Source organism: Mesoplodon mirus, assembly GCF_964341445.2.
Source record: "Mesoplodon mirus genome assembly, chromosome: 5".
Lineage (NCBI taxonomy): Eukaryota > Metazoa > Chordata > Mammalia > Artiodactyla > Ziphiidae > Mesoplodon > Mesoplodon mirus.
The window spans coordinates 67,655,556-67,795,243 of NC_138980.1; the positions used below are offsets into that span (position 1 = coordinate 67,655,556).

Consider the following 139,688-nt stretch of genomic DNA (forward strand, 5'->3'; position numbering starts at 1 on the left):
GAAGATCATTGATTAAGAGACGAGAAACTGGAGCCCCTAAGGAAAAGGATCTTGCCAAAAGTCACACAATAGATCAGCAGCAAAACTTGTACTGCCTCATCTACTGAGTAGAGGCTGGACCCATAGGGCAGGGCCACCATGGACCCAGTGAGCCAAAGGAGGGAAAAGCTGTGTCCAGTCGCCCAAGATGCATAGGTTTTAGGTTGAAGGTGAAGAGGAAGTGTCCAAAGTCCTAAATCTTTTCTTCCTGAGAACTGTGATGGGAGAGGTACAAAAATGCCCATTGGTCAGATTTTTAAAATTTTTTCTTCAGCAATAACTTTTTTGTATTAAAAAGTAATATATAGGGCCTCCCTGGTGGCGCAGTGGTTGAGAGTCCGCCTGCCGATGCAGGGGATGCGGGTTCGTGCCCCGGTCTGGGAGGATCCCATATGCCGCGGAGCGGCTGGGCCCGTGAGCCATGGCCGCTGGGCCTGCGCGTCTGGAGCCTGTGCTCCGCAACGGGAGAGGCCACAACAGTGAGAGGCCCGCATACCGCAAAAAAAGAAAAAAAAAAAAAAAAAAAAAAAAGTAATATATATTTGTTGCAAGAAATACAGATTAAGTAAAAGGAAGGAAATAAAAGTCAACCATACTCCCATCGTCCAATGATTAACCATTTTTGGCATTTGGCTTATGTCCTTTCAGTGTTTTTCCATTATATACATATACATATTTTTCTTTGAAAATGTAGGGTCATGCCATACTATTTGGTAATCTACCTTTTTTAAAAAAAATTTATGTACTTAAGGTGTACAGCATGTTGATTTGACAAACATAAACATAGTGATATGATTACTACATCTTTATCTCCTCATTTTTTGTGTGTGTGGTGAAAGCATTACTACATCTTTATCTCCTCATTTTTTGTGTGTGTGGTGAAAGTAAATTAAAAGGTAATTTACTTTTAAAATAAACAATATATGGTGAATTTTCCTGTGTCAAGACATATTTCTACTATATTTTAATGGCTACATATTCAATCATATAAATGTATCATATTTAATTAACTTGTCACATTTTGGGGGATATGTAAGTTATTTCCAATTTTTACCATTAAAAATATTGCTATAGGGCTTCCCTGGTGGTGAAGAATCTGCCTGCCAATGCAGGGGACACGGTTTTGAGCCCTGGGCCGGGAAGATCACACATGCCGCAGAGCAACTAAGCCCGTATGCCACAACTACTGAGCCTCCGCTCCAGATCCCATGAGCCACAACTACTGAGCCCACGTGCCACAACTATGGAAGCCCACGCGCCTAGAGCCTGTGCTCCGCAACAAGAGAAGCCACCGCAAAGAGAAGCCCGCGCACCACAATGAAGAGTAGTCCCCGCTCACCGCAACTAGAGAAAGCCCGGGCGCAGCAACGAAGATCCAATGCAGCCATAAATAAATAAATAAAATTAATAAATTAAAAAAATATATATTGCTATAGTGAAAAAAATATTGCTATAGTGGATATTCTGTAGTTGATCTTTGTACAACTCTAAGAGGGCTTTTTGGTATAAATTCCTAGGAATGAAATTGCTATATCAAAGACTGATCAGATTTTTGCATCTATGTTCATGAGGGATAAGGGTTTATAATTTTCTTTTTTTGTAATATCTTTGTCAACTTTTCATATCAACGTTATTCTGGCCTCATAAAATAAATGGGAAAGTGTTCCTCCTCTATGTTCTGTGTGAGTTTGTGTAGGATTTTTTTTTTCTTCATTAAATAAATATTTGATAGAATTCACCAGTGAAGCCATCTGACCCTGGAGTTTTCTTTGCAGAAAGAGTTTGATAATAAACTTAATTTCTTTCATATGTATGTGTCCATTATGATAAATTGTGTTTTTCAAGGAATTTGTGCATTTCATTTAGGTCATCCAATTTATTAGAATAAGTTACTCATAATATCTTATTTTTCCTCTACTATATGTAGCATCTATAATGGGATCCCCAGGGACTTCCCTGGTGGTCCAGTGGTTAAGAATCTCCCTTCCAATGTAGGGGACGCGGGTTCCATCCCTGGTTGCAGAACTAAGATCCCACATGCCCTGGGGCCACAATGAGAGAGAAGACCGTGTGCCACAACAAAAGATCCCGCATGCCATAATGAAGATCCCGCATGCTGCAACTAAGACCCGATGCAGCCAAATTAATTAATTATATATATATATATATATATATATATATATATATATATATATATATATATATATATAAAATGGTGTACCTTTTTGTATGCCTGATGTTGGTTATTTGTGTTTTCTCTATTTTTTTCTTGCTAAATCTTGCTAGGGATTTATCAATTTTAAAAAATATATATTATATGCCTATTTTAGTCTTACATTTTTATTCTGTTTAAATGCTGTTTGAGACATTTAATCTTTTTTTTTTTTTTTTGGTGGCGCGGCATGCAGGGATCTTAGTTCCCCTGCCAGGGATCGAACCCCTGCCCCCTGCAGTGGAAACATGAAGTCTTAACCATTGGACCATCAGGGAAGTCCCAGGGATTTATCAATTTTATTAATCCTTCCAAAGAACCAACTTTTGACCTTACATTTTCTCTATCATTTGTCCATTTTCTATTTTATTGATTTATATTCATTATTTTTTTCTATTTATTTTGGATATAATTTGTTCTTTTCTAGCTTCTTAAAGTAAGAGCTTAGATCACCAATTTTACACTTTTCCTTTTTTTCCCAATATAAGCACTTTGTAATAAAGCATTTAAAACACGCTGTTTTTGCTGTATCTTACAACTTAGTTATGTTTTGTTTTTCATTTTCCTTCAGTTTAAAATAGTTTCTAATTCCCCCTGTGATACATTCTTTGACCAAGGGTTATTTTCAAATACTTTGGAATTTATAGGTCATCAGGGAGATGCAAGTTAAAATCGTAACAAGATACCATTTCACACCCACTGGAATGGCTAAAATCAAAAACATTGACAACCATAAGTGATGACAAGGAAGTACAGCAATTGTCACTCTCATTGCAGGTGAGAGTGTAAAATGATACAACCAGATTGGAGAACTGTTTGGTAATTTGTTAGAAAATTAAATGTACATCTACCATATGACCCAGCAATTCTACTCTTAAGTATTTACTCAAGAAAAATGAGGTGCTGGTTGGACGGCGGCCACGTGGACTCGAGCGTTGCACTGGGGCCGCATCTCTAGGGCAGGACGAAGAAGGAGAGCGAGGTGCCGGGGGCTATCTCCGCACCTTATCCGAGCCGTGACGCCCCCAGCCCCGGCTCCTTCACTGTGACACTGTGTCCCCGTCCGTGGGACAGGCGACTTCGCGCCTCGTGTTTTCCAGGCCCTGCCGGGACCTCACGTTTTCCCGGGTCTTCTCACGCGCTCCGTTGACAGGGCCCCCGAAGGCGGCGGCCTGGGCCTTTCGAGCGTTTGACATTTAATAGCGAGGTTCGGAGTGCGACACGTAGCCCGAGGTGACTCCGCCCTGGTCTCCCGCCTCTCGGGGCCCCATTCAGCCCACTGGGTCCCTTGGCGGTGGCAGGTGCGGCAGCACTGATGAATCCGGCGCAGGGCTGTGTGACCTTCGAGGATGTGTTCGTGTACTTCTCCCGGGAGGAGTGGGAGCTCCTTGAGGAAGCTCAGAGACTCCTGTACCGTGATGTGATGCTGGAGAACTTTGCACTTGTGTCATCACTGGGACTTGCGGTTTCCAGGTCTCATGGAGCCACCCAGCTGGAGCCGGAGGGGAGCCCAGGGTGCCTGAGAAGGTAAACGCGGCTCCAGTCACAGCAGGGAAGACCTGGAGGAGGCCTGGGCCTGGTTGTTGGCATGGAGTGGAGGATGTGGCTGCACCTTCTGAGCAGGGAGTTTCTGTGAGAGTGTCACACATGAGAACTCCCAAGGCAGATCCTTCCACCCGAAAGGCTCACCCCTGTGACATGTGTGGCCCAGTCTTGAAAGACATTTTTGCACCTGGCTGAGCCACAGGGAACACCATCCGGGCAGCACTCATACTCCCAACATGTGAATCATGGAGGAGAGACTTCTGGTGTAGTTTAAACCTTGACTGGATGCAGAAGCAGCGGAGTGGAGTCTTCAGAAGGGAAAATACAGGCCTCGTTTGTGAAGTGCTGCAGATCCAGTGTATCAGAGAAAGCCTTCACTTGCAGGGAGGGTCAGAAGAACTTCTTGGCCAGCACCTGGCCCCTCACAGTGGGGAGAAGCCACACCGGAGTGTTGGGAGGTTATTTTCTGCTGTCCTCACTAATAGGCCCTTTTGGGTATTGGATTCCCGTTAGGCCAGAAAGCACAACCTCAGGCCGTAAAGCTTCTTAGCTGCCCTCGTGGAGGGAAAGTTGCTTCAGGGTCATTTGACTCTTGGACTCTCTGTTGGGGGCAAACCAGGAAACAGTGAGGGCCATTAGAAATGCAGGAAGAACCCAGGGACAGTTTCCCACAAGGAGAGTTTCCTCCGGAGGATGAGTTCTGAACACAATGGTGTGAGGACAGATGATAATCTGCACTCAGGAGTTTTACTAGAGCAATCCTCCGGGAGATGCTTTTCATGAACAGAACTCAACATGGACCAGGTAAAGCTTCCATGACCTACGCAGGGAAGAATCTCTGCAGGTGGAAGAAATGTGGGAAAGGGTTTAACAGACGTTGACGTGCCTTCTCAAGAGGGCAGACCTCGGTCAACTCATGAGGATTTATGCTCAGCAGAACCACGTGAGTGCTTCCACTGTGGGAAGGCCTTCAACTGCAGGTCAGAGCTCATGCAGCTACAGCAGATTCACACTGAGGAGAAGCCTTATGAATGCAAAGAATGTGGGAAAGTCTCTTGTGTCAGGTCTGTTTTTGTCCCAAATAATATTTCCCACTCCAGAGAAAGTCACTTCGAGTGCAGAGTATGCGGGTAAACCTTTTTTGACAGCTGTTTCTTTCACTCATCACGTGAGGGTTCTCACAGGAGAGGATCCCTGAGTGCAATGAATGTGGAAAGGCCTTCATTCACCCTTTTCTATCTGGCCTAATATGATCCACAATGGACAAAAACCCTTTGAGTGTAAGAATATCAGAGAGCCTTCCCTGACTCAACACATGAAGCATCACACTGAGGAGAAACCCATGAGGATAGTGAATGTGGACAGTCCTTCAGCCTTCGTTCATCCCCCACCAAGCCTCGAAGTATTCATACTGGGGAGAAACCATATGAGCGTAAGAGATGGGGGAAAGCCTTTCACAAGTGGACTTATTGTGATATCAGAGAACTCATACTGGGGAAAGACCTTTCGAATGTAATTCCTAAGGAAAATTATCTGACCAGAGGAAACGTCTTACTCTGAGAAATTATACCAAAGAGAAACCGTGTGTCATTGCTGTGAGAAAATCTTCTGAGGCCAATCATCACTTACTGTCATCTGAAGAGTCATACTAACGGACCCATCCTAGGACGTTGCACCTGAGCATTTATAAAGGAGAGAGAACCAGTGACTATTGTGCAATTTCAAAAATCTTCAGCTATAGCTCTACCCTTTGTATACACTGAAAAGGCAACCACAGGAATATTTAAAAGACAAAAACGAGGAAGACGAAAAGAAGTAGATGTAACAGGAAAAGAAATGTATGTATGACTTCTTTCCGGTTTTCCTGACAAACTTGTGACAATTACTTGGTTGTTTTTTGTTGTTGTTACTGGATGGCAGGGCAGGAGCAGTGTTTGAGAAGTAAACACCTGAATTACTACGTATGCACTCTCTGCCATGCCACGCCAGGAGAGCTGGAGAGCTGGACACTTGAGAACAGCCCTGCAAATATTTATTTGTTACAAAATGTTGTCTTACGTGAAGCCTTGAATTATGAAGCATTGAAAACTTAAAAGAAATTAGGATACTAAGAATGTTGTTGTTTAAAATTAGATCTAAGGAGATAAAGACACACTTATGAATGTGTACATTGTACTGCTTAAAACCATTTAAGGCTTCATTTTTATTTTTATTTTTTTATTTATTCATTAATTATTGCGATATAATTGACATATAACGGTGTGTAAGTGTAAGAATGTACAACATATTTATTCGATACATTTATATTGCAGTATGAGTGCCATTGTAGCCTTAGCCTCTGTTGTGCCACAGAAGTATCATTTCTTCTAGTGGTGGGAACAAATAAGATCTTGTCTCTTGGCAAGTTTAATGTTTATAATGCTGTTTTGTTGTCTGTAATCCCTGTACTTTATATTACATCTCCAGGAATTATTAGTTGTAAGTAGGTACCCTTAAACATCATCATCTCTCCCATCCCCTCACCCACCCCCAGCCTTTGGTAACCATCATTCTACTGTTTTCCAGTTCCGTTTTTGGTTTTGTTTTGTTTTTTTAGATTCCACATATAAGGGATATTGTACGGTATTTGTCTTTCTCTGTCTGACATATCTCACTTATAAGGCATAACATCCTCAAGGTCCATCTGTGTTGTTGAAAATGGCAGAATTTCCTTTTTTCTCAAGGCTGAGTAGTAGTATTCCATTGTAGGTATATATACATTTTTATCCATTCATCCATTGATGGACACTTAGGTTGTCTCCATATCCTGGCTATTGTGAACTACAATAAACATGGAAGTGCAAAAAAAAAAAAAAAAAAAAATGAAAAGATATGTCCACAAAAAGACTTGTACACAGGGGCTTCCCTGGTGGCGCAGTGGTTGGGAGTCCGCCTGCCGATGCAGGGGACACAGGTTCGTGCCCCGGTCCGGGAAGATCCCACATGCCGCGGAGCGGCTGGGCCTGTGGGCCATGGCCGCTGGGCCTGCGTGTCTGGAGCCTGTGCTCTGCAACGGGAGAGGCCACAGCAGTGAGAGGCCCACGTACTGAAAAAAAAAAAAAAAGACTTGTACACAAATGTTCGTAACAGCCTTATTTGTATATAGCCCAAAAGTGGAGACAGCCCAAATGTTCATCATCAGGAGACTGGGATAACAAATTATGACAAGTCATACAATGGAATTCTACAATAACAAAAAAAGGATGAACTACTGACACAGTTAACAACATGGATGAATCTCAAAGCGATTATGTTAAGCAAAAGAAGAAAGGCACAAAAGAATATGAACTGTACAATTCCATTTATATGAAGTCCAGAAACAGACAAACTGATTTTTGGTGTTTGAAGTCAAAAAAGTGCTCTTGTTGAGGAGGTGATTTGCCAAGAAAGGGATCAAGGAAATTTTCTGGGGTAATGGAAATGTTCTATATGTTGTTTTGGGTGGCGGTTACACTCGTACATATATTGAATTGTCAAAACTCATAGAACTGAACATAAAAGAACATTAAAGTTCTGAGCATTTTATTATATGCAAATGTATATATAAAATAAAACAATATTAAAAGATTTAAGAGTATGCAGAATTTTTAGATCTTCTTATATAGTAGATTTCTCCTTGGGGTGATTTTTCCTCCACTTACCCTACATGGATCTTAGAGCCCACAGTTTACCTTCCATTGTCCTACTGAAACTGTGAGCACACTGCACATTCTTGGTTGTCAACCCAATACTACAAGCTTTACAGTATTTAAAGGCTTTCCCTTAGCAAAGGTGTTTCCAGAGCTGACAGCTGTGATTAAATGATAAGGAGGGGCTTCCCTGGTTGCGCAGTGGTTAAGAATACACCTGCCAGGGCCTCCCTGGTGGCGCAGTGGTTGAGAGTCCGCCTGCCGATGCAGGGGATACGGGTTCGTGCCCCGGTCTGGGAGGATCCCATATGCCGCGGAGCGGCTGGGCCCGTGAGCCATGGCCGCTGGGCCTGCGCATCCGGAGCCTGTGCTCCGCAACGGGAGAGGCCACAACAGTGAGAGGCCCGCATACCGCAAAAAAAAAAAAAAAAAAAGAAAAAAAAGAATACACCTGCCAATGCAGGGGACATGGGTTCAAGCCCTGGTCCGGGAAGATCCCACACGCCACGGAGCAACTAAGCCCGTGTGCCACAACTACTGAGCCTGCACTCTAGAGCCCGTGAGCCACAACTGCTGAGCCCACGTGCCACAACTACTGAAACCCGCACGCCTAGAGCCCGTGCTCTGCAACAAGAGAAGTCACCCCAATGAGAAGCCCGCGCACCACAACAAAGAATAGCCCCCGCTCACCACAACTAGAGAAAGCCCACATGCAGCAACGAAGACCCAACACAGCGAAAAATAAGTTTATAAAGAAATAAAATAAAATAAATGATAAGGAGTATACTCATTAATATAAATAGATAGATGATTGTTGTGGGCTGAGTAAAGAGTACAGTGCAAATAATTTGGGAACTCCCTATTTTTGGATCTCAGCAACCCTATAGGAGAGTTCATTGTGTCTTATTAGAATAACTGAATAAGAAGTATTAGGTAAACCAGGAATTGATTTTCTAGCTGCATCAGTATAACCCCTTTTTGTGATTTTTTTTTTTTTTTTTGGCTGGGCCCCGGGCCCCGCTTGTGGGATTTTAGTTTCCCAACCAGGTATTGAACCCAGGCCATGGCAATGAAAGGGCTGAGTCCTAACCACTGGATAGCCAGGGAATTCCCTGTGATATTTTCTAAGGTGTAGATTTAAAACACAGAATGTCCCCAAACATCCCAGACTCTTTAAGATAGTACCACCATTAGAGGCTATCAGAGGTAAACTGTTTCCTAGGAAAATTAGGCTTTGTGAGTTTGAAGTAGCTCATTTTTTCATGGTCAAAAATCAGAACAGTGGCTTACCAAAAGAATTGTATTCAATTTTACATTCTTTTTGAACAGTCTCTCTCTCTCTTGTTATATATGATTTGGAGTGTGTTCTGCCTACCAGCATTAATTATATTGTTGGGATCTGGTGCTATGTCCATGCCCTACTTCGTAAGAATTGCTAACTGAAGAAATGACGCTAACTTTGCCACCTGCCTCCTATAACACTTTCTTATGTTTTTTGGCAGACTGGTTTTAGCCTAAAAGTCATCTTTCAGGAAGCTTTCCTGACCAGTCACCCAGACTAGTTTAGGTGCTCTTAGAGTCCTGCCCAGAGATTGATCACACTTTATTTTAATCGTTGGACAACAGTCTCATTCAATAGATTGTCAGTTTCTGGAGAGCAGAGATGTTGTCTCTTTTGTTACACTTTTAATCCCCAGTGCCTGGCATATCAAAGACAGATGTTGAATGAATTTAGGAGCAGCTCAAAAAAACCTTCTTTATACTCACAAGTTGTTGGGTAAGATAGCAGATCCCTTAAAAAACCAACCAAACAAAAACACTCTGTAGTATTCCAAGACTTTATGCACAGAACACAATCTAAACCCAGTGTAGAGGGTTCAAAATCTAGTAGGAAGGAAAAATACCATCCCTACTCTCTCCTTGGAGAAGATATCATTGTGCACATGTGGACTTCCTCCTGGTGAACTGTCTGAAAGGAGGAGATGGTTGTGGGCCCTTGTGCTGCTTCCCTTACTGAGGTCAGGGGTGTTGAGAGGTAGTGTGATCCAGTGACACCGTGGTTTAGAACCAGGTCTTTGCAGTCAGTGGGTTTGAGCCTTACTCTGCTATTTGCTCCTAGTGTGAAGTTTATGCAAGTTTACTTGACCTCTTGAAACTTGGTTTTTCTCATCAGTAAAATGGGGATAATGGTAGCATCTTCATAGAATTATGAGATTAAATAACAAAAGGTATGTATAGGGACTTCCCTGGTGGCACAGTGGTTAAGAATCCGCCTGCCAATGCAGGGGACACGGGTTCGATCCTTGGTCCAGGAAGATCTCACAGGCCACAGAGCAACTAAGCCCATGTGCCACAACTACTGAGCCTGTGCTCTAGACCCCGGGCTCCACAACTACTGAAGCCCGCACACCCAGAGCCCGTGCTCCGCAACAAGAGAAGCCACCACAATGAGAAGCCTGTGCACAGCAACAAAGAGCAACCTCCGCTCGCCGCAGCTAGAGAAAGCCCATGTGCAGCAACAAAGGCCCAACGCAGCCAAAAACAATTTTTTTAAGTATGTATAAATTTCCTGTCCTGAAGGAAGTGCTTATAAATATTAGCTATGATGATAATGATCCTTTTTCTGAGAAAAGCAGTATTATAAAAGACTGGTCCTAGGCAGTCTTTTTCCCTTGAAAGAAGTCTACAAACTCAGCCCCTGTGAAGCTGAGATTGGTTTCCAGAGCCCTCAACCACTGCTCTTTCTGTGAACCTTGTGGTGGGGATGAGAGTACAGCAGCAAAGGGTGGATGGCTTCCTGCAGGCTCAACCTATACCATTGCCCTGGAAGGGTAGGGAGGGTCTAAGGACTAAGAGACAGAAGAGGTGGCAGAGACCCTAGACAGCTAAGTAAAGCCCCAATTTCTGAGGACTTGGTGGTTCTCGTAGTCTATAACTTAAAAAGACCCAGCTGCTTCACTGCTGGGAATGAGATAAGGACCCCGTATTCAAATGCCAATGGCTTCAGCAGCAAACAAGATATATAGTTCAACCTTATTTGCTTTTCCAGTGTATAGAGACTACACAATATAGATGATGTACGTGCTATATGCAGAGAATAACATCTGTATTTGGTAGTTTCTGAGAGGGGATTATGAAGGACTTTTGCTTTCTAAGACAAATATTTCTAAAATGTTGAATGTTTCATACTGAGCATGTATTATTCTTATATAAAGAAAAAAAAGTTTTTAAAGTTTTAAAATCTGGGCTTCCCTGGTGGTGCAGGGGTTAAGAATCTGCCTGCCAATGCAGGGGACACGGGTTCGAGCCCTGGTCCGGGAAGATCCCACGTGCTGCAGAGCAACTAAGCCTGTGTGCCACAACTACTGAGCCTGTGCTCTAGGGCCCATGCTCCACAACAAGAGAAGCCGCTGCAGTGAGAAGCCCGTTCACTGCAACGCAGAGTAGCCCCAGCTCGCCACAACTACAGAAAGCCCGCACGCAGCAACGAAGACCCAACGCAGCCAAAAATAAATAAATAAAATAAAAATAAATTTTTAAAAAGTTTTAAAATCTAATGACATGTTATAGCAAAAAATTGGACACAGTCTAATTATTCATCAATTGGAAAAGGTTTGAGTACTGTAACTCATACTACAGAAAAATATGCCACCATGGAAAGAATGAGTTAAATCCATATGTCCCACTGTGGAAAAACTATCACAATATTGTTGAGGTAAAAAACAAAAATTGCAGCAAAATGTGGTTGATATAATTCCATTTTTGTGGGTTAAAAAATGTCTAATAAAAACTCATGGAGCTGTTTACACTTGAGATTTGCACAATTTATTCTAAGTAATATCTCAATAAAAGTTTTTTTTCCATCTTCATGAAATTCTGGTTGTGTGTGTATGTGTTGAAATGTGCATGGAAAAAGATCTGAACAGATGAAAATCAAATTTTTAACAGTGATTGCTACTTAATTACCCCTGGGGAATTACGTGAGGAAAGTGAGGGAAGACACTTGCACTTTTTGTTTTACATACTCCTCTGTATTATTTACATTTTAAAATAATAAACATGGGAATTCCCTGGCAGTCCAGTGGTTAGGACTCCTCAGCTTCCACTGCAGAGGGCACTGGGATCCACCCCTGGTCAGGGGAACTAAGATCCTGCAAGCCACGTAGCCTGGCCAAAATAATAATAACAAGAAAACATGATTTTCTTTTGTTGTTAAAACAAAAGCAAATAGAAAAAACTTATTTGTTTTCTACGGTGTCCCTTAAATCACTCCATCGATTTCAAGAACATTAAAAAAAAATACTTATTTGCTTGCACCGGGTCTTAGTTATGGCATATGGGATCTAGTTCCCTCACCGGGGATTGAACCCTGGCCCCCTGAATTGGGAGCACAGAGTCTTAACCACTGCACCACCAGGGTTGTCACCGCAAGGACATTTTTGCTGCCTTCCCTCCCAATCAGTGGGTAACAAAATGAAGTTAAGAACAGTCCAAAGGCTTCAGGCAAATTGTGTCCAGTCCACATCACGGTATTGCTGATTTCCCTGTAATTTACATTAGAGAAATTGAACTTCTGGTTGAAGTCGCTCGTGTTTCAAGGAGAAAGCAGACGAACTTTAATGCTACGTACGGTCTCACGACCTTTTAATGTTAACACTGCTCTCAGGAAAGAATTGGGATTTGGCGGCGAAGCTCTGCGTGAACATTATCACTTTTTAAATATCTATTTTTACCGATGCCCTAGAAGCATTCTTTTGGAAACCTTCTTGTTCCAGTAAAAGTTAGCCAATGGGAAACAGGCATGCGGGACCTGAGAGGAGGGACTGGTTTTGAGCATCCTCAGCCGCGAGTAGAAAGCGGCACCTACAGCCAGGCGCCTCCCTACAGCCTGCGGCTCCGTCCTGTCCCCAGTGCCGCCTTGGGGGCAACTGCAGCCCTCCTGCCAGGTACGGCCGGGACCAACCGGAACGGTGACCTTCCTCTGCATCCAGCCCCACGTACAATCCAGGATCCACACAGATTTAGAGGGATGATTGAGACCAAAGGAGGCAGAATGATCAAAGAGATGAACACAAAATAGGGCGAGGAAAGGGGGACGTCCTGACAGAGGCTGGGGGCCCACCTGCCAAGCTTTGTCTTTCAGAATAATATTGTGACTATTGTAGAGTAACCCAGATCCATCATTAGGACATGGGAGAGGGGGTACCACAGTAGATTTACCTGTTTGTTTACCTTTTAATATTTTTGTCTGATTAAAAAAGTCATGTGTATTGTCAAACAATACAGAAACCTATAGAGCTGAAAATTAGTGCCCCCTTCCCTAATTCTACCTTCCCAGAAATAACTACCATAACTAATGCTGCGTGTCTGTCCAAACTTTTTTTTTTTTTGCGGTACACGGGCCTCTCACTCTTGTGGCCTCTCCCGCTGCGGAGCACAGGCTCCGAACGCGCAGGCTCAGCAGCCATGGCTCATGGGCCCAGCCACTCCGCGGCATGTGGGATCTTCCTGGACCGGGGCACGAACCCGTGTCCCCTGCATCGGCAGGCGGACTCTCAACCACTAGCGCCACCAGGGAGGCCCTGTCCAAACTTTTTAATGTAAATATTGTATACATAAATATACATATGGTATGATGTAGTGGTCAAGAATACAGGCTGACTTTAACAATCGAGCCTTATCCTGGACATCAGTTTTCTCAAATATATAATGTTTTCTCAAATATTATTTCTCAAATAATAGCTGCTTTAAAATTTTTTTACAGAAGTGGACCCATACTACATATGAGGCTCTATAAATGTAGTTTCAAATTTATTTTTGAAATACTTATAGATTCACAGGAAGTAGCAAAGATAGTACAGAAAGTTCCAGTGTGCCCTTCATTCAGTTGCCCCCAATAGTTACAAATTACCTATTTATAGTACAATATCAAAACCAGGAAACTCATGTTGGTACAATGTGTGTATATAGTTTAATGTCATTTTATCACATGTGCAGATTTCTGTAACTACCACTGGAATCGAGATGCAGAACTATTACAACACTGCAGAAATCTCCTTCATAGTACCTGTTTACAGCCACATCCACCAACCACCGACTGCAGCATCTCTAACTCCTGGCAATTACTAACTTACTTTTAATTTCTGTAATTTTTTCATTTTGAGAATAATATATAAAGGGACTAATACAGTACACATGAGTCATTTCAGACTGGCTTTTTTCACTCAGCAAAATACCCTTGAGATCCATTTACATGTATCAACATTTGTTCTTTTTTATTGCTGTGTAGTATTCCATTCTGCAATGTACCTTAAAACTTCTTTTTTTAAAAAATATTTATTTATTTATTTATGGCTGTGTTGGGTCTTGGTTGCTACACATGGGCTTTTCTCTAGTTGCAGTGAGCGGGGGCTTCTCCTGTTGAGGAGCACGGGCTCTAGGCACAAGGGCTTCAGTAGTTGTAGCTCACAGGCTGTAGAGCACAGGTTCAGTAGTTGTGATGCACGGGCTTAGTTGTTCTGCGGCCTGTGGGATCTTCCTGGACCAGGGCTCGAACCCGTGTCCCCTGCATTGGCAGGTGGATTCTTAACCACTGTGTTACCAGGGAAGTCCTACATCTAGAGATTTATCCTACAAATGTGTTCAAAAAATTAAACTTGGGCTTCCCTGGTGGCGCAGTGATTGAGAATCTGCCTGCCAATGCAGCGGACACGGGTTCGAGCCCTGGTCTGGGAAGATCCCACATGCCACGGAGCAAGTAGGCCTGTGAGTCACAACTACTGAGCCTGCACATCTGGAGCCTCTGCTCCGCAACAGGAGAGGCCGCAACAGTGAGAGGCCCACGCACTGCGATGAAGAGTAGCCCCCGCTCGCCGCAACTAGAGAAAGCCCTCACACAGAAACGAAGACCCAACACACCCAAAAATAAATAAATAAATAAATTTATTTTAAAAAAACAAACAAACAATCCCTAGATGTATTATTGCTGGATGAAAGGATATGCAAATTTAAATTTTCAGTAGATATTGCCAGATTATTTGCTAAGGAGGTCATAAGATTTACACCCCCTATCAGTAGTATACGAGACCACCTGTTTCCCCACACCCAAAGACATCCCTCATCACAAATGAGGTTAGGCACACCTTTTCATATGCTTTTTGGCCACTTGCGTTTCTTGCTCAGAGACCTGCATGCCTATATCTTTCAAGCTTTGTGTCTTCATTTATAAAAATGGGGATGTGAACTGCTGGGAATCCCAAGCATGAGAATTACAAAGTCAAGAATGAGGGACTTCCCTGGCGGTGCAGTGGTTAAGACTCTGTGCTTCCACTGCAGGGGGCACGGGTTCAATTTCTGGTCAGGGAACTAAGATCCCGCATGCTGCAAGGTGTGGCGGAAAAAAAAAAAAAAAAAAAAGAATGAATGGTCCCTTCTGCACTGTTGGTGGGAATGTAAATTGGTACAACCACTATGGAAACCAGTGTAGAGGTTCCTTAAAAAGCTAAAAATAGAGTTACCATATGACCCAACAATCCCACTCCTGGGCATATATCCGGAAAAGACAAAAACTCTAATTTGAAAAGATACACGCACCCCAATGTTCATAGCAGCACTATTTACAATAGCCAAGACACAGAAGCAACCTAAATGCCCATCGACAGATGAATGGATAAAGGAGATGTGCTATATATGCAATGGAGTATTACTCAGCCATAAAAAAGAATGAAATAATGCCATTTGCAGCGACATGGATAGACCAGAGATTATCATACTAAGTGAAGTAAGTCAGACTGAGAAAAACAAATATCATAGAATATCACATGTGGAATCAAAAAATGATACAAGTGAACTTATTTACAAAACAGATTACAAAACAGAAATGGACTCACAGACATAGAAAACAAACTTATGGTTACCAAAGGGGAAAGGGGGGGAGGGATAAACTAGGAATTTGGGATTAACAGATACTCACTACTATGTGTAAAATAGATAAACAACAAGTACCTACTGTACAGCACAGGGAACTATATCTTGTAATAACCTATAATGGAAAAGAAACTGAAAAAGAGTATATATATAAATATATATATATATATATATATATATAATACACGTAACTGAATCACTATGCTGTATACCTGAAACATTGCCAATTAAAGAAAAAAGAATGAAGGGCGATGCTTGTGCGGTTCCTACCTCCTTACCCCCTCCCCGAAGATGAGCACCCCACACAAGATGGCACCCTTTTTGAATAAAGCCCCTGACCCTGAAGGGAGCACACTAGGGACTTCTGCTGAGTGGCTTTTGAGCCCTATTTGTAACTCACTGGAAGCTCCCAGATGATGATAGCCAGTGACAAACAGCATCCACATCCATCTGTAACCCTAGGTGACACAAATTTATGGGAGTTACCAGACACTACAAATTAAACACAAGAATCCTTGAGAGGCACTGGGGTAGGTTCTAACGTGGGTCCACTCAGCCCCTCCTTGAAGGTGGGTGTCCAAGAGGCAGAGTTGTCCACTAGATGGAGGTTCTGCCCACTGCCATTTACTTTGCTGAATAGTATTGGACCAGTGGCTTCCCCAACTCTGAAAACAGTTTCTTCATCTGGGGATGATAATAGCACTGAAATGGGATTGTTATAGGATGTGATGAGCTAATGTGCCAGGCACCAGGCACCTAACCAGGTAGTTATTATTATTCTTACAGATCTCCGACAGAAGGTTTCTAATCTTTCTATAAGTAGCCCACTTAACATTGCTGTCAGTAGGTAAATAAAATTCCTCTTATAGTCTAATCTCATCCCTCCTACTGCTGGTTCAGCTCATTCACTTGAGTTCTGTAGCAAGAAAAGGTTATTTTTAGAGACCCTCTGTAACTTACTCTTTTTCCCATTGTTCTAGGCACAGTCTCTCAAATTCGGTGGGGGAGAGAAGGAGGCATGGGGTGGGGGAGTGCACATGGTGGCACCTTCCACTCTTTCTTTGCCCGCGCCTGTATCTAGAGACCTACATGCTATGTGCTGGTGTGGGGAGAGGGGAGAACATTCTCACCTGGCCCAGCTTCTGTGTGTGGCTTTTGCCTAGTTCCACCTGGATCTTTTCTTTGTTTCTTTTTGTCTGCGTCGGGTACTCTGCGTCGGGTCTTAGCTGCGGCATGAGGGATCTTCGTTATGGCATGTGGATCTTTTGTTGCAGAGCACGGGCTCTTCGTTGTGGTGCGTGGGCTTCTCTCTAGTTGTGGTGCGGGCTCTCTAGTTGTGGCTCTCTTGCAAGCTCCATAGTTGCAGCGCAGGCTTAGTTGCCCCACTGGCATGTGGGATCGAACCAGAGTCCCCTGCATTGGAAGGTGGATTCTTAACCACTGGTCCACCAGGGAAGTCCCCCACTTGGATCTTTAAACTTCTCCTGCCAAGGCCCCAGAGGGACTGTTGACCCCTTCCAGAGAAGTAAGGGGTGGGTGATTGGGCCAAGTTTGGGATTGGGCGCCTGCCTATTGTTTAATAATCATCATAAAGGCCTTCCTGGCTAGGGAGCCTTGGAGCCTCCTGAGGGGCTTTCACATTTAGGATCCTCAGGCCTCCTTTGATCCCTCACCCTCCAGTGGTGGCCCAGTAATACGTAACAATGGCCTCTTGTTACTGAGCACAGTAGCACACAAAGGACCATATCTTTAGCACTTGGTAATAATAATAGCTAGCATTTACTGAGTGCTTAATAGATACCAAACTCCTCACAACTCTTCTGGGAAGAAGATAATGTTACAGTCAAGGAAAAGAAGGAGGAAGGTCCTGAACTGCTCAAAGTTATGGCAACAAAAGGGCCAGGTTGGCACCTAAAGTCCTGCTGGGACTCTGAAACCAGTACGCTCTACCTCCAGGCAGGCTGCACTTCCAAACCTGTCCGTCCTCTTCCTCCTGCTGGTGCTTCAGCTTCCCCTGACTTCCCCTTACCAGGAGTTTTTTCCAGGTCCCTTTCTCACTTCCAGGCCATTCACTGGTATTTTCAATACCCTCCATCATCAATCATTGTCTCTCCAATTATTTAAGAATCTCCTGGGGTCACAAAAGGATTAGCTCCCCAATCCCTCCCAGTCCAGCCACCCCTCCATCCTTTCTGGGGTGCGTGCATGCACACACACACACCCTCCCCCATCTCCAACAAAACAGTCTACAACCATTACAAATTGTGCAGCAGCAGGTTTTAGTGACAGAAGCAAATATTTAGAATGTATTTTATTTACCTTTTCATATTTTTGAGGAAAATAATAAAACATTATATCAAATATTTCTTCTTGTTTCTTATCTGTGGTTTCTAATTTATTTGCAAGTGATCATGTATTAATTCTGTAATAAAGGGAGAAAAGTCCCTATTTGGAAAAACTTGGGTACAGATGGGAATTGATGACCTTTGGCTTTATATTTAGCCTCTGGATAGATTCCTGTCTCCCCGTGGCCCAATAAACTCCAGAGTAAGAAGCTCCAGCAAATCTAACCACTTGGGTCAAAAGAAAAGCAGTAGAAAGAAAGAAGACCCAAGAACTTTTGTGGTCTCTTTTCTGATACCTCTTGGTAATAACAGTTGTGTCTTTGATGATCTGGAGAGTCAGGGACATGATCCTGGCAGTGCCAAGGGGGGCTGGGAGTCCCCTTTCTTTCTTTGATATGGATAATTGATGCCTTTTAAAAAAAATAGATGCTTTTTAATTGTTATGCAGATAGACCTCCAAGACAAGTTTCCCAGAAGCCCCTTTCCACAAAATGCATACCTTGGCGTTCCCTGGTACCCCAAGGGCCTGAGGTACATCCTCCCGAGGTTCCAGCCCCTCCCCCAGTCTTTCTCCCATTATCCTCCTGCCATTTCCCCTGCCCTCCCCCTTCACTGTCCTTTGTTCAGGAGATGGACTCAGTTGATCTGTGAGCTGAGGAGGGTGCTCTGTGAACAACAGCTACAGAGATTTAACAGGGGTAGCTCGCATTTGTTAGGAAGACCGCAGAAGGCTTAGAGGATGAGCTGGATGCTAGACCTTTGCATCTTCAATAGCCTCTTGGGTGAATAGCATCAAGTAAATATTTTTTGATCACTTCATACATGACATGTATGGCACTAAGCACTTTTACAGCATCATCTGATGCCAGTCTAGGTCTCTAAACACTGCACAACATTGCCTGCCCCTAGTTCACTTAATCCTCTCACAGCTCTTGTCACATCTTGTCCTCATGATTTACTCATCTCCCCCCACTAGCCCGTGAGTCCCAAGAGAACAAGAATGACATTGTTCTATCTGTCCAGCATTGCCCAGCACAAGGTCTGGCACACAAATTGGTAAGTTCTGGGGAAGGACTGATATGGTGGGATGGGGTTTTACATTCTGTGCTCACCTCTGTGGGTTGCCCAGTTGAGTGGAGGCTTTGGATTGGATGACCTGGTTGGGGGACTGAAGCACATTGGGCATAGGCATGGGCATACCAGGTTATTTATCTGCTGGGGTCTAGATTCCCCATGAAGCCTACCAGCTCAGACTCTCCATCAGCTTGCATTGCCCCAGATCTGGCTGGCCTCTTCACATGTGCTTGCCTCTAGTTTACAGGGTACCAGATGCCAGTGGGCAGGTGATTCAGTGGCACCCATTCCCACAGCTGGAAAAGCTGCTCAAAGGAGTGTGCAGTACCTGCCTCCAAGAATCTATAAATCAGTTCTGTTCAAAGACCTGAACTGGCTCCTGGGGGTTGAGGTAGCCTTCTCAGGGCCTGGGCACCTGGTGGGGTAAGGGATGAGGGACGCTCTTTATCTTTTCTCCTCCTCATCTTCTTCTCTTCTAATTTCCCAGCTCAGTCACCTCCCCAGCCATTTTTGTCCCTAAAACTAAGCACAGAGTGTTCAAACATATTTATTATCATGACATATTGTTCCTTAGTTTTTCCGTATTGTTTCTAATAACATCAGTTCTAGGCATGTTAAAACTTTGGGATCATTGTAGGGTATGTGACAGGAAGGCTTTTGAGATGGGTCCTAAATGGTGAGGAGAGTCTTAGAAGGTATAGGGAAAATGGGAAAGGGCGTATAGGCCGAGGCACAGAGGACCCTATGATAAAGCCAAAGTTTAAGGAAGGAAGAGATGGGAAGTGACAGGAAGTGACACTGAAAGGGCATTGCAGGCCAAGCTAAAGGTTTGCACTGTATCCTGAGTGCAGTCAGAAGCCATTGAAGGGTCTGGGCCAGTAAGTATATTCCAGAAACACAAAGAGAAGTGTTAAATAGCTGATATTTATTGACCACTGGCTTTGTAATGAAAAAGATTATTTCATTTAGTCCTACCAACCATCTTATGAGCTAGTATTATTTCCATCTAATTTTAAGGGAAACTAAAGCATGGGAAGACTGTTTCCTCAAGTCACAGCTAGGAGCTGATCCTGTAATTTATTCCTTTAGTTGTCATGCTAGCAGGTCTGAGAAAGGGCTGGGGTCAGGGAAGGGTCCTGGAGATGGTTAGGAGACAGAATGGGCCACTAGACTCCATGACCACCTGGATGTGGGTGTGAGGCTGAAAGCCTTCTCAAGAATGATGTCCAGTTCTCTGACTTGTGCACCTGGGAGAAGTGTGCAGAAACACAGACTCTCTGGGCCAAAGCGTGGACACGGGAGCCAGCGCCAGCCAGCTAGTGGCTCCAGCTACGATGGGTTGATCGCACCCGCGCGGCAGGCCTGAATCTGCCAGACAAGCGGCGTTATAGCAGGAACAGGAGGCCCGGAGTGCCTTCCCGGTCCTTTCCTGGCACCAGCCAAGTGGCAGGAGGGGCCAAGGGGGATGCCCGGAGCAGTGCCATGTAGCGGAGGCTGGACCCTTGGCCACCGAGCCCCATGAGGTGACAGCCCAGAAGCAAGCCGGGAATGGCAGCTGCTGGGGCATGTCACCAGAGAGACAGAGGAAGGGTACGTACCCAGCTGCGGGCTAGGCCTCTGTGGTGGTCTCCGTCCTACTGTGGACACAGGATACACCAGTTTGTGGGGTCTCCCAACTCTGGGGTCCCTGAGGTGCAGTGCCTTCCCTATTCCCAGCCTGTGTCCTCAGGCAACAGGCATGGACACTATGGTCCGACCTCTCAGACCCCTCAGATTCCACATTGAATCCCTTTGTTACTCAGTTCAGGTCTGTTTGCTTGAAATGCAGCCAAGCCAATCTACCGATACTAAATTGTGGTGATGGAAATTACAGTGTTTACTGCGGGGCACCAAGCAAGGAGAACTGGGCAGCTAGTAATCAAAAGGCTCGAACTCCCAGATGGCTTTCAGGCAAGGGTTTTAAAAGGCGACATGAGGGGTGAGGGTCTCAGGGAGTATGATCAGCTCCTGGACATTTTTTGGACTGGTTGGTGGTGAGATAACAGGGTGATGCTTCAGGAATCTCAGTCATCAACCTTCTGGTTCCAGCCAGTCTGGGGTCTACATGCCTGTGGTCAGCATGTAGTCACCATCCTCCACCTGGTGGAGGGTCTGAGTTTCTGCAGAACAACTCACACTGTTATCTATATCCCTTCAGGAGGAACCGTAACTCTATTATTCTAATCATTAACTGCTTGAGTCTGCTCTTTGGAACTCAGGGAAGGCCAAACAAGAAGGAGGGGCACAGAGGGGCTTGTACCTGGGAAGGCCTCTCAGGGTCCTGCTCAGTTTCAGTCCCCCCTTTTCTTTGATCGTCCTCAATCCTGAGGGGAACAGTGATGGGACAAGAAAGGGAAGAAGGTTTTGGACAGAGAGGTTAATCAGAAACTCAGCATGGGAACTGGGTTTTAGGGGTTCCTCACACTCCTCCGACTTCCCTTACCAGGTTTGGGCTCCTCACCACCCATTCCCTTGCCTTCTGGCTGCCTACTTTCCCTTATCTCACAGCCAGCACATTACCAGGTCCTGTGAATGCTTCTGTCCCCCCTCCTCTCCCAAATTCAGCCACTTCTTTGGCCCCACTGCCTCTTTCTTAATTCAGGCCAATATTCACTCCAGGCTGGAAGGCCACATCGGCCAGCAGTCCTGTCCTCTTCAACCCACTTCCTACATTGCAGCTAGAGGGGGGATCTTTGCGAAGATTCTGGCTGTTCCCTGGATGTAAGCTCTTCAGGGGCTTTCGGATTCCTTTGGTGTAAAGACCAAACTCCTCAGTCTGACCCACGAGCCTTTCACAGCCTGGCCTCTGCGACCTCCAGCCCATCTTTCACAATGCCTCTCTCACATGTGGAGCCACAGTCCCACCTGCAACAAAATCATTGGTGGAGCTTGTTAAATGTGCAGATTCTGGGTCTCCACCCCAGGTCCACCAAATCAGAATCCCTGGGACCGGCACCCATGCTTAACAAGCCTCCCATGATTGAAACCTACTTCTTGCAGCTCCTCAGAAAGGGCTCTCTTTCCTTCTGGGCTGTACACAGGTTCCTCTTGCCTAGTGGCTATACCTCCTCCACTTCCTTCAGATTGAGTTTAAAGGTTACCTCCTTCCTACCCTGGGCTTACTCCTAAAACAGCACTTATTAAGTGGAGATTTGCCTGTCTGCTTCTTTGTCTGTCCCCCCAGCCAGAATGTAAGCTCCTATGGCAAGGTGCCTGGCACAGAGAGGGGACTCAATAAATACTTGTTGAGTCCAGAATGAATGAATATCTGGGCATACTCCAAGCTCAAGGACCTGGCATGGTGGCAGGGGAGAGAGAACAACCAAGAATAAGCCAGCCCTGAGGATGGAGGAGAGGACATGACTGGGGGGTGGGGGGTGGTGAGTTTTTCCAGCTCTCCTCAAGCTACCACCCACAGGGGTCTGGTTTAGGGGCACACCCACCTCCCAGGGATGCTAAGGAGAACCTGTACCAATAGATCAGCTTTTTTCTTCTCTGTCACCTCAAGGACCCATTCCTGCTCCTCTGCTGGAAGTTTGGAATGCCCCCCACCAACACCATGTCATCCAGAGCAGCTGGGGATGGCATCTTGGTACTCCAGCAGCACTTTGTCTCTCTTTGTTTATTGACCCATCAGAAAAATCTCAAGCCCAGTCCAGACAAGTGACTCAGTACAGCCTTAAGGAATGAAAGCTGGAAAACCAGACTCAGACAGCAGGGCCAGTCCCTGCCTGGCCCAAAGAGAAGGCCCTAAGGGAAACCAGTCAGCAGATGCCCTCTAGAGCCAACACAGACCACCACTGTGTCCTGGGTCTTCTCTGCATACACAGTCAAGGTATTCTGCCCTCTGCCCTCAAGGATGTCTCCATCTAGTTGGAAGTTGTGGGAAGGACTTGAATTGGGTCTTAATTACAACAGAAACTGTAATAGCAGCTGTGATTCTTTTTTTTTTTTTTAAATGTTAAGATTTTATTTACAAAGCTTCTTTGTTGTACAGAAAGTAAAAATGCTGTTACAATCTCAGTGTAACTGGCAGCCACGGACCGTTGACTCACCAATCACAGCTATCCACGCTACAGCAAGAGTCTTACACGAAAACCTAACAATGCTTACAATTTTGTTGGGGTGAAGTCCCCAAGCTTGGTGGTGGATTTCCAAGAGGGACTAAATGGAGGAAGGTGGAATGTCACAGGAACTATTCTTTGGCTCTTTGGGTGGGTGGGTGTCCTGGGGTTTGTATCACAGCTACTTTTTTTTTTTTTTTTAAACAGCTACCAAATCCGTGTGAGCAGTCCAACCAATACTGAACAGTTCTTTTTTTGCAGGTTATTTGGGGTCTTAATCATCTTCTCCTTCATCATCTGTTTCTCTCTTCCTCTTTTCACCTTTCCCGCTTTCTTCCTCTTCTTCATCCTCATCCTCATCTTCATCCTCATCGTCTTCATCTTCATCAACTTCTCCATCGTGTCCAAATTCTTCTTCCTCCCCACTGACTTCATCTTCATCCTCCTCCCCTTCTACATCTTCATCTTCATCTTCATCCTCTTCATCATCAAACTCTTCTTTCTCACCATCCTCATCCTCCTCCTTGTCCTCATCTTCTCCTTCTTCATCATCCTCTTCTTCATCCACACCATCCACCTCGGCATCTGAGTCAGGGGCTTCACGATCCTCTCGGACCTTTATTGATTCTTATTGAATGCTTACCGTGTGTCAAACATTGTTCTAAGCACTTGACAAGCAGCCTCTCTCACACCTCAAATAATCCCTTCACAGATTAGGAAACTGAGGCTCAGGGAGGTTAAACCCATCCATACAGTTGAAGGGATAGGTATAAAGCAGAGTGGTTGAGAGGAGGGCTCTGAGTGAGTTGGAAGGTGATGCACACTCAGTTTGGGCCACATTTCTTCAGTTGGAAGGAAAGGCATGTGCTAGGGAGTGTCACAAGGTGATGGGAAAGCCCTGGTTGCCAGGCTAAGGTGCTTGTCATTGCTCCTCTAGGCTCCACGTCAACTGCTCTTTTCCTCTGTGTTTTTATCTTAGGTGGTCAAATGCTATGATTTTGACCTAAGGAACTGGAGCTGGGAGTCCTGGTCCTGCTACAGTCTGGCTGTGGGACCTTAAGTAGGTTCCTGCCCTCTCTGGGCCTCGGTGTCCTCACCCTGAAAGGAGCCTTATTCAGGAACTTCCAACCCAGCCCATGGGTCTCTATTCATAGCTTCATAGCTCCAGAGCCCAATTAAGCTTAGATGCAGGAGCAGCTTTTAATTAACTTTAGTCTTTTCCTACAATAGACACTCCCCCCACCTCACAGGTACCCCTAGGACACAGGACAGGCACAGAGGAGGAAGGCAAAAGAGAGAGCAGAGATATTTCTCTCTGTACATCCCTGAGCAGGTGAATTGTCTGGCTCCCTCCTGGAGTCCAGGTTGGTCCACTTAGTTAGACCTCCAGGCCCAGAGAGACAGCATCTCTTCTTCCTCTTCCTCTTTACTGTCTGTATTCATTCATTCACCCATTCATCCATTTCTTCCTCAAAGGGCAGGGCCTCCTCTGTGCCAAGCATTGTATTAGGCCCTGGAATACAGCTATGAACCAGATGCACAGGACAGGCAGATGGTGGGGTTGCCTGTGTCCTAGTCCAACTGGCCACCAGGTGTCACCAGTGCCAGCCACACAGCCTCTCTCAGGTCTGATGAAGGAAAGTGGAGCTGGGATGGGGAAGTGTGAACGGGTGAACCCAACCAGCTCTGCTCAGCCAGCCTGAATCAGAAGCAAGTTCCTCTAGTGGAAAAAATAATCCATCTCCTTGCCCCTCCCCCACCAGAAAGACACCCTCATGACTTCCTCAACAGTCCAGCTCACTTGGGATCTTGGTTACTCATACCCCTCTTCAGTCTGGAATTCTCTCTACAGCCCATCCCTCACAGAGAGCCCACCAATTTCTTGTAAACCCCTTTGGTGACTGCAGCTCACTACCTCACAGGTGAGAGAAGCAGAGACCTGGGACCTTTACTGCAGTGCTTGCCCCTGGACAAATGTTTCCTCAAGCAACAGAATACAAAGAAACTATAAGGGACTAAAAATAACTGCATGCATGCCCAGCTGTGGCAAATTATGAACAAGATACAAAAAGACCAAAACCCAACTGCCATTTCTGAGGTAGGGGGAGCAAAAGCAGGGTACTGCACATGATCCCTGCACACGGCACCACCCAGGGGGTAGGCAGACCACCTAAGCCGCCCCTCTGGCCCGATCCACCAATTCACATGTACCCTCACCCCAATTAAGGGACCAGCTGCCTCCCCACCTCCCACCCTCCCCTCTCGCCCCCCACCCCACCCCCACCTTGGGGAGCGAGCAAGGGAACCTGTTGCTCGTTTTCTTCCCTCTTGCTGCAGCACCAGTCCCAATAAAGCCTTGCTTGAATTTCTTGTCTGACTTCTTATCAATTTCTATTGATTAAAGAGTCCAAGAACCTGCGTCAATAACACAGGCAACCTGTATTATTAGAAGACCCTTCCTGACTTAGAACCAAAATTTGACAATCACTTTGATTTGTCCTCGTTTTACCTTCTATAGGCAAAAAGAGGAGGGCTCTTCTTTCCCATACAGCACTCCAGGCATTTGAAGAGATTGTTCAGGTCTCCTGAGTTTGTTTGTTCATTATTCATGTCTGTATACAGAGCATTTACTATGTGACAGGCCTCGGGGCCACAGCAGAGAACAAGCAAAGTTGAGGCCTGTCCTCCCATGGCTTGTAGTCTGTCCAAGAAACCAAAAACTATACCAGCAGTAATGATAAAATTTGTACAAGGCCAAATAGGAGAGATCTGGTCTGACATGGAGCAGGGGGCAAGGGCCTCAGACAGCCTGGTGCCTAGGAAGACTTCCTGAGATCTCCCTGTGGTCAGACAAAGGGTGAGCAACTTCAATGCCATTCAATATCAAACTTTTTAAGAAAAACTGGGAGAATTTTGCTGGTACCCTGAGCTTAGAAAATGCAGCATCATGGTGGTGGGGGGTTGATGGGGTGTTTGGGGAACAGAAGCAGGGACAGAAGAGCCATCTAGGCAGTGAGAGAGAGCACGGAGTAGCTGGGGGGCTGATAAGGTCCAGTCTTGCTGGAGTACACAACTGAGGAAGGAGCTGTGTGGCAAGAGTCCCCAAAAGAAGGGAGAGACACCTTTAGGCACTTCAGTGGTTTCTGGATACCAGTATCCAATGCCCAGATCTGGTGTGATGTGGGGTCTGGGGAAACCATGAGGTCACCTTCTCTGATGCAGAAACACTACATTCCCATGAACATAGCCCAGGAAAGCAGCAGACTTTTGATGGGGACTCGCAGTGTAATTGTGGTCCTCTAAAGCCCTCAAGAGTTCTTCACTCAAGCTGCTAAGAGGCCAGAGAGGTCCCATCTAGGGATCTCACAGCTGAGTTAACGAACCTCAGTCTGAACTGTATTTCCTCTGTTCTCTTGCTTATTTCCTTTTTTCTTAGTTTCATGAACAACAGGCATTCATTTTAATAAAATTTATAAATACGATAAACAAGGTAAGAATCTAAAATTACCTTGTATTATTGTATTTATTTCTGTGTAACAAATTACCCACAAATTTCGTAGCTTCGGACCACAAACATTTATTATCTCCCAGTTTCTCAGATTCAGGTGCTTTGGAGTAGCTTAAGGATTTGGCTCAGGATTTCTCACAAGACTGCAATCAGGAAGTCAGCCAGAGCTGCAGTCATCTGAAGGTTTGATCAGGGTTGGGAGTTTTATTACTAAGGTTGCTGATTTGTACACCCAGCAAGATGTTGCTGGTTGCTGGTAGGAGGCCTTGTAGCTCACCACGTGGACCTCTCCATGGTTGCTTGAGTATCTTTTGACCCAGCTGCTGACTGTCCCCAGAGTGAATGATCGAAGAAAGAGAATAAGGAAGAAACCACAATGCCTTTAATGATCTAGTTAATCCTATACTTGGGAGGGGAATTAGGCTCTACCTCTTGAAGGAAGGAGTATGAAAGAATTTGTGGATATCTTTTTCAACCTCCAGATACCCCAAATCCCCTTCCCAAATAACTACTATGAACATTTTACCAGAACTTTTCTCACTCAACTATATACATCAACCTTAAAAAATAAAAATGGTATCATAATGTACATACTGTGGTTAATTACTATTTTATGTAATGTTTGAACAGGTGATAACTCACAGTATAAAAATTTAAAGGTACAATAGCACAAAAGCATATGCAGTTAAAAGTGAGTCTCCCTTTCTTACTTGCTTTCAGCCACTTGGCTCCCCTCCCTGAAATATGCCTTCACCTGTTTCTAGCATACCACAAACATATACATATCTACCCTTTTGTTTCCAAACTCACTGTTCTGCAACTTACTCTTTGACCTTACTATATAGCTCTCAGATATTTCCATATCGGTACATAGAGAATTGCCTCATTTTTAAAAGAGCTGCAGAGTATTTTACTGAATGGAGACAGCCAAGTTTATTTAATATGGACTATTTTGTAACTAGTTCTGTGATTTTAAAATGTGCTATAAATGTCTTTCAGTGTCAGTAAATCTAGTGTTACATTATAGTGTGTTGTGGCTGCTCACCACGTACTGTGATTATTTTAACTGATCCCCTGGTGCTGAAAATTTGAGTTTTTTCCTATTTTCTCATGGTGGCTTCCAAAGCAAACAGCATACATCTAGTGAGCCTTTTGGTACTATCAGAAGCCTGAAAAATAGGCATAATCTTTGATCCAGCAATCCCACTTCTAAGAATCTCTCCTAATAATCAGAAAAGTGCACAAAGATGCACCTTCTTATGTTTGTTGCAAAGTTGCTTATAGCAGAGAAAAATTTTTTAAAAACTGTAAGCTGTGACAAAGCAAAAGAGAGGCATGGACATATATACACTACCAAACGTAAGGCAGATAGCTAGTGGGAAGCAGCCGCAGAGCACAGAGAGATCAGCTCGGTGCTTTGTGACCGCCTGGAGGGGTGGGATAGGGAGGGTGGGAGGGAGACACAAGAGGGAGGGGATATGGGAACATATGTATATGTATAACTGATTCATTTTGTTATAAAGCAGAAACTAACACACTATTGTTAAGCAATTATACTCCAATAAAGATGTAAAAAAACCAAAAAAAACCCTATATGTCCCAAAATATGTGACTGATTAAATCATGATTCATAATTCTATCCATGGAATGCTAGGTATACACCAAAAACTATGATGTAATCTTATCTTTACTGATCCACAAATATGTCTTTGAAACATTCCCTAGTCTTAAAAAAAAAAAAACACACAGGTTACAAGACTGTATATCTAATAAAATTGTGAGAACAATTCCATTTACCATAACATTAAAAAGAATAGGGCTTCCCTGGTGGCACAGTGGTTGAGAGTCTGCCTGCCGATGCAGGGGACACGGGTTTGTGCCCCGGTCTGGGAAGATCCCACATGCCGCAGAGCCGCTGGGCCCGTGAGCCATGGCCGCTGAGCCTGCACGTCCGGAGCCTGTGCTCTGCAACGGGAAAGGCCACAACAGTGAGAGGCCCACGTACCACACACAAAAAAAGAATAAAATAGAAAACAATTTGGGGGCCCCTCAAAAAGTTAAACATAGAATTACTAAATGACCCAACAATTCTACTCTAGGTACATGCCCTAAAGAATTGAAAACAGGGACTCATACAGATGCTTTCAAGTGAATGTTCATAGCAGCATTATTTACCATAGTCAAAAGGTGGAGGGCTTCCCTGGTGGCGCAGTGGTTGAGAGTCCGCCCGCCGATGCAGGGGACACGGGTTCGTGCCCCGGTACGGGAGGATCCCATGTGCTGCGGAGCAGCTGGGCCCGTGGGCCATGGCCGCTGAGCCTGTGCATCCTGAGCCTGTGCTCCGCAACGGAAGAGGCCACAACAGTGAGAGGCCCACATACCACACACACACACAAAAAAAGGTGGAAACAACCCATGTGTTTATCAACAAATAAATGGATAAATAAATGTGGTACCCACATACAATGGAATATTATTTGGTCATGAAAAGGAATGAAGTTCTGATACATGCTACTATGTGGATAAACCTTACAAACGTTATGCTAAGTGGAATAAGCCAGACACAAAGGACAAATATTATATGATTTAGCTTATATAAAATATAGACAGGGCTTCCCTGGTGGCGCAGCGGTTGAGAGTCCGCCTGCCGATGCAGGGGACACGGGTTCGTGCCCCCGTCTGGGAAGATCCCACATGCCGCGGAGCGGCTGGGCCCGTGCGCCATGGCCGTTGAGCCTGCGCGTCCGGAGCCTGTGCTCCGCAACAGGAGAGGCCACAACAGTGAGAGGCCCACATACTGCAAAAAAAAAAAAAAAAAAAAAAAATAGACAGTAGGCAAATTCATAGAGATGAAAAAGTAGATTAGAGGTTACTAGGGACTGAGGGGAGGGAAAAATAGGGAGTTACTGCTTAATGAGTACAGAGCTTCTGTCTGGGATGGTGAAAAATTTTGGAAACAGATAGTGGTGATGATTGTACAACATCACCAATGTAATTAATGCCCTTGAATCATACACCTAAAATGGCTAAAGTTGCAAATTTTGTGTTATACGTATTTACCACAATTTAAAAATTCCAAAAAAAGAGTAAAATACTTGCAAATAAACTTAACAAAAGAAGGGCAAAACTTATACTCTGTACAATATAAAACATTGCTAAAAGGAATTAAAGAAGATCTGAATAAATGGAAAGACAACTCATGTTTGTGGACCTGATATTGTTAAGATGATGATACTCCCCAAACTGACCTATGGATTCAATGTAATCCCTGTCAAAATCCCAGATGACTTCCTTGCAGAAATTGACAAGCTGATCCTAAAATTTATGTGGGAATTTAAGGGACCCAGAATAGCCAAAACAATCTTGAAAAGGATGAGCAAAGTTGGAGGAATCACATTTCCTGACTTTGAAACTTACTACAAGCTACAGTAACCAAGATGGTGTGGACTGGCATAAGGATAGATATATAGATCAATGAAAAATAATTGAGAATTCATAAATAAACTCTCACATTTAGAGTCAGTTAATTTTTGACAAGGGTGCCAAAACAATTCAATGGAGAAAGGATAGTCTTTTTGACAAAAGGTGCTGGGAAAACTTGATATCTATATGAAGAAGAATGAATATGAACCCCTAACTCACACCACATTAAAAAAAACCACAAAATGGAACAAAGATCTAAATGTAAGAGCCAAATCATTAAACTCTTAGAAGAAAATACACACACAAATCATTGTGACCTTGATTAGGCAATAGCTTCTTGGATATAGCACCAAAAGGACAAGCAACAAAATAAAAGATAAATTAGATTTTATCAAAATTAATAACGTTTGTGTTTAAAAGGACACCATGAGGAAAGTGAGAAAACAACCCAAAGGATAGGAGAAAAATTTTCCAAAGCATTTATCTAGTAAGGGACTTGTATCTAAAATATACAAAAAACTCCTATAATAATTACAATAATAAATTATTATAATAATAAAAAGGCAAATACCCAATTAAAAATGGGCAAAGGATATGAACAGACTTTTCTCAAAAAAGATATACAATAGCAATAGGCACATAAAAGATGCTCAACATCATTTACCATCAGGAAAATGCAAATCAAAACCACTATAAGACACCACTTCATACCAGTTAAGTGAGGATAGCTATACTCAAGAAGACATATGTAAACGTTGGCTAGGATCTAAAGAAATTAGAACCCTCATACATTGCTGGTGGAAATGTAAAATCATGGAGCCACTTTGGAAAACAATCCAGTCGTCCTTCAAAAGGTTAAACAGAGCATTACCAAATGACCCAGCAACCCCACCCTGAGGTATTTACCCAAGAGAAATGAGAATATATGTCCATACAAACACTTGTACATGAATGTTCACAGCAGCATTCTTCATGATAGCCAAAAAGTGGACACAACTTAAGTGTCTTCAGTAAATGAATAGGTAAATAAATGTGGTATATCTATACAATGGAATATTATTCAGCAATAAAAATGAATGAAATGTTGATACATGCTGCAACATGGATGAATCTCTAAAACATAAGAAGACAGACACAATCACATATTGCATGATTCCATTTATATGACATGTCCAAAACAGGCAGATCTATAAAGAAGAAAGGTAGATTTGTTGTTGCCTGAGGGTGGGGTGGGGGTGTTGGCTACAGGAGTTCTTTTGAGGTGATGAAAATGTTCTAAATTTGATTGTGGGGATGTGAATATACTAAAAACTAATTTTTTTTAATGAACATATCTTCCCATTTGTATTTGCCTTTGAAATGGAAGTCTTTTATTCTTTAGAACTTTTTAAAAAAAATTTATTTTTGGCTGTGTTGGGCTTCGTTGCTGCGCACGGGCTTTCTCTAGTTGTGGCGAACGGGGGCTACTCTTCATTGCAGTGCGAGGGCTTCTCATTGCCGTGGCTTCTGTTGTTGCGGAGCACGGGCTCTAGGTGCATGCGGGCTTCAGTAGTTTTGGCTTGCAGGCTCTAGAGTGCAGGCTCAGTAGTTGTGGCGCAGGGGCTTTGTTGCTCTGTGGCATGTGGGATCTTCCCGGACCAGAGCTCAAACCTGTGTCCCCTGCATTGGCAGGAGGATTCTTAACCACTGCGCCACCAGGGAAGCCCACTAAAAACTACTGAATTGTACATTAAATAAGTGAGTTGTATGGTATGTGAATTATATTTCAATTAGGCTGTTACCAAAAACTAATTAAAAACAACGATAGATCTCTCCACCCTGAGGAATACCTGCTTCCAGGAGGATGTAGGTCCATTATTTACTCCCTGAAGATACAGAAGCTCAACCAGCTGCACTTCCCCAACCCCAATCATGCATCATCCAGTCCCTCTTTCTCTATCACATTTACCAGGATATTGTCTTGTCCTGGAAAGCCCATGACACACTAGGCAGCTCCATGATGGGGCAATAAAATTACAGCAAGGAGGTGGCTGAGGTCAGACTCAGAGCCACACATGGATGAGACATCAAGTCTCTGTGTCCACAGGAGAGGTGACTTGAGCCCAAGGTAGAGGCCAAGATGACAGGGACTGGCAACTCCAAGAGTGTGATTGTCAATGGTGATGATGATGATGGTGGTGGTGGTGATTAGAGTTAACAGTTACTGAGCACTTACAAGTCAGGCCTACAAACACATTATTTCTTTTCATTCTCATGACAATTTTATGAGAAAAAAGGTATTACCATCCTCACTTTAGGTTGAGGAAACTAACTCTCAAAGAAGTTAAATAACTGGGCCAAGGTCACACAGCAAGGAGAGGCAGAGGCAAGATCCCAGGTGTACCGTGTTCAGCTGTTATCAAAATCCCCCCAATGTCCCTGCGCTAGCAGGATTCAGGAACATTTACACACAAATATCAGGGACATTTAGCCATGAAAGGCATTGCATGGGCAAAAGAGTGGCTCCTTAGAAGCCAGAGGCCTCCTTATCCCACTCATGCTCTGTCCCAGAACCAGCGTCCACTGAATGAGTGCTTAGTGTTTTCTTCTCTCCCAGGAACACTGATGACAAGTTTTAGGGAAGACACATGGGAACTGTAACTAGGTTGGCAATGGAAATGAAAGCCATCCCAGACCAGCACTTCTGGGGTGTCTGGAGGGAAGACGCAACTACCAGGAAGTGAGGGGGGGAGGCCCCAGGAGTGAGCAGGCTGTGGAGCAGAGTGTTGGCACTCAGCAACACTGACCCGAGGGCAGCAGCCTGTGAGCTGGGCAGTCTGGAACTTAGACCTAACTTCCCTCTGTGGTCCTTGGCTTCCTCCTTGGGTGCCAGATGGCCAGTCTGGAAGGGCTTCAAGGTCCCTGGCCATCAGCACAGCTGATGAGACAATCTCATCCGTGCAGTTGTCATGACACTTCCCATGCCCTGAGGCCCTGGCTACAGCCCACAAGGCTCCAACCAACTCTCCAGTACCCTTTCTTACATCACTGACCTTGTTATGGGTTGAATTGTGTCCCCCCAAAAAGATATGCTGAAGTCCTAACTCCCTAGTACCTGGGAATGTGACCTTATTTGGAGACAGTGTCTTTGCAGATGTAACCAAGTTAAGATGAGGTCATTAAGGTGGGCCCTAATCCAATGGGACAATGGCTGGTATCCTTATAAGGCGAGGAAATGCCATGTGAAGACAGAGACGCACAGGGAGAAGGTCACCCCATGATGATGGAGGCAGAGGCTGAAGTGCTACAGCTGCAAACCAAGTAACACCTCGGGCTGCCAGAAAGTGAAAGAGGCAAGGAGAGGTCCTCCTCTAGAGGCATCAGAGGAAACATGGCCCTACTAACACCATGATTTCAGACTTCTAGCCTCCAGAACTGTGTGAGAATAAATTTCTGTTGTATTACACCACCAAGTTTGTGGTACTTTGTTATAGCAGCCCTAAGAAAATAACACAGACCCCCAACATGCTTACATGCTCCCGCCACACCAGCCATTTCTGTTTCTCCTCAGGCCAAACTCCTTACTCCCACCCCAGGGCCTTTATGTGTGCTGTTTTTTCTGAATGTTCTAGACTCTCACTCCTCCACCACATCTCTCTCTTGGTCCTCCAAACTCAACATAAATGGCACAGGGAAATCTGGACTTGGGATTTTCCAAGTTCCCCTCAGAGCAGCAACAGGAATGCATTCTTCGAAGCCCTCTCTATATCTGCAGTGACTCGTACTGACTTGCACAGTTATGCAAGGCCCATTGCCCCTGCCCAGCTATAGGTGTTGTGACAACAGGGTTCTGGTCTGACAGTTCACAGGCATGTCCCATGCCTAGCACATTCCCTGACACACACAGCAGGAAGTCAGGACACACCTGTGTGGACTGCATGGTACGTGGAAACTCCTGGGCTGGTATTTGAGGGCCCAGAAGTTGGGGCCTTGGCTGCCTCAGCAGCCTTGTCTCCAGTCAGACTTGGCCCCCAACTCCACACTCCGGATGGCCTCCCTGCCTCCCTGGTCCCCATCATTCCTCATTCCCCTCAGCCAGGCCACATCTTACTCTTCCTGAATGACCTGGCCCTCATGCCTCCTGCAAGGCGTTCCTCAGAGCAGGTTCAAACTCAGGAAAAACAGCCCAGAGCAGCAGCAGGCAGCAAAGGGCAGTGAGGACAGAGTGGGGTGGAAGGAGGCCCCAAGACAATGTTGGGATTTTTTCTCTTTACAGCATAATCCAAGCATCAAACAACTAATACATGTTCAATGTCAGGAAAAGAAACCTTAAAAAACATAATGAGCAAAAAGGGAAAATTATACTAAAAATCACTCACTTTCCCGCCCCACAGAGTAATCATTGTTAGCATTTTTCGTATATCATGTAGCCTTCCAGACCTTCCCTCGTGAAATGTGTATTTCTTAAAATGCAATTATACTGTTTTGTACTCTGCTTTTTTCCAATAAGAAACAATATACTAAACGTATTTAAGAGTCAACATATAAAATTACATCATCATTTTAGTGGCTACCTAACATTCTATTATAAGATGAACCACGGTTTTGTTAATCAGTCCCCTATTGTTGGACATTTAGATAGTTTTTAGTTTTTCTCTGGTATAAACAACACTGGCACAAACATCTGAAAAACTGGTATCTTTGTGCCCTTGTCTCATTATTTTTTGATGAAGGATTCCCAGAAGTGAATTGCAAGGTCTACGAGTCTATGTGTATTTTAAGGCTTCTGATGCATAGTGCAAATCTGGCCTATAAAATAGAGAACCGTCCTCCAGGAGAAGGGGGCAGAGATGAAGCACAGGTTTAGGGGTGGAACAGTGGAGCTGACAGCAGTGGTATCACCCAGGGGAGGTGGTGCTGGCCGCTGGGCAGGATACTGGAGGCCCAAGGTTGCTTGGCACAGGGAGACTTTGGGGCAGCTGTGGACTGCCCACTCTGGGAGGACTCTGCTCAGGCCTTTTGTTTGGCAACCTTGACTTTCTTTGGTTCTGAAGCACTGGAGCCCTTGCCCACTGCAGGGGGCCCCTTTGTGAGCCACTGTAGGGGAGAGAAAGTACAGAAAAATTCAAATTCTCTCCATTCTTAGAAAATTATTCTAAAAAAGGAGAGAGTTTTCTGGAAGCCTCTTTGCTCCTGAGAGGCCAATGGCATCTATGAACGTGGTGTGTCTTCTTGTGTCTGTTTGGGATGTGGGGAAGGGTCTAGGCGAGGACCCTCTGGCCTGGGGACATATAGACTGCTGCGCTCTGTGGCTTCCACCCCAATCCCACTCCCGGGTGCCCCCTCCTCGAATCCAATCAGCTCACCAGTTTACCAGGAAGCAGCCAGAGACACTCCCCACCCCAGGGGAAAGCGCATCATGAAACTTGGTCCTGGCACCTTCCACCCCTTTCTGGGAAATCAAGGCACAGAACCAGCTGGGTTTTGGAGCCACCTACCTGGTTCACGTTCCCACTCCCTCCTTTACTAGCCAGGGGACTGGGGCAAGTTAATTCACCTCACTGAGCCTCAGATTGTCCATGAGGTTAGTATTATACCTTCCTGAGAGGGTGGCTGAGGGGATTAAGTGAAACAATTTATGTAATGCTTGGCATAATGTCTGCAGCACGGTGAGCACTTTATTATTATTACTATTATTATTATTCACGCGACTGCCTTTTTGGCTGGAAACACCAGGTTCTCTCTGAGAAGTCACAGGCGTTGCCACTTCCTGTGGAGAGATGAAACCCCACTCTTCTGCAGGGCCTCTGCTCCCACTAAGCTTTTTACTAGAAGGCTGTTGTTACAGGAAATAACTCTTCATTTTCCCCGCCTCTGGCCTGATAACACCGTCTTCAGAAGAGGATCTGCATCTGGAAATCAGAATAAAACAAGTAGGCAGGGCAGCATGGTGTAGTGTGTGTGCTTGGCTGGGTGTGTGAAGTGCCACGTGGGTGTTGGTAGAGTGGGCTTGATTGTGGGTGCTTGAGGGGCACAGCCCATTCAGGGCTGTGTCTGCAGGGAGTTTGAGGGAGTTTCCGAATGCCCTCGGTCTGGGGAATGGGCAGTGGAATGGGGGCCTTCTCAAGCTTTCTTCCTCACCCTGATACTGGGACGTGGCTCATCGGGGCCTTGGTGGGAAGGCTCTTCCTCCCTCCTTGGGTGGCAGGAAATAACCTCCCCAGCACAGCCCAGTGCAGCTGTGGTTTGGTGAGATGCCAGGGCTGGAGTGCTGTGGAGGAAGCTTCCATTGTTTTTAAGCTTTCATTTTCACGCTGCACCCTGAGAGGCCATCCTTCATTGCTGGGAGCCCTTGTGCCGGGCCTTCTCTCCCTGTTGCCTTCCAGAAACAAGCTGCCGTCTGGGAGGCAGAAGGTAAGATCAGGAGCAGCCCAGCCAGAGTTCCAAGGCTGAGGCCCCTGCAGAAGCTGCAGAGGTGGGTGGCAACCTTCTGGCTGCCCTGTCCCTACCCTCTGAACTGTAGTTTTCAGCTTTGCTGGCTAAGGTCCTTCTTGGGGTGGATTGTGGGGAGAGGGAAGCCCCGGTCCCCAAGGGTCCCCAGGTGGGTGGTACCTCACGGGACACTTTCAGGTCTAGGTCTGGGGTAGTCGCTGTCTTCTTTCTTTGCCACACCTGTGGTCTCACTGGGCTTGGGTGGGGTGTGTATGTGGGGCGCATGCACTTCTTTCTCCACCCGCTCTGTTTTCAACAAATCTCTCTTGGATTGGAGCTCTGGGATGCTGTATGCCCAGCCTGTCCCCTCGAGGTGTCTCCAAGAGCAGCCTCTGGGTATGGCTGGGCACCAGGGAAACATAGAGCTGGGGCAAGTGCCCAGCCAGAGCCTCAGTCCCAGAACAATAAGAGAGTGAGGAGAATACAACCATGGATTTCTTGATATCCACAGATGCTCCACTCCAGTCTGCATCCATCCATCCCACGGCCCAGGGGTCACAGGGCCCAGAAGGCAGCCTTGGTCCTGCTAGGTGCCTGCCTGGTGGCCCTTTGGGGGCTGGGGGAGCTGCCAGACTACACTCTCCAGTGGCTGGTGCTCCACCTGGCCTCCCAGCAGATGGGACTGCTGATCAAGGGGGGCTGCAGTCTGGCGGAGGAGCTGTGCCACGTCCACTCCAGGTGACTCCCTGCAGTACCCATGGCGATTAGGCACCCAACATGTCTCAGTCCCTTGACCCCCAGCCCTGCCCCTCCTTGAATCTCTCTGGCTGAGCTGGGCTGGGGTCTGGAGCTTGGCTGTCACTTGCAGGTACCAAGGCAGCTACTGGAAGGCTGTGCGGGCCTGCCTGGGCTGCCCCATGCACCGTGGGGCCCTGCTGCTGCTGTCCTGCTATTTCTACAGCTCCCTCCCAAACGTGGCTGGCGTGCCCTTCACTTGGATGCTTGCTCTCCTGGGCCTCTCACAGGCACTTAACATCCTCCTGGGCCTCCAGGTACGACACAAAGAGAGGTGAAGGGTCTGCTCAAGAGGAGGTGTGGCAAATGTGACCTGCTCTGAGCTTAGTACTGGGAGTGGGACTAGTTTAGAGGCTGGTCCTTGGATGGAGCCTATAATGGTCTGGGTTCAGCAGTGGCAGAGAACGGAGCCAAATGGCAGCAGGTTGGGTAATCTTGGGGGGAGGAGGAGGAGGGCTCTGGTTGTTCTTCATGGAGGCCCCCCAGCCCCACCCTGCTATCCACAGGGCCTGGCCCCAGCAGAGATCTCTGCAATCTGTGAAAAAAGGAACTTCAATGTGGCTCATGGGCTGGCCTGGTCATATTATATTGGGTACCTGCGGCTGATCCTGCCAGGTGAGCCATCCTCTCTGCCCCCATTTCCAGATCTACAGGACAGACAGCAAGACACACAACCTTGTGTTTCCAGAACTCACTATATTTTCAAAGCATTTTCATGTCTAACAAACCATTTCATTCCCAAAGCAATCTTGTAAGCATGAAGGCTGTTATTATTATGCTTGGTTGACAGGAAGAAATTTGGAGCTTAGATCCGTTAAGTGACTTGTCCCAAGTCACACATGAATTCTTTCAATAAATATTTGCTGCATGCTGTATGCCCTTCATGCGCACTTTCTCTTTCAATTCACACCCTGTGAGGAAGGGATAATCATCACCCCTGTTTTCACAGCTATTCTGAGAGATAAAGTGACTTGTCCAAAGTCACACAGCTTAGTTAGAGGAGGAGACAGGATTTGAACTCAGGCCTCTCCAGAGCCTGGACCCTTGACTACCCCACTGGGAGCCCAGGGGTCGTGTCTCACTCCTCTGACTTGCTGGTCAAGGCCTTGGTTCTCCCCCGTCTCATGGCTGCCTTCCCTTGACACCAGGGCTTCCTCTAGAGGCCTGGCTCAGTGCACATGGGCCTGCTGGCATGTCAACTCCCAGGACTTTTCCTGCCTCTCAGAGCCCTGAAAGCTGTGGTGGGAAGGAGTGGGGCTGACAGAAATCTGGACAAAGGTCAAGTGAGGGAGAGAAAGGGGTGGTGGGAGCAGGTTGAGGAGCAGGGAGGATGCTCACATGCTCTTCCCCTCCTGGCCTCCCAGGCAATGTGAGTGGAGTGGCCCCTCGGTTCTCTTGTACCCACACATTGAGGGGAACAATGATGTGGGTCTCTGTCCTGAGTTGGATGGGAGACACAGTTGGTGGAAATGACTTCTTGGGCCTCTCCACCCCAGGGCTCCAGGCCCGGATCCAAATTTACAATCAGTTCCACAACAATGTGCTACGGGGCGCAGGAAGCCACCGGCTGCACATCCTCTTCCCGTTGGACTGTGGGGTGCCTGACGACCTGAGCGTGGCTGACCCTAACATTCGCTTCCTACACAAGCTGCCCCAGCAAAGTGCTGACCGTGCTGGCATCAAGGGCCGGGTTTACACCAACAGCGTCTATGAGCTTCTGGAGAATGGGCAGCCGGTGAGTGTGCAGAGAAGTGGGAATTCTGGGGAGGGGTCAGGCCTAGAGACCCAGAACTCTGGGCCCTGGCTAAGCCCTGATAAAAATTCACTGCCCTTCTCTGAGCCTCAGGTTCTCCAATTGGTCCCAGGGCTGGGCAAAATTGAGCTCTGAATGACAAAACTGGCAAGTAACATTAATTGAGCACTTACTGCATGCCAGGTGCTATTCCAGGTGCTTCATCTGACTACCTCACTGCATCCTCACCACCACCCTGTAGGGTAGGGACTGTTATAGCCCCTACTTTACAGAAGAGGAAACCGAGACTCAGAGAACCAGGGAGAAAGTGGACAATTTCACCTTGAGTATACCATGCTCTTGACCATAAAGCTGCCCTAGATGAAGGCCGTGAGAATGTGTGAAGGATTTCACATGGGCTATGGGGAACCCAGCCAAGGCTGAACCCCAAAGCCCCATCCCCAGACTTGACTGCCAGCTGGAGCAGTTGACATCCTAGCTCAGTGGGCCTTGCCCTGAGAATCTCAGGAGGAGGATCTGGGAAGGGTAAATTTAACGCAGCCCTGGCCCTGATTTAGGAGTGGGGTGTCAGAGGCAAAGGACAGCCAGACAGTATAGACCCCATCAGGTGGCCACCTCCCCTGACTCCATCCCTACAGATTGAGCAGTGGCACTGGGGTCCAGCGTCTGTCTGCCTGGCCCCTGGTTGAGTCTGGTCTTCCTTTTACCTCCTCCAGGCAGGCATCTGTATCCTGGAATATGCCACCCCCTTGCAGACCCTGTTTGCCATGTCACAGGATGGCCGAGCTGGCTTTAGCCGGGAGGACCGGCTTGAGCAGGCCAAACTCTTCTGCCGGACACTTGAAGACATTCTGGCAGCTGCCCCTGAGTCTCAGAACAACTGCCACCTCATTGTCTACCAGGGTGAGGGCTTGATAGACTTAAGGGCAGGAAAAGCTGGGGGCCCCAGGGGTCTCCCAGGGGGTCAACAGGAGATATGGCAGCACCATGCCCAGGTCTTCCCGAGTGGTCAGGGCATTCAAGCCCTGCCCCTTCCTCCCCTGGAAGGAAGAGGAAAGGCCACATCTCCCCACCGTGGGATACCTGATTGCTTTCTGAGGTCTTTGGCTATGGGTCCCGGGTGGAATGTGAAGAGGTGGGCTCTAGGGGCCTCTCACTTCATCTAGGGATGCTAGAAGAAGCAGATAGCCCCAGGCCAGGAGCCAAGAGGCCAGGGCTGCAGCCTCAGCCATGCCAGTCTCTTGCTCTGTGACCTTAGGCAGGTATCTGCCCCTCTCTGAGTATCATCTCTAAAAGAAAGAGGGTGGAATTCTCTTGTCTCTAAAACCACTGCTAGCTCTAGGATTTCACGAAACTCTAGCCCCAGTGGCTAGGAGTAGGGAGGAGGTGCAGGGAGGTGGGGGAGAGGGAGGGTTCGAGGATTCACCCAGCAAGTCCTCTGGGTGTGCTAGAGTGGGAATGTGTGAGGCCCTCACCCCACTCCCCACCCCCACCCTCGTTCCAGAACCCGCAGAGGGAAGCAGCTTCTCCTTGTCACAGGAGATTCTCCAGCACCTTCGGCAGGAGGAAAGGGAGGTTACCATGGGCAGCGTGGGGACCTCGGTGATGCCCGTTTTCTCCACACTGTCCCAAGAGCCTGAGCTCCTCATCAGTGGCATGGAACAGCCTCTCCCGCTCCGCTCGGATGTCCTCTGAGGCCCAGGGTCACCTTCCCTGAGCCCCTGGCCATCCCCAAGACTCTGGATTGGAGGATTTCTTTCTTCAGCAGCTAGAGGCTTAGCAGAGCCATCTCCTCCCATAGACGGCCTCTCAGAGAAGGTCCCTGAGTTTGACATCTCAAGATGAATCCTATGACCTTGGGCAAGTTGTTTCACCTCTCTGAGCCTCAGTGTCCTCATCTATGAAATGGGATTATAATCATTGCCCTACCTACCACACCAGGTAGTTTTTGTGAGGACTATGGCTGTATGGGTTTTTTATAAACTCTAAATGCCAGGTAAACTTAAAGAATCTTCCAGGTGTCTTCCATTGGACCCTCAGACCTACTCTCTACCTCTCCTCTGTCCTGGGATGGCTTCAACAGGCTCCCTTGCCCTCTGGTTTCTGGTCACATTCAGTCAATGGGAAGCCCCAGTGGGAGGAGGGGAAGGGAAGGGTGAGCTTGGGGTATCTATTCCCCCAGGTCCCTCCCTACAGTATCAAGGTCACTGTGGGCTCTCTCTAGACCTAAAGGACCCTTTCAGTAACCCTGTCTATCTCCAGGTCTCATTAACTTCCTCCTCCTCGTGCCCCTTCAGTCCTGGTAGTGGTATTGGAGCCTCACTGATGCTCAGTCTGGAGTGCTCACTCTCACTTGTAATTTCCTTACACCTGCCCTTTGTAAATAGTCCCCTTTTTATTTTTATTTTTTAATTTTTTGGCCACACCATGCAGCATTTGGGATCTTAGTTCCCTGACCAGGGATTGAACCCGCACTCCCTGCAGTGGAAGCTAGGAGTCTTAACCACTGAACCACCAGGGAAGTCCCTAAGTAGTCCCCTTTTTAAACACTCCTCAGATTATATGAGTATGCCATCTTTTTCTGACCAGACTCTGACTGATACAGGCGGCTGGCCATTATTATCTGCAATGTCCAAATCTGCTTGCACAGACACATTTCCTTACACCCCTCCTCATCCTAGTACAGGGCCATAGGGTGGTAGCTATCATTTCAGTGTAGACAGAGCCCACCAGCTGGGCTGAGGGTATGGACCTGGGCAGCATCCCCGCTCCACCTGCCCTTTCAGTGCCCTTGTCTCCGGTGGGAGGCTTGGGAGACAGGGAGGGGCCTGAGCCAGCACACAGATGCCATGACGGTTACACACATGTGTCCTGGGCAAGGGGCTGCTCAAAGAATCAGGGGCCACTGAATAAATGTCTCTGGATGAGAGTCCCCTGGATAACAGGGGGAAGAGGGTTTGTGTGAGGTGATGGGATATACGCTGGGGACCTTGGACAACACAGCTGGCCACCTGCCATACTTTGTGCCATCACTGTTAGACCTGAGCCATTGCAATGACACCATGGTGGCAAAATTGCCCCCATCTGGGAGGCCAGACAGCCCATTTCTGCCACTTCTATCCATTCCGCCCAAGACTTATTCCCTTCCTCCCATCTTTGTTTTTATCACAAATGCTCAATAAGAATTTCTGAGTACAGTATTACTGTGGGAAAAAACTCCACGCACAGACACACATTGGCCAGAAGCAACGCACTGCTCCCAAGGATGACAGAGAGTAAAGAGAGAGCCAAGGGAGTGAAGGGGGAAACAGTCTCCTCTCCTCCCCCACTGTGCCAGCCATTCTGCCCCTGAGGATCCCCCAACTTCACATCAGTCATTCCAACACCTAAAAACCAGCCCAGAATTAAGGGTATCCCCAACATAACCTTCCCCTACCCATCCAGCCACCAACATGGTGCTCAGACTATGGAGTCTGATGGCCCCAGGTTCAAATCCTGATTCCACCACTTAGTACTTGTGTCCTCCTGGGTGTCTTGATATTCCCAACTGTAAATGGGGATAACAGTGGCTCCTCCTCCCAGGGCTGTTATGAGAAGTAAACAGTATAATATCTGTAGGTCCATGAATGAGCCTGGAGCCCAGCACATAGTGGGCCCACAAGAAGGAGCAACTATTAACGTTAGAGGTGCCTCTTACCAGTCTCAGTGGAGGCAAGCCAGTCCTCTGCACACATTACAATCACCGTCTCTGTTCCTCTTCATCTTCTGTTATTTCTCAGAGTCCTTGACTGTGCTGGGGTCTCACCGAGGAGAGTCCCCAGGGTTGACTTGTTGCCCTGAGGTGTTCCCCAGAGTAAAGCACCCAGAAGTTCCTCCATAAATGTCTGTCTGCATGTTCTTGACTGCACATAAGTGAGGCTCAAAGGTGTCAGGGAAAGGGGTACTTTTCCAGAGAGCCACTGGGAGGCTCTGTTCTGCCTTCCTGGCTTCCTGCATCTTCCCAGTCTCCATGTCCCGACCGCTGCAGGGATCCCCACCCCTTCCTCTCCCCAGACAACCTCCATGGAGCTCCTTTTCCTTTCCTGTTTTCCCACCAGCTGGAAGATTCTGGATCTGGGAAATGTCCTGGGATAAATGCTAGGCTAGTTCTAACAGGCCAATGAGCACAGAAAGTGGGAGGTATTGAGAGCCCCCCCCCACCAGTTTCCTCTATCCCATCCTGGGAAGGCAAGATAGAGTCTTGCTCCAAGATAGTGGGGGCAATTCAAAGACAATTTGGGGAGCTATGATTGGTGCTTGGGGTTTTTAAGGGCCTTGGAAGTTGTTGGCAAGACCTGGGCCCTGACAGCCAAAGGTAAAGGGTAACAGATTTTCCTTCCTTTCCTGAGCCTCAGAGAAGGCAGACCCCTGGGTTCTTTGCCTTGGCTCTCCCTGGCTGGCCCTCACAGGCTGTGGGGACGGGTCCTCTACCAGGAGCCTCTGACATCCCTGCACAGGGGTGGGGTGGGTGGTGGAATCTTCCAAGCTAGACTCACTTTGACACCAAAAGGGGAGGAGATGAGGAGTGGAGGAGGGAGTAGGAACTCAGGGAGGGAGTAGGAACTCAGTGAGGGAGGTTCAGTGGTCTGGTGGTCGCTGAAGAGGAGGGGGTACGTTTGTAAGGGCAACTTGGGCCCTGGGAATGCTCACAGCAGCACTCAAGCTTCTTTTATTTCTTTGGTCCACAACAGGGCTTTCTGTATAAATACTCTGCTGAGAGGGCAGCTCCAGCTAAGTCCAAGTGTGCCCTTCCGAAGCTTTGATGCCCAGGCCCCAATTTGCTTTTGCCCTAATTCTCTGTCCAGTTTATTGTTCTGAGCCAGGTCAGGCCAACTTTCCAAAGTCTCCCTCCTACAGGAATGTGACTTCATCAATGCTGAACCTGGGCCCATCTGGCACAGGGCAGGAGTCAGAGCCAGGAGGTTCCTGCTGGGGATCTTCATGACTGTCCTGACGGCCCAGCACTCGCCAGTGGGTGAGAGAGATGCCGCCCTCTGGCTTTGGGGATGGTGGCTCTGTGGCGAGAGTGGCATGGCCCTTGTGCAGCCTTGGCCCAAAGTGGACTGCCACCACGATACAGACTGCCAGCAAGACAAAGGCAGTGACAATGACAGTTAGCAGGGGCAGCCCGACCCCTTGAGGTGGTTCCCAGGCCCCGCTCAGCACCTCCGGAAGCTGCCTCTGGGGCACCTGCCCCGCTGAGCCGTTCACAGCTGCAGAAAGCCAGGGATGGTGGCCAGCCTGGGAGGGAAGCAGCAGGTGGAGAGGGTGACATGGGCACGTACACACAGAAAAAGACCAAAATAGAGAGAGAGAGACACTCAAAGGGAACTGAGAGAGAGAGAGAAAGAGAGAGAGAGAGAGAGACAAAGAAAGACAGAGAGAAAAGTAAAGACAGAGAGAGAAGAGAGAGACAGAGAATCACAGAGATAAACACACATAACAATAGAAAGAATGAAAGAAAAAGACAGAGGGGGATACAGAGAGAATGAGAAAGATACAAAGATAGAGACAGAAAGAAAGAGATAAAGAGACAGAAGAGAAGATAGATGCAGAGAGACAGAGACAGAGGGTGGAAAAAAACAGAGATAAGGCAACAAGGTCATTCAGAAAGGGACAAAGAGAGGGGCTTTATTACAGGCTGGCATATAAAGTTTGCCTCCTCCCCCCACCCCGACCCCCTGCCAAGTCCCCTCCCACTGCTCTCTCTTCCCAGGTCTTCAGCAAAATTCCTAAATAGATCTTATGTCCTGGGTCAGGAATCTTAGCACACCATAGGCTGCTGTCCCATGTCCTGGCCAGGGGGTAGTGAACAGCTATTCCTTAAAGTCCCAGGAAAAAGGAGTCATTGTGTCCAGCAGCATACGTTCCCACTACTCTCCACACACAGAGTAGGAAGAGGGGTGTACCCCGAGGAGAGGGAGAGAGGAAGAGGAGGCACGAACCCCAGAGGCTTGGAGTAAGGCAAGAGCTATACCCCAAAACACCCCACTCAGAATCAGGTTCAGGGGCCTGGAGGGGAGGGAATGCCCAGTGTGGATTCCTGGCTTTGTCCAAGATGGACTGAGGAGACCCCACGCCAACCTCTGTTCTCTTCCAGGGTCTTCTACCAAAAGCTGGGGGTCATGATCCCTACCTCTGTCTGTCTCTATCCTGCTAAGTATTGAGAGGGGGTTGGGGGGATTACCATCAAGGTAGCAAACCTCCAAATTGTAAGCCCCAGAGCTGGCGAAGTTATCACAGGCTCAAGAAACTATCTCTTTAGTCTTCTCTTCCCCAGCTGGACCTTGAGGAGCAGACCCTTGAGGTGGAGCCCCTCCCCTAACCCTGAACCCTCAGCCTGGCCATCCCCATGGGTAGGCACCTGGGGTCCAGGAAGGGCTGGCCAGGACAAACCCACTCCCTTTAGTTCCTGAGTCACACTGTCCACCCCATCCCTCCCCAGTACCTGTCTCTTGGCATCTGGAAAGCTCAATACCTACCTCCCCACCCTTGAAATTGAAAGTCAGAGCTCTCTGGGGCCCAGGCCACAGAGCCCCCAGGCCAGGGGGTGGGGAAGCAGCTCCGGATGTACAGGGGAAAAAGGGAAGCACAGGCTGGTGAAAGGCTTGGGGCCCCTGGGGGGAGTCTCACCAGCCTGGCAGGAGGGAGTGAGCTGAGAATCTACCTGATGCATTGTCCGGCTGCACAAGGCTCCCTCAGGACTGGCGGCCAGCTGGGCAAAGGAGAGCCTGCCTCCCCAGCTCGGTCCCTACCCGGAGCTGCCACGTCTATGGGGCTTATGGGGCACACACCCTCTGCACACACAGCCTCAACGCTCTCTCCTGCGCTTTTACTTCCTCGAACATCTGGACTACCCTGAGCCCAGCCCTCAACTCTGACAGTGCTTTGACCTTACTCCTTGGCACCTCCTTTCATGCCCCCTGCCAGCTTCAGGAGCCTAGGTCTGCCTGCCCGTACCTCCTCCACAAGATCCCAGGCACTTGGCCAGTGCCTGAATCCCGTCCCTCCCCCCACCAGGACTTGCCTGCTCTCTATCCCAACTGATTCCTTGAAGTCATTGTCTTTGATTTTTTTTTAAAAAAAGCGATTTCTCAAACACACTGGAAAGCGCAGACTATAATATACTAAATCTCTCTGGCGCAACCACTAGTTCTGTTCATCTCAATAGTCTGTCACATTGATTTCAAAAAATTTTAAGGACTAAAACATTACAAATAAAATAGAAGCCCCACTCTTTGACCTCTCCCCTCCTTCTTACCGTAGGGATAAATATCTTGTTGAATTTGATATTTATCATTCCCATGCAAGGCATTCTTTTCTCTTTGGGTTCTTTGACTTTCACAAATATAAATTCTGGTATGTCTCTTTGCACTTGTCTATAATTTCATTTGTGAATGTGTGTGCTTTAATGCATCCAAGTCACAAAAAGTGCCCACCAGTCTCTCCTCTCCCCGGAGACAGTTTATAAAGGATAGTTTTGGGTTCCCAACTAACTCCGTGGGACCAGCCATCCTTCAATCTGTCCCTCGCTGTGCATGCACCACCCTCTATTCCAGTCTGGAGACCAGGAGACCCCCCAGGAACTCCCCTCACCCAGTGATTTGATCCCAGGAAGTAAGATGTAGCCTCCTGATTCCTTGTCTCTCAGCCCAGCTGCTACACACCCTAACATTTAGGGACTCCACTCAGACCTCCAAGCTCACTTAAGCTGCTGGTCATTGGGCTGCTGACTTGACCTGCAGAGTGAGTGCAACTGGCTGGCTGGATGCTAACGACAGGGTGCTGTTGGAGCACAGGGAACACCTGACCCCAGTGTGAGGGGAGGGCTGAGGGAGGGATGCTTAGAACATGGTCCTCTTGTTTTTCTATTCAGAATAACAATAATGTTTGTAAGTTCTCCCTGAAAGATGTAGGGAGTCCCATCTGCATCCGGAGCCCTGAGGAGGGAGAGGCAAGTAGAGGATTCAGCCTACAGAGGGTGGGCGGCCGGTGGACCGAGCTATAGGGCTCAATGAAACAGAGTTACACTCCAAGAAAGCCTCCAGGTGGTGTACGGAGGGACCGATGGATCCCCATGGAGGGGAAGAGAGGAGGCACGGGGCCAGGTTGCCATCGCTGGCTTTTGGGCACAGGTCCTGGAGGAGACCACGGTGGCCCTAGGCCAGGCCACGAGGAGCCGGGGCACAGGCGCGGCTGTTTCAGCCTTACATCCTCAACTGGGCTGCTGGGCTGAGCAGGGCCCCTGGAGCCAGTCCCAATCTGTTTCCTTCTATTCTTTGACAGGAAGCTCTGGAGAGTCAGCCCCCACCCCCATCCTGCCCCAGCACTCCCTCTCTCTTTTCCACTATGGACAGAGCCTCCGCACAGAGGCTGCCTGCCTGCCGCAGACCCAGCTGACATGGGGAGCGTCGGAGAAACGCAGCTGTGCTGGGCCATCCTGGGCTTCCTCCTGCTCCAAGGTAAGAGGCACCTGCCACTGTCCTTCAGCAGCTCCTCTCCTGCGGCCGGCAGTCCTGGGCGCCTGTCTCTCCTTCAGGACACACACCACACAGGCTCTGCATCCAGGGCTTCGCTCACCCGCTCACCCGGAGGGAAATTCCAGAGCCTTTTTGTGAAGGGGATCACTTGGCTTGGGAGCTGGTCATTCCCAGGCAGCAGTAAAATAGAGGTATGGTTAGACTCTTTTGTGGGACATTTTCCAGGGTGAACTGGGGCCCCCGGAGAGGCTGGCCCCCTGAAATGTGGGAGGTGACTGTCTTGGTGTGAGGTTGAGGCTGGAAAGCTCCTTCCAGGGTGTCCTAGCACAAAACTGTCTATACCTTGGCTTTACAGGTGATCTTTTTTCTTCTTTCATATAAGGAGTAACAACCTGGGATTTCCAAATATTGACTTTATGCTCAAATCACAGCAAGAGGGATTCAGGTTAGATACAAAGAACCATTTGCCAAAGAAGATGTACGCATTTCATCTAGGAGGCCAGATGAAATGACCCCCAGAGGAAATGACTTGGGAACAACACTTCTCAGATAGAGCTCTGCTAACTGATGAGTTGTGAAGCAGCTCATAAGGGGTCCTCTAATTAGGGAGCGGTTTCTGGGAAACATGAGAAATCCAGGAGATTCTGACTCACAGGGCAGAAACTTCCCTTTGGTCATCCCTTCCCCACCCCCACCTCACCCTCCACAGGTCCTCTGTGGAGGATTTATGAGCATGTGCTCAAAGCAGCAGAAGGGGGTTCAAGAGTATTTGGATGGGGAGGGAGGATGACGGTTTCTTGGCGGCGGATGAGAGGGCCCAAGGTCCCCAGTGCTCTGTCTCCTGGAGAGGTTAGACATTTTTCTAAAAGCCCAAGGACTGGGGATAAAACTCTGATCACCCCATTCCTATTCCCCCCACCCCCTCCCGGGAGGATAGAGTCACACATCTGATCTGGGGCTGGGGGACTAGGCTGTCGTAGAAACCTCAGAAATGGCAGAGGAGGAGATTAAAAGGTGAGACCCACGAGGGGGCATTTTCACAAACCTAGGCTTCTCCCAGCTTCCCTACGTGCCATCCTGTCCCAGCCAAGCCCCAAGGTTAGGAATGTCCTGAGTGATTCTACCTGAGCTGCAGTCACCCTGGAGTATCCTAGGATCTCACAGCCCTCGCTGTTTCCTTCTTTTGGTGGACTGGAGAATCTTTTTGAGGATATTCAGGCCCACAAAGAGACGTGACTGTGGAGACACAGATTCAGGGCAGACTTGAAACTTGGAGGATTGGAGAGAAGGGGGCAATATTTTAAATGTTTAGATTTTCTTGAGCATGAACTGTCAGGCCCTGTGTTAAGTGCTTTATGTGCCTTTTCCTAACCTCACAACGACTTTTGGGCTACTAAAATCACTTGCATTTTAAAGAAGAGAAAACTGAAGCCCAGGTCAGACAGTAAGTGACAGAGTCAGGGCTTGAACTCAAGACTGTCAGACTCCAAAATCCATGAGTTTAACTATTAAACTACGCTGCTGAGGAAAACAGTGTGGTGGTGGTGAAGAGGGGGAAGAGAGAGGCTGGCAGGGAGTGAAGCAGGTAGGGATTAGGGAGGGGAGACAGGAAAGTAAGATATCCCTGTGCTTAGTGGTCAGAGGCAGACCGGCCTATAGAAACAGATGCTCCCCAAGTCCCTCCTCTACTCACAGAGGAATCCACTGTTGACAAAGTGTTCTGGTAGGGGGAGGGGAGACGGGAGACAAAGAGAGAGCAGGCCACTGGGACTCAGAGCTTGTGACTTTGGAACTCCTTCTAAGACACTAGTTTTGCTTCTAGATAAACGCAGGAAGGCAGTGAACTGTGCCTTCCCACTAAAAACTAGTGATCACCTTATAGAACAAAGATGGTACCTTAGATATGCTTGATCAATAACTGATAGATTTTTTTTTTTTAAAGACATGCCTCAGATTGAAAAATGTTCACCCAGGGTGATTCCCCAACTGGGAAGAGTTCTCTCTAGGCTGGGGCACCTAGAAGTTTTAATTCCCCTCTTGATGGCCCCACCCAAGGAGGGAATGGGGCTATGAGAGATGGTGACCTGGAAAAACACAGCCCTGGCTTTGGGCAAGCTTGGGCTTGGAAGCAATTAATTCTACACTATCCAAGTGATAGCCCCATGGAGGAAGGCAGTGGCTGAAGAAAATAAACTAGTGGGCTGCCCCAGGCTGGGCAGGTCCCTGGCCCTCAGCAGCCTCTGTTCACCGGGGCCTGGGGTCCCAGGCTTGGTACTCCCCTGATGATGAGGGGCTGAGGGAGCAGGAGGCCAGGCCAGCGGCTGCAGTCCCAGCCCAGCTAGTGGAGGACGGGAACCCAGCTGGGCGGCTCCACTTCCCCACGTTGTTTTCCTTTCACATTGTTCACAGGTTTCAAGAATGATTTCATTGTGGAAAATGAGCAAACACAACCTGACCTTTCAGATCCCACCACACAGGGGACACGTATATTGACACACAGCACACATGTACATCTGCATGGAGGTCCGCAGGCACACTCATGCACACACACAAAGGAGAACAAGGCCTTGTGACTGGGGCCTCCTGATAATTGCCTCTTCCCTGGGTTTGGCTAACAGTGACCATTTCTGAAGTAGCCTCTACCTGTTAGAGTAAACTGGAGGCTCATTCTAGAATTTCCTTGCCTCCTGTATGTACCTCAGAACTTGCTTCCTGTGTAGGCTCTTTCCTCCAGCTGGAGGGGCAGAGAGACAGCCCAGGTACCAACCCCAATCCCTCACCTCATCTTATTCACCACATCTTTCCATCCCCTTCCCTTGGGGCAAGACCAGGATGACAGTATTCACAGAAAAGGGATGGCCCCATGGTAGTGTAGTGAGAACATTAGCTAGAGACCTGGAGTTCTGGGTCTTTGTCTAGACGTGGCAGGTCACTGGCCCTCTGTCCTTGGACGTATCACTACTTTAGAATAACCTTCCCCTGCCCTTGTGTCTGGTTGGTATATAACCCATGTGGGACTGAAGAGACAGGAAAGGACTCTAGGACACTGAACCATGAGGTGGTGGTGATGGTGTGATTGAGTCACAGTCTCAGAGGAAGCCAGCGCCATGAGCTGGAGTCACATCCTCTAGCCTACTGCCAAGGGTATCTGCCTTCTAGTGTTGGAGGCTGGAAGCCAAAAGGCCTGGGTTCTTCTCCGGGGGGGTGAAGGCTGGGCAGAAGGCTCACCAAGCTAGTCTACATGTTCTGCTTTCTCTTGCAGGCCACAACTCCCAGCCCGCGACAACTAGCCCTCAGGGTAAGACCAAAGACACAGGGCCTACTCCAGCATTCTGGCCTGGGAGCTGAGGAAAAGTGGAAAGAGCTCCAGGCCTGTTTTGGCACTAATCTTTCACATGCCTTGAGAGAGGAGAGAGATGACAGGTTGGGGCGTGGGGCGGGGGAGGAAGAAAGACTAGAAAATACCAGCTTAGCAAAGGAGAGAGGCCGATGGAGCTATAGGAGGCAACGGACCCTCAGTCTCAGATGATCTGTTTCAGGAAACTTCAGCAGTCATAGTCCAACCACAGAGCCAACTTCCTCCCAGACAGGTGAGTGAGTGTGGTTGCCTAGGGGCCAAGCCCTGTCCCTTGCCCAGCCCTTTAGATCTGCTTGGAGCCCAAGAGTTCTCGGGTGGGCTAGGGAGTGTGGTGTCACCAAACCTGCCCCCCCTCCAGCTGCCCTCCACTTGTACTTGCAGGAGACGGTCCTTCCGCAGAGCCTAGCTACTCAAGCCGTCTGTCCAGCACCGATATCCCAGGTACTCTGCCACTCAGATTTCAGATGCCATCCAGGGAGGGTCCAGCGAGGAGGCAGACACAGTTTCTGCTCTAAAGGACAATACAGATAAGTGGAGGACCAGACAAGCAAATAGGACCTCATATTGACAGTTACAAAGCAGGGTGAGAAGGTCCGTGATGAGCGTAAGCCGAAGGTGCTATAGGAACCCGGGCAACATTAGCCACTTCAGACTTGGGGGCCAGACATCCCAGAGTGAGTGATCTCTGAAGCTGAGGCCCAAGAAGGAGTTAATCAGATGAAGATTGTGGGGTGGAGGGTGGTAGGGCATATCCCAGGGAGAGGGAACTGCAGAGGTAAAGGCCCAGAGGAACTGAAGGCAGATTTGAGGCTAAAGAGCTTCCCTGCACACATGCTGGTTGAGGCCCTAAGCAGGCCACGCATGCTTCCTAATCTGCAGCAGCTCCAGAGAAGCCCTCACAGGTCTCCATGGAAGCCAGTAAACCCATGACTCTGAGTTCAAGCACCGTGGCCGGTCACCCCTGTCCTTGCTGGGACTGACTTGGTCCCAGCCACAGAAGCACACATCAGGACTCCATGAGTACCTGGGACTGGGGGTGAAAAACCCTGAGTCATGTCTGGCTGGGTTCCTTCTTCCCGCCTCGGGAAGCCCAGGTCCTGCCCCACAGTGAGGGTTCTCAAGGCCAGGATCCACACCAGTGGTACCCTGCTTTGGGAGAGAAGTAGAGAGGCTTGGGGTGGGGGGGAAGTGGAGAGAGGAACTGGTCTCAGTGAAGGTAAAAGGAGCCTGGACTCAGGACTGATAAAGACATAGAACGGGTAAGCCGGGGGTAGGAGAACCCAAAATGTTGGAAAGGGAGGCAGAAAAGGCGGGAAAGGGCTACACGCTTCTCAGGGCAGGTTGGCCTTCACCCAGCAGCATGGGAGAAAACTAGGAGGGGGTGGACACCCTCCATCTGGGCCCTCCTGTTTCCTGGTGCAGGCACAGGTGTCCCAAGCAGCGGCAAGAGCAGTGACAGTACAAGCAGAGGTATGTCCTGTCTGTGCCCACAGTGAAGAGCACCCTGACCCTTTCTCTCATACCAGCCCTTGGCTCTGGGGCTTTTTTACACTTCCAGACTTATTTAGGAGTTGGGTGAGGATAAGGAAGTGGAATAGCAATCAGGCCTGCAGTAAATGTGTTGAAGTGGGGCAGAGATGGGTGACCATACCGTTTTTTAAGAGCACCAGAAACTTGTGCCCTTTAACTGGCAGCCTGGCTTGTTAGGTCAGTGCCAGGGGACAAACATCTGATGCCCTTCCTTCCTTCCACCTCAACCTTTGGCAAAACACAGATGGCTCCCCCTTGCCCGGTCTGGCTCCCTATCTCTGCAGCATAAATCCCTTTCCTCTGGACCCCACGGGTGTGGTGGGAAGAGCATAATGAGAGAAGCATCCTGAATTTTCTGAAGTCCTCTGGAACTAGGAACACGAGCAACCAGCAATGCTCTTCACGTGATCCCACATCACCCAGTTCTGAAGGGTGGGAGGAAGTCTTTTTGGTAGGGCATGAGTTCTCTCTGCAGTCCTCTAACTGGGGGAAGTGGGAGGGGACCAGCTTTCTCATATAGACCACATCAGTCCCTTCGCTGATACCCCCATCCCTACTCCCTTTTAGACACCTCTCACAATGTGACGTCCAAATTACCCACCATGAGTTTGAGGACGAGAGAAGACTTGACGATCCTGCCCAGCCCCACGTCAGAGACGGTGCTCACTGTGGCTGCATTCGGTGAGAGGGAGGAGAAGGTGGGGAGTGGCAGGGGACCTCACGCCTGAGCTGACTTGGACTCTAGGACTCAAGTTCAAATCTTGTCCATTTGGTTTAGGAGGGTTTGGCTGATGAGGAAGACGCTGGTAGGAAGGAACCTCCACTGGCCCTCCACTCAGCTCTTCTGGACTCTGATGGGCTCCATGTTCTTAAGGGAGGATGGGGCAGGGCTGTGGAGCCAGAAATAGCAGGCGGAGAGCTCATTCATTCAACAGAGAAGGGGAATTCACTTTACTCCTAGAGCCTGTCTACACAGCACTTAGCTGGGAAGGGAATTTGGACTCCTGTTGCCCTCTTCTGTCCTGTCCTCCACTTCTCCTTCACCCCATCCTTTTCCCTATTCAGGTGTTATCAGCTTCATTGCCATCCTGGTGGTTGTGGTGATCGTCCTGGTCAGCGTGGTCAGTCTAAGGTTTAAATGTCGGAAGAACAAGGAGTCTGAAGGTACATGCCCTGACCCTCAGGGCCCCCTTTGCCTCTCTTTTGATGAGGGACCCAGAGCTAGATTCTGGAACTGACACCCAGCCTGGAGTTGAGGGAAGGAATGGCACCACTAGGGGAAATGGGAGGGTCCACTGGGTGGGCTTTGAGGGGCAGATTGGGCTTCTGAGTTACAGCCTGTGACCCCCAATCCATGCCTTTGGATTTTTACAGATCCCCAGAAACCTGGGAGTTCGGGGCTCTCTGAAAGGTAAGACTGTCAGAGGTATAAGGGAAGAATCATCTACTGACCTCTTACTCCCCCATTCCAAGAAGGACCAACACTTCCTGCCTTCACACACACACACACCCACACCCACACCCACACACAGAATCTTGACAGCCTCACCGAGACCAGGGCTCGGGCAGGTGATGGACTGGAACACTTCAGCCCCAAGACTAAGTCTCTATAACCCCTTCGTGAAAAGTGCAGGAATTCAGATTCTAATATACTCCTTAAACAAGAAGGTACTTATTTAAGGAACCACTTGTTGAATACCTTATATGTGCCAAGCACTATGGTAGAAATTTTTGTAATATCTCAAATTCTTAGAGGAGTTCTTCAAGGCAGATATTACTGCATTTTACACATTTAAAAAATTAAGACTTAGGAGAGGTTGGAACTTGGTGAAGATCACACAAGTAGTAGGTAGCAAAACTAAGATTTAAACACATGTCTTTGGGGCTTCAAAGCACACACTCATTTCATTATAGTCCACCACCAAAATAAAGGTTTCTTAAAACAAATGTTAAGTTTCACAACCCTCCAATTCCTTGACCCCCATTGCCCTACAGCTCCTTCTGTCTATAACCCATGTTCTCTTCCTTCCCCAGCTGCTCCACAGCCAATGGAGAGAAAGACAGCATCACCCTCATCTCCATGAAGAACATCAACATGAATAATAGCAAAGGATGCCCCTCAGCAGAGAAGGTGCATTTTTCCTGGTTCCTTCCTCCCTTCTCCCTCCTCCTCCTCCTTTCAGGCTCCACTTCCTTAACCAGAAAGGAGATACTTTCAAAGATCCAGGTTTTTCTCTCCTCTTCCCTACCCCACCACTCCCAGTTAACTTCATCCATCCTCATTATGTATTTATTTTGCAGGTTCTTTAAAAACGACCTTGGGTCCCTGTGGATCTGACGATGATGCAGCTTCCCTGTGACTGTAAGAAGGAAGGCGATGGGATGGGTAGAGGCAATAAACTAGATATAAGTTATTTTATTGTTTCACATCTACTCCCAGATCTAAAGGACATTAGCATTCCTCCAGATCTGGGAGCAAGCTGCCAGCATTAGAGACTCTTTCCCACATGGACAGTCACCCTAGAAACACAGCATGCTCCTCCTACCATCTCAAAGTCACAGGGAGGAGGAGTCTATAGGGCCAGAGCAAGGAAAATGACAGTGAATTGGTCCTTTCTATTTTGCATTAAAATTATTTTCTAGCCTGCAGTCTAATTTCTTTTAAGGTCTATGTTCCCATGGGTATTTCTTAACAGAGTGTTCTAACAGCTCTGGGGCCTCCTTTTGTAGGTAAGGCATGTGTGCAAGTTTCTACCCCCGTGGGGAGCTCTCTGAGAAACCTGGGAGGTGGAGAGAACTTTTTGTCAGGTCTGCCTTGTTTCACCTGGTTTATTAAGTAGTGACGAGGACTAACCACTCCAACAGAAGGGAGAGAAAAGGAGCTGTAAACAGTGATCACTGTCACCAGTAAAGAAGTTTTAAGTTTGGAGAGTGAGAACATGGGACACATAACGCATTCTGATTAGAAAACTCCGGTGACAAGAGCTGAATAATATAAGGGCAAATGTCCTCTGCCTGCCCCAGGTAGACTTGCCTCATTTTGGTCCTAGCTGTGGGAATAGCACTGGGAAGGTTTGGAGCGAGGATAGATCTGTGACTTTGTAAACCCAAATCCACTCCCTTTGCCCCACACAACTATGATTTTTGCGTCCAAGACACAGAATGATGTCTCACAAACACTGTAAACTTGTTTCAAGAGAATAAGAATGCAGTTATCTTAGTCATCTCTACCATGACACTGGTTTGGAAATGAATCTTGGTTGGGGAGAGTCAATGCAAGAGTCATCTGGGTATGTCTACATGGAGTGCTACAGGCATCTGGTTGATGGCAGTTTAGAACATAGATTACCCATTCTGAAGGAACCATATGCTATTTTTTTCTGGATTTAGTCTCTGCAAGGAGAGAGAACGCTTAGAACAGAAAGTTTCACTCTACTTGTCTCAGTGAAACTATTAAAGTGGCCTGAAGAAACCTACTGGATTCTAAAATTGTCTAGGGCAGAGGATTTCATAACCTGCTCATGTCTGTAGCTCCCATGTGGTACACTGTGCTCAGCACACCAGAGATCATGAAAACTGGATCTTGAGTGCAGGAAATCTAGTCAAAAGGCTGGGCTCTGACACAGACTTGTAGCTTGATTTTGGCGAAATCATCCCAATCTCTGAGCCTATTTTCTTACTTTTAAAATGAGCTGGGTAGACTACCTGGCCTTCACTATCTTTTTGGGTTCTTATATTTTACAGTTCTAGAAACTCTAGATGTAAGAAAAAATGAACACAATCTTTTAAGTAGAGATCACTCTGGGTGGGAGCCAGAGACAAGTCTTGGGTGACTCTAGGACTTAGATTCTCTGGACTTAGATTTTCCTGCACGTTCATGTGTATTAATGTGGAAGAATGATCCCGACCTGGCCCTGTCTCTCTCACAGGCTACTTGGTAGGTAAAATGGAATAGTAAACGTGGAGACACTTGGGAAGTAAAAGTACTAGCTGGCGATTGCAGCAGACAACATGGAGTACCACCACACAGGTTCCACTTCAGGATCAAGACCCTTGATCTTGAATTGCTGGGAGTGTTGGCTGCTGAGGGCTCATAGCTGACTGATGACCAGTTGATAGGGTGGGGAGGTGGGGATGAAGACCTGGACCCCTTGCCTCAATTTCTCCCTCTGCTTAATCCTGCTTCCCTTATTCCTCACAATTGTAGTTCCAGGAGCACTCACCAATAAATCTTCAGCATGCAAATCTCAGAGACTCTATTTCCTGGAGTACCCAACCTATGACAGCAAGACTATAGCATTTTAAAAAACAATTCAGATATATTTTATTTAAGCCACAGTGCAAAAAACATGTGACTTCCAAGCTAGTTCCAGCACAAAAATCCATCATTGGGACAGAACTCTGCAGGTGACCTAACAATGTCTAGAAGTACTGGATTCTGTTTGAATTGTTATTGTTATTCTGACTGCCATGGGTACTTAGTTCAGCTGCTTATCATGCTGGACTAATTAGGTCAAGGACATGGTTTTCATTCTAGGTAAGTTGACGTCTTCAATATAAGGCCACAGACTTCCCCCTGACTCTGGACAATGTCCTGCAAATATGAGCTGTTAGTCCTAAGGTATTTATATATGGGAGAGATGGGGTGAACTTGTATTAGTATGAGATTGAAAGGCTTTTACCCTGAAACTGACATTGCAATACCACATTAGCCATGTTGATTTTCCCATTGCCAAATAACTACCCTTTGGAAAGGGGTTGAGGATGAATTCACTTAATGCTGAATTCCGCTCTCTGGTAAATTATATTAGACAGGGTTCTGCTGGAGGATCCTACTACTTATGTAAATACAAGACTCCACCTCTGACAGGAAATCCAAGTATATATAGCCTTTCCCTGCAGCTTCCCTGAGACCACATCTCTTCCTTTATGTCTAGACAACAGGATGGTGGCCATTTAGAAGACAGCTTCCTCCCTATTCTAACACAGGACTAAAGGGCCCCAAAGCAGGAACGGGCGGCAGGCATGGGTGGTTGCTGCGTGTTCTTCCCTTGCTTCTCCCCTCATCCTATGGGGGGGGCAATCAACAAGCCAGCTCAGGAGCACAGGCCCAGTTGAAGAGAGGGATCATTTACTCAGTATCTTTCTTCCAGGGCTGGATGGGGCAGCACCTCAATCATATAGGGCACATGGCAAACCTCAATATCACCAGAAAAAATTCACTACAGTTCAACAAGTTTTTCTAAAAGTAAGAAGAGAAAACTGATAGAAATTCGAGGCTGGCTCTAGGTAAAATGGTTTAGCAGGTAAAGAGTCACTGCAGGGTCCCCAGCCTAGGTCTAGAACACAGTTTCCCAAAGCCAGGCTAGTACTACTCAATTCTATTTGAATCTGCTGGAAAACATTGTGTGCCTCTGCTCAGTAGTTTCCCCTGGATCTGTGGATGTCCTTTCTTAGCTCTTTGAACTTCTTTATGCACCTACCTTCCTCTCTTTGAGAACTGCCAAGTTCTTGTCCTTTATTTCCTTCCCAGGTGCTCTCACTCTTCCTGCTGATTGCTTTCCCCTGGCACCTCTATCTGGAGGCTGTTGAGCCCACAGCTTCCTCTTTTACCAAACACAGAGATTGAATTTGACAGTGGGAATTATTTTTGTTGCGTGGTTGGCATGCTTAAGCAAAAACTGGCACAGAAGTGTTCTAAGTGTTGAGGTTTGGAGTTCTAAGTTAGTCCTGGTGATATAGTCATAGAAAAATTCATCCAGAGGTGTTAATTGAGGTGTAAATGAGCTCTAGGATATTTGTGCATGGCAACACCTGAGAAGGTTGCAAGCTTAAACCATTGTTTACTGATCTAGGAGTAAATGAGCCATCTAGAAGAGGAGGAAGTGAGGTTTCAGAGGATGATGGGAAAGGTTGTTGAGGTACCAGACATTTTCAAGAGGCCCCAGCTTCCCAAATCTTGTCCAGCATTCTTGAACCTGGACTCTACTCCTAAGTAGCCCCATAATTTGTAGCACCCCTTCGCAATCCAATTCCCCCTACAATGCTCTAGTACCCCCACTCTCAACCAGATACCTCTGACTTCATGGTACTCTGACATCTTTGAGTACCTCCAGACCTTAGCCCTGTGCCCCTGGACTTCAAGACATATTCCACCTTCCCCTGTACATCTTCTAGATCAGTCTATCTAGCCTCCCTAAACCAAATACACTTCCTTCTTATATTCAACCACCTAAAAGATGTCCCTGATCAGACCCCTTGTCTGAAGAGCACAAGTGGCTTCTTCAGGACCCAGCCTTCTGAACACACTGATGCTCATATATCCCACAGCCATGACTGCAGGGAAGGGATGGAACTGCATACCACTGAAGGCATTTACCCTTTCAGTTTGTGTCTAGGGCTGTACATCTCCCCACTACACTCCAACTACCTAAGTAACTGCTGGTTGATATCATAATTGACATAACCAATTTGGTCTTCCTTGAATTCCAGGTAATTTTTTATTTGGGGATGTACATGATCATTTTTCACTTTTGCAGACCTGATTTTTGGCCATCTCAATTCACCTGCAGGGATGAGTCAATGACACTGGACCTATCCACCTATGAAGAATTGCTTTTATTCTTTGCTAGGCCCCATACGAACCTGGGTGGGGAAAAGCAGGAATATTTCTTCATTTCCTTTTTACTAATCTCCTAGGGCCTGGTCCTTCAGAAAAGAAGGGAATGGGCCAAGGAAACGAATGGGATGGAGGAGAGGAGAAAAGTCTCGGAGGGGCCCTGGAGTAGGATGGGATGAATGAAGGATAAGGAACAGCAAAGATAGGGGATCTAATGCCAGCTCCAATACCTGCCTTTTTCTTCTTTCCCTACCCCTGACTCCTATCGGTCCCTCTAATGAAGCTATGCCAGAGGAGCCGCCCTCTAACCACATATATCTCTCACTTTCTTATTTTCTTGGTTCCCCCTAGGGTTAGGTTCGACATCACCAAAACCTGTCCAGGACCGAACATACACTTTGCACAGAACAGGCATCAGCTATATTTAAAAAGGACATCCCTGAGGATAAAAATAGTCATAATGTCACCCTCTAGCCCTTAGTTTGCAATGCCATTCCCAGGATGGATCTCATCGCGTCTCCCTGAACGTCCGAAGTGTTAGGCGGGGCCAAAGCCACTATCCCCACTCTACAAATGAGGAAAAGCGCGGCCCGCTGTGGCCACAGTTTCAGGCTGTGAGCCGCTAGTCATAAAGCAGTCAACCGGCAGCAAGGGTCGCGCCCCTTCACACCGCTGCATCTGCGACCCCTGGCGCGATCCCTGCCGGGAATTGTAGTCCAATGACCCTCCGCTCCTATGGATTGGACTACAATGACCAGCATGCCCCGCGCTTTTTTGCGCCCCCTTCCCTTTCCGTCTCGGGCGCGGGGGAGGCTCGGCAGACCTGCTGACTGGGAAGCGGTATGGCAGCGACGCTGGGCAGCGGGGAGCGCTGGACGGAAGGTATCAGGTCCTGGCCGGAGGGTGGGACAGGGCAGGGTCAGGGAGAAATCAGGGATGGGGCTCCTGACGGCGCCTGAAGGGGCTGAGATCCTGGGCCTGAGATGAAGGATGGAGGTCTATGAGAAGATGCTGGGCCTGAGTACGGTTCCTGGTGAGGAGGGAAACCGCCCAGGGCAGGGGGCCGGGATCCGGAAACCAGGAGCGCTGGCTCAAGCTGAGGACCCGGCCGCGTACCCAGAGTCACCCGTGACGACTTGTTGCCTCCGGCCCCCAGCCCCGCCCAGGGCCTGCAGCTGTCAGGCCCGTCTGCGCCGGGGTCAGCGGGGTGACGCGGTTTCCCGCAGCTTGCTTACTCGGTCCTTATCCTCGCCTCCAAACTGGGCTACCTGACCCTCGGCCTGGGTTTGGTCTTGTCCCTGCAGCCAGCATCAGGACGGATGGGCCAGCTTTTTCCATCCTACAGTCAGGCAAAGAGTACTGAGCCAGTGCCTATTATGTACTCTGCATTATGCTGATCCTGCAGCGGGATTTGACAGACATGGGCCCCGGAGCCCACAGAACTCTAAGTCTACTGAGGGAGTTTGACAGGTAAACAGTCAGTTACAAAACAGGGCCAGAATGTCCTGGGCTACACAGCAAGGTCATAGGTTTGGGAGGCATACTGACTAGGCACTCAGCGTGGCCTGGATGTCAGAGGCCTCATGAAGAAAGTGTTACATATGATGACATGAAGGGTGCGTTGGAGTTAGCCAGACCTACTTAGAGAATAGTTTTGCAGGCAGAGGGAACAGCATGTGCAAAGGCACAGAGAAAAGAGAAAGCATTGATGATCTGAAGGGAGTTTGGTGTGGCTAGAGCATAGACTACAAAGGAGCTTGTGGTGAGATTTGAGGCTGGAGAGACAGGCTGGGCCCATGATAAGAAATCTGGACACCGAGCAGTGGATAGTCAGTAAGAGATGTTAAGCAGGAGAAAGGGTTTTTTAAAATCTTACCCAGATCCTCCATACAGGACACGAGTACTCTGCCTTCTTTGACTATATTGCTATGGCCCTCTTCGTACTCTGCAGGCATTATGATTAATTAAATACTCTCCTTTAAACTATATCCTCCTTGTGGTCAGGAGTAGGTCTTATGCATACATCTCCTTGATCTATCTAGCCAAATGTATTGTACATATTAGTTTTATAACTGTCAGTTAAAAAATTGAACTCATTTCTACTTTAAATCTTAGTGGTGGGAGGCATTGCGACAAAAAATAATGTGTTATGATCAATTCACTTCTGACCATGGACGACAGAGAAATAGGCTTTCCCTGTGCTGCCCTAAAGCCAAGGTATTGGGCAGATGCCTCTTGAGCCCCTTTACTGGCTCTGAGTGAAGATTATTTGCTGACCGATGACTGTAGGTATGGTGGACATTATTATGCTTCATGTTTCTGGCATTAAAAGTTTTTCGTGATTGCCTCTGTATTTTCTATATTGTTTTCTCAAGGAAGATGTTTCTTCAGCTTTGTATGGGTGTTTAGAAGTCAGCATTGATGTCAGTAACCTGGGCCTCACACTCATTTGCCTACAGGCAGCCTCCCAGATAGCTTAGGCCAGTAGCAAAGTTGATTTTCAGGTCAGACTGAAGCCTCATGGAGGTGCTGTTGCTTTGCAGCTTACATTGATGCAGTTAGAAGAAACAAATACCCAGAAGACAGACCTGAAAGTCATGACCCCTGTGGTTGCTGTAACTGCAGGAAGGCACAAAAGGAAAAGAAGTCTGAGCATGAGTGGAATCAGACCCGGCAGGGTGAGGGGAATGCCACTTATACTGAGGAGCAGCTGCTTGGAGTACAAAGGTGAGCCTGTGGTGGGATTAAATGAGTGATTTTATGTACAGTGCCTGGCACAGATGATGTGTTATGTAAGTATTGACTGCTATTATTATTTTTATTACTATTATTGAAGCACAATAGCTTCTTGGCCTCAGAGGCACGGCTAGATGGAAGTGGAGTGTTAGGGTATAATCTGAAGTAACTGCCCTGCTTATACTGTAAGAGAGACAGGGGAAATGAGCTTGACATAACAGACACCTGTACAACATTCTACCCAACAACAGCAGAATGCACATTCTTCTCAAGTATACATGGAACGTTATCCGGGATAGACCATATATTAGGCTATAAAACAAGCCTTAATAAATTTAAAAGGATTAAAATCAAACGCTGTATGTTCTTTGAAATTGACAACAGAAGAAAATTTGGGTAATTCACAAATATGTGAAAATTAAACAACATATTCCTAAATATGTTGGTCACAGAAGATAAATAAATAGGTCACAGAAGAAATCACAAGGAAAATTAGAAAATACTTTGAGATGAATGAAAATGAAAACACTTATAAAGCAACTACACTCCAATAAAAATTAATTAAAAAAATGAAAATACAACATACCAAAACATATAGGATGCAGCTAAGGCAATACTTAGAAGGAAATTTATAGCTATAAATGTTTATATATTTTTTTAAAATCTCAAATCAATAACCTAATCTTCTAAAAAAAGAAGAACAAACTAAGTTCAAAAAGCAGAATGAAGGAAATAATATAGAGTGGAAGTAAATGAAATAGAGGATAGCAAAACGATAGAGATCTACAAACCAAAAGTTGGTTTTTTGAAAATATCAACAAAATTGACAAACTTCTAGCTAGACTGACCAAGCAAAAAAAAGGGAGAAGACTCAAATAACTAAAATCAGGAGTGAAATAGGGGATATTACTACCAATCCTACAAAATAATGATTATGTAAGAGAATACTGTGAACAATTATATGTCAACAGATTAGATGACTTGAATGAAATGGATAAATTCGATTTCCCAAAAGAAAAGCCCAAGCCCAGGTGACTTCACTGGTGAATTCTACCAAATGTCTGAAGACAAATTAACTAATCCTTCATCAACTATTTTAGAAAATACCAAAGAAGGGAATTCTTCCCAAGTCATTCTATGAGACCAGTATTATTACCCTGTAACCAAAAACAAAGTCATCACAAGATGGGTACAGATTTCTGCAACATTTAAAAAGGATTATATATCTTGACCAAGTGAGATTTATCCTAGGAATGCAAGGTTGTTTAACACATGAAAATCAAATAATGTCATACACCATATTAATAGAATAAAAGACAAAAGTCACATGATTGTTTCAATAGGTGTAGAAAAAGCTTTTGACAAAACCCTGCACTCTTTCATGATAACAGTATTCAACACACCAAGAATAGAGGGGAACTTCCTCAACCTGATAAAGGTCATCTTCAAAAAATCCACAGCTGGGGGCTTCCCTGGTGGCGCAGTGGTTGAGAGTCCGCCTGCCGATGCAGGGGACATGGGTTCGTGCCCCGGTCCGGGAAGATCCCACATGCCGCGGAGTGGCTAGGCCCGTGAGCCATGGCCACTGAGCCTGCACGTCTGGAGCCTGTGCTCCACAATGGGAGAGGCCACAACAGTGAGAGGACCACGTACTGCAAAAAAAAAAAAAAAAAATCCACAGCTGGGACTTCCCTGGTAGTCCAGTGGTTAAGACGCCACACTCCCAATTCAGGGAGCCAAGTTCGTTCCCTGGTAAGGGAACTCGATCCCGCATGCCGCAACTAAAGATCCCACATACCACAACAAAGATCCTGCATGCCTCAACTAAGACCTGGCACAGCCAAATAAATAATTAATTAATTTTAAAAAACTCCTTAAATTAAAAAAAAAATCTACAGCTAACATCATACTTAATGGTGAATAATTTGATGCTTTCCAAGATCAAGAACAGGACAGGAACAAGATTCTAGCCATTTCTATTCAACATTGTGCTAGAAGTTCAAGCCAGGGCAGTTAAGCAAGAAAAAGAACTAGAAGCCATTCAAATTGGAAAGAAGAAATAAAAGTATATTCACAAATTATATGATCTAGTATAGAAAATTTTAAGCAATACCCACACACACAAACTATTAGAACTAATAAATTACTTCAGCAAAGTTCAGTATAAGATCAATATACAAAAATTATTATTTTTCTATATGCTAAGAATGAACAATCTGAAAATGAAAACAATTTCATTTATAACAGCATCAAAAAGAATAAAATGCTTAGGAATAAATTTAATGAGAGAAATGTAAGATTTTACATTGTAAACTACAAACTTTATTAAAGGAAATTAAAGAAGACCTAAATAAATGGGAAGATTGCCTGTATTCATGAATTGGAAGGCTTAATATTGGTAATATGGTAATAGTCCTCAAATTGATCCACAGATTTAACACAATCCCTATCAAATTCCCTGCTACTTTTTTGCAGAAATTGACAACCTGATCCTAAAATTCATATGAAAATGCAAAGGCCCCAGAGTAGCCAAAACAGTCTTGAAAAAGAAGTACAAAGTTGGAAGACTCACACTTCCCAATTTCAAAACCTACTACAAAGCTTCAGTAATGAAGACGGTGTGCACCAGCATAGGATAGGCATGTAGATCAATGGAATAGAATTGAGACTCCAGAGATAAACCCTTATATTTATGGTTAATTGGTTTTTGACAAGAGTGCCAAGACAATTTAATGAAGGAAAGACTAGTCTCCAACAAATGTTGTTGGGACAACTGGATATCCACATGCAAAAAAATGAACTTGGACCCCTTCCTCACACAAATACAAAAATTAATTCTAAGACCTAAATGTAAGAGCTAAAACCATAAAACTCTTAGAAGAAAACAAATGTAAAGCTTTGTGACATATGGATTAGGCAACGATTTCTTGTTGACACCCAAAGCCCAAGGGATAAAAGAAAAAATAGGCAAATTGGACTTCATCAAAACTAAAAACTTTTGTACTTCAAAAGATACCATCAAGAAGGTGAAAAATCAACCCACAAAACAGGAAAAAATATTTTCAAATTATATATCTGATAAGGGAGAGAGGGAAAGAGAAAGGCAGGGGAGGATCTGCCATGGAAGGAGGGATCAGAAACTAGGGTGGGGAATCCATAGGATCCTCATGGGCAGCTCTTGGGGAAGGGCCCTGACCAACATTCCAGACCCTGCATTATAGTCCCAACTGTGTTAACTGACTTACTATGAACTCTTCAACAAGGCTCTGGGTCTCTGCCTGCCTAACTGAATTGTGTGGTAGCAAATAAATGGAGATACTTTAAATGCCCATCAGTAGGGAATGTACATACATCCATAAAATGCAAGAATATGCAGCTTTTTTAAAGAATGTGGTAGGTTTTTATTTTAAAGTATATAGTTGACTTACAATGTTGTGTTAGTTTCTGGTGTGCAGCAGTGTTATATGTAACTATATATATATATATATATATTCTTTTCCAGATTCTTTTCCATTATAGGTTATTACAAGATATTAGTGTGCTATACAGTAGGACCTTGTTGTTTATCTATTTTATATAAAGTAGTGTGTATCTGTTAATTATAAACTCCTGATTTAATTTATCTCCCTCCTCTCCACCCCCACCCCTGCTTTCACCTTTAGTAATCATAAATTTGTTTTCTATGTCTGTGAGTCTGTATCTGTTTGGTAAATAAGTTCATCTGTGTTATTTTTTTAGATTCCACATATAAGTGATATCATATTTGTCTTTGTCTGACTTCACTTAGTATGATAATCTGTATGTCCATCCATGTTGCTGCAAATGGCATTTCATTCCTTTTTAATGGCTGAGTAATATTCCATTGTGTATATATACTACATCTTCTCTATCCATTCATCTGTCGATGAACACTTAGGTTTCTTCCATGTCTTGGCTATTGTAAATAGTGCTGCTATGAACATTGGGATGCATGTGTCTTTTCAAATTAGAGTTTTCATCTTTTCCAGATGTATGCCCAGGAGTGGGATTGCAGGATCATATGGTAGTTCTATTTTTAGTTTTTTAAGGAACCTCCATACTGTTCTCCATAGTGGCTGCACCAATTTACATTCCCACCAACAGTGTAGGAGGGTTTCTTTTCTCCACACCCTCGCCAGCATTTACTATTTGTAGACTTTTTGATGATGGCCATTCTGACCAGTGTGAGGTGATACCTCATTGTAGTTTTGATTTGCATTTCTCTAATAATTAGCAATGTTGAGCATCTTTTCACGTGCCTGTTGACCATCTGTAGAATGTGGTAGATTTGTAATAATAGCCAATATTTACGTCATGTCAGATGCTATCAAGCATTTTAATGAATACTTCATTTAATTATAACAGCTGTGAAATATAGGTATAATTATCAGCCCATTTCAGAAGATAACACAAAGGCACAGAGTTAAGTCCACAGCAAGATCAGATGCCAACCAAGGCATTTTGACTCCAGAGTTCATGCTGTAGTCCACCCGCTCTCAAGGTGTGGTTTGGGAACCCCAAGACCCTTTTGGGGAGGGGTCTGCAAGTTTAAAACTATCTTCCTGATAATACAAACATATTATTTGCCTTTTTCACTCTCATTCCTTCAGGATTATACAGTGGAATTTTTGAGAGGCTGTATAACATGCCATTATATCATTTTATAAAAGACTTCTTAGATCAAAAAGTTCAGAACCAACACTCTGGTGATCTAAACTGTTATCCCTGTACTTTTCATCTCTATAAGTTATGGATCAATTCCCAAGATAAATTGTTAGTTAAAAAAAAATGAGATATAGAAGGGTGATTATAATATGCTTCCATTTATGTAAAAAAAATGGGGAGGTGTCTATACATGTACTCTCTCTGTACATAGGAATCAGAGAAAACTTTTTTTTTTTTCCCGTGCCACATAGCTTGTAGGATCTCAGTTCCCTGACCACGGATTGAACCTGGGCCATGGCAGTGAAAGCCCAGAACCCTAACCACTAGGCCACCAGGGAACGCCCCACAGAAAACTTCTAACTGTGGTTATTCTTAGGGTAAGAGATTGGAGGACAGGGAATGGGGAAGCAGGAAGATTTTTCACTGTATATAGTTTAGTACTATTGGATATTTTTCTTCTACCATGTGAATATGTTAACTTTTTAAAACAAAATTTAAACAGATAGCCATAAGGGGAAAAAAGGTAGCTTTTAAAAAAAAAAAAAGGATGGTTAGGGTATTTCTTCTGACTTTGCTGTCCAATGGTTCAACTCTGAGGACTTAGCTTGGGCCTTAATATTATAAGGGTTAGTATACTTGTTCTATCCACTTGCAGGGATATAGAAAGAAAAAAATATTAGATGTAAAAATACTTTGAAAGGAATTAAGCTGTCACTGGGAGGAGGACATTGTTAGTGAATTGTATGTTTCATTAACGTGTTCACCAGTTTTCTTTTAGGTTTGTTTTGGGGCTCACAGATTGGAGAGGGGATTGATTTACTATTTTGCAGTTAATTGTACAAAAGGGGCCTTTGTAGACATACCAAAATATATTTCTGATTTGTGTTTTTAGGATCAAGAAATGCAGAAATTACTATGAAATTCTGGGGGTTTCACGAAATGCCAGTGATGAAGAGCTTAAGAAAGCTTACCGAAAACTCGCCCTGAAATTTCATCCTGACAAGAACTGTGCTCCTGGAGCAACAGATGCTTTCAAAGGTCTGATCCTAAACTAATGCTTAATTCTGCCCTTCTTATGTTGTTTGGTCAGAACAAGTTGTTTTCAGCCTCCCCTGTAATTGTTTTATAAGGCCACAAGCAGGGTTTTGTTTTTTCCTGCCACACCTCTTAGATAGTGATTATTAGCATAGCTCTCTCCTGTCCTCATTCACTTACCTTAATTTCTTTTGGAAAAAATATTTGGTTTCTCAGTGACACCTTTTGGAACCTTTCATTCCTCGATTCAGCAAATCTTTATTGAAGATCTATGTGCCAGGTGCCATGGTGAGTAAAACAGATATGGTTCCTCTTGTGGAACTTATAGGTTGGTGGCCACTTGCAAGTAGGGCCTAGACAGCATTTCCAAACTTCTTTGACCATCAAAATATTTGTTCATGAAACCTCTGTTATTAACATGTATGAAAAAGCTTTATACAGCTTTGTAAAGAGCAAAAACATGGTTATAGATCGACTCTTTTTTCCATTGATTTCCGTGATACTTTCAGTGATATATTCTTTTTTTAAATTTTTTTAAAATTTTTATTTATTTTTGGCTGCATTGGGTCTTTGTTGCTGCAGGCGGGCTTTCTCTAGTTGCGGCGAGCGGGGGCCACTCCCCACCGCGGTGGCTTCTCTTGTTGTGGAGCACGGGCTCCAGAGCGTAGGCTCAGCAGTTGTGGCGCACGGGCCTAGCTACTCCGCGGCATGCGGGATCTTCCCGGACCAGGGCTCAAACCCGTGTCCCCTGCACTGGCAGGCGGACTCTCAACCGCTGCGCCACCAGGGAAGCCCCAGTGATATAATCTTAAAAAATATTTTGGATCCAGCACGTAAATAAAAGTCTTACTTAAGAGCTTCACTCTCAGGAATGTCATTGATTAAGGCAAGGATTATCAATGGATGCCGAAACCATTGGGTGATAGGTTGTTGTTGCATAGGATATTCACATAATGTCAAATAATCACCCACAGAATACTTATTGATTACACAGGGGAGATTTTCCTTTATAATGGAGATAGCTAGCTGTCACCACTTTAACCAAGTGATCCAACTTATCATCACCAATACTAGAACAACCTAACATTACATGTTGTAATACCATGTGGTATTCTTGCCAAAATGTTTGACCTGAATCTAATAAAGAAGCAATCAAAATATGGGACATTCTACAAAGAACACTGAACTACTCTTCAAAAAATTCAATATAATGAAAAACAAAAAAGGTAGGGAGACTGTTCTAGATTAAAAGTAACTAAAGGGACGTGAAACCAAATGTAACTCATGAACCTTGCATGGATTCACTGGGTGATAATGAATTGATGTTAATTTTCTTAGCTATGATATGATGTTGTGATCATGTAGGAGAATATCTTTCTTCTCCGGAGACGTAGCTAAAATATTTAGGGGTGAAGTGTCATAATATCTGCAGCCTACTTTCAAATGGTTCAGCAAAAAAATGAACACATATTACATTATATGTGTATGTGTAGAGAGTTGAGGAAAGCAATATGGTAAAATGCTAACAATTGATGAATAAATGTAAAGGTTTTTATTGTACTATTTTTTCGTCTTTTCTGGAGATTTGAAATTTTTCAAAAGAAAAGGTAAAAAATGATAGATCTGAGACATTTTTTAAAGTCAGCATTTACCTCAGAGGGCAAGCTACCCTTGTTGATGTGCCATTGTGAATCTAGTTCTCCCCACAGTTTCTACAAGGAAACAGATAACCCACAATTTCCTCACACCTTCATGTAAGGTACCTCACAGACTAATGCCATTTCTCTGAGAAATCTGCCAGATTTCAAGGGATGTGAATGTTTAAGCAACTCTGTTTAGGCTTTTCTGTTTGTTTTTTCTGCTTAGCAGTTTTATTGCTATAAATATTTAATACAATTGCCTAGCTAGAAGAATCATAAGGAAATGCTCTTTCTGACTATGTTTCTGATAGTGTTGACTGAATTAAAGGTAGGTGGGTAGGAATGTCTTAAAAGATTTTTTTTCAAGATTTTTTTGATTGTTGGTACTGATTGTATGTTTAAATGAAATTGGACAAAGTTTGCACATTTGTGCATAGGGAGGAGAAGTGATGGTATGCATATGTAATCTATTCAGTCTTTGATCCCTCTTTGAGACATTGAAGATACTTTTTTTTGTTGTTGTTCCCTGACCAGGGATTGAACCCAGGCCCTCAACAGTGAAAGCACAGAGTCCTAACCACTGGACCGCCAGGGAATTCCCTGGAGATACATTTCTTAATTTCTAAAGACCATTTTTAAAAGTAGGTTGAGGGGGGGGTTCCCTGGTGGCGCAGTGGTTGAGAGTCCACCTGCCGATGCAGGGGACATGGGTTCGTGCCCCAGTCTGGGAAGATCCCACATGCCGCGGAGCGGCTAGGCCCGTGAGCCATGGCCGCTGAGCCTGCGTGTCCGGAGCCTGTGCTCCGCAACAGGAGAGGCCACAACAGTGAGAGGCCCGCGTACTGCAAAAAAAAAAAAAAAAAAAAAAAAGGTAGGCTGAGGGACTTCCCTGGAGGCACAGTGGTTAAGAATCCGCCTGCCAATGCAGGGGACACGGGTTCAATCCCTGGTCCGGGAAGACCCCACATGGTGCGGAGCAAGTAAGCCCCTGTGCCACAACTACTGAGTCCGCGTGCCTAGAGCCTGTGCTCCACAATAAGAGAAGCCACTGCAATGAGATGCCCATGCACCCCAATGAAGAATAGCCCCCGCTCGCAGCAACGAAGACCCAACACAGCCAAAAATAAAAAAAGTAAACTGAAATAAGACTGATGAGTGAGGACTTTGCTTTTAGCCAAGCAGGAGGATTTTTACTGATTATTTTATTCAGGAGATTGTATGTGACTTCATGTTAGAATACCACTACTTATGTAGGAACTGTTTCCAACCATAAACTACTGCTCTCAAGTGAAATAACACATTTTTGATGACGGAGAACAGTACTTCTTAGTTCATCTTGAGTCCAGTGTTGTTTCAGGCTTATCAGACTAGATCATGGAAGATTTCAAGGGCAAGCACTTTGGTGAACTTTCTAGGCCCAAGCACCTCTCCTTGGGTCACTGTGAAGTTGTCCAGCACCAATGAACTCCGGGCTCTTCAATGCTACTGCTATGATCACCCTCAGCTACAGCAGACTATGTACTCAGGTGCTTTTTGTTTTTGTTGCAGCAATAGGAAATGCCTTTGCAGTCCTGAGCAATCCTGACAAGAGACTCCGCTATGATGAATATGGAGATGAACAGGTGATTTTCACTACCCCTCGAGCCAGACCTTATCATTATTACAGGGACTTTGAAGCCGACATCACTCCAGAAGAGCTGTTCAATGTCTTCTTTGGAGGACATTTTCCTACAGGTTAGTATCCCAAAATTATCGTTTAAGAAGTCATAGGGACTTCCTGGCAGTCCAGTGGTTAAGACTCCATGCTTCCACTGCAGGGGGTGCAGGTTCGATCCCTGGCTGGGGAACTAAGATCCCACATGCCGCTCGGCGTGGCCAAAAATAAAAACAATTCATATATATTTTGAGATCTGTTTGAGGATGTGATAGAGGGACCATGGTATGGAGGCAGCAGCAAACTTTGGAATCAGATAACCTGGGGTTGAAGGCATGTCTCCACCCTCCAGCTATGCATGATTTTGACTTAGTCCGTCTGATCTTGTTTCCTTCCCTAGAAATGGGGTTGATAATACCAACTTCACAAGGCTGCTGTGAGGATTGGATATTTTTTTAAGTGTTTTATAAATTAGAAGCAAAATGCCTATATTGTCATTATTGCAAAATAGCATTTATATAAAGGTAAAGGTTAGAGAAGTACCCCCAGAGAGTTGGAAGTTGGGTTAATTAAATGCCTGGGAAGTAAAATGAATTTTGTTAGGTGCTATTAAAGATAGTAGTGACATAATTTGATATTGGGCAAGGAGGCAGACATGAGCATGTCAGACAGGATTCATGGCCCAAGTGCTTTCTTTCTTAGCCTCTTGGGGTTCTCTCACTCCCTGGTTACAAAGGATTATTTAAATAAGGGCGAGAGGGCTAAGCATGTCCCATTTCCAGCTGGTTCACTTGACATACCTACTGTTATATTTTTCTACTGAGTAAAATGGGACAATACTCTACCCTCAGAGAACCTAGTTGGAAGCAAGGACCTTGGAAAAGGCAAGGAAGGGGTGTTTGCCATATTGCATACTAAGTATTTTTCTTTCTTTTCCAGGAAACATTCATATGTTTTCAAACGTGACAGATGACCCCCACTATTACCGCCGGCGGCACCGACATGAGAGGATGCAGACACGGAAGGAAGAGGAAGAAGATAAGCCTCAGGTACCTGGGGAGGACAGGACAACAGCTGCCCATAAACACTTGTACTGAGCTGACCTTTATGTAGTATGATCAGGTTTTTGAAGTTCAACTTGAGATATGTTGCTAAAATGTGCTTTAGGAAAGCACAAGCCTGGCAAGAAGAGCTGGATAATTGGCCCAAATAAGCCAGAATGTTACCCCCTCCCCCGTCCATTCTTTGGTGACTGTTCCGGGAATTCTGTTCACCTATGGGGCTGTCTTGAAAAACGTTTTCTTGACTGCAGAGAATAGGAACCCCCTTCAAAATATTCAGTACTAAAGGGGGTTTAAGGTAAGGGATCAAGGGAGTCTCATGAAGCTTAAGGGCAGGAAGCTTGCTGGGCCTTATGTCAGATGGGAACCAGGAACTGGGGTGCTGTCAGGCCCCCATGCAGCTGTGCTCTCCATGACTCCTGGGGCCAGACTGTCTCCAGTTTTCCTGCCTCCCTGCATCTGTTTTGTTCTCCCTAAGCAGCCTGGCTTTTTTGCTTCCCCTTGCAAATGTCCAGTCTACAGTGCCTCAGAATATGTGTCCTTTCTTCAAGTGACTGCCTAGCAGTGAATGGTGATGAATCTCAATCCCAGATGCTTAGGAGGGAGAATGTGATCATCCCTGCTACGGTTTGATGTCCCCCAGATGTCCCACAGTCCGTTCAGCTGAGGCCAAGGCAACAGAGTTGCATAATAACATGACCTCATGAGAGTCATAGTCTGGGCAAGCTCCCACACAGGTGTCTGCTTCATTGGTCTTAGAAAAGGGGGCTGCAGAAGGATTACTGAGTGTCAATCCAGATTGTAGGTGGGCCTTGTTCAGCCTTTTCAGCAGACGGAATGGGGCTGTTTGGTACTTCTCAGCAGAAAGTACAACCTTCCCAGAAAAGCCTTGGGCTATGTGCAGTACATCAGTAATTCATATTTTCTTTGGGAAAACTGTTCTCTTTTCAGTATACTTTATATTGATGAAGAGCACTTACACCAAATGCTTTTTCTTTTTCAGACTACATATTCTGCATTTATTCAGTTACTTCCAGTTCTGGTGATTGTGATTATATCTGTGATTACTCAGCTGCTAGCTGCTAATCCCCCATATAGTCTATTCTATAAATCGTAAGTCAAATATTTAGAAATATTTCTTAACAACAAGCTGGTACATTACTAACATTCCATTTCACCTTTTGTTGTAGAAAACACTGATTTTGTGTTTAAAGGAACAGCTGGATAGTAATAATGCAGAGACTCAAAAATATTGTACGTTAGGCAGTTTCCCAGGCACTCAGGACCTGGATTGTTTTGTTCTACAGCGACACCATCTGGTCAGCTGAAGAATAGCAATGGCTGGTTTCTGAAGGATTAATAGACGAACTCCAGGTTCAGATTAAATCCTTAACATTCCACTTTAGAGTTAAAAAGGACCTTACTGAGCTTGTGATAGTATCGCTGGACCCCTGTGAGTCTGAGAACATAGTAACTAAGATCTAGTGATTATTTCCAATTTAAGAAATTGCAAGAATAGTACATTTATTCATAAAGCTATACAGTCAAACCATAGTATCTCATTTCTTTGCTTTTGCTAAAAATATAGAAATCATTATAAAATTTGTGTTGCATGGAAAATTTGAGCTCTGATAGGAATTTTAAAATTTCTTCAATTAACTATTTCAGTTAAATCAGTTCTCAATTTGATCCCTAGACCAGCATCATCAGCATTAACTGCCAACATGTTAGAAATGCAGACTCTTAGGCCTTACTCCACATCTACTGAATCAGAAACTCTAGGGGTGAGAACCAGCAATATGAGTTCTAACAAGCCCTCCAGATAATTCTGGTCCATACTAAAGTCTGAGAATCACTGGATTATTTTTTTAAATTAATAATGGGAAATGAGTTATTACTATTATGGTTTAGCAGACAAAAACCTTTCAAAATGTGGACTCCATGGAACCGTACCTAACAGGAAGAGCTCTTGTTGGTGATCACTGTAGACTAAAGACTATCATTCTAGATCAATATCTTCATTTTACGGAGAGGAAAGCTGAGACTCAGAGGTTATTGCTGTCGGGACACAATGGCCTGATTCCCTCTTATTTCCTGACTTCCCATATTTCTCCATATGCTACTGCTACCTCCTTTCTTGTCAGGCCAGTGGGACAGACAGGAACCTACCCTGATAACAGCTTCCCAGAGGGAGGCAAGAGCAGTCATGGCTCTTAGACATCCAGGAAGATCCATAAGTTGAAAGATCAAAGGAAAAGGCTAGGAAAAGGTCAAATATAACTCCTTTAAGATGGACTTTGTCCAGTTTGGACAAAATCAGCTTGGATTTTGCACATTGCCATCACATTGTTTTAACTTGAATTTGAACTCCCGTCTGTACTTTCTTACGGTTAGACTTCAGTTAACCCAGACCTGTTAAAGTTGCCGAGCACCAGACACCTTTGGATATCTTAGACCCACTGAGAGTTAGCCTGGAGGTATCATTGAAATCTTTTGTCTTAGTTTTTCGCAGTTCTCACCTAATGGCTATGTGTAAAGTACTTTTTATCATGTCCTAAAAATTAGAACTAAGTTGGTATAAGCTGTCTGGTTATTTTTAAATAGTTTATAGTAATAATCATTTCATTCAACCAACATTTACCAATAGCCACTCTGCGCCAGGTGCCATGCTAGGTCCTATACAATATAGAAATTGTTTTTTAAGCATTCAGCATTCTACTTTTAACATAGAAAGCAGTCTAAGAGAGGTCAATCCAGATAGCTGCACCCCCATATTCACAGCAGCATTATTTACAGTAGCCAAGACATGGAAACAACCTGAACACACACACACACACACACACACACACGTGCGCACTATGGAATATTATTCAGCCGTAAAAAATGAAGAAATCCTACCATTTGTGACAATATTGAGGGACCTTGAAGGCATTATGCTAAGCGAAATAAGTCAGAGAAAGACAAATACTGTATGATCTCACTTATATGTGGAATCTAAAAAAAAAAAAAAACAAACCAAACTCAGAAAAAGAGATCAGACTTCTGGTTACCGAATGTGGAGGAGAGAGGGAAGGGGAATTGAAGGAAGATGGTCAAAGGTACAAACTAACAGTTATAAGTTAAGTAAGTACAAGGTATGTCACATACAACACAGTGTTACAGTAGTAACACTGCTGTATGACAGAAAATGATAGGAAAGTTAAGAAAGTAAATCCTGAGAGTTCTCATCACAAGGAGAAAGGTTCTTTTTCCTTTATTCTTGTCTTATTTATTTTCTTTTTATTGTATCTATATGAGAAGATGGATGTTAGCTGAACCTATTGTGGTAATCATTTCATAATTATGTAAGACAAGCCTTCAGGACGTATGTTTTAAATTTAAAAAGAGAGAGAGTGAAGAGAGGGAGGTGAATCCTTTAAGGAAATAAATATGTTGCGATTGAATCCATTTGAACATGCTCACATAATAGCAACAATGATGACATTACACTTACTGCTTTGCTTGAGAAATAATAAATGTTAGATGTATTAGGAAATGATACCTGCATCTGCCCTATGAAGAGGTGACTGTGTGAATGATCTCTGTGACGCCAGTGCTAAAAGTGATATTGCCAAGTATGACAAGCATACCTGAGCCTCTCTCTCCTTGTTTCAGGACCTTGGGCTACACCATTTCTAGAGAAACCCAGAACCTACAGGTGCCTTACTTTGTGGATAAAAACTTTGACAAGGCCTACAGAGGAGCATCTCTGCGTGACCTGGAGAAGACGATAGAAAAGGATTACATTGATTACATCCAGACAAGTTGTTGGAAGGAGAAACAACAAAGTAAGATGCTCTAAAAGGGGCTTTAGCTGGTGCCATGCTTCCAACGTGAGGCATCCCCAGCTTCCTGATCCCTTCTCTCTCCTTGTCTGAGCTACTCATGTTTACGTGAACAGGGATAGGACAGAGGCCCATTCAGGATATTACAAAAAAAGGGAAGTTTATTGACAGGATACATGTGGCCAGGACTGGGAAATCTTAGGAACTTCAGCAGTATTAGTTGCCTATCTGTCTGTCTGTCTCTGAGTCTCTACATCTCTCTGCCTATGTGCCCTCTCTCCTCTCTCTGCCAGCTTCTTTTCTTTGCTTTTTCAAGCTCTCCTCCTTCACAGCCTTAATTTGCCATGGTTTATTTTGGTTGCTACCCTCCTATTCACTCTCCCAACTTCCCCACCCCCACAAGTCATTGGCCCCTTTCTACATCACAAGCTTCCTGTTTAAGTAGCTTGCTGGTTTGGTCCATGATTTCCTAATTTCACATTTCCCAGAGGGAAATCATGGATCCAACCTAACCAAAGTTTTATAGGTTGTTGTTATTGAGTTCAGTGCCCCTTCTCTTCCCCTCCAATCAGCTGTGGCCACACAGAACAAAAGCGACTCTCCCAGGAGCAGGTCTTCCACACTGTTTCCCTGGAGACAATGGGGGTGACAGTGTTGGCTTCCAACCCCAGTGAGTGTTCATGGGGAGTGCGCGCGCGTGCGCACACACACACACACACACACACATATATCCATTAGTAATTGTATCTTATAAAACTTGGCTTTGGTTAATTTTTAAAAAGCAAACGAACTCATTTGTTAAAACCTAGTCTGTCACTGGGTGTTGTTAAACATCTAACAGCGCCTGATAAATTTAGATCCTCAGTCACAGTACTGCTAAGTCCTCGCTGACCCATCATGCATCCCAACCCCACCCCAAGTTAGTCTCTCCTTCCTCTGTGTTTTTAAAGCACTTGGCTCATCCTGCTAAGACAGTGCCACCCTCACCATGTTAACGTGTTCTGTAGGTACATGACAGTCTCCCTGCTGGACTCTGGGCTCTCTGAGGGCAAAAACCATGTCTTACTAATTTTGTGTCCCAGGCCCTTGGCACAGTCTTTGCTTCAGAACAGATGCTCCACAAATGTCTTTTGAAGAGAGGATTCTCAGGACTGGAAAACAGTGAAACTGCTGAGGACTAGGAATCACTGAGCAGGGCTAGTGTCCTAACCCTGCCCCTGAGGGACCTTATCTCAGTAGGGCAGAGCCCATCTGACCTCTCAGGTGCATTAGGAGCTTGGTAGGCAATGACTTGGATGTAAGGGGGAATTCAGCAGGAGGAGGAAGTTGCTTTTTTATTGAAAAAACTGAGGGGTCAGGAAGTACCCCTACCCCACTGTTAAACTAGGTTTTGCAAGTTTCAAAATCAGGAAAGAATTTTGGAGCAAGATAGAGGCCTTAGACTTAAAGGCATTATAAACGTGGATCCAAATCAGGTGAAGGCCACAGTGTATGTGCTAAGAGTCTCCATTATTTTAGACTCTGAGAGGGTTTTGAAATTATGCAGAGAGCTCACGGTAAGGATTACACCTAAGGTGGCTTCTAGGCTTTTGTCCCCATCCTCATGAGGCCTACTTTCAGGGCTTTGGAACCCTCCAGGTATAAACAGATCCAGTGGGTGAGCATGATGCGTGTACCCACAAGTTCCAACCCGGGGGTTATCAGCACACACCCCTTAAAAATCTATTTCTGGCATTTAAGGATGGTGGCCGTCCGGAGCCTCCACACAACCCAAGTGCCATTTGAGAACAAGCAGCATCTGCCCTCCGGATCCAGCAGCAAGTGCAGCCAGCATGGTTAAATTTAGCACATGGAGGTTGTAAAAATAAATCCGCTTGAGAACAAAGTTCACTCTTGGCAAAATACCGAATGGAAACTGTTTTTAGCAAAGTTAGCCACTGTCTTTTAAAATCTTTTGTTAATTTCTTTTCTCTGCTTTCTTCCTCCCAAGGAGGTTGTATGGATTATAGAAGGTGGTATGAGTATAACGCTTAGCATGGTGTCTGGCATATAGTAAGTGGTTGGGTCCTGACTGAATCCAGACCTTGCTTGGCCTTGCTCGACTGGATGCAGCACTGTCTTATGAGGCTGGATCATGATGGTCATTGGGATCTGTCGGGGTCTTCCAGCTGTCAGGACTCTGATCCGGGCTGTCATGCAGGGTTTTTTGTTTTTTGTTTTTTTGCGGTACGCGGGCCTCTCACTGTTGCGGCCTCTCCCATTGCGGAGCACAGGCTCCGGACATGCAGGCTCAGCGGCCATGGCTCACGGGCCCAGCCACTCCGCGGCATGTGGGATCTTCCCGGACCGGGGCACGAACCCGCGTCCCCTGCATTGGCAGGCAGACTCTCAACCACTGCGCCACCAGGTTAGCCCATGCATGCAGAGTGTTTCTGAGAGAGGCTTTGGGACTTGCCTCTCTTGGCAATTTGCCTGAGTCAGCTTACCTTGAAGGTGCAATGCTCTGTCCATCTATTACACTGGCATTCAGGGCTCGGGAAACATTTTGCAGAGAAGAAAGGATGTTCCCTTGATCCTGCCCCTGCCAAAGATTTTGTTTCTTCTTAGAAGTTATTGAATATTAACAGAACTTGTGAAAAGTAACATTCATTGAGTTAACCTTTTGTTCATTGAAGTGCAAAAGGATTCACTGGCAGTTTGGAGAGAAGTTTCTCCAAGCATGGTCATGGGGGTGTGCGACATAGTTCCTTGAAACACTGCCCTTGTGCAAGGTCATTGCTCTCAATCTCTGGAGCATTGAAAACTGGTTTCAATGAACTTTAAAAAAGCAACATCATGTTTTGAGAAAAGCATTCATATATGTGCAGTTCTCTTTCATCAGCTTATTACAGTGGTTGTCAGTGTATAAAATAGTAAGAATCACTAGCCCTTAATGTTTTCTGGAATGAGATTTCAGGCAATGAGATATTTGGATAAGGTCAGTAACAAAAAACCTAAGGAAATCGTTTCAAGGAAAAGCAAAGCCATAGGATCTGCTCTATATACTGGTGTAACTGTGACTCAGAGGACCGAAGGGACAGCCTGGTTTCACAGAGCCCTCTTGAACAGGTTTCCCACATGCCAAAGAAGCCAGACAAGTGGAGTCAGTGCCTAGCTCTGGGCGGAACCAAGGAGCAGAGGGCTTTCATCTGGGTGCGGTGCGTGATCCGCCATGAAGCCACATCACCTGCGAGGATGCCTGGGCGGGGGGCAAGCTCTGGCTGGCGCGCACTGCAAGCCCCACACTGCGGGGTGAGAGCACATTGTTCTAGAGCCTAGGACACCCCCTGTTTGCCAAGCAACTGCTGGGCCAGGGCCCAGCCTCTGAACCCCCATCGCAGAGGGCGGGTTTTCATGCATACCCACCCCTCACCCTGGAGTCCTGCACTTAATCTGCACTTTGGGCCTTACTTGGTGTGAACGGAACCATTGTGAGCAGAAATGCCTGTATTTTGTGTTGATAGAGACTTATTCAGAAACCACTGTGCATTGTTCCCTCTGGCTAGGTATTAAGTCCTGTTTCCAGGCAGTTTGCTGATTAATCAGACAGGTGCCTCTCGTTCCACCAAGAAAAACAAAATCTGTCAGCAAGATGACTAAGAATGGATAGACATATTTCAGAATGATTAAAATAGCATTTTCACAAGTGTGGTCCTTTAAACATTGAGTAGCTGCCTGCTATTTGAGGCTTTCAGAAGCCACGCAGCCCCTCGAAGCATGCCATCCTGTTAATACACAACACGTCTCTGGAGTTGCTTTTCAGGCATTCCTTCCTACGAATGTCTCTGAAACTAAACAAAAGGATAAAAAAGAGAGGCAGCCAAACCACTGTTGAGTCCGGGAGGACAGCAGAGATTATATTCTGGTTAAAAATAGAATGACTTTCTCCACCATGAAGAGAAAATGAAATACATTTCGTCAAGGAGACAGAGGTCACTGGATCCAGATGATTTCACTTTTAAAAGAGCCCAGCTGCCTTTGGCCTTTGAGTTAGGGGCCCCACATGTGGTGAGGGAATGAAGAACGCCGCCAGCAACCTGGCCTTCTATAGAAGGCATGCCTGCCAGTGGAGGGCTCTGTGTCAGTCCGCATATATGAGTTATGATCCAGCAACGCAGAGGGAAGGATGAAGCAGCTGTCTTTGTTTCAGATGACAGGAACAAGCGATTGGACTCTATTCTCTCCCAACTGCCATCTGAATACCATTCGTAGGAAAGCCCTGAAACAGGGTCTCCTCTTACCGCACGCGTGCAGGTTTCCTAAGTCTGGTGCCAAATGTTCTGTTGATAAGAACTAAGTCCAGTGCTTTTGTAATAGAGCACAGATACTGTTGGACTCCAGGATCACAGGTGTCCCTTAATCCTCAGCACCTGGTGGGTGTAGCGTAGCTGCCTGATACGTGTTTCTTGAGTAAATGAGTGTTTCTTAAGTTTAATTGAAAGACAAAGCATTAAAGTAAAAGGAGCTTTGCTTCCAGAAGTATTGAAGTGAAACAGAGGGGCTCAACTTTCCTGATGAATTGTTACCTCTTTTATCTTTCAGAGTCGGAGTTGACCAACTTGGCAGGATTATACAGAGATGAACGATTGAAGCAGAAGGCAGAGTCGCTGAAACTTGAAAACTGTGAAAAACTTTCCAAACTGATTGGCCTACGCAGAGGTGGCTGAGAGGATGGTAATCCTATGCAGGCTCGGGGTTTTGCTACGTGTTACTGTTTATGTTCCTAATTCCATTGTATAATACAAAATTAGGAAATGACGAACATTTTACAATTTGCTAACTTTGTTTGGTGGACAGAGTTGGAGGTGCTTCAGCACGGAGCCAGACTTGTCATCACAGAATCCTTCCTGGGGATTGGCTCTGGGGGCCAGGAGCAGGTCACCTAAATTGAATTAATGGCAAAGCATTAGATTCAGCCCCCTGCTCTGCGCCTACCCTGCCTCTAGAAATGTAGTTCAGGGCATCCCAGAGCAGATTCATGTTTTCTTCCTTCTTCCCTTCAGTGAAGTCTCAATAGCCAGTCATTCCTAGGCTTAGCCAAAGCAGCTTAATATTGGTTGTTTACAATGTGCACTGAGAATTATACCTCTCCCTTCATTAGAGTCATTGTCTCCCCACCAGATTCAGCTGTTGGAACAACTCAACTTTCCATTTTCTAAGGGAAATGTGGAGAAATGTAAACTGTTGTAGTCCACAGTTTTCTATTTGTCTAATATCTGTTCAGAGTTACTTAGCATTAGCAAACTGCCTAATTTGAGTTTCTTTTACTTCCTTAACCCTCTCTCTTGTAGAGAGCCCAGAAATTAAGTTATTGAGTGAAACAATTCAATGGACACATGGAAGCAGGGGCCAGGGGTGAAGGTAAAATGCAAGACTAAGTCTCGGCTGCTCAGTGCAGGTTCCCTAGTCCATCACAGAACCCAGAGAATGTTCTTTTTGGCATTTCCCCTTGGAGCATCACACTTGAGCTGAGTCCCTACACCCCACAGAGGTACAGTGGTCAGACCTAAGAGGAGGCCCTGCCAGCCAGCTGGGCTGTTTGCTCAAGCCTAGAGATAGAGGGGAAAGACCCTCCTCAGTCTGTGGCTATGGGGGTCTGGCGTTGGCCCCAGCAGTCACTTTGTTTAACCCAGTGCCCTGTAGTTTGTGATAGGGGATGCTTTTTCATGTAGTCAACATTTGTTGAGTGCCTGGTATGGAATGAGAACATTGGCCCAGAAAGGATGCATGGTTGAACTGGGTCACACAACTTGTTGTAACAGAGCTAGATGGTAGGCCAACTATCAAGTAGGAAGTGTGTGATCATCCCCATTGCTCAGGTAATTCTAGCCATATTGGTTAAAGCAGAATCTTTCCCAAGGATGCTCCTCCCCCCACCCTGGGATCCTGTATCCTTTCTATGGCAGTGCTATATCCACTCAGGACACCTCTCTACATCACTTCTGTATACAAAACAAAAGCAGGCAGCTCTTCCCACTGGTGACAAGGAGGAGGGAAGTTGTTGCCTGGACTGTGTGGTTCTGGGCCTTCCTGTGGAGGTGAGCTACCAGGATTGAGCAGCCCAGATTATATCATGAATCTGAACCCGGAAGGATCAGTAGGTAAATGTAGTCTACACTCCATGTTTTCTTCAGGATGGAAGAAAAGTTCCTGTTGGAAGGAGAGTCTACATTAAAACTTGTTTCCAAAGTAGAGTTTCTCCTTTCAGATGCATAGCCGTGATTTGGGCAGATGAGTCTGGTATTGTCCCACGTGTGGGCATCCCACAGGGTCAGGAGATGAGTCCAGAGGTAAAGAGTGGGACTTTGGAGGCTGGTAGGGGCACCTGTTCAGCTGTAGGGAGGGAGAGCAGCTCCAGAGATAGTCAGATTTTGTCACCCAATGAAGTCTATCCTCCTGGGTTTTGGGGGGCTTCCTTGATCCCCTCTGAGTGACTGAAGGGGTTTACATGGTAAAATGTGCCTGTGAGCCAAATGAGCTATAGAAAGTTATTTTCCTGTACACACAAAAATCAAAGCTCTCCTGTCCCCAACCCCAATCTCTGCTAGAAAATGGGCCATAATTAAACTGACTTGACAAGGTAAAAGACTCTGCTCTAGATGCCCGTGAATAGCGTAGCCACACCTGGATTTCATGACAGAGATGAGTTATCTGTGATGATACTAAATAGAGGCAATACTAACTCACTTCATTAAATGTCAGGTCTGTTGTCTGTTTTTAGAGCACTGACGGTACTGTTTTATTTATTACCTAATGGACTGCAACACTCACACCTGGTTTTCCTCAAAGGAATGGTATTTGCTTCGGGTTGAAGGATAGTTTAATCTATTTAGTACTGTCCAGAATATTGTTAAGCTATAATTTCCTGGGTTGCATTTTAAGATGGGTTGTCTGCATGATGGTAAAATAAGCGTTTTCCTCTTGCCTACATCATTTGGAAAGTTTTTATCATATATAAACTCTCTAGGCATGGCGTATTCTTGCTCTCAGAACTTGGCATGCAACTCTAGACTATTTCTGTGAGCACAAATGCAGACTGGAGACGCGTGATGGGAGTGGGGCTAAGAAATAGGGCTTGAGGCTCGAGCAGAAAGCGAAGCTCTCCTAAGAATGGAAGTGCCCTCTGCACTGCATGATCAGCAGTGAGAAAGGTGGGATGAAAACCCTTCTCATCACAAGGGGCACTGCAATTTAAAGGAATCCGTGTCCCCAGATTAGCAACCCTGGGGTTCATCTGCTCAAACTAGAAGACTTCTGAACTTCCTTGATGAGCTCCAGGCCTCACAGCTTGGGAGAAGTGACCAGCAAGAAAATGCCATTGCTGTTCTTTCTGTTGGAAACTATTAGAAATTACGCCGAACTCCAAACCCCACTGGAACGTGGAATCCAGCAGCCTAGTCAAGCTATGTGTTACTCTCATTTACATCCTCACACTCAGGACTGGCTTTGTGAGGAGGCACTGTTTGGATTCCAGAGCTTTCTGTTATGAATAGCCACACACGCGGGTTCATTGTCTGCATGCACTGTTCCTCACAGGAGCTAGCACTTAATTAGTATTTATTTTAGATCCATTTAAGGTATATGCTTAGTGTCCTAATATATTTATTTTTGGAAAGGACCAACTTATTATACATCTTATTTTTTGAGCCTGCATTGTTGATAACCTGTGCAGTGACCACCAAGTAACTATATACCTGTGTGTTAGATATTGATTACATCTTTTGCATCACATTCAGTATTTGGAATTAAAGATGTGAATGTTCTGTGACCAGAGCCAGGTTTGACACAGATGGAATCAGCTCCTGGTGGAGGAAGAATCCTGAAAAATCTGGTCACCTGATCCATTGCATCTGGATTGAGTGTATTTTAACAGAAAGAAATTAAATGGTTTTATATAAAAAGAATGGCTTTTTATTTTTCCTTTGTTCTTTTACCTTTGCCCATGGCACCCGTAGGTACTGCATATTGCCTGACTCCTTGGAGCCACTTAGGACTAGACAGGCTGTTGACCTCTGCTCCAGTGTTCCCTCATACATCAATGGAATTATTGGTGTTTAGCATAATAGATAGCATTGGTGGCATCACCAATTCAATATTTGTTTTCCATCAGATGTCAGCAGCTGCAGCATATTACAGCCAATGTACACATCAAATCTACTTAGCATCTGAACATCAGGTGTTATCCCAGTTCCTTGCTGGCTTTGTTCCTAATGGTCCTCAGGGTAGTCTTGGTTTAGAAATACAGGACATTGTTAATGTAATAATAATACCTTTCATGTGAAGAAATATTAAAGTGATATTCAATTCAGCAAAGATGGAGAACTTACTATGTACCAAGTGGGCTGAACTTTTGGGATGGGGGTCAGGAAACAAGTGAGACCCAGTACCATAGCTCCTGGAGTTCACATCTAATGGGGAAAGCCAATTAGACAATGCTCCCCAGTGGGATGAATTTCAAAGGGGAGACCAAAGGAAGCTTGGGAATCTATAACAATGGGATTTAATCCAGGATGGAGGATCAGTGAAAGCAATTCTGAGGAAAAGAGATTTGAAATGTAATCATCCTTCATACAGAGTGCAGTGATTTTTTAAATGGGGATAGAAGCAACACCATTGGAGTGCTCCCATTTCCACAAATAGCACCACCATCCATCCAAATATGAAGTCAGAAACCCAGGAGACTTTGTGTGGCAGACTTAATTTGGTGTCCTCCAGTGGACCACACCTAATATCCATGACCTTGTGTAGTCCCCTTTCTGACCCGGGCTGGCCTTGATCTTTAATCAATAGAATGTGGCAAAAACAGCAGCTTGCATTTTTGCACTTAGGGGAAACCAGCTTCCATTTAAGTCCCACCACCCTGAGACCACCAAGCATGGAGAAGCCATGCAGAGGAGAACCAAACAACTGAGCTGGCAGCTAGAACTGAACCCAGACACAATCTGAGCCAAGCTGGTTGCCACCCACACTGATGATCACAGCAGAAATGAGCTGCCCTGCCAAGCCTGATTCAAACTGCAGAACCGTGAGCAAATAATACACTGGCTAATGTTTGTTTCTTTTTTTTTTTTTTGGCCGCACCGAGCGGTATGTGGGATCTTAGTTCCCAGACCAGGGATTGAACCCGCGCCCCCTGCATTGCAAGCACAGAGTCTTAACCACTGGACCGCCAGGGAAGTCCCCTGGCTACTGTTTTAAGCCATGACATTTTGTGGTAGTCTGCAGCAGTAGATAACCAAACACCTCGACTCCCTTTTCCCCATATCCCCTCCATCATTAAGTCCTATAAATTCTACTTCCAGAACATCCTAAATCCATCTTCTCTCTTCATCTCCTCTGATAACATCTGACTCCCAAATACCATCCACTTTCTCTGACAGAAACTACTGCAGTAGCTGCCTAAGTAGTCTCTGTGCATTTACTTAGGGCCATCTCCAATCTATACACCTTGCTGCAACCAGAGAGATCTTTTCAAACATAAATTATAGCATATCACCCTCTTGTTTAAAATACTTCAGTACCTTTCTTTTGCCCCTGTAATAAAAATCAGCAAAGTCTTCAGTATGGCCTAATACTTAAGGTTCTACCAGGTTTCCGGCCGCTACCCCTGCTTGTCCTGTACATCTTTTTCTTTTCTGCCATACTAGCCTTTTAGTTACTACACTATGCCAACCCTTTTGCCCGAGGGACTTTGTATATACTGTTCCCTCTTTCTGGAAGCCTTTCCCATTCACTTGCCCCTGCCCCCTTTGCAAAGTGCCTCCTGGTTAACTTAATAGGTTTCATTCAGCTCAAACATCTCTTCCTCACACCTGACACCCCAGGCTGGGCTAAATCTCCTTTTAAATTACTCTCATTCCTCTCTTTCTTGTACCTCTCATAGCTATAATGCTATTTACTTGAATAGTGACTTAAATTGGGATTTATTTGGGTGTTTATTTGATTATTATCTGTCTCCCCCATTAGACTAAGTTCCAGTCTGGTTTTATCTGAACTGAACCTTGAAGGAAATGACATGTCACCTGTCAGGACTTCCTCTGGAAGTACAGCTCAAATTCTTTGAAACTACTTCCATCAAAAGGTAGGATGGGGCTTCCCTGGTGGCGCAGTGGTTGAGAGTCGCCTGCCGGTGCAGGGGACGCGGGTTCGTACCCCGGACCGGGAGGATCCCGCATGTTGCGGAGCGCCTGGGCCTGTGAGCCATGGCCGCTGGGCCTGCGCGTCTGGAGCCTGTGCTCCACAGGGGGAGAGGCCACAGCGGTGAGAGGCCCATGTGCCGCAAAGAAAAAAAAAAAAGGTCGGATGTGTCCCCACTGCTTGAATACGGACTCTGTGGTTCCTTGACGAATAGGGTTGGGCAGAAATGACACTATGCCAGTTTTTAGGCCCAGGCCTTAAGAAAACTGGCATCTCTCATTTCGTCACTTTGTGGGTTTTCTTTGTTTTTTGTTTTGGAACCCAGGCCCCCGGCAGTGGAAGAACAGAGTCCTAACCACTGGACCACCAGGGTATTCCCTCCGTTTCATCACTTCAGATGCTTTCTTTTAAACCCAATCACCATGCTATTAGAAAGCCCAAGTGGCGCATGGTGAGGAACCAAGAACCTTGGTCCTGAGTCTCAGATGAGCTCCCAGCTGACCGCACCAACTTGCCAGTTATGTGAGTGAGCCGTCCTGGAAGTGGAACTTCTCATACCCTCACCCCCCAGCCCACTAACCATCCCAGGCAATACGACATAGAGCAGGAATAAGCTTTCACTATTGAACCCTGCCCAAAGTGAAGATTCCTGAGCAAAGTGATTTTCTTAAGCTGTAAATTTTGGGTGGTTTGTTAATACAGCAGTAGATAACCAGAACATCAACCAGTATGACAAGCCTGTGCAGAAAGGCAGCACTTCCCAGGGCAGGATCACAAAGCTATCTGTGATGTCATGTTATCCTGAGCTTTGCTGAGCCCCAGCTGGCTAAGAACCTGTAGTTTTTGTTGACATAGAGTGGGAGTCTGTGGCAATCCCCAACCAGGGTGAGCGTCCCTCATGTCCATGCTAGTATGCAGGGTGCAGACCTGGATCCAGGGTTCTCTCTTTGCTCATAACTTCCCATCCTCAGGAACTGGCTGCTGGAGCCTTTTAGGGTTTTGCCCTAAATGTGGAGGGCAGCTGGCGGAGGTGAATGTTGAGTGGCAAGGGAACATCAAGCAGCACCTCCTAAAAGACCCTAGAGAGGGGACAGAGTTCGTGGGGAGATTCAGTGATTGCTGCCCCAGAGCAATGTGCAGCTTTGTCCAGGGTAATTCAAAGGAGCATTCGCATTTGAAAGACAAAGTTCCTAGAGGTCTCTGTCCTGAGGCACATAAACCACAGAGCATCCTATAGTCCCATGATATCCAATACAGTAGCCACTAGCTAATTATGGCTATTTAAATTTATTTGTTTGTTTGTTTGTTTGTTTATGACTGCGTTTGCTCTTTATTGGTGTGCCTGGGCTTTCTCTAGTTGCAGTGAGCAGGGGCTACTCTTCCTTGCGGAGCATGGGCTCTAGGCACACGGGCTTCAGTAGTTGCAGCACGTGAGCCATTGTGGCTCATGGGCTCTAGAGCCCAGGCTCAGTAGTTGTGGTGCATGGGCTTAGTTGCTCCGTGCATGTGGGATCTTCCCGGACCAGTGTTCGAACCCGTGTTCCCTGCATTGGCAGGTGGATTCTTAACCTTTGCGCCACCAGGGAAGTCCCTGGCTATTTAAATTTAAATTTTAATTGGAATTTTAAAAAAATTTAAAAAGCAATTCCTCAGTCACCTGAGCTACATTTCAAGTACTGCTGAGCCACGTGAGGCTACTGGCTGCTGGTACTGGACGGTGCAGAACATTTCCATCAGAAAAATTCTGTTGGACTCTACAGCTCTAGGCCCTTAAAAATTGATCAACAGAGGTGGCCTTGCCCTCAAGGACATGAGAACAGACACAATAAAAAAGGAAAGTTAAAACAAGGGCTACCACTGGGAGAGCCACAGGAATGGCCATGTTTGTCAGGTCACAACATCCAGCCAAAAAGAGGCACCTAAGCAGCTAAGGAGAGCAGCCTAAGTGGCTTACCTGAAATTTCAACTTCCCTTTGTGGTCATCGACAACATTTTTTCCAAACTCCTTCTTTTTTTTTTTTTTTTTTTTTTTTCTGTACGCGGGCCTCTCACTGCTGTGGCCTCTCCCGTTGCGGAGCACAGGCTCCAGATGCGCAGGCTCAGCGGCCATGGCTCACGGGCCCAGCCGCTCCGCGGCATGTGGGATCTTCCCGGACCGGGGCATGAACCCGTGTCCCCTGCATCGGCAGGCAGACTCTCAACCACTGCGCCACCAGGGAAGCCCCAAACTCTTTCTTAATATAGTCATTTCCTACTTGGGGGTTTCAAATTCCATAACTTCAGAATCCACTATGTTCAACCAAAATGCATCACAGCATTATGGTTAAGAACATGGACCCTGGAATCAGACTGCCTCTGTCCAAACCCTGTTCCAAGGCTCACTAGCTTGGGTGACCTTGGCTTATTGGGTTATTCATTCTCATAGAACCTGCATTTTCTCATCTGTAAAATGTGGACATTAGAACCTACTTCACAAGGTTATTGTGAAGATCACATGAAATAACACTAATAAGGCATAATGGTGTCATGAAATAGTGAATACTCGATAAATATTAGCTCTGGTAATAGCTAATATCTAATAGCCTGAGCATAATCTTATTTGGGTTTCAAAACAAGCCCTCAATGAGGATTGGTGGGGATGTGTGATCACCTTATCCTTCCCTGCCTCCATTTTACAAGTCTCCTTCATGCCTGACTTCAGTTCTAATATATTCAGGCTCTTCAGGCTGCCCAGAGCCTGGTACCAGAATGTGAGGACTCTTATCTTGGGTGAAGCCACTCTCCTTTTCTATTCTTGAGCTTCCCTTCATTGCTTAGGCTCAGGCCCCCTAAATACTAAGTGTGTTCCTAGGAGGAATAAAGATCACAGGAGGCTGGAGTCTCATACTATGGGGGAAATTTAGAGATTAGAGTGGAATAAAGAGACATGTGAAGCTAAATATACAGGGGTTGTCTCAGCTGACCCTTGCTTCAGGGTCTTGCAGTTTAATGGGCCCTGGGAGAAGGGTGAGGGCTGGTGTCTGAGTGTTGCCTGCCCCTCGGTCCTTACAGTAAGTATAAGCCGGGCCCTGCCCGCTCCTCAGGACTGCCTGAGAAACATATCATATAATAGATGTGCAAATTCCCTATAAACTTAAATTACTAACAGTGTTGGAAGTTCTCTTCCCCAGTCGGCTCCTCTAAGAGAGCGGCTCCTTTAAGAAGCGGGCCCCATCCCTGCTAACAAAGGAAGTCCCCGCCCCTGGTTGCCAGGGTGCTTTGTGGCGTCTCATTCTCATTGGTGGGCGTCAGCGGGGAGGCAAGCCGCGGCAGCCATTTCCAACGAGCTGGCGGGGGCGAAAGATGGCGACGCCCGTCTGGTGGTCGCGGGGGCGGTCAGGATCAGTGTGTCTCGCCTTCGATCAACTGCGGGACGTGATTGAGTCTCAGGAGGAACTGATCCACCAGCTGAGGAACGTGGTACGCAACCAGAAGAGCTGGGGGATGCCGGACTGGACGCCTAAGTGGTGGGGGCGGGGCCAGACCCTGTCCCGATGCCAGGGGCGGGCCGATAGCACATTGCCAATGGCGTCATCACGAGGAGGCGGGGCCCAGATGTGTTCCGGCTGGTAGAGGTGGAGCCAAAAGGGGGCAGTGTCTCGTGAATATTTACCGGGGAATTTTAGTCAAAGCCAAGTTGTTTCCTACTCTCTTTGACTGGTTGTGCAGGGCCTGATAGATATGCCCATCTATTCACTGAGCTTTAGTTTCCCCATTTCGTTTTTTTTTCTTTTTGGCCTCGCCACATGGCTTGCGGGATCTTAGTTCCCTGACCAGGGATCCAACCCCGGCCTCTCGCAGTGAAAGCTGGAGTACTAACCACTGGACCGCCAGGGAATTCCCAATTTCCTCATTTCTAATTGAAGATGACTTCACTGACTTGCCAAGGCCTTTGTGTGCAGAGTAACTATAACATCCTTCCTATTATGGAATCCCCTCCCCATGATGAGTGCATTAAGCACAGAATTGGCTCTTCACATGTTGACTTAAAGGCTTCCAACCCCTTTATGTCCCTTTGCTTTTGCTTTTTTGATCAAACCGCCGTTCATGGGTGCAAAGCACTGGAGCCACAGATTACATGGACAGGCATGGTAAAATCCTGGCCAACTGGAGTTCATAGTTTTTCTGTTTTGTTTTTTTATCTGGGTAAGAAGGTGGGGACACATAAAACTGACTTCACATCTATTTCTTTAACGGTAGTATGCAGCTCTGGACACTGAATTACCTGCATACCTTTAGGTACCCAGGTCTTTCTGTTGGCAGCTGACCTTTGCATGTGTGTTCTCACTGTCTGGAACACTTTTCTTTTCCATCCTCTTCTTCTGGCCCACCCCTATTTAGCAGTCAGATATCAGGTTGACGTCCCCTTCCCTTGAAGCTGTTCTGACCCTTCCCCAGGCCGGGTCAGGGGCCTCCTCTGGGAACCTCCATCATAGCACACACCATGTTAGAAGTGGTGGCCATGGGCTGTCTTATCCACGAGACTTCTTGCTCCTTGAGGGCAGGACGTAGAGCTGAGCATCAGTGAGTCTTGTGGAATGAACTCTCCCTTCCCTGGGCCTCAGTGTCATCCTAGGTGCCCTGGGCATCCCATTATCTATCCTCAGTCCTGGTCCCTAGAGAAACCCCTACCACCCCAGACCCTCCCTGAGCCAGGCTCTGTTGCAGATGGTTCTCCAGGACGAAAATTTTGTCAGTAAAGAAGAGTTCCAGGCAGTGGAGAAAAAGCTGGTGGTAAGTGATGGCCTCTGTCAGCTTCCCCCATTTCCCAGGATCCCTGTGACTGGGTAGAGTCATTGAGTATTAGCCTCTGAGAGCCTCCAGCCCCAATAGTAAGGACAGAATCTTCCTGTACCCTGGCTTCTATGTGCCCTTCTGAGAAAGGGGGCTGGTTAAGGGAGCCTAGGAGACCCAGCGTGGCTTGGGGTAATGAGGTCACTACTGCTGCCCCTGCAGGAAGAGAAAGCTGCCCATGCCAAGACCAAGGTTCTCCTGGCCAAGGAAGAGGAGAAGTTGCAGTTTGCCCTCGGAGAGGTAGAGGTGCTGTCTAAACAGCTTGAGAAAGAGAAGCTGGCCTTTGAAAAGGCGTGAGTGGGCCTTGGTAGTGGGGGAACGGTTGGGGGTTCCATCTGCCCATCAGCCTTCCCACCCTTTCTTATCTTCTCCACTCAGGCTCTCCAGTGTCAAGAGCAGAGCCCTGCAGGAGTCCAGCAAGAAGGACCAGCTCATCACCAAGTGCAATGGTAGGCGGGAGGCCCGCACTCCCTCCCATGCTTACATGCGTGGGCTCTTCCCTAACAGCCCAGTGCCTGTGTCCAGAGCAGGGTTTCACCCCAACTTGTGTCCCTGGCTGAGGATACATGCAAGCCCAGGTGGGCCACACCTTTGCAAAGGCCTTCAGCGAGCAGGCAGGCCACGGAAATGAGGGAAGTAGTTGGTGTACAGTATTCCTCATGGCCATAAAGGAATGGGCTCGCTCCCATTTTTCTTGAAACATATGACCTTCTTAGTCCACCTTTTTGTTTTCCCACTTTTGGTGACTATTAGTAATAGTGTACTTTACTTATAACTCTGTTAGCAGAGGAACAACGGGGCAAGCACAGTGCTGTGTGGAAGCTGACCCTTAGTTTCAGTGTTGGGGACCCAATAGGAGGAGTGGGGACTGTGGTAATGTGGAGAACCATGCCCCCTCTCAAGGGCCTAGCACCTCTGCTGTGGGAATAGGGGCCCAGTACTGTCAGATCTTTAAAAAAGAAACTGGAAACCACATTTTAATGGAAGCGTTTCTGACTTTTTAGTGTTGGCAACTGATTTAGAAATTTTTAAAGTATTGTATGGGCCAGGGAAAATATGTCTGTGGGCCGTTAGGTTTCAACTCTGCTCTATGCAGATGCCTGTGGCCACTTGTTGGCCCAGTTGGTGCCCTGAGTTGTGGGGCACTTTCAGTGAGCTACCCAGTGTCCTGAGACCTTAGGACCCACTTTCATTTTCCCAGAATGCTAAACTCCCCTTACCTAGTTTAAGAAGTAGATGTAAATTCCATATACAACATTTCCTTCATTCACTGCAGCATTCATTTTGAGTAGGCCAGAATTCAAGCCCAAAAGAGGTTCAGTGTCTCTCCTGATGGGCCCCCACCTGGAGCCTTGGGCACCCCCTACCCACCAATGCAGCCTTCTCTCTCCCCTGGTGAGTACTGTCACAGGAAAGATGCCAGCAGGCTGCCATCTTGATCTGGCCAGGTGGGCTAACGAGCCTTATGGTTGTTTGATCAAGAGCTCCTGTTAGGGCTTCCCTGGTGGTGCAGTGGTTAAGAATCCGCCTGCCAGTGCAGGGGACATGGGTTTGAGTCCTGGTCCGGGAAGATCCCACATGCCGCAGAGCAACTAAGCCTGTGCGCCACAACTACTGAGCCTGCGCTCTAGAGCCCGCAAGCCACAACTACTGAGCCCGCGTGCCTAGAGCCCGTGCTTCGCAACAGGAGAGGCCACCGCAATGAGAAGCCCACACACCGCAACAAACAGTAGCCCCCGCTCACCGCAACTAGAGAAAAGCCCGCGCGCAGCAACGAAGACCCAACGCAGCCAAAAATAAAATAAAATAAATAAATAAAATTTAAAAAAGAGCTCCTGTTAGGACCTCCTGGAGCCCAACAGGCAGTCAGTGCCTCCATACCCAAGGATGTTGGTCTCCTAGTCCTTCCCCTTTCCCTGGACATCCCCCCACTTCCCTAAAAGGAACCTAGGGTTCTTTCCTGGTGCTGCTAGAGGCCCTTCCTCTACGACATTTCCTAGAGATCAGCCAGGGCCTCGGGGGCTCTGCGTCTGCTTGTGGAATGTGTGTGAGTCACGGGGAGGAGCCTGGCTGCCTCCCCCAAGAATGTTCTGAACTCCTCCAGTAGGGCATAAGCCCTCACCTGAGGAGATCTGGTGACCTGAGCTACCCCCTGGCCTGTCTCCCACCCCCGCTACCTCCCTTTGCATGGTTCCAGTTTTACACTTACATAGTTCCTTATTCTTCTCAAAACGCTTTTCTAACCATTCTCTCATTGGGTGCCATTTATTCTAAATTTAGCTCTCATTTATTTTAAAAGATTCAAACACACTTATGGTACTTTTTTCCCGTAAGAACTTCACAAGCAATCAGTTTGGATTCACTGGATGACCTGAGGAAGGAGGTTCAATAGTCCTGGTCCTGTGACCCAGCGAGCCCATGTTTTCATTCTTTCCCTTCACCCATGTCTCTCTGTAACGTGTGCCTTAACTTTTTATCAGATCTTCTCTTTTGAAACCTTCACTGCTTCAGTATATCTGCATTTTCAGAGCTTATGTTCTAGTTAATCTTTGTCTAGCCTTTAAAAGCAGTAGGATTTTCTTCCTTTGAGAATCAGAATTTTCCAGGACTCCCTGAGGGACATTATGTAAATGAAGCAACCCCAGATCCCTACAGCCTCACTGGATTTTAACCCAAGACACAAAACTTACGCTTGCTTCTAATGCGCACTTAATCTGGGGGTAAGCTTTGCCACCACTATCTCCCTGGGTCCTCCCCACCCGCCCTGTGGAATAGGGATCCTGTCTTCTCCCCTGAAGCCCTAACACAGGGCTGGGCATCCAGCTGGTCCTCAGTAGGTCTGGTTGGATTGAAATGACTGAATTAGGTGATGTTTCTAAGACCTAAAGGCCCAGGGGACATCCTGTTCATTCCACAAAAAAAAGTATTGTACATCTAGTATGTGCCAGGTACTATTTTAGGCCTTAGGGCTAAAGCCGTGAATAAAACAAAAAATCCTTGTCCTTGTGGACCTTATATCCTAGTAGAGGAAAAGACAAATGAGCAAAATGTATGGTCTGCGAGATATAAGTGCTAAGAAGGAAAATAAAGCAGGAAAGGGGGATAGGAAGTATTGGGAAGGGTTGTGATTTTAGACTAGGAAGGGTCTCGCCAAGGAGGTGATATCTGTAAAGAGCTGCAGGAGTTGAGGGCAGGAGCCATTCATCCTCCTGCTTTTGGGCAGGGCTGACCATCTCTCTCCAAGGGCCCTTGCCTGCCCTCATGTGAGCTACCTGGTCCAGAATAGAACTGTAAAGTCACTGACACATTCATCAAGATGTTGTGCCCTCCACTCCCACCCCATCATGACTCCATAATAAACTCATTCTTATGAAGGCATTAGCAACTACTGTTGGACAACCCCTGGGTGGGGGGAGCCAAGTTCTGAAAAGACCCCTGAGGGAATGCCTTATTTCAGGAAGGAGCGCATGGGATGGGAACCACTCCTCCTGCCTGCCTCTCTCCCCCACAGAAATTGAGTCTCAGGTTATAAAGCAAGAAGATATACTTAATGGCAAAGAGAATGAGATTAAGGAGTTGCAGCAAGTTATCAGCCAGCAGAAAGAGATTTTCAGGTGAGGGGTCCGGGCCAGGCTGGGGGTTGTTGATGGAAGTGGGGAGCCAGACCTCTGGTCCCTACCCTTGGGCTGTCCCCAGCCCATGCCCAGCTGGCTCCGTTGCAGGAATCACATGTCTGACTTCTGGATCCAGAAGCAGCAGGAGAACTACATGGCCCAGGTGCTGGACCAGAAGCATAAGAAAGCCTTGGGGATGCGTCAGACCTGGAGCCGCCAGTGTTCCAAGGAAAAATAAAATGGTCATCTCCTTCCTGTTATCTGGCTGTAATGCCCAACCTCTGCCTCCTCTGCTGTGGTGGTCCCCATCCTGACCCTTCCGATCCCTGCGGGTACCTCCCTCAGGCCTCACAGTGGCCTGGACCCCAGGGAAGAGGTAGGGTGAAAGGCAAAAGACACTCTCCTTCCTTCTTCCCTGCCTGCCTTTTGGACCACCACCTGCCAGGCCACTGCTGTGTTCAGAATGGATGCTCCTCGAGTCTCCAGCCCCTACTACTCCCCTCCCTCCCTCCTTTGGGTAGTAGTGGGGGCCCATGGGGGTATGGGGTTGTAGCCTAGGGAAGGACTACTTGGTTGTCTAGTAGGCACTGTCCCTTCTTACTCTTGGTATTAAATTCCTTCCTACATAAACAACCCTGGTTATCCCAGTGCCCTGGTAAATTTAACTCTCCCAACTTGAAGGGCTTTCTGTGTATGTGTTGTGTATGTGTCTGTGAGAAGCCCCGACTGGAGAGTTCAAAGATGGTGGGTTCCAGGACCACAGTGAATTTGGGAAATCAGTTTCCATCACATAACAACGCTGTACCTGTGAATCACATTTGCATCTTCTTACACATCTCCCAAACAGAAGCTTATTAGTCTGCACAAATGGAGGAAGGGGAAAGGACAATGCTGTGTTGTGTGTTTTTCTTCTGCTATGTCTATTTTTAAGGTGGGATAACTGTGTGAAGGGGCTATGATGTGCTCAAGTTGCATATGCAGGGCTGGATGTAATGGACAGGCTGGATCCTCTCAGAAGCCATCACTAATGTGCCCTAGGTGATCAAGGGGACACACCAGGCAGGGGTCCCACTCAAGGGAGGCTGAGTCAGATGTGTCAAGTCTAGCCTTTCCTGGCTCAATGTGAGAATGAATGCGTAGGAGGGGCCAGTGCTCTTGCTCCAGGGCCAGCTGGGGCCTGAGTCATAGCAGGACCTTGAAGCCAGAAGTTTAAGGGCAAGTGGTGCCCATTGTCATTGTCCCAAGAGAGTGACAGGTGGTGGCTGCTTCCCCATCAGCACTTGTCCCCAGGGCAAGTCCTGAGGTGGCAGGGGCTGGAATGAGGGCCTTGTGAGTGCATGGGGGAGCACAGAGCTATTCTTGCCTCAGAGGGGCTTTAGAGAAGGGACCACAGCTACCCCAGAGTTTCCTAAGAGATGCCACATCAGCATCCGGGACTTGTTCTGGCAGCCTGAAAAGCTAGAACTGTCCCCTCCAGCCTAGGTTTCCACTTAGGGCAGTGGGTCCAGCCAGGGACAGCAGTTTTTTGAGGCCCCAGTACAACTTTTGGAGTCGGGGGGAGCGGAGCCCTCCAAGCCATGCTCCTCTATCAAAGGTGAGGGGGGAATGCACTCTTATGAGCTCTAGCGACAGACTATGGGAGGGCTAGGGAGGAGGGTGCACTGCAGTGATGGGAAGACGCGGGGGACTGACATAAAGATGAAATTGTTAGCAAGACCTGAGTTGTCTGGTCTCCTGGCTCACACTCTGATCCACATGCCGTAGTGCTTGATCTCGGGCAGGTCCCTGCTTAGCCTCCGTTCTGTCACCTGTGATGGATGAGTGGAGTTGGGCCTAGCTCCTGCGTACAAGTTGGATGCCTGCCCTCCCCTCCCCTTCCCGTCAACCAAAGCCTCGAATACCACCCCAGGCTCTCCGGCCGCGCCGGAGAAGGGGTCTGGGAGGGTAGGACCCAGGGCCCAGTTCTCTCCGGCTGCCTACGCCGCCGTCTCGGGAGCGGACGCGGCCGCTTTAAGGCGCGGTGACCCCACGGCACCCGCGGGCGGGGCGGGGACAGTGCGGGCGTCGCGGCACCAGCGGAGGCGAACGAGAGGGAGAGAGTGCGCGGCGTCCGGCCCCAGCATGCTGACCGCGTTCACCCCGCCAACCCTGCCTGGGCTCCCAGGGCGGCTGCCCGCGGCCCCCGCGCGGCGCCAGGACTCCTCCAGTTCGTCAGGCTCCTACCACACGGCTCCGGGTTCTCCAGAGCCCCCGGACGTTGGGCCGGACGCGGAGGGCAGGGCGAATTGGCCCACGGTGGCCCCTGTGCTGGGGGAGGGCGCGCAGCCTCGCCTGTCCGTCAGCGCCCAGAATAGCCGCCAGCAGCTCGGGCCCAGCTCGGGTTTCCCGCGAGGCCCGGCCTCGGGCCCTCGGCCACCCCAGCCCCAGCTGCGCATGCTGCCGTCGGGGGAGATGGAAGTCATCTTCGGCGCCGGGCCCCTGTTCAGCCGTTCTGACGCAGAGGATAGCGAGGTGCACCAGCTCACGACGCAGGCCTTCCGCAGCCTCTCTCCGCCCGGCTCCGCGTCTCCCATCCCTGCCGAACCGCAGCCCCAGGGCCCCGACGGTGGCTCCCGCTGGGCCACCTACCTGCAGCTGCGACCCCGCGGGCCGAGTCCTGCCACCCCAGCGCAGTTCGAGTGTGTGGAGGTGGCGCTGGAGGAGCGTGCCGCGCCTGCCAGGCCCCGGACGGTGCCCAAACGTCAGATCGAGCTGCGCCCCCGGCCCCGGAGTCCCCCGCGGGAGGCCAGCGCGCCGCCCCCGCGACTGTTCCTGCGCACCGGCTCCCTGGACGAGTCTCTGGGCCGCCTGCAGGCTGCTGCGGACCTCGTGCAGACGGCGCTGGCCAGAAAACTGAGCCCCGCGACCCCTGCCCCAAGCAGCGCCACCTTCGGACCCACGTTTCCGCCAGAGCCTGCGGCCCCGGAAACGCCCCGCAGTACTCGAGTGGCCCTGAAAGAGGCCAGGTCTCGGCCACCTCGTGTGCATTATAGTTCAGCCCCCGCCAGGGCCCCACGACCGTGGCCTAGCCTCCGTGAGCGCGCAATTCGGCGCGACAAGCCCGCGCCCGGGACCGAGCCGCTGGGTCCAGTTAGTTCCAGCATCTTCCTGCAGTCTGGGGAGAAGATCCAGGAGGCGCACCACCAGGAACCCAAGACTCGGTTCCCGCGAGAGACTCCGGATCGAACCGTCCTGAAGGCACAGAGTCCGTCTTCCCAGTCTAGGGCCCCCCGGGAGGTTTCGAGTAAGGCTGTGAGACCGAGGAGCCCATCCCCACTGTGGCAAGCCCCAAATGGGACCGTGCGGGGTCCTCGCTGCTCCTCGCCCCAGAACCTGTCCCCGTGGAATAGGGCTATCCGGAAGGTGAGTGGCCCGTCGCTCCCCGAGGCATCCTCCGCATGGGGAAATCAGGATGCTGCTGTCACGGAAACTGTCAGCAGAAAGAGCCCTTCCCCTCCGACCCTTTCCCAGTGGAATCGGGGTGTTGCCAGTGCAAGAAGCCCATCCCCCGAAGCTCCTTCCTCGTGGAAGGTTCCGCATCCGGCAGTTGGGGATACAGTTGAGGGGAGTAGGAGCCCGTCCCCGCCAAACTTGTCCTCATGGGAGACTCCAGATCGTCCTACTGGGACGTGGAGCCCATCGCCCCAAGAGACGTGGGACTCCACGGTGCAGAGCTCAGCGGTAGTGTCTACGCGGGAAGCTATGAATGGCGTAGCCCAGGAGGAACTGGTGCCACCCACGCCATCTGCACCCGGGACTCCAGAGCTAACAGAGGCGCAGAGTCCGTCCACGCGGGAGATGCCGGATCTTGCCTTCCGAGGCAGCCAGCTGTCGCCAGCGGTGGCTGCACCCCAGCTGCCCCTCAGTCGCCTCGTGGGCACCCTGGATGCCGACGCGCGCCCGGAAGCCTTGGGCTCTGGAGAAGCGGCCTCGGGACGCCCGCGCGTGGCCATTCCGCGGCCCCGCGACGTGCGCAAGATGGTGAAGACCACATACGCGCCAAGCTTCCCGGCAAGCACCCCAGGCTCAGGGCTGCCTGCACCTCCTGCGGAACCCCGCGGGGAGGAAGGCGGCGCATCCAAGACACAAGAGCTTCAGGCGCTGGGGGCCCCCGCCCCGGCTCACTACACTTCCGTTTTTCTCAAGGACTTTCTGCCGGTCGTGTCACACCCCTACGAGACCCCAGAGCCAACCGCAGACACAGTCCCCCGGGACGTTACGCAGCCCAACGGGGTCCTGCGGCGGAGGGCAGAGAACAGCACGGCGAAACCCTTCGCGCGCACTGAGATCCGCCTGCCTGGTGCCTTGGCCTTAGGCCGCCGGCCGGAGGGAACCCAGGGAGTCGTGGTGCGCGGTCCTGGCGGAAAGAACAGGGATGCAGAGCCCCAGCGCCTGGTCCCCGACGACAAGGGTCGTGCCAGCCCTCTAGGCGGCGCTCGCACCTCACCCCAGAAGTCGCCGATAGGGCCGGCAGGGACCCAACCTCCCGGACCGCCCCGCCCCAGCTCCCCGCAGGCGTACCCTAGCTCGAGCCCTGGAATAGCACCGAAACAGAAGACGCCACCTATGGCCCCTGAGCCCGCGGTTGCGGTCCAGTCGCCCCTCCCGCGGGAGCCCCAAGCGTCCGCTGGCAGAGCGGCCCCGCCCCAGGCCCGCGCCGCCTCGGCGCCTCCCATGGACCGGTCCCCGGAAGGCCCCTCCCAGGGGGCGCGCAGGCCGCCCGGGGCCGCGCACCCGGGGAAGGTCCTGGTGGACCCAGAGAGCGGCCGCTACTACTTTGTGGAGGCGTCGAGGCAGCCTCGGCTGCGGCTGCTCTTCGACCCCGAAAGCGGGCAGTACGTGGAGGTGCTGCTGCCACCCTCGCCCTCGGTGCCACCCCGCCGCGTCTACACCCCGCTGGCCCTGGGCCCCGGCCTCTACCCGCCGGCCTATGGGTCTATCCCTGGCCTCTCACTGCCACCATCCCCGGGCCCGCCGGCCTTCAGCGGCCCCCAGCTACCCTGGGCCTCCGAGGCGGGGCCCCTGGACGGGATGTACTACCTGCCAGTGAGCGGGGCACCCAGCCCCGCGCCTCCTCTGCTCCTCTGTGCTCCACCCTCCAGCTTGGGTCCCGCCCAGCCGAGCAAGGGCTCCTTGTTCCCCGTGTGAGGCCCCAGGGCCTGATCCCCATGGTGTTGGGACCCGTTAATGGCCTTGGAGGTTCTGGCATCCAGTCCTGTGCCCTCTTTTCCTTCTATCACCTCTTTCTTTTACCCACCTTATGCAGTCTTCAGGCCAGAAGTTACCTTCAGAGTGCTTATCTGAGACCCCCAGCGTTGATGGAGCTGGAGCTCAGGAAATGGCTGCCTGTTTCCTCCCCCCGACAAAATCGTATACCCCTTTCCCAAGCATTCCCAGAGTGTGGTGTGTTGGGGGGCTGTGTGTGTGTGTTGGGGGATGAAAAAAATGCAGAACGTGAGAGTTGTGAGTTAAGTTTTATTTGGGGCAAAATGAAAACTATAAACCTGGGAGACAGCCTCTCAGCACTGAGGAACTGCTCCGAAGAGGTAAGTGGGGGAAGTCAGTGTATATGTGGGTTTGGTGAAGGGGGATACAGGCAATCAAGACCACATTTTGGCAGAAGGTTGCTGCTAGTCACAAGGAGCAGATGTCCATTAATGATTTTAGTGCTTTTCTAGTTATGAGAAGATGCAAGAAATTGGGCTCATAAAATCTTCTCCTGAAAATATCTGACTATCTAAAGGCCTTTTCTGCCAGTTTTTCCCAGAGCGCAGAGGGCCTCATTCCTGATCTCTGCCCAGAACTCCTTTCAGGGTGTATTGAAGGTCAGCGATTGTACTGGCTAGTGATTTCATCCTTGTAGAGGCAGATGGCAAGTGACAATTTTTAGTTGGTAGTGTGAGAAATCCCAGGACATGGCCCCAGATGCCGACCTGAGGGGGTGATGGGGTTCCTCGGGGGCAGCAGGAAATGGGAGCTGCAGGGGACAGGGCTGCCCCCAGAGGTAGTGAGCTGTCTGTCTCCCTGAAGGTGGGCCCAGCAGAGGTGGAGCAGGCTAGTGAGCACTGATGGGATGAAGAGAGAAAGACACTGGCTATCAAATCTGTTATTCTTTGCAGAGGATCTGAGCCTTGGCCTGGGAGGCTGTGGGGGAGAGTGGCTAGTGCAGGCCCTAGGTGAGTCTCATCTGAGAGAGGGAGCTGCGGGGACAGGTGGTAGAGGTGGAGAGGGAAGTAATATGGGAGAGGCTGTGGAGGGTCAGCCCGGGACTTGGGGTGGGGGTGCTGCGGGGAAGGTGGGGAGGTGACTGTAGTCTCCAGCTGGGGGTACCGCCCCTCATTCTCCCCTCAACCCCAGCCTCTGACTTGGCTTGTCTAAGCCCTCAGAGCTGAACTGGCTGGTCCTGGGGTTAGGAGTGGAGGTTCCAAGCCATTCCCACCGAGGGTGGGGGACAGATGAGTGCGTCGTCAGGAAAGTCTTAAAAGCACGGAGGATGGTTGAGCTGTTGTCCCAGAGGAGACTCTTGACCTCTCTGGGTGGGGTGGAGGGTGGGTTAGGGCTGGCAAAAGAAGGGATGCCCCTGTGAAGAGCTCTCATCTGGTTCCACTGCCCTGGTAGCAGGTGTGGCAAACATGCCTAGGGAGGGGCTGGCTGTACAGGCTGGTCACAGCATAGGAAGGGACAGGACCTAGGGCCTGTGTTCCAATTGCCTTGAGATTCCAGGAGCTTCTGAGGAGAGTGGAGGGAGATGCATGGTGTGGGAGGTGGTCTGCGTGGGGGTCTGTGTAGAGTTCTGAGTGAAGTGGCTGGGCCTTGTGGGACTGGTATGTGATGTGATGAGTTTGGGGAAGAAGAGTTACCATTAGAAGCAGTGTCAGGGATGGAGATCAATGCCTTCCTTAAGTTCCAGGCCTCCGGGGGGCCTGGATCCCTTGGAGTCACTGCCCCCTTGCCTTGAACTGGAAGCTGACTGAGAGAACTATGAGTCAGAATAACCTGGACATCTTTCTGTGGCTGGAGATCCTGGTCCTGATGGCAAGGAGGGCCCTGGGCCACTCCTGGGCCCCTCACGCATCGTGGTGTGCAATAAATCGCTGACCCAATGGCCACGATGGCTGGAACAACTGGTGTAAGGTGTCTGATTTCCTGCTGCGGTCCCTTAACACCCCCAGAGTGCCCTTCCATGCCTGGGTGTGGCCTGGGGGAGGGGACCATGTGTATCTTTCATACACTGTGGCGTCCCTGCCTCAGTGAACTTGCCTCTCAGGGAGGGAGCCTTGGCTGGCAACCACGCCTGTGGCCTCATTTCTCCTGGTGGCCGAGTGGCCAGTGTGCCTTGGGGTCAACAAGGCTTGGGTTCCAATCTCAGCATAGCCCTTCTAGCTATGTGGCCTTGGATTTGACACTTTTCTCTGAACCTTTGTGTCCTCAGGGGTAGATTTAAGATGACAGTAACAAGCCACCTCCTTCCCCGAGGGGCTCAGCGCAGTGCCTGCCATGTGCTCAGGTCCCAGGACATGAGACGTATCAGCCCCCATGTGTCCTCACCCAGGCCCAGCCCCTCTCCTTGCCTCATTGGCTGGAGCCGGGGTCCCATGAGAGGAGGTGTGCGAGCGGTGTCTCCAGGGCCCTGGGGGAAGGGAGAGAACAGGAGGGTGAGGTGTCGGTTTCCCATTGGTCTGGGGCGGGCTCTCTGCAGCAACCCCCACTGCGCGTACACACGTGCATCCCTGCACCCCAACCACAGTCCCTGCTCGCTGAGCCAGCTCCACAGACCATGAGGCTGTCGCTGCTGCTGCTGCTGCTGGGGGCCTGGACCATCCCAGGGGGCCTTGGGGACAGGGCCCCGCTCACAGCCACGGCCCCCGAGCTGGATGATGAAGAGAAGTTCTCAGCTCACATGCCTGCTCACCTGCGCTGTGACGCCTGCAGGGCGGTGGCCTACCAGGTGAGCCCCCCACCCCCTGGCCTCCCCGCGAGCAGTTCTCCTGCCCCTACCCAGGCCCCCACCCAAGCCAGACCCCTCCATCTACCTCAGATTCCACTGCTGGCCTTGGATCCCCAAACCCCGCCCCACCCCCAAGGCATTGAGCTAGACTCAGCCTTCCATGATATTGCCATCTTCACCTCACCAGCACTGGCCTGCCTCAGTTTACCTGTCTGTCTGCCCAACAAAGAGCAGGCGATCTCTGGGACACCAGGGAGTCACTAGCTTGTCCTCTCGTACTCCTCCCTTTCTAGGACCACCCTTAAGTCTGGACTCCTTCCCAAGGCATGACTGGGGAGCATTGGTGTATGTGTACACGTGTGCATGTTTGTCAATCCCATGAATCCATGAGCATGTGCGTGTCTTGAGTTCACATACAAACCTATCACGCGTGCCTGAGTACTTCTTGTGTGTGTTTGTGTGACTGTGTGCACGCGCACGCACACGGGGGCTATGAGTACACGTGTCACTGAAGACTGGGAGGTTTTTTTTTCTTTCCTTGTTCTTGTGGTTTCAAATAGTGTGTGCTGATGGGCAGGTGTGCCCTGGGGGAGGGGCCCCAATGCCCAGGCCTAATTCTCCACCTCAGTGTTTCCCACCCACCCCCCATCCCAAGGCAGCGGATCCTGCCTCAGCTGGCGTGGTCCTAGCTTTCTGGACCTGGGGGAGGGCCATGAAGCCTGCCTCACAGGTGTTCCTGCTCAAAAGGCTCCATTTCCTCGTTCTTCCTCAGAGACACAGGCTTCTGTTCCCCCCCGCCAATCACCCCTCCTTTCACACTGAGCAGTTCTGAAGCCCTGGTTCCCAACCCCTCCTTGTTGCAGATGTGGCAGCATCTGACAAAGGCAGAGGCCAAGCTTCACACCCTGGACTCCGGGGGCCGTGGCAGGCTGAGCGAGTCGGTATACACAGACGTCCTGGACCAGAGCTGCTCCCAGACCTGGCAGGGGTGAGTTGAAAATCTGGCCCCTGCCCCCCTCCTCCAGGGGCAGGCTGATGAGTGGGGCTTCTCATTCTCCCACTCACACACCACACACTCCACTAGGGCTCTGGCCCAAGGGTGGGGACTGGCTGGGACAGAGTCTGAGCTCTGGAGCTGGGAGCAAGTAGAAGAGTAAGGTGGCCAGGAGACAAGGTTGCTGTGTGACTTTGGGCCAGGAGTTTCCCCTTTCTGGTCCTTAGTTTTTCAGCAGGGAGGATCAGAATCTGGGCACTAAACTCGGCAGATGCCCAGTGTGCCCAGCTTCATGTGGTGACGGGAACACTAATGCTGTCTCCCTCTCCTCCCACTGCCTCCAGCTACGGAGTTGGAGAAGTGGACCAGGTGAAACGTCTCATGGGCCCAGGACTTAGGAAGGGGCCGGAGCCAAGCATCAGTGTGATCATCATGGGGGCGCCGTGGCCTACCAGGTCATGACTGGAGGATTGGGGTGGGACGGAGCCTTGGTCTGCCCCACTGTGGGCCGGGCAGAGTCTGAGGCTCCTCCTGGGCTCCCCTAGGCTCTCCAAGACATGCTTTCACTACCTGGGGGAGTTTGGAGAAGACCAGATCTATGAAGCCCACCAACAAGGTCAAGGGGCCCTGGAGGCATTGCTGTGTGGAGGCCCCCAGGGGGCCTGCTCAGAGGAGGCACCAGTCACAAGGGCAGAGCTCTAGTCCGACTCCTCCTTCCCCTTCCTGGTCAGCCCCTAAAGGGAGCTGGGCTTCCTCTGGATCTGTCCCCTGCCTTCTGCAGGCTACCTGGAGGGCGGGGAGGCCTTGTTCTTCTGTGCTGCCACTCTCCCTCCCTCCTTCAGCTTCTGGGCCCTGGGGCCTGGGGGGTGGCCAAGGCCTTCCCCTCTGGACTCAAATAAAACCAGTGACCTCGATTCCTTCTCTCTGCAAAAGGTGCTTGGGGGGCTGGGAGGATAGACATTGGTGTTTCTGCTGACGTCCCTCCTAGAGAGGGCCAGGTACACGTCCCCCACAATTTCCCAGAGGTAAGTGAGATCTGTCATGGCTGGAAATGTGAGTGAGCTGTCAAAGGCATATGGAACCAGTTATCTGAACGGTTGAAACCCCAGATCCCTCACGAGAGAAAAGAAAAGCCAAGGCAAACTCCATAAGCAGGCTGCCTGTGGACATACCCACTGCAACCACTGTGTGCTACTGTGCCCCTCCCAGAACACTAGTCTTCCTGGGTCTACACCCAGCAGCTGCTCACTTTCTAGACTCTGCTTCTGACCCCAGCTAGCATGTTTGAGCTCTCGGTGCTCACCTGGGACAGGGCAGGGCAGGACAGGGGTCCTGGAACAGGCTGGATTCAGTATCTTGGCTCTACGTCCTGCTCTCCCCAGAAATTCTCACCTGGGGCCCTTTTCTTAGAAACGGAGAAAAGAGCTCCACCTGGTTCACACCTGGGTCTGGGTATCTGGGGTCAGTGGTGCTACAGCTTAGTTTCATTTGTGTCTCTGATCCTCTGAAGCTCTGGAAAGTGGACAGAACAGACACTCTAATCCCCTGTTGACAGGTGCAGAAACTGGGGCTCAGACAACAAAAGAGGCTCAGGCAGAGTCCCAGGCTGAGCAGTGGCAGGGCTGGGAGGGGATTCAAATTTGGGGAGTGGGGGAAGGTTAGGGCTGAAGGAATGGGGGTGTCCCAGGCAGGCCCTTACCACTCTGCACCCCAGCCCCCTATGTTCCATCACCTGTTCCCCATCTGCCTGAGGCCCCTCCTCCTGGCCCTCAGGAGAGAACTCTTAAGCACCAGGCGAGCCAGGGCCCAAGGAATTGGCTAAGCAGTCAGTAGTATCAGGTGTGGAGCCGGGAGCCCATGACGTGCACCTGCGTGGCCCTGTGTTTTTGTGGCGTGATTTAGAGACACTTTGCATCAGAGTCTAGGTGCTCCGGGTCCATTTGTGTGATTGCGTATCTGAGACCATGTGCAACTTCCCGGCTTTGTCTCCATGTGTGTGGTATGTGGTTTGGGTTGATATGAGGGTCCAACGGACAATGTGTGGAAGGGGTAGGGGTGTCTCCTCAGCCCCTGGGAAGTACCGGGGAGGAGAGGGTGGGGAGGAGAGTGCCGAGGAGTAGAGGCTTCGAACTGGTCAGATGACTTTGGGAACCTGGGAACAGGGGCCAGGATTTGAGAGGAGAGGACAGGTGGACAGAGGAACGGGCTGGAGGCTGGACAGGCCATCGGATTCGGGGCTGTGACATGAAGCTGCTACCCAGCTGGATAGCGGTGCTGCGGGGGAGGCCTTGGGGCAGGGCCTGGCCATGGGCACAGCGACCCAGAAGTAGGTGGACCCTAATGGGGTTGGGGCAGCGCAGAAGAGAGCAGAACCAGGGCCCTCAGCCCCTGGGCTCTCCCCAGCCCCCGGGAGGGGAAGACAGGCCGGGCCCAGGCCGGCTTCAGCGACCGCGTAGCAGTCACGCAGGGCCCGGTGCTTAGAAAGACCCCACAAATCAGTTTAATGCTCTGCTGTTGCTACTTTTAAATTTATAATACTTTTGGGCTTCCCTGGTGGTGCAGTGGTTGAGAGTCTGCCTGCTGATGCAGGGGAGACGGGTTCGTGCCCCGGTCCGGGAAGATCCCACATGCTGCGGAACGGCTGGGCCCGTGAGCCATGGCCGCTAAGCCTGTGCGTCCAGAGCCTGTGCTCCGCAACGGGAGAGGCCACAACAGTGAGAGGCCTGCGTACCGAAAAAAAAAAAATTTATAATACTTTTGCAACAGGGGCCCCAGATTTTCATTTTGCACTGGGTCCCACAGATTACGTAGCTGGTCCTGACTGGGAGGGGAAGGGAAGGAATCCTTGTCCTGACACAGAGAACAGACAAGACCGGGCTAGCCTCAGCAGCTCCTTCTCCGGAGGCCCATCTGTTCTGTGCCTCAGGGACCCTGAGGGGCAAGCGGAGGTGGTGGGGAGTGCAGTCCTGTCTGACATTTAATGTATAATTAACAGCGTGGGCTCAGTAGTTCAGGCCAACCTGAATTTTTGGAATGGCTTTCTAAAACCTTGCTACCTGTGTAGCCTTGGTCAGATCACATCTCCTAAATCTGTTTCCTCAGCTGTAAAAGAGGTTAATGGCACCCAGCACCTGGGGTTAAACATGACAATACATAGATGTTGCTTGGCACGCAGTTGTTCCTAAGTAACGAGATGGGTTATGATGATGATAATGATTAACTTTTGATTAATAAGCAGGGAAAAGCCTCATTCAGAGTGTGCCATAATATGTGCCCATTTTCACTCCCTTTCCTCTTACCTCACCCAGGGCCTGGTAAACTTCCAAGGCCATCCACTCCTCACCCCCACTCCGGCCCTCTCTCGGAAAATACCTGTCCCGTGCCCAGGGTCAGGTGCGGGCAAGGAAGGGTGTGCTCGGGAGGTAAATGTGACAGAGGCTTGGGCGGCCTTTTCCACTATGGCCGGAGTTAATATATTACCCAGGCCTGGGCCCTCCTTTCGCAATCGGCGCTGGAGATCTGGTTACAGATTTACTTCAAACAATGTCGGCTATGCGGATTAAAGTCCTCCTTGGCCTTCGTATAAGCCGTCCCTTCTTCTCCTCAGGAACTGCTCACACCTGTGCCCCAAAGATGAGGGCCCAGGAGGACCCTGAGGGCCAGACACAGGTGCTGGGGAATGAGGGGAGCGGGTGGAGGCAGGGTGGGGCTGGGAGCCTGAGCAGTCCTTGCTCCCTGGGAGGGCAGAGACAAAGGTTCTGATGAACTGGATCAAGAGTGACTGTCCCAGGCGGAATGTGGCAGTTGGGGGAGGGGTGGGTGGCAGTGGGGTGAAGGAGACTTCTGCTTTGGGACTGGCTCACCCCAGCTTGGGGGCCGGCGGGGGCCCAGCCTACCGCCCCATTAGTGACACCCCAAGGACCTCTAAGGAACAGAGGGGGGACCAGAGTACGTCCAAGAGGGCCTGTCACAGTCTCCAGCCCTCTTGGCCTCCTCTCCTGGTACCCCTGGCCTTCTGACATATGGGCCCGTTCCCTTGGCTAGAAGGCCCAGGTTCTGAGGGCTCCAGGAGCCAGTACAGCGGACTCATCCCTGCACAAAGCAACGTGAGCTGGGAGCCAGGTGTAGCCAGGCCAAGGGGTAGCTGGGTGCATGAGCACTGAGGGAGGGTGGGGATCCCATTCTGAGGAGCTGACAGGCCACTCGGGCTACCTAATTGATTCTGAAGCAGAATGGACTTTTCTGGTTCCCATCACTCCACGCTGAGTTACTTCTCTCTGCTGCCCCCAGCATGAGTCCCTGGGCTCAGCAGGGACCTCCACGAAGGACCCCCCGACGGCCCTGTGCACAGAGCCCAAGTCTGACATGTTGTACAAGATCGAGGATGTGCCGCCCTGGTACCTGTGCATCCTGCTGGGCTTCCAGGTGGGCGTCTCCCCAGGGCCTTCCCACCCCCGCCCTGCCTGCTCCCCAGCCCCCTCCCTGGCCAAAGAGGTCATCTTGGGTAACAGGAAGAGAAACCTAAAGTCGGAAGCAGTGACTGTCACCAAGCAGGGGTGGGGAAGAGGCTTGATGGGGCCTGAAAGGGACAAGGTATCACCTGCCAGGCGGAGTGCCGGTGACAGGGAAGGGGGCCCACTCCACAGAAGCTGCAGGAATAACTTGGGGACAGATTAGTAACCCCCAGAGAGGTGAGCAGTCGCTCTGTGGGGATGCCTTATGGGAGTTATCAGTCCTGGGTGGGCACACTGGCAGGGGTGGCACGGGCTCAGGCCCACTGAGGCAGGCGTGAGGACTGTGAGGGTTCCCCTGCCTCCCTGTGAGCTCTGTGGGCCCTGCCTCATGCGCTCTCCCCACACCCCTAGCATTACCTGACCTGCTTCAGTGGCACCATCGCTGTGCCCTTCCTCCTGGCTGAGGCGCTGTGTGTGGGCCGTGACCAGTACATGGTCAGCCAGCTCATTGGTACCATCTTCACCTGTGTGGGCATCACCACCCTCATCCAGACCACACTGGGCATCCGGTGAGCTGCCCCACTCCCACCCCTACCCCACCCCACGTAGACACACACGCAGTGATCCACACAGCAGGAGCAGTCTCAGAGGACTCTTGTGGGACAAGAAAAACTGCTATCTGCCCCCACCTGCTGCTTCTGCTTCCAGGCCAGCCTTAGAACCAGGCAGCTGGGGTCCCACCCTGGACCCCAGGTGTTCCTCAAGGAAAGGGAACGTGCCCTAGCTGGGGTCTCCTCCATTAAGCCATACTCTGGGTAATTGGGACCACTCACTCCCCTGCTGCCAGGGCTTGTGTGGGCCTCTTCAGTGGTCCGTCCTCCTGGGGGCCCCCTGCCCCCGCGTGCACAGTCCTAGGCCTGGGTGGCCTAAGGATGGTCATTTGTATGGTGGGAAGATGAAGGAAGGTTGTGAGTGGAGCTTGCATGCAGGAGCTGAGCTGTCCACTTCCATGCACGTGGCCCCTCACAGTGCCGGAGCTGGTGCTGAGAAGGAAAGGGAGCAGGTTGTGAGCCAGGGGCTCCATTTGTTTTCTTTCTTAGGCCCCCAAAATGTTACAGAGTCCTGCCTGGGGCCTCAGTGACTTACCTCTGTTCTGCCCTTGCCCTTGTTCCTCTGTGTCTCTGTCCCTGTGTGTGATTCTCCCTGTGCCTCGCTCTGTGCCCCTCCCTCCCCATCTCCCCTGTCTCTTTGTTCCTGCCTCCCCACCTCCCAACCTGTCCCTGCTGCTCTGTGCCTCTCTTTCCAGGCTGCCGCTGTTCCAGGCCAGCGCCTTTGCATTTCTGGTCCCAGCCAAAGCCATCCTGGCCCTGGAGAGATGGAAATGCCCTCCAGAAGGTGGGCACATTTCTGGGGGCTGCACTGGAGAGGGGAGCCCCAGGAGCCTGGAGGTCTGGGCGACTGTTCCATGTCCATACCCCAAGGTGCCTTCAGGGCAGCATCTTTACTTTCTCTCTGTCTTTGTTCCCTGTGCGTGTGTGTGTGTGTGTGTGTGTGTGTGTGTTCCTGTCTACGCCCCCAGAGGAGATCTATGGTAACTGGAGTCTGCCCCTGAATACCTCTCATATTTGGCACCCACGGATACGAGAGGTGGGTTTGCACGTGGGGTAGAAGAGACCTGGACTTGAGGGTGGGACTAGATGGGAGGGAAGGCCACTGCTGAATTGGGGGATATGAGGACGTGGTCCAGGAACTTTTTTTTAACATAGAGGTCATGGCTTCTACATAGTGACTTATAGCTGATCTTTGCTTTTCCAGGTCCAGGGTGCAATCATGGTGTCCAGTATGGTGGAGGTGGTGATTGGGCTGATGGGGCTGCCTGGGGCCCTGCTTAGTTACATCGGGCCTCTTACAGTCACCCCCACTGTCTCCCTCATTGGTCTCTCTGTCTTCCAAGCTGCTGGTGACCGAGCTGGCTCCCACTGGGGTATCTCGGCTTGGTGAGTGGGCACCAGGCCTGATCCTTGCTCAGCCCCAGTCCCTCAACCCCTTCGTGTCCTGCCCCCTTAGCCTTGGCTCTTGCCCCCAGCCCGGCCTACCAGCCGTTTTCTCTTTGTGCTTCTGTCCCCAGCTCCATTCTTCTGATTGTCCTCTTCTCCCAGTACCTGCGAAATCTCACCTTCTTGCTGCCCGTCTACTGCTGGGGAAAGGGCCTCACTCTCTTCCGCATCCAGATCTTCAAGATGTTTCCCGTGAGGAGCTGACAGGCGGTTCGGGCTGGCACTAGGGCAGGGGCTGGACCTATATCCAGGGCCAAGGGCAGGGGCAGCAGGGGAGCTAGAGGCAGAGTTGAGGTCCTAGCCAGGGATAGGGGCTGGGGTCTGAGCTGGGGCTGGGGCACAGGCTCGGGCTGGGGCTAGGGCTTAGGTAGGAGCTGGTTAGCCTGGACCAAGACCTCCTGGGCCCTCAGTGCAAGCCTCACCCCCCCTCCCCCACTTCAGATCGTGCTAGCCATCATGACCGTGTGGCTGCTCTGCTATATACTGACCCTGACGGACGTGCTGCCCTCAGATCCCACAGCCTATGGCTTCCAGGCACGAACAGATGCCCGAGGGGACATCGTGGCTATTGCTCCCTGGATCCGCATCCCCTACCCCTGTAAGCAACCCCATCTGGGCCCCTCTGCCTCCAACTGAGCCCATCAGTGAGGCCCCTGGTGACCCCAGTCCAGCTGATGACATAACAAGTATTAGCTGCACATTTATAGTGTGCCAGGCAGAGTGGTGGTGTACTCCAAGTCTCACTCCAGCTTTATGACTCTAAGTGACCCCAAATAAGCTCCCACAACTGTATAGCTCCCACCCCAGCTTGAGATCTCTTTACCCCTTCCCCTGCTCCACCCAAGTACTGCCTAGTCCGCTCCCTGACCCACCTAGGAACACTCATTGCATCCAACCTCCCATCTCCCTGTTGATACAGGTCAGTGGGGGCTTCCCACAGTGACTGCGGCTGCTGTGCTGGGAATGTTTAGTGCCACATTAGCAGGCATCATTGAGTCCATCGGAGATTACTATGCTTGTGCCCGCCTGGCTGGCGCACCACCCCCTCCAGTGCACGCTATCAACAGGTATGCTCATCTGCCTTCCCTGGTATCTCATCCCCTCAAGGGTCACTCAGGAAGCAAACGTACAGACAGAATTGAATCCCAGAGGTGGGGGACAAGGAGTTGGGCAAGTCACTAACTCTCCAGGACGGGTTCTCCTTACTTATGAAATGGAGATGCTCTCATCACTCACTCTGTGGTGCAAACAGCTGAGGAGACAACGAAGTCTAAGGGAAAGCTACAGTCACTGACAGCCTTCCATGTGTCTAGCTCTTTCTCTCTTTATTTATTTATTTATTTATTTGGCTGCACTGGGTCTTAGTTGTGGCACATGGTATCTTTTTAGTTGCAGCACATGGGCTCTTAGTTGAAGCATGTGAGATCTAGTTCTCTGACCAGGGATGGAACCGGGGCCCCCTGCATTGGGAGCGCGGAGTCTTCACTGCTGGACTACCAGGGAAGTCCCCATGTGTCTAGCTCTTGATGTGCGTTCTCTTATGCAATCCACTAATGGCTCTGTTAGACAGGTACTCTTAATATCCCCATCTTACAGATGAGGAAATTGAAGCCCAGAATTACCTAAGGATTAAGTGCCAGGGCAGTGGGACTAGCATTCAGACCTGGGCTCCTGGCTCCCAGACCCACCTCTGGCCTGGAGTGGGGAGTACTATGGACAGATAGTTGCAGCTCACACAGACACAGCCCTAGAGACTCTGGCCAGGGCAATGGGAAGACACAAGCCAGGCTAGAGCATGGACCAAGGCACCCACTTGCCCTTTTCTTACAGGGGTATCTTCACCGAAGGCATCTGCTGCGTTATCGCAGGGCTGCTGGGCACGGGCAATGGGTCCACCTCGTCCAGCCCCAACATTGGTGTCCTGGGGATTACCAAGGTGCCGCGACTAGCCAGAGCAGCAAAAAGCTGTGCCCCCATTCCATGTGCTGCAGGCCCCACCCCAAACCTGTCCCTACTTTGGCCTAGCCCCACCCTGCCTTTGACAGGCCTCCCCTGCATCATGCTCTGACCCATATGTACCTTGCTCTTATAACAGGCCCCGCCCACCCACCGCGCCCTTCCCCTCCCGCAACTAACCCCGCCCAACTTCACCCCCTGGGTCTAGCCCCACCCCTTGGCTCCCTGGCAGGTGGGTAGCCGGCGTGTGGTGCAGTATGGTGCGGGTATCATGCTGGTCCTGGGCACCATTGGCAAATTCACGGCCCTCTTCGCCTCTCTCCCTGACCCCATCCTAGGGGGGATGTTCTGCACCCTTTTTGGTGAGTGTTGTGCGTGCTTTTGGGGCGTGGTTGCCGTGTGGTGGAGCCCACCCAGCCTGCGAGGAGCCTCCAGCGGTTCTTTTGTTCTCTCAGGCATGATTACAGCTGTGGGGCTGTCTAACCTGCAGTTCGTGGACATGAACTCTTCCCGCAACCTCTTCGTGCTTGGATTTTCCATGTTCTTCGGGCTCACGCTGCCCAATTACCTGGACTCCAACCCGAATGCCATCAACACAGGTGCCTCCACCTGTCTTACCTGTCTCAGGGTGGGGGAGGTGTGGTGGGCCTCGACTCTGAGCATAGCCTCTTCCCTCAAAGGCTCCACACAGCCAGAGCCACAAATCCTGCCCATCTCTGGATGTTAGCAGCTGAGAGGCTAATTAACAGCTGTGCTTTACTAAGACACTTTCTGTGGACAGGTATGAGCTTTACATATGCTCATTTAATTTTCACAACGGCTCCATGAAACAGATACTATTACCATCTTCATGTGACAGGTGAGAAAAGTGAGGTTCAGAGGGGTTAAATGATTTGTTGCAAGACAAGTAGCAACCAGCAAAACTGGGATTTGAATCCAAGGATGGGAGAGGCAGAGGTGTATAATCTTGAAAGTGAAGGTTTTGTACTGTTCCATCTCTGTGCCTGCTCAAGGAAGTCAGCAGGCTGCACCAGTGGGGAGAAAGTCTCTGAGCTCTGTTCTCCAGATGGGGCCGTGACACCCATTAGCCTTTGGCCTATTCCACAGGCATTCCTGAAGTGGACCAGATTCTGACTGTGCTGCTGACTACAGAGATGTTTGTGGGTGGGTGCCTCGCTTTCATACTGGACAACACAGTGCCAGGTATGGGTCAGCCCTGGGAAGGGAACAGAGAACTAGGTTGGACTCAGAGGCAGTCCAGCAGATGTCTCCTGAGCCGGAGCTGTGGCCAGGTCAGATGCAATGCCTCAGGCCCTGCAGGGAGAAGCAGAACAGATGGGCGGGAGGGAGAGACCACCAGCCTGATAGAGGCACAGGCTTCCCTCTTAGTCTTGAAGATGATGTGGCTACGAGAGTCATTCCCGGGCCCTGTAAATTGTTTCTTTTCCATTTCTTTGTTGCCACTGGGTTGAGGGTTGCTTTTGCTTTCGCTTTCTTAGAGTAGGACAGATGGAAATGTAGCATCAGTATGTTGGCAAAACTCACTCCAAATATGCCAGTGACTTGTCATGTTGGGTACTAGAAGAGCCCCTAACGTTTCTCTTTGGTATCAGGGCTTTTTACGGGGATCATGGAGGATACTTTGTGGGGTCCCTGAGAATCCTCCTGACCCATGTTTATGTGCCCAGTAAATATATAAAAACTAAATGTCACCAGGTGCTCTAACTAGTAATAAGAATAGTTAGCATTTACCAAACATTTATGGGTCAGGCATGGAGCTAAATGTCTCATTTCATCCTCAAAAACTATCCTGTGAGGCAGAGGCTATCAACACCATTTTATATGAGAAAAAAGAATCAGAGGTTAGGTGACTCACCGAAGGTCACAACACTTGCTGATTTAAAACACTGCAAATTTGGGATTTAAACAAGTCCATCTGATGCAGCTAGTCCAAGGCCTGTGTTCCAGTCACTCCACCACACTGCCTCTGCTAGAGAGTTTCAGGGGAACTGTAAGATCAAGGAAAGCTCCGTAGAGACAGGGGCTGGATTGCATCAGTCCACAGAGATGACAGATGGAGGATGATAGCTCTCCATCTTCTGCGACTTAACAGCCTAAACATAGCTGTCCCCACTTGTTTTCCCCTCTCTGAAGGCACAAGTGTCTATTCAGAGCACAGGAATCAGCGGCTGGCTATGCACAGCTGGTGGGTTAGAGTTTGGGCAGGGAAGGGCCAGGACTCCCTGGCACTTTCAGGGATTTTAGATAGCATCAGATGAGGGAGCTTTTGGTAGCAGCTATCACTTAGATGGATGGGTGAGACCTGACCATGGTACCCCCCTTGCCCACCAGAGGAAGCTGAGGTGGGACCTGGAGAAGCTCATCCTGCGGACATGAGACAGGGAAGTGGCAACCTCAATGCCTAGGGAATCCACAGAGATGGAGGGCATCTGGGTGGGTATCTGTAGAGGGGTTTGTGATTTGGGCAGCTGGATTAAGCTACCCAGATGTTAACAGCCTCAGAGTGCCTGAGTTCCTCACATCTCTATCCTTCAACCCAACTGCCCATCAGCAACCATCCCTGCCAATGATCAATATATGTATTATGCTACATAATCTTCAACAGTCCTTCAATGTGCATGATGAGGAATCTGAAGCTCAGAGTGGTTAAATCACTTGCCTAAGGTCACACAACCTGGTCTCAAGCCCAGGTCTGGCTGGCTCAGAACCTTGTCCTCAACAATGGAATTGCAGAGCTTTATTCTGTAGGATGGGTACATTTTGCTGATAGACCACTTTGCATTTGCTCTTACTCTTTACCTACCCACATACCAACCTTAGAGGGGCAGTTAGGTTTAGTTCAGCAAGTGCTACTGGAGCAAGCACGGCCCTGAGTTAGACACTTAAGGGTAAAAAAACGTTAAGTCAACAAGATAGAAAGTAAAACTGGGTTTAAAGCAATTTAGAGCAATAAGGTGAATGAGCCTCGGCTGGAGTCATCTGGAGGGCTTCCTGGATGATTCTGGGTGGGGCCAAGAAGATTAGGACTTGGAGAAGCACTGGAGAAGGCAACACAGGTAGGGATGTGGAGGGGAGGGGAGGGAGTGTCGGGCTGGCTCTTGTGTCCCGGCAGTGGTGAGGAGTGGGGCCATCAGTCACCTCAGTCCTGTGCCACAGCTGCAGCTCTTCTCCCTCCACCCTGCCCACCTGTGCTCTTTGTGCAGTCAGGCCCAGCTCAAACAGTACCTCCTCCAAGTGGTCTTCTCTAAGGACGCCAGCCCTCCCTCAGTGCCCTCTCCTCTGAGACTTTGGGACACCTTTGGTTTCTCTACTCATGGGGCTTTTCAGCCTGGGCTGCCAACGCGTGGAAATCTTTGCACTAGATTTACACTGTCTCACAGTCTTTGGTCAACCCCAGCCCTCTTGTGAAAACCTCAGAGAATTCACACATCCCTCCCATACCTCCTAAAGGAGATTTCCCCTAGTTGTAAAAAATCTCTCTTGCGTATCCCTACCACCAACAAAGATTTTACTTAGCTTGACTTTCTGAAGTTTGTATTATAAAAACAAGAGTTTATTTTCCAAATATGGAATCATAATATTGAATATTAATACTGATTACAGTGTTTCAAAATATAACTTCCTGCCCTCACAGCAGTCTGAGCATTATTTGGTCCCCACTGGCCCAGCAGACACCAGCCCCATACTCGAGATGTAGGCCGACAATTACTTAACCATCTGCCTGCCTTCTTGATCATAAAATTTTTGTAATAGTGCCTATACACCTCCCACCAATGTTTCAAAGAAATTAGATAATAAAAGCACTTAGCACAGACCATGGCACACTGTAGATACACAATAAATACTAATTACGTATAACCAGTATCCCTTAGGGTTCCCTAGAGCTCTAGCCAAGTTAAGAGCTGAGAGATCACAGATTCAACTTTTCAGGACCAGAGAACTGAGAATCAAGACAACTCCGGAAGTCTACCTTATGACTAGGTTATGGGAAGGGGAGGTAGCAGAGGATTGCTGGCTCTGGTAAGTGACCCCACTGTCCTCTTCCAGGAAGCCCAGAGGAACGAGGTCTGATACAGTGGAAAGCTGGGGCCCATGCCAACAGTGAGATGTCTACCAGCCTGAAGAGCTATGACTTTCCCATTGGGATGAGCACGGTAAAAAGAACTGCCTTTCTGAAATACATTCCTATCTGCCCAGTCTTCAAAGGATTTTCTTCAAGGTCAAAAGACCAGCTTCCAGTTCCAGAAGATACCCCACAAAATACAGAAACTGGGTCTGTGTGCACCAAGGTCTGAAAAACTGTGCCCAGGAAAGGTAGGATGTCTGTTAGTCTATGGCTTTTGTGGGAGGGTTGAAAAATCACAACATTCTTATGCTTTAACCAAAGAGAAAACAAAGTACTCAGTTTCCATTTCTGTGACCTATTTGAATGTTTTCAATCAGAAGGCATATTGGGTAAAAAGTCAATATACATATGTGGAACTCCTTAGCCATTTTATAGTGACAGTGGAACTTCCCAACAGGTGTGGGCCAGTAACCTTGTAGGAGGTTACAAGTATACTGAAGTATTGATCCCTTTGGCCTTTGGTTATCTGGGCTGATACTGGGTCAACTGGAGCCAATGAGACATAAACTCTAGCTACAGGCAGCCTCATCCTTAACACTCCAGTATGATAAATCACACTTTATGACATAGAAAAGGTTGAGAAATAACTGACATAGCACAAGAATAGGAAAAATCCTCTCACATAAGGTGCCTTGTTTAAATAGTTGTAATAAAATAAAACCCCTACGAAACAGAGTGACTTCAGCTACCCTAAAACTATGCCACATAGGCCCAGATGCGGTAATAATGTGTTTCAAGCCCTTAAAAAAAATCAAAGTAGTTTTAATGTGCACACTGCCTCAGACAAGTTCCAACAAAGTGAGAGCTTAGCTTAGATGACTCCTTAATTGTAATAAGTCACTTAAATAGAAATTTCTATGTACCAGGGATTGTCTTAAGTACTTGATGTGTATTAACTAATCACACAATCCTGAGATAGGCTGGTCTTTGCTCTTAATCATTAGGTTACAATGCCTCTCTAATTCAAATTTATAACCTCTAATTATGCTGCATGATGATAATTTGGCAGTATGTGGAAATGAACTCATTTGCCCCCGTCTAGGCTCAGAGAAGTGATCTGTAACCCTCATATACTTGGCAGCCTGCTGTGCCACTTGTGGTACTGAGCTGTGAGAGAACAGAGGGGACTGGTGGTATTATGGCTCCAAAAAGAATGAGAGCCAAGCAGGATCGTCTGCTTTAGTGTCTTAAAAAACCCACCTGTTTATTAGCTTAGTAAGGTAGCTACTAAAAAAACACCAGGCACAGGTACGCACACCAAAGGATCCTAGGAAGAATGTGACCCAGAACTGACTAGATGGTCTTCTTAATCTTGAGCCCTCCAAGCTCAAGAAAAACACAGAGGACATTATCAATGACTGAGTAGGGCCGTGGGGCAGAATTGTATGTGGAACCAGGAAATTGCTAGTTGGTTGACAGCCTATCCCAAATAAATATTAGCCACAAACCTATTATTAATTAGCTTGTGAGGGTGAAAAAGGGGAAGGTCCAGGTGAATCAAAAGAGCAAACCAGTCCAATCAGAGCAGCAATGGTTTGTGAAGGGCAAAACTCAATGAAGGTTATACTACAGTAAGGTTACCGTTATACTGGTCAGCCAGAAAGTTTCTTAACATGGATATATATAATTGTCTTGACACTGCAGCCTGAGGTGATCAAGGTGGGCTACGCAAGGGGCTATGGGATTTATTTTACTGCTGTATTTTGGACACTTATATAACAACATACTCGACACTATGGAATCTAATAATAAAGCCTGCTCTCTCAGCAAATCTTGCCAGCAGGGTTGTCCTGAGGGACTGAGCCCACGCTGAAGGAAGTATCACCACTGGAGAGTCTGTATTCCAGCACCAATAAACACAACCATCTGCTCAGTTCTACTATTATTTATTTTTTTAAATATTTTTGAAAAAATATAATTTTTTTACAATATTTTCAACTTAAACACTATTCACACTGAACACGTATGGCAGCTTAACCTACCCAAATAAGAAGTTTAAGAAGCCAAAACTGTTCTAGCTTTGTTAAAAGAAAAGTTGTGCTGCAGACTATTGTAGTGATGGTTAACAAAGCAAGGAAAAGCACCACTCAAATCACAGGTTACAATTTCTTTGTTCAATTGATTATGGGTTGGTCAAATGTTAGACTTTACACAGGTATAGCTTTGATGCAATGACTCCTTAGAAGAGGATGCAATTCTCAAATCACATACTTTCTCAGATGTAGCATTAGGGGAATTCAATATTTCTTACATGATAACATACCATAAAAGCTAGGACTTTGGTTACTAAGGTTACAAGGTAGTGAACCTAAGACATACTTGTTTATAAAAAATTATTTCAAATTAACTAACAAGCCTTCATCAGAAAAAGAAGATTCTTTCTGATGGGGACAAATGTAAATTTAAGTCTGAACTGAGAAATTAACTTAACTACTAGAACTTAAATTTACTCATTTAAAAAAAGTTTAGACATTAACAAGCATTAGTTAACCCTAAGGGACCAGTTTAGTCTCAAAAAGGACAATTCACTAAGATTTAGAGGTCATTTAATTTGGTGCTTTGACACAACTTGACTGGTGCTTCTTTCCTCGCTGTCTTCACATCAAGCCATGGGGCCAATTCTATTTTCAGTAAATGTTTGACAGCTTTTTACTTAATAACAGTCCCAGCACTTTTATTAAGCATGCAAGACTAACAAAACTTTGGCAATGCATAAGTGTAACACAGTGACAAGAGAGAGCTTTTACAATTAAGTCTTCTAATACTGCCTTCACAGTGTGGAAATTGTGCTACATCCACCAAAAGAGGGCCCCGTCTACTCAAATATTTTAGTACTTCACCCCAGGAACAAACTCCTTTGCATTTGGATTCAGATTGCTCTTGACCTGGAAAATAAGTACATAGAAAAGCAAGTTCATTAACAGATAAGCTTCAGATACTCAGAAGCAGTCAACCCAGATCCACATGCAAAAACATCTTCCAAAAATATAAGACAAAGGCAAGAATTCAGATTGTAAGGTCAAACTTAAGTCAAAAAAAAAAAAAAAAAAAATCCACAGCAGGGAAAGGAGGAACCAGAGGTAAGCTACGTATATTATACCAAATTTTATCAACTTTCTAAAGAGAAAGTAGAAATTGAAATTAAATTTGCTTAAGTATAATCAGAAACTCACTAACTTCACATCAATTAAAGGAATGTCTCAGAACACGGAATTCTGTTCATTTAACTGTGATACTTGACTTACTATTTAAACAGTTTCATACTATGCAAAAATACTAAACAAGTGTTGAAATGATGATAAAAGTGATTGGGGAATGGTTTATGGATTAATTTTACTTTATGATGCTCCTTGAAAATATGGAGTTGTCTTTCTACAACTGCTGTATTCTAATTCCCACAGGTAGCATGGTATATAAGAGGAAAAGAAAACTGCGTGGGGAGTCAGAAGACCTAAGTTGGAATCCCAGCTCTGCTAACTAACTTCTTATATAGGCCTGGATAAGTCACTCTTTGGGACTTCATTTTTGCATCAGTTAGGGGAAGACTGGGCCAAAGCCTCTAAGAGCCTGAGAGACTTGTACCACCATTATTTTGTATTTCTAAATCTTTACTTTCCTAAGCAGATGTGTCAGCATATAGGGAATAGCTGGAAATTTTCCTCTACCACATCTCTGAATGCAAGTTATCAAGACAAAAAGAAACCAGGACGGATTCCAGGGCCTGAAATGTAGGCATGCTGGCAGGATTTTAGATTGAATCTGAGCCCCCAATATCACTTACTTCAAGACCAAAGCATATTAAACAACATGTTGGAGCAATAATTTAAGTTTCATAATTTATATACAACCATTCCCTTCTCTCAAGGGAAATATATCTAAACTTTAGAAGTCTGAGGTTTAAATTTAAAAACAGTGTTCTTGAATGTCCAATCTTTTGGCAGCTACAAAAGAATGAGAAGGAATTAACCTCAAATAGACTGAGTCAAACAAACCAGTTTCTAGACAATGGAAAGATACTGGGTCCAGTTAAAGTTACAGATTATGCCCAGCAAAGGGCTTCCCTCCTCAGAGCAACTAGGATTATTTGTGGAGTGCCTAATGTAGCCGTAAGCAAGCATATCTCAACAGACTATTCAGATCATGTATCTGCTCAACTGGGTTACTGTCATTACTGCCACAAAAGCTATACCACAAGTAAATTTCAGTGTTCTCTATACAGCCCTTTAGAAAAATGGTTTCCAAATGCCTGATAGGGCAGGCTGGCGGTATCCTCTGGGAGTGCTTTTTAAAAATTAGCATGCCTAGATGATTGATTCTGCAGGTCTGGGATGTTGCTGAGAAAACTTTTGTAATGCTTCATAGGTAATTATGACATACAGCCAGGTTAGGAAATCACTGCACAGTGAACAGAAGACAACTGCAAAAATTACTTCAGAGTCTAGGGGTAAGTTCCAGAGAACCATCTTGTAGAAGCAACTAGACAGATTGTCCATATGGAAAGAAAGTTTAACATTCTGACTTTAAATTATTTTATCTTAATTTTAGCAAAGGAATCATTAGGTTTTACTCTAGTACTGATGCTTAGTTATCAAAATTCCTGAAAAAACTTTTCACTACAAATAAGCCATCAGCAATGAGACACTGAGAATAACTAAAAATGTAAAAAGATTTGTGTTCCTTTTCTGCCAAGAGCTTGTAAAAGTCCTTATCACAGTTCCAAATGGAGTCAGGGTAACTCAATGAAAATCCTGGGTCAGGAAAAAAAATCTCAAATTTTATCTTTCAGAAAAAATTTGTAATTTCACCAAATATTTAAGACAATTAAAGAGCAAAACCTCTCCATCAAGCTACTTTTGTATAGGCAAGTCACATGAACATCCTGTGTACTCCCTTTTGAATTAATGCTTTAAGACATTTCCTAGGGCAACATAGTTATCATAACTAAAAGCAGTGGCAAGAAGTCTGTTAGTAGTCTCAGGCTAGTTCCAGAGTGTTGCCAGAAGTCACTCCGTATCATAAGTGAGACCAGGAGGCCTCTGCTTCCATAGTAAGAAGCAGCAGAATTTCTGAAGGGGAAGAGATGTAGAACTCTTCTTAAATAGATGGTTGCTAGCTTTTCCACTTATGGGAGAGATGAGCTGAGCTAGGTTTTAAAAAGATGAAAAAATAACTCTTTACCACAAGATCTTCCAGGGAAGAGCCATCACTGATAACAAGGTCATTAAATTGGTCTTGGATTTGGTCCATAGTTTGTGGGAGATCTCGAGCTGGAATAAACCACTCATGTTCCTCTTCTTCTTCCAGCATTTCCTGGAAACAGCGTTCAATAAATTCTTCTTCCCATAACTCCTCTTCTATCTGGATTTATAATAAATAAAGGGTAAGTTATAGCATACTTGGTAAGATGACATCACTAGAAAAGGCTTAAAGAATCTTGAACTAAACCATTTAGAAACAATGTTATACCTTCCTCCTTTGCTTCTGTGCTAAGGAAAAAAAATCTTTTCCATAAAACCTGGAAAGATCTGTTTAGGGTTCTGCTATGTCTTTATTTGTCACAGCAGAATATTCTTTTTTTCCACTGAGGGTGGCGGGGAAGAAGTAACAAAGAAGTGTTCTCATGGAGGAATGTGTATCAGAATTACCTATGATACTTCTAAAACTATATACAAACCCTAAGCCCACTCAAAAATGACTGGAAAAAAAAATCTTTGGGTAGGACTTCCCTGGTGGCACAGTGGTTAAGAATCCACCTGCCAATGCAGGGGACATGGTACAGTGGTTAAAAATCCACCTGCCAATGCAGGGGACACGGGTTTGAGCCCTGGTCCGGGAAGATCCCACGTGCTGCGGAGCAACTAAGCCCGTGCACCACAACTATTAAGCCTGCATTCTAGAGCACGTGAGCCACAACTACTGAGCCCTTGCACCACAACTACTGAAGTCCGCACACCTAGAGCCCATGCTCCGCAACAGGAGAAGCCACCTCAATAAGAAGCCCGCGCACCGCAACAAAGAGTCGCCCCCGCTCACCGCAACTAGAAAAAGCCCTCATGCAGCAACGAAGACCCAGCGCAGCCAAAATTAAAAAAAAAAAAAAAAATTATTTGGAGGGTAGGGTCAGCAACTAAACAATCTCACTGAAATAAGACTACATTGCTTTACTCTTGAATATATATAACTGGATATGGTGAAATCAAGCTGGCTACTAATTATCAAAGCCAGGATCAGAGAGAAACTAGATGAAAGGTAGAAACAGGTGCCAGAAATATGGGAATAAAAGACATCTATCAATGTATGAGAGTTCTCTAAAAAGAACAGTGGTGTCAGATTTTGAGGCTGATCAGAATGAGAACCTTACATGAAAAACAGTACAATCTGTACCCCAGTACCTGTGCCTATCTGCTCCCGATTCCAGCTCTCTTGACTTTCACTGCAATAGAACAATCTGACTGGTGTAAGGTAGTGGTTTCCAAACCTAATTGCTCACTGGAACCACCTGGGAGCTTTTAAAAAACACGTTTCCCGGGCTTCCCTGGTGGCGCAGTCATTGGGGGTCCGCCTGCCAATGCAGGGGACACGGGTTCGTGCCTCGGTCAGGGAGGATCCCACGTGCCGCGCAGCGGCTGGGCCCGTGAGCCATGGCCACTGGGCCTGCGCGTCCGGAGCTTGTGCTCCGCAACGGGAGAGGCCACAACAGTGAGAGGCCCGCGCAAAAAAAAAAAAAAACAACAAAAATACGTTTCCCAGGCTTCACCCTAAATCCTTCTGAATCAGAATCTCTGGGTAGGACCCCGAAAAAAGCTCCCTAGGTTATTTCAATGAGCTGTTAAACCTGGTAGTAATCAGCATCCAACTAAAATAGGAGTGGTGTGGTGGCACATAAATCCATGTATTTCATATATAAGGGACCAAGTGAAAAACGCATTTCAGGGAAAAGTACATTTATATTATTTGACAGCTGTCATAGGCTACAATAAAAGAGCATGTTTATACACAAAACTAACTTGTCTGTTGAATTCCTCTTCATTTTCCATCCACATGTACTCTGCAAATGGATTGTCATCTTCATGAGAATGACCGTTAATAATCACATCTTCATTGATGATGCTTGGGCTAGTACTGCTGCGACTTGGATCTTTCATGGTTGGTGTTAGATATAGTTTTTAGCCTTAAAAGAAGAACAATACAGTTAATCTAGTCAGTCATTCTTTCAGTTCTAGCATCCATTATTACCAGCCATCATGATTAGGTATTAGATGTACATGATATATTAACGCACATGATAAACACAGCAATTGGAAAGCTTTGTTTTTCTCCTAAATGATTTTAATGTTTAAGAAATAGCTGAGAATAGCCTAGATTCATCTAATGTTTTCTAATAACAGTAAACAAAGGCAATCAATTGTTTAAATGGAATCCCCAAACCATCCAATTTTTTTTAAATTGGATATTCTGTGCTTTATAAAACAAGCATGGTTTGGAAGACTTAAGTCATCAAGAGACTTTATGAAAAGCAAATCCTACTTTTTAAAATTGTTATTAAAAAGCCCAGGGTCTCCCTGGTGGCGCAGTGGTTGAGAGTCCGCCTGCCGATGCAGGGGACACGGGTTCGTGCCCCGGTCCAGGAAGATCCCACATGCCGCGGAGCAGCTGGGCTTGTGAGCCATGGCCGCTGAGCCTGTGCGTCTGGAGCCTCCGCAACGGAAGAGGCCACAACAGTGAGAGGCCGGTGTACTGCAAAAAAAAAAAAAAAAAAGCCCAGAGACTAGAAGTGAAAACTAACAAACTTTTAATAACTCCTAGTTCCTTAGTTGCGAGGTATAGCTCTGGCTCTCTCGACTTCATAGCCCATTCTCTATTTGCTTTATCTTTGGGTCCATGTTGAGTTCCTCCATGTCTGGATTTTCCCACTGTACAGTAAGTATCAGGCATCTAATCTCATATAGTAGATCTGGTTTCTTATACTCTACTCAATAGGTGATAACATGATCTAACCTAGCTGATATGTTGCAGGCTAAAAGTATGAAGCATAAAGTTTCAGATTCTACAATAGTCTACCAATTCACTGACTCTGAAATTGCTAAAAAATGGGTTTACATAAAGCAAGAGTCACTTGTACATAAATCCAAACATTAGTGTGACTTGTGCCGAAGGAAGGAAATAGCATACCTAATAGAGTTAAAAAAAAAAAACTTCTTCAGGCCTTCTTAAACTTATAATCAAATAAAATACTAAAACCAAAATCTCCTACTAGAAATAGTTTTTTTCTTTGGGTAAGGTTCAGGGAAAGACTTGCTCTATGTATGTTGCCTGGCCCTTTTACATTCATTTTATGGACTTATCCTTAGGAAAACTTAAGTATAATAAAACGTATAGCTGTTCATATAACATGAATTTAGTCTCTAAGCTGTGGTAGGGGGTCCTATCCTGGCATACACATGCATTTCCCTCAAGACTGAATACTAATGACAACAGTCATCATGGTGGTAGCATTTTCAATTGTTAGGAAGTCCTGAATTAAAAATTACTGAGAACTTCTGCCTTACTTATTCATTGTTGTATGTATATGAAAGAAAGGCAGAGACAGACAGATTTATGTGCTAGGCTGTGAGTAGAAAGGAAACATGATGTGGGTTAAGAAAGTGAAGCACTGTGAAAGCAGACACGACAGAAAACAGATGATGGATATCTTTGATATTTTTATTTATCATTAATCTTGGATTAAATAAACCCCCTTATTATTATTTTTTTTTGCAGTACGTGGGCCTCTCTCTGTTGTGGCCTCTCCCATTGCGGAGCACAGGCTCCCGGACGCGCAGGCTCAGCGACCATGGCTCACGCGCCCAGCCCTCTGTGGCATATGGGATCTTCCCAGACCGGGGCACGAACCCGTGTCCCCTGTATCGGCAGGCGAACTCTCAATCACTGCGCCACCAGGGAAGCCCAACCCCCCTTATTTTGATAACAAGTGTCGTTCGACTAGAGAGCAATCAGTTCCTCTAAAGAAAATTACTCATTCTTTTTTTTTTTTTTTTTAGAAAATTACTCATTCTTATATGTCAAGGCTACCAAACATTTATATGCTCATCTTTAAACAAATTACATTTTAGACTAGACTCAAATATTATGAAAAGCAGGGGGTCAATTCTGCTTTGCAACTGGATGGAACTTTGTTTACTCTGCATATGAACTGATCATTAAACTACATTCAAAGACACCCCAATTTATAACAGCTTTACATTATTATTTTCCCAACATGTGTCCTATCCCAACTCGTACCCATCAAATCCTACATTTCAGAAGACCACAATATTAATAAGTGACATATCTTTAGTTAAAAACAGCAAATAAAAATCATGTTTAGCACACAGTACAGGATATCCAAGTAGAATTGAATAGTTAAGTAGCAATTATACATGTGAGACATACTAGAAATACTACTAACTTGTGTTTGAATGTGCTTCAGGTGACTAATTATCTATATATAAACGCAATTTTTTTAAAAGAAAAAAGTGTTCTCCGTACATTTCACAAGCATAACAATGAAACAATGAAAAATCTGCATCAGCAAATTCTATAGTCTGAGAATCTCAAGGGACTCCCTCCCTCCTTGTTTGATGCCAACCAGTAACAAATAAAATATAAACAGTGCTTAGCCTAAAGGGCCCAATCCCTGCATTTGACATGTCTCTAGGTCAGCTTTTTGCCGATTATCACCTCATCAAACAACCCGTGGCTTTGGTATAGATCCCAGTGAAAGAGTCTATGAAGGACAGTAAATGAAATTTCGGTCAAGTAATATTTGGGAAACAAATCATAACTGGAACCAGTAAAAATCAACTGGAGCCTGGGCACTAATCTTACACCTTAAGATAGCTGAGGAAGGAACAACTGCTGACCAGATTTCTGATACAGCTAGCCAAGTGAAAAGCCAGAGGGGTAAGTATCATTTACTTTCAGAACGTTGACAGACCTACAATTACTGAGTACAAGGTGTTCTAATATAAGGTATTGTATCAGATTTTAAATTTTCTTCTATGACCTGTTTTTTTTTTTTTGCGGTATGCGGGCCTCTCACTGCTGCGGCCTCTCCCGCTGTGGAGCACAGGCTCCGGAGGCGCAGGCTCAGCGGCCATGGCTCATGGGACCAGCCGCTCCGCGGCATGTGGGATCCTCCTGGACCGGGGCACGAACCCGTGTCCCCTGCATCGGCAGGCGGACTCTCAACCACTGGGCCAGCAGGGAAGCCCTATGACCTGTTCTTGATCCTTCTTAGACCACACTCTTTAGATTGTGTCGTGTGTTTTGCTATTTTAAAAAATTGAGTATATAGTTCAAATACCATAAAATTTACAATTTTAAATTGTTAAAGGCAAATGTAGTAGCCAATGCCTGCAAAGAATAACAGTTGGGGCAAAAAGCCTGGGAGGAGGCTTCCCTGGTGGCGCAGTGGTTGGGAGTCCGCCTGGCGATGCAGGGGAGCTGGTTTGTGCCCTGATCCGGGGGGATCCCGCGTGCCGCGGGGCGGCTGGGCCCGTGAGCCATGGCCTCTGAGCCTGAGCATCCGGAGCCTGTGCTCCACAGCGGGAGAGGCCGCAGCAGTGGGAGACCCGCGTACCGCAAAAAAAAAAAAAAAAAAGCCTGGGAGGAAAGGCTGGTGAAGGAGATGCTTTGGGAATAAAGGCTTTGAAAAGCTCCTGCATATTCTGGGAAACCTAAAAGGCCATGGGCATGCCCGCACACCTAGAGCCTGTGCTCCACAACAAGAGAAGCCACTGCAATGAGAAGCCCGTGCACCGCAATGAAGAGTAGCCCCCGCTCGCTGCAACTAGAGAAAGCCTGTGTGCAGCAACGAAGACCCAACACAGCCCAAACTAAATTAATTAAAAATAAATAAATTTTTTAAAAAAAGAAAAGAACTAGCTGACATCTAAGCTAATGGCACAGACTTCAATGGCCACACAAAAAATAATACAAGCTCTTACAAAATTTTTTCAGAAAGGTCACTAAACAAATAACAGAACAAGCAGAACAACCACCCTGGGGAGAGGGGAGAAGATGATTTCCAGAGTTGCCATATAATAGTCACAATGTTCAGTTTTCAACAAAAATTATGAGGCATGCAAAAAAATAAGATAGTATGGCCTATAAACAGGAAAAAAAAAGAAATTAATAGGAAGTGTCCCTGCGGAAGCCCAGACATTAGGCTTATTAGGCAAATACTTTTTTTTTTTTTTTTTTTTTTGCGGTACACGGGCCTCTCACTGTTGTGGCCTCTCCCGCTGCTGAGCACAGGCTCTGGATGCGCAGGCTCAGCGGCCATGGCTCACAGGCCCAGCCGCTCCGCGGCATGTGGGATCTTCCCAGACCGGGACACGAACCCACGTCCCCTGCATCGGCAGGCGGACTCTCAACCACTGCGCCACCAGGGAAGCCCTAGGCAAAGACTTTTAAATCAGGTGTTTTAAATGTCCAGAGAGCCAAAGGAAACCACGTACAAAGAACTAAAGGAAACCATAAAAATAGCAAATATCTTCATCAAATAGCAAATATCAATAGAGACAAATTATTAAAAAAAGCCAAGTAGAAATCCTGGAGATGAAAAGTACAATAAATGAAAATTCTACTTGAGGATTTATAGCAGATTTGAGCAGGGAAAGAATAAGCAAACTTGGTAAGTCAACTGAGATTATTCAGTCTGAGAAACAGAAAGAGAAAATAATGAAGAAAAATGAACAGAACCTCAGAGACCAGTAGGACACTGCTACATGTACCAACATATGCATAATGGGAGTCCCAGAAGGAGAAGAGAAAGAGTATTAGAAGAAATAATGGCCCCAAACTCCTCCAACTTGATGAAATCTATGTTAGTCTACACATTCAAGAAGCTCAACAAACTCCAAGCAGGATAAACTCAAAGCAATCCACACTGAGACACACTGTAATCAAGTTATTGAAAGTCAAAGAGAGCATCTTCAAAATAAGATTAATAGCTGATTTCACATCAGAAACCAGAGGCCAGAAGGCAGTAGGAAAACATATACAAAGTGACTAAAAAAAAAAGTAAGACATTCCCAGATAAGTAAAAAAGTAAGAGCTTATTCATCACCAATAGACCTGTCCTATAGGAAAACCTAAAGTGAGTCCTTCATGTTGAAACAAAAAAATACGAGCATTAACTTGAATTCATCCAAAGAAATAAACAACAATGGTAACTACATAGGTAAATACAAAAATCACTAATAATGTATTTTTTGCTTTATAACCCCTCTTTCTCTCTATACGAAACTAAATTATTACTAGTTCAGACTTGTTACAAACTAAGATGTTAGTTGTAATTCCCAGGGTAACCACTAGGAAAACCACCAAAAAAATATATAGTGAAAGGTGTATTGCTGGGGTGTATTATCATCCCATTCAGAGGCAGCCCAAAAGAAGCAGCTTCAAGACTCCAAGAGTCAATGAGCTCAAATCTATATAAGTCTCTTGTGGCTGAGAAAAAATTTTTCTCTAGAACAACCAACCAAAACTAAAAGAGGAACTACTGGAAATACAACAGAAGCACCTAATTTGCTTGAGTGATGTCTGAGGGCACAATGTAGATAATAACTCAACAAATACAGTTAAAAAAAAATCTGGTAATCAAACCATACCAATCTGTTGCTATCTTATCTTTGTTCATGCTTCAATCCAAACCACTTTAAAACTGGCAGAAATGAACTGAGAAAGCCAATAATTTCCCCGCAATTTTTTAATGTTCATATTTACTTCAAATAATGTTTATTATGCTTTAAAATCCTAAAATTATCAGAAAATTGTAATTCAAATAATTTTTTAGCCTTACTCTCATAAAAGGATTTTTAAAATAACATAGTAATACTAACTCTGAACAAGCTATATTAAATTACTAATATTAAATATCTAGTAGTTGTTAGACTACACATAGTTAAGATTTTCCTAAACAAAAATTACAAAACAGTAAAACAGCAATGTATCATCTTACAGTGTTTTCAATAATCATTTAAAAAATTTTGTACATAGTTAGGAAATCTTGTTGGAAAAAGAAGCATTAAAGTGAAAGAAATGTACATATACAAAGTACATCCTACTTAAAAAAAAAGTTAGGGCTTCCCTGGTGGCGCAGTGGTTAAGAATCTGCCTGCCAATGCAGGGGACACGGGTTTGAGCCCTGGCCCAGGAGGATCCCACATGCCGTGGAGCAACTAAGCCCGTGCTCTAGAGCCTGCGCGCCAAGAGCTCATGTTCTGCAACAAGAGAAGCCACGACAATAAGCCGTGCACTGCAATGAACAGGAGCCCCCACTCGCCACGACTAGAGAAAGCCCACGCACAGCAACGAAGACCCAACACAGCCAAAAAAAAAAAAAAAAAAAAAAAAAAGAAGTTAAATGTACAAAACAGGTCCTAAGTGTATGTAAGTTTTTTCCTTTTGATCTCCAATCCTACTCAGAGGTAATCAATGTTAACAGCTTAGTACGTGTCCTTTCATATCTCTTTGCTTATAGAAACACACATAAAGGATTTATATATTTTACAGAATCATGCTAAATATATTACATGAAATATCCTTACTAATCAACATGTAGAAGTACACTTTACTTTTTAATTGATACAGCACCAATTACTCAACAATTCCCCCTTTGATGCATTTACATTTCCAGTTTTTTCATTACAAACAATCCTGCTTCGATCACCCTTGTACACATATCCTTTTCTATTTGAGCTTTCTGTGGGATACATTCTGGTAAGTGGGAATAACTGGGTCAAAGGCCGTGTGCACTTGTAGCTTTAAGAGAAGACAGATTATTTGCCAAAAATATTATGGTAGTGTACATTCCTATAATACACTGAATGCTCCCATTTCTCTGCATCCTCAACAGTTCTCTATATAAGCAACATAGCATTTTACTTTTGCAAACAGATGGGCTTAAAAAGAATCTGTTTTCCTCTACAGCTCCTGGGATATGCTTATCTTGCTTAGTAAGTCTTTTCCTACCTTGAGGTTATATTTCCTTTATTTTCTCTCAGTATTTTTATAGTTTCTTTTTTTTACATTTAAATCTTTAACTAGTGTGAACATTTCTTTGAGTATGATGTGAAAGATCTATATTTTTCCATATGAACACATCATTCATCATTATTTAATGAAAGCTTGTCCCTGATGTTTATCATAATCAAATTCCCACTTACATGGTTTCTAGATTCTTTGTTCCAAGATGGTGTATTGTATGTATACTGTTTAATCCCCAACTTTTATTTTGAAGAATTTTAAACTTACAGAAAAGTCATAATAATAGTACAGTGAACATTTGTATTTTTCATCTAGATTCATCAACTGTTAACATTTTGCCACAGTTGTTTTCTCTATACAGTTTTTTTGCTTAACCATCTGATAAGTTGCAGACATTATGACCTTTCATCCTCAAATATTTCAGCACTGTATTTTACTCTTTTGATTACAGGAGCCTTTCAGTAAGTTTAAATATGTAGTAGCACAACTCACATCTCAACTTTCTTTGGGGGGTGGAAATCTTGCACTTTTATTCTTCATACGAACTTTAGAATAATTTTTCCATAAGAGTCTGACTAGAATTTTATTAAAAATTTGCAGCTTAATCAGGATCATGTTTTTATATTAAGCCTTCTGGCCAGGAAGATGGTACATCCGTTTACTTGGAATTGTTTTAACATTCCTTAAAACATAAATGAGTCAGGACTTCTTTTTACCAATAATGGTGGGCTAGGTTATTTGGACCAGTCTTTCCATTGAAAACTGGAAGTGTCGGATGCCATAGTCTTAAAGAAACACTTAAAAGCATTAAAGTGTTGAAGAGTAAGTAAAGTGGGAATTCTGAGAACAAAGTGGAACTTTTAAACACTGAAGCTGCCTTCGCACTGAGGACTTTTGCCCATTAGCCTTCTTTGGGTTGACCCTGGATGCTTCATGGGGCAAAAGGCATAAAGGTCAAGGTGGAAAACTGAAGAGAAGATCCTCCCCACTCTAAGCTGGGACCCTAAAGGGCTATAGGCTCAGGGTAAGGGTGAACCAAAAGCAACTCCCACTCCCCACCAAGCAAATCAAAAGGAAAAGGTGGAATGGAACACAGACACTGTGACTGTGGTTGGTCCTCCTGTGGATAGGAGGAATAAATTCATCACCTGGGAGGTCCAGAACATCCCAAGTCATGAAATGAGTATGAAGTAGTCCTGACTTGGTAGTGTCTCTAGTGCCAGTGCCTGGAAAAAGCAACTGTAAAACTCCTTGGGAGGAAGGCATCTTCATGCTAGGCCTTAAGGACCTCCAAAAATGATTTTTCAAGGCCAATGAAGAGTTCAAAATGAAAGATAACTAAATCCAGAAGGAAAAAGCAAGATACAACATGCAAGAATCAGAGCAATTTATAGAAAGCATAACCAGACCCATGTGGTAGATGACAAAAATGATCATTACATATCAAGCTTGAAAATATCTTCAGAAAACAGCAAAATATAAAAAGTGCATAGTAGATTTGGAAAAGAGCCAAATAAAACTTCTAGATATACAGAAATCACAACATAAACAAAAATGTAATAAGTCTGGCAGCAGATTAGATACAATAGAATTGGAAAACAAAAGAAAGTACCCAGAAAACAGCAAAAAGATAGAACATACAAAAGAGGATTCAAACAATGTAGAGGGCAGAGTGACAACTATCGAATTCCTGAAGAAGAAAAGAAGAAACATAGGGCAGAGGCAGGATCTGAATATTGCATATTTGATGAAAGCAATCAACCAACATGTTTAAGGAGCCCAAGAATCTCAAAGTAAGATAAATAAAAAGCAAGATATATCAAACTGCAGAATATCAAAGAGAATTCTAAAAACCAAAGACATTATTTTCAAAAAAGAATGAGAAAAACCAGCTGCTTTTCAACAATAATGAAAAGCAAAAGACCACACTGAAAGAAAATAACTGCAAACCCAGATTACTAGAACTCTACAGAAAATAGTTTTCAAACAAATGAACTAGAAACTTCCCATCCTTATATTAAGGAATCATTTGAATAACAAGAATTATGGGATCCCTGAAGACAAATGAACCTAAAATTATAAGGGCTTGGTACTTTTTAAACTAGTACATTATTAACAACCTTTAATTTTGTTTTTCTTGTTTTGATTCATCTATTCAGGTTTTCTACCTCTCTGGTTAACTATGGTAATTTTTATTTCACTAAAATTTTATTTCTCCATGAAACTATCTAATTTCTCCTATTTCATAGCTAATTTGACTATGTTCCTCTTTTCCTCGATTAGGCCTACCAGGGATTTATCGTAGGAAAAAAAAAAATTCCAACTTTGCAATTTGCAGAACAGCAAGTGTAATAAAACTCTTCATATATATAAAAGAAAGGTGTGTGTGTTCACAATTTGCAAATGCATAGAATCTCTAGAAAGACAAAAAGCAGAGAAGCAAATTGTATCTGATAAGGGAACTATATCTAGAATATATAAAGAACTATTACAACTCAGGGCCTCCCTGGTGGCGCAGTGGTTGAGAGTCCGCCTGCCGATGCAGGGGATACGGGTTCGTGCCCCGGTCTGGGAGGATCCCATATGCCGCGGAGCGGCTGGGCCCGTGAGCCATGGCCGCTGAGCCTGCGCATCCGGAGCCTGTGCTCCGCAGCGGGAGAGGCCACAACAGTGAGAGGCCCGCGTACGGAAAAAAAAAAAAAAAAAAAAAAAAAAAAGAACTATTACAACTCAATAATAAAAGGACAACCAACCAATTTAAGATTTTTTTTTGATGTGGACCATTTTAAAAAGTCTTTATTAAATTTGTTACAATATGCTTCTGTTCTATGTTTTGGTTTCTTGGCCGAGGCATGTGGGATCTTAGCTCCCTAACCAGGGATTGAACTTGCAACCCCCCCCCCGCCCCCCGACGGCCATTGGAAGGCAAAGTCCTAACCACTGGACCGCCAGGGAAGTCCCCAAAACAACCAATTTAAAAATGCAAAGGATCTGAATAGACAGTTCTCCAAAGGCCAATAAACACATGAAAAGATGCTCAACATCCTTAACCATCAGGGAAAATGCAAATCAAAACCACGAGATACCACTTTATATTAGTGAAAATGTGGAGAAATGGAATGCTCATTCACTGCCAGTGGGAATGTTAAAATGGTGCAGCTGCTCTGGAAAAGTCTGGCAGTTCCCCAAAAGATTAAGCACAGAATTACCTTATAACTCAGCAATTCCACTCCTAAGTATATACCCAAGAGAAATAAAAATGTCTACATAAAAACTTATACACACAAATGTTCACAGAAATATTATTCTTTTTTTTTTTTTTTTCCGGTACGCGGGCCTCTCACTGCTGTGGCCTCTCCCATTGCGGAGCACAGGCTCTGGACGCGCAGGCTCAGGTACACGGGCCTCTCACTGCTGTGGCCTCTCCCATTGCGGAGCACAGGCTCTGGACGCGCAGGCTCAGGCTCACGGGCCCAGCCGCTCCGCGGCATGTGGGATCTTCCCGGACTGGGGCACGAACCCGTGTCCCCTGCATCAGCAGGCGGACTCTCAACCACTGTGCCACCAGAGAAGCCCGACAGAAATATTATTTTTAATAGCCAAAAAGTGGATACAACCCAAAGGTCCACCAATTGATAAATGGATGAATACTGAAAATATGCTAAATGAAAGAAGCTAGTCACCAAGGAACACATATTGTATGACAGATGATGGGAACAAGATTTCTTTTTGGGGTAATGAAAATGTTCTAAAATTGACTGTGGTGATCAATGCACAACTCTGGCAATATACTAAAAACTACTCTACTATACACTTCAAATGGATGAATTGCATGGTATGTGAACTATAGCTCAGTAAGAGCTGCTAAAAACAAAACTGAGAATACTGGTTACCTACAGGGAGGAGAACTAGATGGCTAAGGATATTTTTTGTATCTTTTTTGGGGAATGGATTACCTATTTATTTATTTATTTTTGCGGTACGCGGGCCTCTCACTGCTGTGGCCTCTCCCGTTGCGGAGCACAGGCTCTGGACGCGCAGGCTCAGCGGCCATGGCTCACGGGCCCAGCTGCTCCGTGGCATGTGGGATCTTCCCGGACCGGGGCACGAACCCGTGTCCCCTGCATCGGCAGGCGGACTCTCGACCACTGCGACACCAGGGAAGCCCTGGATTACCTATTTAAAAATTCAACTTTAATAAACAAAACTCCTGCTTTTGGTTTTATTGATCTTTTCTACTTATTTTTTATTTTATTAATTTTACTTTTCTCACATTATTTTTCCCTTCCTTTTTACATAACTTCAATTTGTTGCTCTTTGTTTTTCAAGTTGACAAATGTTTATTTTCAACCTTTCACAAATAAAAATTTTTTATCTATGAATTTTCCCTAGAAATTTTAATATACAGTTACCAACTTTAGGTAACTACAAATTATTTAATTTATAATAAGCCAGAGATTATTCAGAAGAATATTCTTAATTTCCAAGTAGTTAAGGTTCTTTTTTTTTTTTTTTTTTTTCCCGTACGCGGGCCTCTCACTGTTGTGGCCTCTCCCGTTGCGGAGCACAGGCTCCGGATGCGCAGGCTCAGCGGCCATGGCTCACGGGCCCAGCCGCTCCGCGGCATATGGGATCCTCCCAGACCAGGGCACGAACCCGTATCCCCTGCATCGGCAGGCGGACTCTCAACCACTGCGCCACCAGGGAGGCCCGTTAAGGTTCTTTTGGTTACCTTTTGATGCCTGATTTCTAGTTTTATTATGTTATAAAATGCAGCCAGAAAACCTTCACTTTTGGGAATTTATTACAGTTTTGTTTGCAGACAACTAATGATTTTTGCAAAATGTTCCTTGGGCCTAAAGAGAAAAATGTGACTTGCATTTCTTTTCTTTTCTTTTTTTTTTTCAATTTTTAAAATTGAAGTACAGTTGATTTACAATGTTGTACCAATCTCTGCTGTACAGCAAAGTGACTCAGTTATACACATATACACATTCTTTTTTTATATTCTTTTCCATTATGGTTTCACAGATATTGGATATAGTTCCCTGTGCTATACATTAGGACCTTGTTGTGATTTCTATTTCTTACATAAAAAATGATGCATATATATTAGGCTGGTCTTTTTTTTTCTTTTTTTTTAAACTTTACCTGTTAAATTCTGAAAGTGATATATTCAAGTCCTCTACTGTAACAGCTAGATTACTTGACCCAGTCTGAGGATCTGTCTCACAGGGAATTAACATTTTTGGTAACTGATGCTTGGTATTGTCTTTCATCGTAACTTCGTATTTAGCTTTCTTAGTTTCTTTTTACATTCTATTCCTGTAATGTTTACTTTCCTATTTTAAGCAGATTTTTAAAAAAATACTTGATTTATTTTCTGTAACTTACAAACTACTGTGGAATTTCAGTTGGTTTTTTCCCCCCAGTTTTGAGATGTAACTGACATACAGCACTGTATAAGTTTAAGGTGTACAGCACAATGATTTGACATATCTATTGTGAAATAAGTTTGAACAGTTTTCTATCGATTAAAAAAATACTCTATACACCCTCAAACCAACCCAAGACATTTAGAATGCTTTACCTTCTTCAATATATCCAACCCAATCCCTGCTCCCAGACAAAGCAAGACCTTTAGAATGATTTTACCTACCCAATTCCTCTCCCCACCCCATATCCTGAGTTTTGTAGAAATAATTGAGCACTGTTAGATCTACACTATTAGGTTTTCCCCTAGATTATATATATAAAGAATCACCTTCCCCTAACTTGACACCTTTGTTTTGCCTTAATATTTCTTCAAAAGGTTACAAATTTCTAAGCTACTTCATGTCTGAAACTGTCTTTTGCTTTCATATTTGAACAGTAATATTAAGTGGGACAGATTTAGACTTGTCCTTTCTATCAATAACCTACGAATATTCCAACTTTCACTGTTGTAGAAAATGAATTTTCTTTCTTTTGTAAACATGCTGTTTACATCACGCCTGATATGAGAGCCTAACACCTAAATTCAGAGATTTTGCCAGATTCTGGTTAGGTGAGAGCTGTTTTTTCTGATGCCTGGCACTTTAAATCTACAAACTCTTTATTTCAGCTGTTTGTTCCCTTCTGAAATGCCTCTTACACATTCTGGTTTCCAGCAGTGTCCATCCTTTCATAGTCCCTACAAAATTTTAAAATATGGAAATCTTTTAAGTTTTAGAAAAGTCTCCCCCTACTTTCTTAAGAATTCTCATTAAACACTTCATGATATATGTAAATCAAATTACGCTGTATACCTTAAACTTACACAGTGCTATATTTCAATTATATCTCAATAAAACTGTAATAAAAAAATAAAAACATTAACTCTTCAAAAAAATTCTCATTAAAATTCAAACAGGATTCTCTTTCCACTTTTTTCATTAAACTGACTCCACAGGGAATTCCCTGGTGATCCAGTGGTTAGGATTCCGGGGTTCCACTGCTGGGGGCCTGGGTTTGATCCCTGGTCAGGGAACTAAGATCCCACAAGCCGTGGCACGGCCAAACCCCCCCCCCCAAAAAAACTGACCCCACAGACATAACACCTTTTCTTATTCCACTGGACTCTACTTTGAACTACAGTAGACTCCTTAACCTTATCTGTACACATATATATTTTATACATATGTATTTTAGAGAAGATAAAGAAATTTCTGCATCAGCCTCTGTATTTAATTCAGAAGTCTGTGAGCAGCGCTGAATATTTTGTTTTAATGTTTGGCAGTATAAAGGAATGATTAAAAGCATGGGCTCTGGGATTTCCTTGCTGGTGCAGTAGTTAACAATCCACCTGCCAATCCAGGGCACACAGGTTCAATCCCTGGTGCAGGAAGATCCCACATGCCGCGGAGCAACTAAGCCCGTGCGCCACAACTACTGAGCCTGTGGTCTAGAGCCTGCGTGCCACAACTACTGCGCCCGCGTACCTAGAGCCTGTGCTCTGCAACAAGAGAAGCCACTGCAATGAGAAGCCTGCGCACCACAACGGAAGAGTAGTCCCCTCTCGCCGCAACTAGAGAAAGCCCGCGCGCAACAACGAAGATCCAACGCAACCAAAAATAAACAAATAAAAATAAAATTAAAAATTAAAAAAACAAAAAAGGGGCTCTGGAACCAGGCTACCTTTCTAGCCATGTGACGATGGGCAAGTTATTTAACCTCTCTGTGTTTCAGGTTCCCCATCTGTACCTAGGCAGACAGCCTGGCACATAACAGTATTCTTAAACACTAAGAGCAAATATAAATTTGTATAAATAAAAATAATAGGTCCAAACATCTGTAGGAGTGAAACAATGTCACAGAAAAGTCCCAGAGAGTATAACCCTAATCTCAACTGTAGTGTAACCAGGGTGATCAGGTCAGAGTAAGGATGGCTCAACACTGCTGATAAAAGCACATCAGAAATACCATCCTTATTTATAAAAACTGATACAAAAAATAAAAAGCAAAGAATTCAAATAAACCCACGCTATCCAATGTGGTAGCCACCAGGTACATGTGGCTATTTAAATTTAATTTTAATTCAATACAATTAAAATTTTAGTTTTTCAGTTGCACTTGCTACATTTCAGGTGCTCAATAGACATGTGCTTAGTAGCTATCTTACTGGACAGCACCACTCTAACCGATGAGGACATTAAGAAAAAAGATTTGAGTTATTGGAACTGAACCTCAGGCTGTAACATATACAAACTATTAATGTATCTGTGCAACAGGGTGATCCAGATCAAAAGACAACAACTTGTACAACTTTAACCTTGCATTGGATTCAAGTCCCAGATATGCCACTAACCACCTAGAGGGCCTTGGATATGCTACTAAATTCCAGGCAACACACTATAGTGGTTAAGAGCACATAATCTCTGGAGTATTTGGATTTGAATTCCAGCTTTTATTAGCTATGTAACAGTGGGCAAGTTACTTCACATTTCTCATTTATAATCTTCATTTTACAGTAGTACTTACTGCCTACAGACATTAAAGATTAAATACTTGTAAAAGCACTTCGAACGATGCCTGGCATTACTAAGTGCTATGGAAATTTGTGCCTAATAAAATAATCTCTCAAGTTTCTATTTTCCCGATTTCAAAATGGGCAGGATAAAACTTACTCTGCCTAGGACTTCCCTGGTGGCACAGTGGTTAAGAATCCGCCTGCCAATGAAGGGGACAGGGATTCAAGCCCTGGTCCGGGAAGATCCCACATGCTGCGAAGCAACTAAGCCCGTGAGCCACAACTACTGAAGCCTGCACAGCGCAACAAAGAGTAGCCTCCACTCGTGGCAACTAGAGAAAGCCCGCGCACAGCAACGAAGACCCAACACAGCCATAAATAAATAAATAAATAATTTAAAATTTGTATTAAAAAAAAACTTCCCCTGCCTATTTCACAGGTTAATAATAAATATGAAACCCACTTAGCTCCCATCCCTGAAAGAAACAGATAAGGAGGCTATACTTTTGGGAGAGTTACCTATCTTTTTATCATAGACACTTACTTGTGAGAAAAAATTAAGTTCTGTTCAAGTTCACAATTAACAAATAATATAAACAGACTAATTTGCCCCATATATCCTCTCACAAACCGGAAACAGAAGCAAAAAACAGCAAACACTGGGAGTCTCATTAAAAACCCTGAGAGACCCTTATTTGCAAAAATAATCTGCACCCCACGAAATTTCAAACGCAAACCAACACCCGACCAACTGCTCAAAGGCAAATTGTGACAAATTATGCTATCAGGTTAACAAGATAAGCCAGCACATGCAAAATGGGAATTTGTCTTCTGTTGAAATGTCAAAAGCTGTCAGCTGTTAGACCTCATCCCATGGCATACTGGAAGCCAAATTCTTTCTAGAGTTTGCGGTTTCTGTGAGATGATGGGGTTGCAAAATCAGGGAAAATAAGACAATAAAAGGAAGCAGAAAAGGCCACCTTTTGCAGTTACTACAGAATACCATTGCTGACTGCTTCAACAAATGTTTTGAAACAAACAACTTTACCATAAGCCATATATTTTTGATGGTGGAGGGAATAAGCACAGTAGTAGAAATTAAAAAGTGAGATAACCAAAATCAAAAGAATATGAATTGGATGGGTTCATCTGGTTCAAAACAGTCCTGGAGTAGGAGCTGCCAGTACTCCAAAGGCCCTCCTATCCCGAGCACGGAATACAATGTAACTAAAAATAAGGGTCAGGGGAAGGCGAAGAAACCGGAGAAAGGGGGATCATCAGAAAGGTACAGGCTCGTGGACGGTTACAGAATGCTCCCCTAGGACGCTCGCCAGCCCGCCAGTCCCTCCGCCCCTTTCTCTTCCCCCACCCAAGCTTCTGGAGGAGCGCGCAAGCGCAGCAAGTAGGGGCTGCGCGTGGCGACGCGCAGGCGTAAAGTGGGGAGAAACAATGAGCTTTGTTGCCGAGGCGGCAGTGGGGGGCAGGGGAAAAGGGTATCGGAGGGTGGGTGAATCGATTGGAGGGAGGGGGAGCACGCGAGAAAGTGCTATCCCGGCAACCCTCGCGCGCCACCGAGGACCCGGATAGAGAGCTGCGAGGTCCAAACCATAATAATGACAATGAGAAAAAAGCGACGGCCATTTCTCAGAGAAGAAAGAGACGAAGTCGGTCCAAGATCATCCCTCAGACTCGGCTGGAAGAGGCAAGGAACAATGGGGGCCATACAGGCTTGGTGGCCAACAACCCAGGGGACCCTCTAGGCCCCTCAGCCGTCGCCGAGGTGCTGCCCCTCGACCGCCGGGCCGCCGCACCCTTCTCGCCGCTCCACCCGAGAGAACCCCTCACCCAGTGCACGGCAGCGGGGACGGCAGCCAACGAATCTGGTAGGCCTCCGCGGATCTCCACAGGCAGCGCCGCTACCCCGCTCGACGCGCGCTTCGCCCGCCGCCTCCCTTCTCCAGTCCAAACAAACACCCCAGCCCGGAAGT

At 46.8% G+C, this 139,688-nt stretch overlaps 10 protein-coding genes across 18 annotated transcripts; 7 read left to right on the forward strand and 3 right to left on the reverse strand.

The window, feature by feature from the left end:
• Positions 1-22,792: 22,792 nt before the first annotated feature.
• Positions 22,793-24,414, reverse strand: LOC309805368 (uncharacterized protein; the record flags this gene model as incomplete). Its single annotated transcript, XM_082623293.1, has 2 exons — positions 22,793-23,528; positions 24,364-24,414. 2 exons carry the CDS (start codon positions 24,412-24,414, stop codon positions 23,187-23,189), a joined length of 393 nt encoding a protein of 130 aa, XP_082479419.1. The 3' UTR covers positions 22,793-23,186.
• Positions 24,415-35,609: 11,195 nt separating this feature from the next.
• STING1 (stimulator of interferon response cGAMP interactor 1) lies at positions 35,610-40,812 on the forward strand. Of its 2 annotated transcripts, XM_082622602.1 has the most exons (8): positions 35,610-35,755; positions 36,592-36,650; positions 36,766-36,992; positions 37,123-37,306; positions 37,556-37,664; positions 38,546-38,784; positions 39,519-39,705; positions 40,307-40,812. In XM_082622602.1, exons 2-8 carry the CDS (start codon positions 36,606-36,608, stop codon positions 40,495-40,497), a joined length of 1,182 nt encoding a protein of 393 aa, XP_082478728.1. In that variant the 5' UTR covers positions 35,610-35,755; positions 36,592-36,605; the 3' UTR covers positions 40,498-40,812. The 2 variants fall into 2 exon arrangements, with proteins under 2 accessions (XP_082478728.1, XP_082478727.1); XM_082622601.1 differs by lacking the exon at positions 36,592-36,650 and having other exon boundaries at positions 35,720-36,236.
• Positions 40,813-43,544: 2,732 nt separating this feature from the next.
• SMIM33 (small integral membrane protein 33) lies at positions 43,545-45,517 on the reverse strand (the record flags this gene model as incomplete). The annotated part of the gene is made up of 2 exons (XM_082623294.1): positions 43,545-44,172; positions 45,509-45,517. 2 exons carry the CDS (start codon positions 45,515-45,517, stop codon positions 43,693-43,695), a joined length of 489 nt encoding a protein of 162 aa, XP_082479420.1. The 3' UTR covers positions 43,545-43,692.
• A 1,629-nt stretch (positions 45,518-47,146) lies between these two features.
• Positions 47,147-54,858, forward strand: ECSCR (endothelial cell surface expressed chemotaxis and apoptosis regulator). Of its 2 annotated transcripts, XM_082620421.1 has the most exons (10): positions 47,150-47,303; positions 50,584-50,619; positions 50,861-50,911; positions 51,061-51,120; positions 52,102-52,149; positions 52,777-52,890; positions 53,275-53,373; positions 53,584-53,620; positions 54,244-54,340; positions 54,511-54,858. In XM_082620421.1, exons 1-10 carry the CDS (start codon positions 47,243-47,245, stop codon positions 54,517-54,519), a joined length of 612 nt encoding a protein of 203 aa, XP_082476547.1. In that variant the 5' UTR covers positions 47,150-47,242; the 3' UTR covers positions 54,520-54,858. The 2 variants fall into 2 exon arrangements, with proteins under 2 accessions (XP_082476548.1, XP_082476547.1); XM_082620422.1 differs by lacking the exon at positions 52,102-52,149 and having other exon boundaries at positions 47,147-47,303.
• A 4,728-nt stretch (positions 54,859-59,586) lies between these two features.
• Positions 59,587-80,266, forward strand: DNAJC18 (DnaJ heat shock protein family (Hsp40) member C18). The gene is made up of 8 exons (XM_082622568.1): positions 59,587-59,710; positions 61,372-61,555; positions 67,140-67,285; positions 70,471-70,656; positions 71,516-71,625; positions 72,641-72,750; positions 75,292-75,464; positions 80,043-80,266. Exons 1-8 carry the CDS (start codon positions 59,671-59,673, stop codon positions 80,165-80,167), a joined length of 1,074 nt encoding a protein of 357 aa, XP_082478694.1. The 5' UTR covers positions 59,587-59,670; the 3' UTR covers positions 80,168-80,266.
• Positions 80,267-88,802: 8,536 nt separating this feature from the next.
• Positions 88,803-95,289, forward strand: SPATA24 (spermatogenesis associated 24). 6 transcript variants are annotated; one of them, XM_082623613.1, is made up of 6 exons: positions 88,803-89,096; positions 90,345-90,410; positions 90,633-90,763; positions 90,849-90,919; positions 93,928-94,084; positions 94,193-95,289. In XM_082623613.1, exons 1-6 carry the CDS (start codon positions 88,980-88,982, stop codon positions 94,320-94,322), a joined length of 672 nt encoding a protein of 223 aa, XP_082479739.1. In that variant the 5' UTR covers positions 88,803-88,979; the 3' UTR covers positions 94,323-95,289. The 6 variants fall into 6 exon arrangements, with proteins under 6 accessions (XP_082479739.1, XP_082479738.1, XP_082479741.1 ...); XM_082623612.1 differs by having other exon boundaries at positions 94,221-95,289; XM_082623615.1 differs by having other exon boundaries at positions 93,982-94,084.
• An 893-nt stretch (positions 95,290-96,182) lies between these two features.
• PROB1 (proline rich basic protein 1) lies at positions 96,183-99,271 on the forward strand (the record flags this gene model as incomplete). Its single annotated transcript, XM_082621695.1, has 1 exon — positions 96,183-99,271. Exon 1 carries the CDS (start codon positions 96,206-96,208, stop codon positions 99,269-99,271), a length of 3,066 nt encoding a protein of 1,021 aa, XP_082477821.1. The 5' UTR covers positions 96,183-96,205.
• Positions 99,272-101,882: 2,611 nt separating this feature from the next.
• MZB1 (marginal zone B and B1 cell specific protein) lies at positions 101,883-103,968 on the forward strand. Its single transcript, XM_082622058.1, has 4 exons — positions 101,883-102,071; positions 102,935-103,059; positions 103,410-103,520; positions 103,611-103,968. The coding sequence occupies exons 1-4, from the start codon at positions 101,901-101,903 to the stop codon at positions 103,765-103,767; spliced, it is 564 nt and encodes a 187-aa protein (XP_082478184.1). The 5' UTR covers positions 101,883-101,900; the 3' UTR covers positions 103,768-103,968.
• Positions 103,969-106,641: 2,673 nt separating this feature from the next.
• On the forward strand, positions 106,642-119,501 carry SLC23A1 (solute carrier family 23 member 1). Of its 2 annotated transcripts, XM_082623610.1 has the most exons (15): positions 106,642-106,734; positions 107,356-107,490; positions 107,931-108,088; positions 108,826-108,914; positions 109,099-109,166; positions 109,335-109,516; positions 109,648-109,768; positions 110,018-110,174; positions 110,496-110,643; positions 111,407-111,512; positions 111,765-111,894; positions 111,988-112,131; positions 112,640-112,735; positions 115,601-115,867; positions 119,081-119,501. In XM_082623610.1, the coding sequence occupies exons 1-14, from the start codon at positions 106,699-106,701 to the stop codon at positions 115,846-115,848; spliced, it is 1,818 nt and encodes a 605-aa protein (XP_082479736.1). In that variant the 5' UTR covers positions 106,642-106,698; the 3' UTR covers positions 115,849-115,867; positions 119,081-119,501. The 2 variants fall into 2 exon arrangements, with proteins under 2 accessions (XP_082479736.1, XP_082479737.1); XM_082623611.1 differs by lacking the exons at positions 107,931-108,088; positions 108,826-108,914; positions 109,099-109,166.
• On the reverse strand, positions 117,550-139,685 carry PAIP2 (poly(A) binding protein interacting protein 2). Its single transcript, XM_082623624.1, has 4 exons — positions 139,546-139,685; positions 122,687-122,850; positions 120,858-121,037; positions 117,550-118,564 (listed from the first exon to the last, which is right to left on the reverse strand). Exons 2-4 carry the CDS (start codon positions 122,822-122,824, stop codon positions 118,508-118,510), a joined length of 375 nt encoding a protein of 124 aa, XP_082479750.1. The 5' UTR covers positions 122,825-122,850; positions 139,546-139,685; the 3' UTR covers positions 117,550-118,507.
• Between the last annotated feature and the right edge of the window lie 3 nt (positions 139,686-139,688).

What these genes read in the sequence shown, in the direction of transcription:
- MZB1 (XM_082622058.1), top strand. Translation starts at nt 101,901, where the DNA reads ATGAGGCTGTCGCTGCTGCTGCTGCTGCTGGGGGCCTGGACCATCCCA. An exon ending in GCAGGGCGGTGGCCTACCAG is followed by an intron (nt 102,072 to 102,934) that starts GTGAGCCCCCCA and finishes TCCTTGTTGCAG; the next exon opens with ATGTGGCAGCATCTGACAAA. An exon ending in GGGGCGCCGTGGCCTACCAG is followed by an intron (nt 103,521 to 103,610) that starts GTCATGACTGGA and finishes GGGCTCCCCTAG; the next exon opens with GCTCTCCAAGACATGCTTTC.
- ECSCR (XM_082620421.1), top strand. Translation starts at nt 47,243, where the DNA reads ATGGGGAGCGTCGGAGAAACGCAGCTGTGCTGGGCCATCCTGGGCTTC. An exon ending in GCTCACTGTGGCTGCATTCG is followed by an intron (nt 52,891 to 53,274) that starts GTGAGAGGGAGG and finishes TTCCCTATTCAG; the next exon opens with GTGTTATCAGCTTCATTGCC. An exon ending in GAAGAACAAGGAGTCTGAAG is followed by an intron (nt 53,374 to 53,583) that starts GTACATGCCCTG and finishes GGATTTTTACAG; the next exon opens with ATCCCCAGAAACCTGGGAGT.
- SLC23A1 (XM_082623610.1), top strand. Translation starts at nt 106,699, where the DNA reads ATGAGGGCCCAGGAGGACCCTGAGGGCCAGACACAG. An exon ending in ACCCTGAGGGCCAGACACAG is followed by an intron (nt 106,735 to 107,355) that starts GTGCTGGGGAAT and finishes TGCTGCCCCCAG; the next exon opens with CATGAGTCCCTGGGCTCAGC. An exon ending in CCAGTGCACGCTATCAACAG is followed by an intron (nt 110,644 to 111,406) that starts GTATGCTCATCT and finishes CTTTTCTTACAG; the next exon opens with GGGTATCTTCACCGAAGGCA.
- SPATA24 (XM_082623612.1), top strand. Translation starts at nt 88,980, where the DNA reads ATGGCGACGCCCGTCTGGTGGTCGCGGGGGCGGTCAGGATCAGTGTGT. An exon ending in TCCACCAGCTGAGGAACGTG is followed by an intron (nt 89,097 to 90,344) that starts GTACGCAACCAG and finishes GCTCTGTTGCAG; the next exon opens with ATGGTTCTCCAGGACGAAAA. An exon ending in AAGCTGGCCTTTGAAAAGGC is followed by an intron (nt 90,764 to 90,848) that starts GTGAGTGGGCCT and finishes TTCTCCACTCAG; the next exon opens with GCTCTCCAGTGTCAAGAGCA.
- DNAJC18 (XM_082622568.1), top strand. Translation starts at nt 59,671, where the DNA reads ATGGCAGCGACGCTGGGCAGCGGGGAGCGCTGGACGGAAG. An exon ending in CAGCTGCTTGGAGTACAAAG is followed by an intron (nt 61,556 to 67,139) that starts GTGAGCCTGTGG and finishes TTGTGTTTTTAG; the next exon opens with GATCAAGAAATGCAGAAATT. An exon ending in TTGGAAGGAGAAACAACAAA is followed by an intron (nt 75,465 to 80,042) that starts GTAAGATGCTCT and finishes TTTATCTTTCAG; the next exon opens with AGTCGGAGTTGACCAACTTG.
- PAIP2 (XM_082623624.1), bottom strand. Translation starts at nt 122,824, where the DNA reads ATGAAAGATCCAAGTCGCAGCAGTACTAGCCCAAGCATCATCAATGAA. An exon ending in AAGAGGAATTCAACAGACAA is followed by an intron (nt 121,038 to 122,686) that starts GTTAGTTTTGTG and finishes TTATAAATCCAG; the next exon opens with ATAGAAGAGGAGTTATGGGA. An exon ending in CTTCCCTGGAAGATCTTGTG is followed by an intron (nt 118,565 to 120,857) that starts GTAAAGAGTTAT and finishes CTTATTTTCCAG; the next exon opens with GTCAAGAGCAATCTGAATCC.
- STING1 (XM_082622601.1), top strand. Translation starts at nt 35,904, where the DNA reads ATGCCCTCGGTCTGGGGAATGGGCAGTGGAATGGGGGCCTTCTCAAGC. An exon ending in CTGTGCCACGTCCACTCCAG is followed by an intron (nt 36,993 to 37,122) that starts GTGACTCCCTGC and finishes TGTCACTTGCAG; the next exon opens with GTACCAAGGCAGCTACTGGA. An exon ending in ACATCCTCCTGGGCCTCCAG is followed by an intron (nt 37,307 to 37,555) that starts GTACGACACAAA and finishes TGCTATCCACAG; the next exon opens with GGCCTGGCCCCAGCAGAGAT.